Source organism: Rhineura floridana, chromosome 3 (genome assembly GCF_030035675.1).
Source record: "Rhineura floridana isolate rRhiFlo1 chromosome 3, rRhiFlo1.hap2, whole genome shotgun sequence".
Taxonomy (NCBI): Eukaryota; Metazoa; Chordata; class Lepidosauria; order Squamata; family Rhineuridae; genus Rhineura; species Rhineura floridana.
The window spans coordinates 89,318,888-89,463,066 of record NC_084482.1 but is presented as its reverse complement, the minus strand read 5'-3'; the positions used below and the strand labels follow the sequence as shown (position 1 = coordinate 89,463,066).

At 42.2% G+C, this 144,179-nt stretch overlaps 1 protein-coding gene and 1 non-coding gene across 14 annotated transcripts; both read right to left on the bottom strand.

Moving 5' to 3' along the window:
* Positions 1 to 67,682: 67,682 nt before the first annotated feature.
* On the bottom strand, positions 67,683 to 140,742 carry SH3TC2 (SH3 domain and tetratricopeptide repeats 2). 13 transcript variants are annotated; one of them, XM_061616866.1, is made up of 19 exons: positions 140,520 to 140,742; positions 139,878 to 140,045; positions 117,683 to 117,802; positions 108,575 to 108,679; positions 107,034 to 107,161; positions 106,015 to 106,120; positions 104,656 to 104,799; positions 103,070 to 103,265; positions 102,712 to 102,785; positions 101,159 to 101,354; positions 91,537 to 91,670; positions 91,004 to 91,045; positions 89,194 to 90,909; positions 88,912 to 89,092; positions 80,799 to 80,949; positions 79,638 to 79,760; positions 76,668 to 76,818; positions 73,071 to 73,267; positions 67,683 to 71,717 (listed from the first exon to the last, which is right to left on the bottom strand). In XM_061616866.1, exons 2-19 carry the CDS (start codon positions 139,942 to 139,944, stop codon positions 71,526 to 71,528), a joined length of 4,023 nt encoding a protein of 1,340 aa, XP_061472850.1. In that variant the 5' UTR covers positions 139,945 to 140,045; positions 140,520 to 140,742; the 3' UTR covers positions 67,683 to 71,525. The 13 variants fall into 13 exon arrangements, 12 of the variants coding, with proteins under 12 accessions (XP_061472850.1, XP_061472855.1, XP_061472851.1 ...); XM_061616871.1 differs by having other exon boundaries at positions 101,159 to 101,249; XR_009761375.1 differs by lacking the exon at positions 67,683 to 71,717 and adding an exon at positions 75,147 to 75,536 and having other exon boundaries at positions 73,183 to 73,267.
* On the bottom strand, positions 102,332 to 102,405 carry TRNAT-UGU (transfer RNA threonine (anticodon UGU)). The gene has a single exon. It is a non-coding gene; the product is annotated as a tRNA-Thr (tRNA).
* Positions 140,743 to 144,179: the final 3,437 nt, after the last annotated feature.

Below are 144,179 nucleotides of genomic sequence, written 5' to 3'. Positions count from 1 at the left end.
TAAAAAACAAAAAGCCAGCACAGGGACAAGCTAGATCAGGACCATGACGGCAAGGAGAGAGGTTTAGCCCTTTGACCCCACACCATTGCCCCAATCAGATTCCCCCCATACCCGCTAATCACAATGGGACAAAAACTCCCATTGCTACCAGAAAGCTTTCCTCCCATTGTGAGCAGCGAGTCTCTCTCTCTCTCTCTCTCTCTCTCTCTCTGTGTGTGTGTGTGTGTGTGTGTGAGTGTGTGAGTGTGTGTGTGTGTGTGTGTGTGTGTGTGTGTGAGAGAGAGAGAGAGAGAGAGAGAGAGGTTGAGATTGAGATTCCAGGGATCCAGGGAGGATCCTGGAAATTACAGGCCAGTTAGCTTAACGTCTGTCCTGGGAAAACTGGTGGAAAGTATTGTTAAAGACAGAATAAGCAAGCTTATAGAAGAATAAGCCTTGCTGAGGCAGAACCAATATGGTTTCTGCAAGGGTAAGCCCTGTCTCACTAACCTATTAAGACTCCTTTGAGAGTGTCAACAAACATATAGATAGAGGTGACCCAATTGACATAGTGTACTTGGTCTTTCAAAAAGCTTTCGACAGTGTATCTCACTTAAGGCTCCAAAGTAAGCTTCTCAGTCATGGAATAAAAGGAGAGGTCTTTTTGAAGACCAGGAACTTGTTGAGCCCCAGCTCTCTCGCAAGGTCCAGAGAGGGGAAAGGCATGAGATTCAGGTTCCCCAGCTGTCAGAAGGCACAGAGGAACCAGTAGTTGTTGAGTCTTCTCAAGACCTTTAGGAAGGGAGTGGGTTTCACGTCATGCCAATTCCCACAGAAGGTGCTGCCTCCAAGGAGGACAGTGCGCAGCCCCCAGACATGCCAGGAGAGCAGTTGGGTGATGTTTCAGAGTGCGTGCTCACCCCCCCTTTGCCAAGAGGCTTCCAGGATGCTTCAAACGCTTTCCCGCCCCCTGACCTTAAGCCTGCTGTTAAAGAGCCAGTTCTTTCAGATGACTTGACGGAAGCTCGCCCCCCCTTCACCTCGCTCCAGGTGCCGTGAGAAAAGGACGGGCAGAGGGAGGTTTTGCGAAGGAGTCAGATATTACGCTCTAAAACGTTTCCTAATTAAGACTGCAGCTCCTGGATTTGGGTGCTGAGTTAACTTGTTCCATACGCCGCAGAGCATGTGTAGAGTTTAGTTAGGGACCTGAGTGAGTTAGCATAGAGACCTGTATGAAGCGTTCTGCCTTTGATGTATCACTTACTTTAATAAAACAGGAATTACTCCCACCTTCGACTCCGTCTCGTGGCTGCCGCCCTGGGCAGGACAGTTTGACTCAGCCCCCATCCCCCCTCACCTCCATTCCCATCGCAGACGACATGGATGCAAGCGGTGCAGCAGGGGGAATCACCTTGTATGCTGATCTCGAGAACCTCCAATTACCCACTCAGGCCCTGCAAGCCGAGAACCAGAACCTCTGAACCGCCACTCAGGCCCTGCAGGTGGATAACCAGAATCTTCGAACCATGGTTGCTCAGATCCAAGCAGTGCCGCATGGGGCAGCACCGGTTCCAGTCAAGACTCCGGTGAGACTACCCACTTGTTACAATGACCCAGCCTTGATGTATTTCTACAGAAATGGACTTAGTTCAGAAGTCTTGGACGAGCTGGCACGCTTTACGCCACCGGACACACTGAGGGGCTTGATCCAGTTGTGCATGCAAATAGCCGCCTGGAAGGGAGAAGGCTAGAATGATGGACAGAACCCCTTTGTATTCAGGCACCTGCCCCTCTTCCCTGTGTGTGCCATTCGCCCAGTGTGGGAGCCCCGACTCCATCGGGGGAAGAACCCATGCAGATCGGTGGGGCTAGACCACGCTTGTCAGAGGAAGAGAAGGAGAAACGCAGGAGAGAAGGACTGTGTCTGTATTGCGGGAAGGCCGGCCATTTGGCCTGAGGCTGTTTAGCCAAGGCCGGGAAAAGCTAGCCGCCAGAAAACTACACATCCCAGCTCTCATAGAGGCCGAAGAGTTGGGGGGAAGTGTAGATACTACGCCTCCGCAATGACCCCTTCCATCCCAAGGTGCTCTACTGTTACCTATCCAAGTCACCCTGCCCACAGGGCAGAGCTTCCAGACCAAGGCTATGATTGACAATGGAGACTCCTCTTGTTTCATGGACATTGACTTTGCGCGAAAACATGTCATCCTGACCCGAGGACTGAATCAGCCGCTGGCAGTGGAAACCATAAATGGACGGCCTTTGAAGTCAGGCGGGGTGACCAGAGCCATGGAGGAATTGGAGGTGGAATTCCTGGGCATCAGGAAGGGCTGTCGTTTATGTGGCATCCTTACCTCATTTCCCAGTGGTGCTGGGGATGCCTTGACTGATCCAGCACAATCCCACAATCTTCTGGGCTGAAGCAGTGGTGGTCTTCACCTCTAAGCATTGCCATCAACACTGTCAGCCTTCGAAGGAACAGAGACCGGAGGTGGTGGCAGGAATGTTTTACCCAGAGGTAACAACTTTGCCCACCAAGTATGGGGAGTTTTGGGATGTATTCGACAAGAAGGAAGCTGAGCCTTCCTGGAAAATGTGGGATGGGGCACAGGGAAAATGTGGGAGAGGAGACAGGAAACTTTCCTTCCCTGAACTTTATTAAATTAACTTATTTTAGCCCAATTTCAGGTGATTTCCCCATACACACATACTAGACCCACACACCTTATCCCACATTGTTCAGGCAGTTCTATTTGCTTCCATGGGAGCTTGAGGTTCACAGGGGAAGCAGGCTGTGTCCAGTCAAAGTCTGAGAGCAGCCAAGAATAGCATCTTGGACAGTTCCAGGGGGGTCCTTCCCAAGGAGGCCTGTTTGACACCAGCATTGTTATATTTAGGTGCTAAGGGGCATAATCTTTTTATTCACTGAGGCATTTAAAAATTCTGTTAGCAATGTGTTTTAGTAGTGCTGTAGGTGTTGTGTCTGTTTTTATTACTCTGTTGATTTATTGTAGGGGTTCCCAAACTGTGGTCCACCACCGTTTTTCAGGTGGTCCATGCTGTGTCAGTGAAGAATGGTGGGATCAGTAGCTGCTCTGTTATTCTTAGAATCCAGCAATCCACCCGGAAGGTAAGCAGGATGGACCGGAAATGACTGGGTAAGGAGACACATGAAAGGAATGGAGAGGATTAAAAGCAAAGTTAATGGGAAGCTAGAATTAAGAAATTTAATCTTGATTCAGGTACAAATCATGAAGCATCTAGCATGGCACATAATTGCTAAAACAAACAGAAAAATCATTAAGTGGTCCACCAAAAATGGTCTGTAGGGAAAAATGGTTGGGAACTGGTGATTTATTATATTGCCTTGTTATGCTCTGCTTTAATATTGTGAGCCACCCTCGGATTTATATAATGAAAGGCAAAATGTAAATATTGTTTTAAAAACTCAAAATAAATAAGACAAATCTAAGTGGAAATCCATTTTAAAGCACCACAGCTGTGGTACAGAAAGTAGTTCTGAATCCCACTGTAGTAGACCTTAAAGACCTTTTTTCAGATGTTAATCATTTAACTCTCTGTAAAAGTCATTCTCCATTATAAAGTTTCATTCCAAGAACCTCAAATTGCTGATAGTTCTGGACTTTTGTTACACATTGCCATTAATGTGTGCCATGATGCATTTCTGCCATCAGGTTTAATATACTGAAAACAATGTATATTTTGTATTATTACAAAATACAAGTGTGAAACTGGTTATGGTGGTGCAGGATTCCACTTTCAGCATTTTTTTAAAGCAAGGCTGTTAGCCCTAGAGCTGCTGAGATAAGACTGAAAATGTGAGACTAACATGAGCCTTCTGTTGGAAACCAGGCAGGGGTTGAGAAGGGCTTTGTACTATCAAAGGCTGAAGCCCTTGCTATTCCTCATAAACTTCCCTCAAGGAAAGCAAGGCTGAACATATTCCGCAGATCACCCTTGCTCATTCTAAAGAGTGGGACCCTAGACTGCTTCTCCAGGGTCCTATCCTGATGGCACCACTATTTTTCATGGGACCAAGTTTTGGTTATCTTAATACAGAATATGAACACACACATACAACCCCCCCATGGCTTGTTATCCAACTATGTTTTACTTAGAGTAGACTTATTGAAATTAAAAAACCTAAGTTGCCATGTCTATTAATTTCAATGGGTCTACTCTGAGTAGGCCTAGTATTGGCTACAACCCTAGTTGCATGGTCCTGAGCATACCCTATCAATTCCTAGACATATTATATACAGAAAAGCCAGTTCTCAACTTCAGTTTCATTATTTCCTGTTAATGTGTAGACGGGTGGCAGTAACACTCTATAGAAATCCCAGGGTAACCCAGGGATAGTGGATGCATTGTCCATCCTTTTCCAAGGTCTCTGCCAGGAGTGCTGCGGCTACCACTGCAAAACAATAGGCCCACCAGAAGAAGAAGGTGTGCCAACTTCTGTCTGCCCGCCCACATGCAGCCCATCAAATTGATGGGCACTTAGCTAATGTAATATAAATAAAACTGCTGCCTGCTCTGGTATAATCTTTATGAACACAAATATGTCAATTTAGCATAAAGGAGGAATGTTTGTTTATTCAGTTTACAACTAAGCTATGACAGTAAGTGCTACACAGGGCAATCAAGATGTATGGTGATTGGTGTTTTTTTTTTAACAACACCCAATATACTTTAGGATCCTCTTCAGTAGTGTTTGCAAGTTTGACCAGCTTTAAGCTGTACTGCAGTGTGAATGGTGATGGTTCACTAATTGTCATAATTTGATTGCCTACCATTGGGAAGGAGCATTTCTCCTTATGATATATCATGTATTATTGCAGCCATAGTTCAAAGGAAAGTGCTACATCAAATTAAAAAGTAGTTCATTTCTTTTTGGATATGCATCTTCTTAGAGGGAAGAGTTGACTCAAACAAAATTTGTCTCTTAATCCCTATATGTATTATTTTCATTTCATCTCCCCAAGGCTAAGAATTGTCCTTGTCAGGGAAAAGAATGTGTTTGCATCTCATGGTCTCTCTTTGTGAGGGTTTGGAGTCCTGAATTTGTTGCCATGGAAATTAAATGTGAAAAGCAATACCTTCTTTCTGCATTGTGGAGGCAGCCATTGTAAAAGGAAAATGATCAGTTCTGACAAAACCCAGGGAAAAAATAATGGAAAACAAAAAGTGGGATTTTGACAATAAAGGAAATTAATTGCAACATAATGTTGAAAAGTGTGTATTTGGCTGCCTGGAGTTACCCCTTCCAATAGCTGAAATATGCCTACTTTGTCTCATTTGCTGTCCATTTGGCATGTTAATTAAGGGATGTTTTTCTCTGTTGTTGTTATGTGCCTTCAAGTCGATTATGACTTATGGCTACCCTATGAATCAGTGACCTCCAAGAGCATCTGTCATGAACTAGATCTTGTAAGTTCAGATCTGTGGCTTCCTTTATGGAATCAATCCATCTCTTGTTTGGCCTTCCTCTTTTTCTACTCCCTTCTGTTTTTCCCAGCATTATTAACTTTTCTAATGAATCATGCCTTCTCATTATGTGTCCAAAGTATGATAACCTTAGTTTCATCATTTTAACTTTTAGTGATAGTTCTGGTTTAATTTGTTCCCAATTATTTGTCTTTTTTCACAGTCCATGGTATACGCAAAGCTCTCCTCCAACACCACACTTCAAATGAGTTGATTTTTCTCTTATCCGCTTTTTTCACTGTCCAACTCTCACATCCATACATAGAGATCGGGAATACCATGGTCTGAATGATCCTGACTTTAGTGTTCAGTGATACATCTTTGCATTTGAGGACCTTTTCTAGTTCTCTCATAGCTGTCCTCCCCACTCCTAGCCTTCTTCTGATTTCTTGACTATCATCTCCATTTTGGTTAATGACTGCTGAAGTATTGACAAGTTCAATGTCCTCATTGTCAACCTTAAAGTTACATAAATCCTCTGTTGTGAATACTTTAGTCTTATTGACGTTCAGCTGCAGTCCTGCTTTTGTGCTTTCCTCTTTAACTTTCATCAGCATTTGTTTCAAATCATTACTGGTTTCTGCTAGTAGTATGGTATCGTCTGCATATCTTAAATTATTGATATTTCTCCCTCCAATTTTCACACCTCCTTCATCTTGGTCCAATCCTGCTTTCTGTATGATATGTTCTGCATATAGATTAAATAAATAGGGTGATAAAATACACCCCTGTCTCACACCCTTTCCAATGGGGAACCAATCGGTTTCTCCATATTCTGTCCTTACAGTAGCCTCTTGTCCAGAGTATAGGTTGCGCATCAGGACAATCAGATGCTTTGGCACCCCCATTTCTTTTAAAGCATTCCACAGTTTTTCATGATCTACGCAGTCAAAGGCTTTGCTGTAATCTATAAAGCACAGGGTGATTTTCTTCTGAATTTCCTTGGTCCGTTCCATTATCCAACGTATGTTTGCGATATGATCTCTGGTGCCTCTTCCCTTTCTAAATCCAGCTTGGACATCTTGCATTTCTCGCTCCATATATGGTAAGAGCCTTTGTTGTAGAACCTTGAGCATTACTTTACTTGCATGGGATATTAAGGCAATAGTTCAATAATTACTCCATTCCCTGGGATCCCCTTTTTTTGGAATTGGGATGTATATTGAAAGCTTCCAGTCTGTGGGCCATTGTTTAGTTTTCCATATTTCTTGACAAATTTTTGTCAAAATTTGGACAGATTCAGTCTAAGTAGCTTGTAGCAGCTCTATTGATATGCCATCTATTCCTGGTGATTTGTTTCTTCCAAGTATTTTAAGAGCAGCTTTCACCTCACATTCTAACATTTCTGGTTCTTCATCATACGGTTCCTCCATGAATCAATCTGTCATCCTGGCATCTCTTTTATAGAGGTCTTCAGTGTATTGCTTCCATCTTCCTTTTATTTCATCTCGGTCAGGCAGTGTGTTTCCCTGTCGATTATTCAACATCCCTACTCTTGGTTTAAATTTCCCTTTCATTTCTTTAATCTTCTGGAATACGGCTCTTGTTCTACCCTTTTCATTGTCATCTTCTATTTCTGTACAATAACTATTGTAATAGTTTTCTTTGTCCCTACGTACTAGTTGCTGTATTGTTGCATTTAGGGTCCTAACCGTGTTTCTACCTCCTTTTGCTTTTGCTTTCCTTCTCTCTTTAACCATTTTAAGAGTTTCTTCAGTCATCCATTGAGATCTTTCTCTCTTTTTAACTAGAGGGATTGTCTTTTTGCATTCTTTCCCAATAATGTCTCTGACTTCACTCCATAGTTCTTCTGGTTCTCTGTCAACTAAGTTTAAAGCCTAAAATTTGTTCCTTATTTGATCTTTATATTTTTCTTGGATGTTATTTAAATTGTATTTTGGCATTGTGATTGCTTTGTTCTTCTTTAGCTTTACTCTGATTTTCAATACGACCAGGTTCATGATCTATACCGCAGTCTGCTCCTAGTCTTGTTTTCTCAGAAAGTATGGAACTTCTCCATCTTCTGCTACCAATAATGTAATCGATTTGATTCCTATATTGACCGTTTGGTGATGTCCATGTGTACAGTCATCTTTTCGGTTGCTCAATAACTGTGTTTGCAAGAAACAAATTTTGGCTTCACAGAATTCAATAACTCTTTCTCCTGCTTCATTTCTGTCTCCTAAGCCCCATTTTCCCATGATTCCTAGTTGTTCCCTACTTTTGCATTCCAGTCCCCCATGATTATCAGCACATCTTGTTTTGGTGTGTCATCAATTTACTTCTGCGTAAAATCTCTCCAATTCCTCTTCTTCTCCATTTGCCGTTGGAGCATAGACTTGGATGATGGTTATGTTAATAGGTTTCCCTTTTAATCTCATTGATATCACTCGCTCAGACGTTGCAATTTAACTCCTAATTGCTTTTGCTAGATCACTTCTCACTATAAAAGCAACCCCATTTCTTCTTAATTTCTCATTTCCTGCATAAAATATTTTGTAGCTGCCTGATTGAAAATGTCCCAGTCCCATCCATTTTAATTCACTCACACCAAGTATTGTAATGTTGATACGTTCCACTTCTTGCTTGACAATTTCCAGCTCTCCTTTTGCATCTGTGCACATCAGCCTCTAGGCTTCCTTTCGGCTTTGACCCAGCTGCGTCATGAGTCACAGCGCTACTCGTACTTGTCCTTTGTTCTTCTCCAGTAGCTCAGTGAGTGCCTTCTGACCTGGGGGTCTCATCTTCCAGCACTATCACGTGTTGCATTTTGGATACTATGTTCATAGGGTTTTCGTGGTAAGAGGTATTCAGAGGTGGTTTACCATTGCCTTCCTCTGAGTTTGGATACATCTTAGTCTGGTATCTCAGCTTTGACCATTCCGCCTTGGGTACCCCTGCTAAGAGCCTAGCCTCTTGGTCTAGACTCCTGACGGTATTGCTCTCAGCTTCTTTAACAGTCTTAAATCCCCTCACCATGTTAAGGTGTGCATCCTAAAGGGGACTCTAGGGGATGGGAGAAGACAATTCATTCTGCCATTGCTTAGGAAGTTTCTTTAGTTTGTTTCACAGCCTGTTTATATGTTTCCCTCTTCTTTTACAAATCATCAAGATAGCAATCTTACTTCCTGGAAAGAAATTTTCACTGAACTCAGAGGAATTCACTTCTGAGTAAACATGTTTAAGTTCAGACAGCTGCCTCAGGCAGCAGATGCCGGGTGATGGCAGCAGTCCTCCCACAATTCCCCCTGAATCTCCTAAGCTAGCCTGCTCTGCACCTATGCTAACCTGCTGCCCTTGGGTGGAGGATGTTGCCTCATCACCAGTGCTGAAATAAGATTCAACTGCCAACCTGGTCAGATTCTGTACATAACACAGGGGACTCCATCTTGGTTTATTACTCAGACAGCAAAATGTCTTGGGCAGGCCCTGGTATCTGCCTACCATAATGAAGGTAGAGCAATGTAGGGAACTTGAAACCTAATTTTGTGATACATGAAAACACTAATATGGCATCATGACAAAATGTAGTCTTGAGGAAAATCTGGAAAGATAGTCCACATTCAGTCATGGAGGTAAACATCACAGTGTCCAAAAGGCCTCTGTCTCCCTTGTATGTCATATTAGCCCACATATCTCCAGACTTACCATATGTGTACTAACATTGTATGGATAAAAGAGGTCAGCTCACAGTATTTATACAGACCACAGCCAAATGATTTACCTTTGGTGACAACACTGAGATTTGTACATATTGACCACTGAGGAAGACTCCTTGTGGGTTGACACATAACTGGTTTTCTGTATTATTGTTGGCCACATAAGCTTGATGTACAGACACCACCTTATATTGCTGTGTTCATAATTATTGCATTTTAGAAACTTCATTTATATATCTTATGTATGTTCTTATTGTTGGAAAGATGAAAGCTGAATTATTTTAAAACATATTTTAGTAGCAATTCACTCATATTTTTAATTGTAACCTATCAGATGTTTTATGTCAGCAGTTCTGTAAAGCTCCCCCTCTCCAAAGTAATCAGTGGTTCTTTTAAAAAATCATATGTTTTTCCCCTCAGGTTCACTGTCCTCTTTTTATGGCTTTGTATGCTCCAAAACAGGGTTACACAGCAGAGTAATCATAACACTGGAATATAAGAACATGAGAAGTATTTGCTGGATCAGGCCAGTGGCCCATGTAGTCCAACATCCTGTTCTCACAGTGGCCAACCAGATGCCCATGGGAAGCCCACAAGCAGGACCTGAGTGTAAGGATATTGGGATTTCATGTACTGCTATTGCTGGTGCCGTGTGCATGTGTAGACTCCTTAATTCAGTGAGTGGAGCAGATTACTCCTGGCTAAGGATGTCGGTTCATGTATATGTTGATTCTGAGCAGAACACTTGGTTAGAGCTCTGGGGGTTTAAGACGACAAAGCTGGAAGACTTCCATGTGCTTGGCCTGATTCTTATTATGCAATGGTAAATGCGTTGAATTACCTGGGTTTTGCATGGTAGCCTGAGCCATCCTACAATAAGCATTTCAGCACACGATTATAAAAGCATGGTCACTATGGCTGCAAGCAAAAGGTAAATTTAACTTCTGGATTAAGGAAAGATTCTGCATGTTTCTAAAATGGCATCTTCCAAGGCGCTAGTAGGACATTAGAGCTCCACAGTGTATTTGAATTCAGCCTGAATAATATAATAAACTGGGATTCAATCCAACTGTTGTGCCTTTGTAACCCAGGAACTGGAAAAACACCTTGTACAAAGTTCATTGATATGCCAGTGGTATCCTCTAAGAAATGCATTTATGTGGTCAACATTATCTGCTTTAACTGTGAGCTGTTTGTTATGAGGATTTGTTGAGATAATCTTCCAGTTCCTTCAAGATTCAACATTCTCAACAAGAGCTTTTCATGGATTTTGCTCCAGAAAAACTTATTTTACACATGATAAGCCCAGTGAAAGGGAAGGATAATGGAACAGGAATGCTCTGCTTACCTCCTGTCCTGCATCCCTAGTTTTTTTAGTTTCACTATATTAAAGAAAGGAGATCATTTCTTCCTAGTGAGGCATGCTAGCCCCCAGATTCCATGGAAGTGGATTCTGCATGCTTTGTATTCTGCTACCAGGAACTTCCTTCTCAAGAGTTTGACTGTCTTGATTATTGTTAATGGGACTATCACTGTGGTTTTACCTAACCACTGGGCCTACTTGTAATGAAAAGGGCTTACAGAACAATCCAACTTGTCAGAGGTTGGTGGGAACAAAGCCAGAAGAGGCGGAGCTGGCAGAAGGAGCCATCACATCCAGCTGCCACTCAGAGGCCTCATGGAGGGGAGGACACTGGCTGTGATAGCAGGGCATGGCGGAAGTAAACAAAATACATGTTTCCTTCTGCCACCCCTTTTCACAAGGTGCAGCGATGGAGGCAGGGCCGCATTATGACTTTCGTGGGCCCTAGGCACTTTTGCCTTCGTGGGCCCCTTCCTCCATAATAATATCAATATTAAAATTATTTTAGATATAACTTTAAATACTTCAACGTTTTATTTTTTCTGTTTTAGGCAAAATTTAATAGATTTTCATGGGCCCTAAAATTTCATTTGTTTTCTGATGTGAGAAAAAAATTAAAAGATTTTCTTCAACCCTAAAAGTTCATTTTTTTCTTCTGATTTTAAAAGAAATTAAAACATTTTTGTGGGCCCCTAAAATTATCGTGGGCCCTAGGCACTGTGCCTACTGTGCCTAATGGATAAGTCGGCCCTGGATGGAGGGAGCCAAACGGGACCTGAATATCACGTAAGTGCCCCTCTGGCCCCTCCAACACCCCCTCGGAACGCCCATTTTGCAGGCTTTCCTCTGGCTCCCCTTACATCGGGCTGGGCTTCCCTGGTAGACCTCCATGGCTGAGCTGAGATTAGGGGCTTATGCCAGCATAGCCCGGCTGAGCCAGGACCCAGCCAGCTCAGCTGGAGGTCCGCCATATCCAACTCACCTCAGCCCAGTGTAAATAGCAGTTGGATTGCACCCTTAATGCTCTTTAATGGCTCCAGCCATGGATCTGCCACCATCACAGTTTGGAGTCTTGGAAAAAGGGAGGGGAGAGGCTGCAACATATGTTCTTAGTGAACCTGATGCAGGGTTGGTGATTGTGCTGCTTGCTACAGGAGGGTGCTTTCACTATGCTATATTTGCATATTTGTAAACAGAGCAAATATAAGGAAGACAATATAAGCCTTCCATCCTCTCTCATATAAGGGCAACTAAACCCTGTAGAGCAGCCTTTCCCAACCAGTGTGCCTCCAGTTGTTGTTGGACCACAACTCCCATCAGCCTTAGCCAGCATTGCCAATGGTCAGGAAAGATGGGAATTGTGGTCCAACAACATCTGGAGGCACACTGGTTGGGAAAGGCTGCTGTAGAGGCACATTTCCACTTGAAGAAGTAGGGAGCACTTGACACTTTTCACCTGACAATCACTGGAGGCTATAAAAAATGATCTTGTGTGTACAATCCCAAGGAAGCAATGATGGAATACAATGGCTAGCCCTGTGAGGAAAGTTGTTCATTGCCAGCATAGGAATGGCCCCTCATGACAAAAAGAGGCTGATTCTCCAAACCTAGACAGACTTTATGACTTGTCTTCCCCATCTTCTGTAACTGCATAGCTTTCCTTTAGAGATGTCAAGCACTTTGGGGGCAAGCATATTCTTTATTCTCTGACCAGTGTCATAAAGCTTCCCAAGCTGTAAAAAGCCATTCATAGTAAATTGAACTGGCAATCTTGAGACACAGACTGATAAGTGCACTTTTATGACAGATTTCTAAAGAATTTAAAAAAACAGAAGATTTTGAACCATTACTCAGCTTCACAGGAAGTAGGTTTTGTCCAAAATAGCTGTAGGGACAATTTGTGATAGTTGTTATCTACAGAAAAACCAAAGTCAGCAAATAAAAAAACAAAAAATATGCCTTTCAACAAAGCCAGTGAGGAACTGAAAGTGCTTTGAAAGAAAGAAAAGAGAACCATTTGTTACCATGGGATTTTGGCTACAATAAACAATTAGAGTAAAACTTTAATATCCACACCTCTTTAATCCTCCTTGGGAACATACTTTATTCTTCTGACTACTTTGTATCTATGATCTATTTCTTCTTTCCAAATGCCCCTTTGATACATTCCTTCTTCACCAGACCTACATGATTACGTTAAGGACTGAGAAAGATTTCGTATATCTTAGAAAAGAAACCATCCTCCTTGTACATTTGTCACTCCATTCCCATTTCTGTGCCCATATAAGAAGGGTCAGCATCAAATGGCAGAATCCCCTTCCCTTGTGCCTGTATAAAAAGCACCAGCATCAAATGGCAGGATTTTTATTAAAAAAAAACCCACACAATTTTCTTGCATTTTAAAATTACAAAGTAAACAAATGTCCTTCTCTTGCAGGAATGGGGGTCCTCCAGATGATGATGGACTCCAACTCCCTTCAGCCCTAACTTGAATGTCCAATTGCTAGGGAGGATGGGAACTCTGGTTAGATATTACCTGGAGGGCCACAGCTTCTCCATCTGTACCATACAGGCTCTCTCTTCCAAATCTTAGGTAGACTGATATATAATACTAGCCATTCAAACAGTGCAAGTTCCCCGTTTTGGAAGGTCCTTGGGCAAGATGCTCTCAGTAGGCCGCCACCTCCTCACTGCTGCTCATTCACTTGCATCTCCCTCTAGACCAGTTACATAGTGAAACAGGTTCAGGCATGTACAAAACACTGCCGCGTGTTACAGTATGTCTTCATCTCCTGGGGTGCTGTTCCCCAGTCCTCTGTATGCCAAATAAATAATCTTTTCTCAGAGAGAAAGCCACCAAATAAGTTAAGCAGAGAAAGAAGTAGGTTACATTAGCACGCATGACTAACTGTCACTTTTATTTATTATAAATTCTACAGTCCCTTTATTATGATCAACAAAAACTGTCACAGAATAACGAGCAAGCTTTTTGAGTCCACCAGAAATCTTCATCAGGCTGGATGTTAAGCAAAGTGGGGAGAGGGACTGACTTGGTGTTTGAAGGTGTAATGTCTGCATCAGTCAAAAAATCATTAATTATCATTCATTGTTATTAATTTTTATCATTATTTATTTATTAAATTTATATCCAGCCCTTCCTCCCAGTAGGAGCCCAGGGCAGCAAACATAATAAAAACAGACATCAAAATATATTAAAATGCAACATCTTTAAAAACATATTAAAACAAAGCATCCTTAAGAACTTTTTTTAAAAAAATGTTTAAAACATCTTAAAAAGCAATTCCAACACAGACACAGACTGGGATAAGGTCTCTACTTAAAAGGCTTGTTTCTGTTACTTAGCTTTAGAAGGGGTCTGGCTATGGGGGCTTTTATGAAGAGTGTCTGCACTTCAGAATTTACCACTACACCCCTGCTCTGGCCCTTGTTGGCACTACCTCCCAGGAAGAGCAGAGAAAGAGAGAGAGAGGGAGGGGGAGAGAGAGAGAGAGAGAGAGAGAGAGAGAGGACAAGGCATGCAGCAGTTCCTGCTTGTTCTCTTTGTTTCTCCCGTTACTTGTTCAAAGACAGCAGCTGAACAGACAGCAACACAGTGAGGAAGATCAGCAGGGCTAGATTGTGGGCCACAGCAGACACCCATTGTTACCAATTCCTGATGCTCTACATTTAAATAATGAAAATTTGGAGCATTTATGGGTAATTTATGCATTTGGGAACTGGAGGTTTTCAATTGTAATCTAGCCAATTAAAACATTTTTGAAAAAACAGCTCTTCATACACAACTTTAGATATTTGTGTATTTATATTCCAGCACCATCCCTCATTGTTCCATCATTGTGAACATCTTGATTGTATGGCCAGCCCAAACTCAGCCTGTGAGGCAGATCCTGGTATTGTGCCTTTTGCCGGTGTTCCCCCATCTCTCTGTCCCATCAGGTAGTCCTCTCATCCATATTATCTCTTATTTGCCTGTTGCTCCTCTTCGACACCATCACAGTTTTCCTCAATCATTTTGTCAAACATTTAAGGTAGGAGAATAAGTTTTAAGGTAAGAAACTTGACAGTGTTTATCCCTCTTCTAATATTGCTGTTTTGTGGACCTAAGAAACTAGAGCTGATGTTTCCCTTCTTCAAATGTTAAAGCAATACTTTTCATGTGTATATTTGGATGCATTGTAGGTTAATGTGCTGATCGGGCAGATGTGGAACTTTCTTCCATTTCCACTTAAATCTTTTGCCTTGAAAATTTAGGATCATGTAACCATTCTGATGCTAAAACAACCAGAAGGAGGTACTGTGATGGAAATATCAAACTGGTGCAAAATGTGGTGGCGAGACTGCTCACTGGAGCAGGGTATCGCCAACATGTCACCCCGCTGCTGAAAGAACTGCACTGGCTGCCCATTTGCTACCGGGCCAAGTTCAAGGTTCTAGTTTTGGCGTACAAAGCCCTATACAGCTCGGGACCAGGATACCTGAAAGACCGTCTTACCCCTTATATACCCAGTCGATCACTGTACTCTGCAGGTGAGGGCCTCCTGCAGATATCATCTTATCAGGAGGTTCGTTTTGCACAATATAGGAAATGGACCTTTAGTGTGGCGGCACCTACCCTGTGGAATTCCCTCCCTTTGAATATTAGGCAGGCGCCATCTCTGCTATCTTTTTGGCGCCTTTTGAAGACTCCTCTTTCAACAAGCCTTTTAAGTTGAGACCTATCCCAGTCTTCATCTGTGTCAGAATTGTTTAATATGTTTTTAATAATGTTTTTAACGCTTTTTTAAAGTTGTTTTTTAAAAATGTTTTTAATGCTGTTTTGTTTTAATGTATTTTAAGATCTGTTTTTATGATGTTTTAAAGTGTTTTAGTGCTTTGTTTGCCACCCTGGGCTCCTGCTGGGAGGAAGGGTGGGATACAAATAAAATAAATAAATAAATAAACTGCTGCATCTCCAAATTAATCAGAAGATGAGACCACATGATTGTCAGTTGAAAGGATTTTGACACACAAATTGTCACGTGGGGAGAGATGGGTAAGAAAATTGCATGCAGAGTGATACATCAGAACTAGGTCAATGTTTGCGTTTGCATGTGTAGACCTTGATAGCACTCATGGGACACCAGTGTTATGATCAAATATATGCCTCTGCCTGAAATCTATCTCTGATCTTAGTGCTGTAGTACCATAGTGCTAAAATCAAAATAAGCCTTTGCTTGCTCTTTCATAGTAAAAGGCAGCAGGAAGGGGTCCCAAGGCTGAACTTTGAATCACCTGATGACATATGATGTTAGGTAGATGCACCCACACACTTGTCAAAATGACCTGTGGAGAGTAGACCAATCCTGCATCCAGTTCCTCAACACTGCTCAGATAAGAACCAAATGCAAACTGGCCACAGAACATAGAAACCACATATGGAACTATGCTTATTCTAAAATTCTCATTTTCATGCATCATGAGAATGTGAGATAGCATGTAATTACTTCACAGTGCCTGCCAAAAATTCACTGGTTGGCAAATACTTTGACCAAAATAAAAAATAACCATTTGGCATAATATTTTAAACAACTATACATGAGCTGGGATGTCAATTTATAAAAACAAATCCAAAATCCAACCTGGTCCATTATAGAACAATAACAAGGCCCTGATGCCGCACTTAGAGGGCTTTATATGAAATAAAATGAATGCATTAGAGATGATGGAGCATTCAAAAGAAGTCTTGCAATGGTCAAGAGGGCAGTTTGTATGAAGACTGGCTCCTCAATGTGCACAATTCTTCAGTTAGCAATTATTCCTTCAATAGGAGGCATTCTCGTGGAGAAAAAAGGAAGTTCAGTGTAAAAGCTAATACTATTTTGGTGAAAACATTGCAAGCTATTGTAAAAATGCATGTTATTACCACCACAAAATAAAAAAACAAAGAGCAAATAACCAAAGCACCTACATACCACTTCTTCATTACTTGAGGAACAGAGATTACTGCTGCTGCTCTCCATTTGACACAAAAATTGTGGGATTCTGTCAATTGAGGAGAAATTCTAGAATGTTTTTCTCCACATATCAAACCTCTGGATTGAACCCAAATAGTTAAGCAAGCAAACAAACAAATAATGCTGGTAGCTGTATCTCAAACTCAAAGTGTACTGCATTTTCCCAAAGCATTGCAACAGCTATGGTTGAGTGAAAGAAGCTCATTTGTCCTGATGAGTCATAAGGCTGATTTATTTTCCTGATCTACTTAAAAGTCTGTCATCGGTAGAGGAGATAAGGTAGGAAGCATGCTCATTGATTCCATGTGGCTCATGAATCTTTAGCAGAGGCTTTGATTACCTTCTGCTTTATGACAGAATACTGTGGGCAGGTTGTTTGGAGAAATATAGGCACTGAACTAGTTCCTCATATGACAGCCTTGGCAAGGGGAACAATTGGGCAAAATAAGAATAGATCCACTTACACGCTAAACATTTTAGCTTGGCCCCACCCTTGTCTTGTTGTATACAGTAATTCTTCCCCTTGTGTTTCAGTGTTCTACTTGCAAATGTATATAGTGACAATGTGTTTGGCCCCACAGAAACATGCAGTAAGCGTGGACATTTCCAGATGCAGAAATCTGCATATGTACATGCTTACACTCAGCCTAATTTTGTTTACTGTGCTGTATACAGTGGAAGGCTCTTTGATCCAGCAGAGGCATCCCTTAACCCTCTGAAGCAGATTAGGAGGAGGGACATGGGGCTGACAGAAGTCTCCTCTGGATCAAAGAGTATTCCATCAGCATGAAGATCACCATTTTGCAACCCTTATATTCTATATAGTATTTTACAAATTTTTATTCCATACTACATTTGTAAATAGACATGAGAAGGCACACAATAATAATACAAATAATAAATGACTAGCAGCAGCAAACATATTTCTCCATCATAGCATCCTAAATGCCCACTAAAACAGTACTGCTTCTATCAATCTTCTAAAATTAATCAATGATCTTGATGGTCCACAAGGGGAGGGGAGAAGGAGTTCCATAATGTATCAAGTACATAGTTAAACTATGGAATTCACTCCCATAGGAGTCAGAAATGACCACCGACTTGGATGTCTTTAAAAGAGAATTAGACAAATTCATGGAGGATAAGGCTATCAATGGCTACTAGCTACAATGGTTTGTATGCTGGTTTGGAGGCAGTATGCTTCTGAATACCAGTTGCTAGAAGCCACAGGAGGAGAGAGTGCTCTTAGATCCTGCTTGTGGGCTTCCCACAGGCATCTGGTTGGTTACTGGAAGTATAGGGTGCTGGACTAAGTGGACCATTGGCCTGTTCCAGCAGGGTCTTCTTATGTATCATGGTGAGAGGCCATGCACTGTGCAACAGAGGATCCAGAGGAGAATGGAGCTCTGTCTCTGTTTTTCTGGGAAGAACTGCTAGAACCATCTCCAGGACCCCTCTGACCAGAGGACACGACCTTGCTGTCTTCCTCTGATTCAGAGGAGGAGGCTCAGCCCCTTGGGAGTCAAAGGTCACAGAATAAGGTGAGGGGCCTTTAACAGCGGCTAGCTCCTCTGGGGAGGTGGGGCTTATTAAACTACAGACTAGACAACATATGTAAGAGCTCAGTTGCAGCTTGGTGCTTGCAGAGACTTCTCAGCAGGATTCTATGAGCTCTCAAAGGCCCTGTATGTGCATTGAATTCCTGCTGGGACACTGCCTGGCTTCCCATGGAACCCTGGGCTCCTGTAGAACAGGACATAATGAGGATGCCACAGTCACAAAGGACCTTTTCCCTGTGCTCACCAACATAATTTGAGAGAAATAAAGCATGATTGGTGAGCAGTAAAGATGTTTTTTGGGGGTACTAGTAATTAGAAGCATTCCAAGCAGATCCCTTCCACCTGGAAGGTTGTGGCTGGCAGTCTCTCATTCCCATTCCCTACTCAGCAAGCAGAGTCTGCACCAGGCAGATTTATTCAGCTGTGAATAAATATTTTTCACTTAGTTTCATCTTTAATGAGGAAGAAGTGTAATCATTAAACAGCTTTTGCCTTCAAGAGTGTTTAATTTCATTCTAATTTGTCTATTGCTGAGCTGATGAATAAGGGAAGCCAACAAAAGGTTTCATGACAATTTGTAGGAAGTTTGACTGCATGAATATACAAAAATACAGCCACATTTTCCCAGCCCAAGGGGACTCATTATTTAATTAATTTATTTATATCCCACCCTTCCTCCCAAAGGAACCCAGGGCAGCAAACAACAAGCACTAGAACAATAAAAACATATTTAAAACAATTCCACTACAGAGGCAGACTGGGAAAGAACTCTACTTAAAATGCTTGTTGGAAGAGCAAGGTCTTCGATAGGCAGGACTGAAAAGAAAACAGAGATAGCATCTGTCTAATACCAGCAATGACAGTGGTTAGGTTATTCCAGTCCAGACATGGCTGTAGCTGTCTTACCAGCTGAAGCTGATGAAAGGAACTCCTAGCCGCTGAGGTCACCTGGGCTTCTATCGACAAAGATGGATCCAGGGAGTTCCCCAGACTATAAACCTGCTCTTTCAGAGGGAGTGCGACCCTATTCATAGCAAACAATTGACCAATTATCCAGACTCAGGAACCACCCACTCAGAATGCCTCCACCTTGCCAGGATTCAGAGTCAATGTGTTGACCCTCATCCTGCCCACCACTAAGTCCAGAACCTGGTCCAGGGCTTTCATTGCCTCTTCTGATTCAGATGTTACAGAGAAATAGAGCTGGGTATCAGCAGCATACTGCTGACACCTCACCCCAGATCTCCTGATGACCACTCCCAAGGGCTTCATATAGAAGTTAAACAGCACTGAGGACATGATGGTACCCTGTGGCACCCCACAGCACAACTGCCAGAGGGCCAAAAGACAATCACCCAATGCTATTCTCTGAAACTGACCTTGGAGATGTAAAACAATGCCTCCAATACCCATCCCACTAAGTGAGCTCAGAAGGATACTATGTGGTAGTAATAGGTGACTTCAACTACCCGGACACAGACTGGCAGCATATGTGTTCCAGTCACGACAAAGAAGCAAAATTTCTAGATATTCTAAATGACTATTCCCTAGACCAGTTGGTCATGGAACCGACCAGAGGGATGGCAACCCTGGACTTAATCCTCACTGGGGACCGGGACCTGGTGCGAGATGCAAGTGTTGTCGAACCGATTGGGAGCAGTGACCATAGTGCTATTAAATTAAACACATGTAAATGGCCAATTGCCAAGAAAATCCAACACGGCCACATTTGACTTCAAAAGAGGAAACTTCACAAAAATGAGGGGACTGGTAAAAAGAAAGCTTAAAAACAAAGTCCAGAGGGCCACATCACTTGAAAATGCTTGGAAGTTGTTTAAAAACACTATATTAGAAGCTCAACTGGAGTGCATACCACAGATCAGAAAAGGTACCACCAGGACCAAGAAGATGCCAGCATGGTTAACCAGCAAAGTCAAGGAAGCTCTTAGAGGCAAAAAGTCTTCCTTCAGAAAATGGAAGTCTTGTCTGAATGAAGAAAATAAAAAGGAACTCAAACTCTGGCAAAAGAAATGCAAGAAGACAATAAGGGGTGCTAAAAAAGAATTTGAGGAGCACATTGCTAAGAACATAAAAACCAACAAAAAAAAATTCTATAAATACATTCAAAGCAGGAGACCATCTAGGGAGACGATTGGACCCTTGGATGATAAGGGAGTCAAAGGTGTACTAAAGAACGACAAGGAGATTACAGAGAAGCTAAATGAATTCTTTGCATCTGTCTTCACAGTGGAAGATATAGGGCAAATCCCTGAACCTGAACTAACATTTGCAGGAAGGGATTCTGAGGAACTGAGACAAATAGTGGTAACAAGAGAGGAAGTTCTAGGCTTAACAGACAATATAAAAACTGACAAATCACCAGGCCCGGATGGCATCCACACGAGAGTTCTCAAAGAACTCAAATGTGAAATTGCTGATCTGCTAACTAAAATATGTAACTTGTTCCTTGGGTCCTCCTCCGTGCCTGAGGACTGGAAAGTGGCAAATGTAACGCCAATCTTCAAAAAGGGATCCAGAGGGGATCCCGGAAATTACAGGTCAGTTAGCTTAACTTCTGTCCCTGGAAAACTGGTAGAAAGTATTATTAAAGCTAGATTAACTAAGCACATAGAAGAACAAGCTTTGCTGAAGCAGAGCCAGCATGGGTTCTGTAAGGGAAAGTCCTGTCTCAGTAACCTATTAGAATTCTTTGAGAGTGTCAACAAGCATATAGATAGAGGTGATCCAGTGGACATAGTGTACTTAGACTTTCAAAAAGCGTTTGACAAGGTACCTCATCAAAGACTTCTGAGGAAGCTTAGCAGTCATGGAATAAGAGGAGAGGTCCTCTGGTGGGTAAGGAATTGGTTAAGAAGCAGAAAGCAGAGAGTAGAATAGAATAGAATTTATTGTAACGGTCCAAGACCAGCAAAACAATATCATACAGTACAGTGTAATACAAAACAGTACAATGACTCTAATTTAAAAGAAATACAGTATTATTTGATATGAAAGTGAAAAGCTTGCTTAGAATGGACCTTGTGCAAGCACCCAGGCACGCTGTTTTATAGCCGCAGCGCAAAATCTCGCAACCGCAAGCGTGACCCTGGGATCCACATCTGCTAAAAGGTATTTTGTTAAAAACACAGGGTCCCGACCAGGGAATTTCTGGATAAGGGGAAAGATAAGGCGCTGTCTCATCTCATTGTAAAATTCACATTCCAATAAAATGTGGCCAACATTTTCCAAGGCTCCAGTGTCACATGTTCCAATAATGGAATATTCTTATATCTGCCTTCTAATATGGCTGAAGGTAGCATATTATATTTGGCCAGCGTAAAAGCTTTTCTGGTTCTGGGATTTTCTAAGCTCTTCAGATGGTTAGCTAGCATATAGGGTATGGCATATGAATCCACATTTAAATTTGCATTAGCCCACTGGGTTTGAACATCCATGTCTAGATTTCTTTGTGTGATTAATAGGCTGGCTTGATGATATCCTACTGAGAGCAGAACAGATGGGGATAAACCCAGGGAAGTGATTTTTGTCTCTATAGATTTCTTCCAATCAGATTGAAAAGAATCGGTAAGAACAAGAGGAGCCAATCCAGTCGGAAGAAATACTAGCTTTAGCCAGTATTTAAGCTTCAAGATCCAAATACGGGTTTCGATTTTGGAAAGTCCAGCTTCCAGGCGCAAAATGTCGTTTGGGAGGCACGGAGGGATGCCCAGGATAGTTCTAAGAAATTTAGTTTGCACGGTTTCCAGTAAAGTAAAATTTAAGCAGAGCTTGGAAAAGTTACTTTTTTGAACTACAACTCCCATCAGCCCCAGCCAGCATGGCCACTGGATTGGACTGATGGGAGTTGTAGTTCAAAAAAGTAACTTTTCCAAGCTCTGAATTTAAGTATGTGCCAGCCTGGGCTCCATAGAGTATTTGAGAAACAATTTTGGCCATAAATACCTTTATGATTGATGATATATGCTGCCCTCCCTTATTATAATAAAAGGAAATAAGGGCTTTTACACATCTTTGGGCTTTAATTTGCACATTTTTCATCTGGTTATGCCACTTGCCCGTGGAATGCAGTGTGATGCCTAAGTATCTATAAGAAGATACTTGTTCTATTGCCTTGCCATCAAGACACCAATTATGTTTCCTCCGCTTTCTTGTAAAAATTAACACCTTGGTTTTTTCATAATTAAGAACCAGGGATTTGTTCTTACAATAATTGTCCAGGGCTACAAGAAGACGTTTGAGCCCGACGCGGGAAAGAGAGATTAATACGGCATCATCTGCATACATCAGTGATGTTATTGGTCTATTTGATAATGTAGGATGGTGAGATGGTATTTCGGCTAATTTCCTAATTAGGGAATTCACATAAAAATTAAGTAACGTAGGGACTAATATGCAGCCTTGTTTGACACCGTTTTCTGAGGATATTGGTCCTGTTAAGTTTCCTACCCTATTGCATCTAACATGAATCTGGGGTTTTTGGTAGAGCCGTCGTATCAGAACTAAGAGTCTCCGATCAATGTTTGTACTTTCTAGTTTTGCCCAAAGTTTGTCCCTGGGAACGAGATCGAACGCAGACTTGAAATCTATAAATGCCGCAAATAAAGCACCCCCAGAGTTCTTTGTATATTTATCTATAAGATGGTTTAAAACTAGAAGGTGATCTATAGTAGAGCGATTTGCTCTAAAGCCGGCTTGCTCATCCTCAAGAATGTTATTCTGTTCAAGCCAGGATTGAAGTTTCTCGAGCAAGTGCTTCGCATATAGTTTACTGACTACACTTAATAGGCTTATAGGTCTATAATTTGCAGGGTCAGCTTTATTTCCTTTCTTAAATATAGGGACAATGATGGCCAATCCCCAGTCCTCTGGAATAATGGCTGTCTGATCGATACTTGTGAACAGTGTTGCCAATATGGGGGCCCACCATTTTGGATCAACTTTAAACATTTCGGCCATGATGTTATCAGATCCCAGAGCTTTGCCTGTCCTCATGTTGGCCATTAGAAAGGTCACTTCTCTCTCAGTGACTGGAGGCCAGCTTGGGAGATTTCTTAGGGGGATCTCAGGATAGTTTGATTTATTTTGGCCACTAGAATAGATTTTGTAAAAATGGGATTCCCACACATTCACCGGTATGTGAAAATCTAAAATATTTTGAGAAATGGGCCACCCTCTGGCAACTAACTTCCAAAAAAGGGAAGTGTTCTTACTCCTAGACGCCATAATCAGGTGCTGCCAGTATTGAGATGGGGCCTCCATCTTTTTTCGTTTAATTAGGTTTTCATAGTTCTGTTTTAAGCTCTTATATTCAGGGGGTATTTCTGGCAGGTTCAGAGCCCTATATTCCTTATATTTACGCAACAGCCAGTTTTTTTGAGCCTGGCATTTGTGGTCGAACCACCTTTTATTCAGTTTAGAGGCTCTATTCTCCCCTAAGCAGGAGTTAGCAGTCAAACTAGTTTGAATCTCAGTAACTATGGACTGATAGACCGAGATCGTAGATTCTCCGTGTGATGCTGTTAGTAATTTTTCACGAAGTCGAGTGCAGGCGGGTGAATTTATTATCTCCCTTAAGTTCTTCTCTAGCTTCAGAGACCAAAGTAGTTGGGTCATGGTTGGCGCCAGTTCTAAGTTTAAAGTGGGGGGCAAAGGGGCACGGGATTCTTGGCTGCCCCATAGTAATGTCAATGCGAGTGGTAGGTGGTCGCTCTCAGTTCGAATGTCTACAACGCAGGTAAGCACCGAGGCAAACAGATCTCTAGGTACTATGATATAGTCAATGGTGGATGCCCCGACACTCGAGAGGTAGGTGTATTCGCCTAAGGAGTCTCCCTCGGCTGTCCCATTTGCCAAAACAAAATTTAATTTACAAATCATTTGGACAAGGCATAAACCTGCAAAGTTGACCCCATTGTCTTTAGAAGAACGGGGTGGTACATTAAGATCCTCTGATGTAATAGGAGGAATTTGTCTATAATGCACATATAAGGTCTCATCGCTAGGGCCAGTTCTAGTGTTAAAGTCACCGGCTGTTATTATCATGGCCTCTGGGTAGCGTGCCGATAGTCTGGCTATATATTTCTCCAAGGAATGATAGGTAGTTTGGACCAGCTGCTTACGTTGTGCAGGTGGAAGATAAACATTGATTAGTAGCAGATGTGAAGCTTTCGATTTGAGGAGAAGTGCCATAGCCAAGTCTGGTAAGCAAGGTAAAACAATTAAAGATGCTTTTAAATTGGTGGCGACCAGTATGCTCAAGCCTCCTTTAGGGCGACCTCTTTTATCACTTTGTATGGCCACCAAGGAATGGGTCGTAAAACCATCCAAATCGAATTGATCTACAGCCCACATCTCTTGTAGAAAGATCACATCAAATTTTTTGAAATATGTCAATAGGGATGGATCTGCTAATTTAGTTTTCACTCCTGCAATATTCCAGGAGAGTAGAAAAAACTTACAGGTCAGATGCTTCAGTCAACGTTTATTAAGCCGTGGTGTCTGATTTGATTGCTAACTCTTTTTGTTCTGTTGTTGCAGGAGACTGCTGCCTAGGGGTAAAACTGGTCTAGGAGTTATTAACAGTTCCCGATCTTGATGCAGTGGAGCAACATTTGATGGACATATTTGGTTGTGCTTTATCGTGTGTTCTTTATAGTCGTGTGCCTTTTGCACTGTGCTTTCTTTAAATTTCTCGAGGGACTTTATATTATTACTAACAGATAGGTCAAAACTTCTAACTGTTGTTGGCGTGAGAATTCTTGGAGGGCAGCTTGCTTCTGGGGAGCAACTAGTGAGTGCATTCCCTGCAGATTTACTTAATAGAAGCGATGTTAAATTCTGTAATCTTTGCACGATATCAATTTGTGCAACACTTGAGAGGTCAATATAGGCTTCTAAAAGTCTTACTTCTTCATCGATACACATATCGGATCCTCTCTCAATATCCAGCCCATAGTTCATTCCAGTTCCTGGGAGCTCTTTTGCTTTATCTTTGGGAGGGTCTCACTGGCACATATACGAGGTGGTATCTAGTCGCTGATTGGAATCTGTTGCTTTTATTTTTTGGGTGTCTGGCCTCTGGATTAAATTTATTGATTTTATTGGATGAGGCAGATTGCCATCTTCTGTTGGTTTTTTTGTTGGCAATTGGAAGCAAAGGGGTTGTGGCGGTGCTTCATTTACAAATAGTCTCTTAACTTCGATACCATATTGTGACAGTATCCTTTTATTTTGAAGTAGTATATCTGCCTTCTTCTGTCTATCAAAAGTCACTATCGAGCTCATCGTTGTGGCTTTATGATGTAAATATTCCACCGAGAATATATTTACTAAAAAGAACCGGCCGGGCAAGACATTATTGAGCAAGTTCAACAAGTGAATTTTACGCTCCCGTTGTGTGGCGTATCCAGTTGATTTAGGGTAGTTCGTTATAACAAGCTTCTTACGAGCGAGTGTTATATGCCATTTCTGGGATAGGGATTGTGATTTATCGGCACTATTCCTTATTTGACCAGAAGATCGGGAGTCAGCGGGCTGTCTATGGGTAATATTTTCTTGAGCCCCAGGCTGAAGGGATATTGGAGGTGTTATTGGATCCATTGTCCCTTTGGCATGTACTCTAATTGTAGTCTGGCATGAGTGGTTTGTTTGTTGTTTCCCTTTAGGAGTAGAAAGTGTCTCCAAGATTTTAAATAGTTTGGAGAAATTCATCTTGCCATACCGCTGTAACTTGGGCCTTTTGATGTTTTTACTCAGTTTGGTAGATCTAACAGGTTTACTGCGGCCCCTTCGTGGTTTAATCATGGGTTTGCCCTTTTCCTTCTGCTTGATGTTTACTTGTCTCTTTATTTGTTTCGGGCTTGTCCGCTGCTGGATTTGGCTGGATTTCAAAATAGAATCCAGCAAAGGGAAGTATTTACTATACGCCTCTACCAAAGTAGTTAGCAGATTGTTCGTCTCACATAAAGTTTTTAATGTGCTCAATATCCTTAGTGAGTGACAAATACCAGCAGTCCACTGGAAGGTGACGGGGAGTGATTGATGGATTACTTTTCCCAGAATGACTGCTTGAACTTGATGTAATAGGAGAAGATTGAGTTATGGGATAAGGGCTGTCGAAGCCGTTGCCAAATGGCCCTGCTTCCATATCTCCCAAGTCTCTTATTCCCTTTTGTGAGTTTTCCATGGACAAAGACTGCACTAAGTTATCTATTTCTGCAATTTCCCACGCCAACAAAGGTGTTAATGGGGCAGAGGGTTCCAGATGCAGAGCCCCAATTAGGTCTATAGTCCAATCCAGGGGTGAATCTCTCTGGGGGCAGTTGTCATCTTTTTTTCTTAAAGCGCTATCCACCACATTTTCCTTTTTTTCCGCTGACTCATGGCCACTGTTCTCCAGAGTCACAGCTGCCTTTGTCTGTTCTTTGGATATAAAGTAGTGGGTTATCTTCTCCTGTTTTGCGTTTTTTCTCTCAGATGTCGTCTCCAAGATAGCCAGCCCCTGCAATTTATAATACCTTCTCGTGTTGACCATTTCAAGGTGTTTATCCTGCCCTTGAATTTCTCTGCATATACTATGCTGGGAAGGAATTTATTTTCTACTCACTTTTGCTCTTTTCCAAACGCCCCTGGATTCCACTCCTTACAGCTTCGGCTAGCTTTGATTTAAACTCGTGTCTTCTTAGCTTCGTTGTTTATTTAAACAACCGGTATCTTCTTTCTTTCTTTCCTTGGCGTCTCATAACAGAAGTTGATAAACAACAAAAGGAGTATCAGGGCAGGAGGAAACCGGCCGTCTTTTCCAGTCAGCACATACGAACATCAATTAAAAGCGTCAAAAAGGTAAGGGATAGTATATTAGGAGATAAAAGTTTATAATTGATTTAGTTCAATATTTTGTTAGTTGTTGAAGAGCCCGGAGGTTTGCTGTTATCTACCGGACGCCATCTTAGATCCTTTTTTTTAAAGCAGAGAGTAGGAATAAATGGACAGTTCTCCCAGTGGACGGCTGTAGAAAGTGGAGTCCCTCAAGGATCAGTATTGTGACCTGTACTTTTCAACTTGTTCATTAATGACCTAGAATTAGGAGTGAGCAGTGAAGTGGCCAAGTTTGTTGACGATACTAAATTGTTCAGGGTTGTTAAAACAAAAGGAGATTGCGAAGAGCTCCAAAAAGACCTCTCCAAACTGAGTGAATGGGCGGAAAAATGGCAAATGCAATTCAATATAAACAAGTGTAAAATTACGCATATTGGAGCAAAAAATCTGAATTTCACATATACGCTCATGGTGTGCGGCAGCTATGAAAAAGGCAAATTCCATGCTAGGGATAATTAGGAAAGGTATTGAAAATAAAACAGCCGATATCATAATGCCATTGTATAAATCTATGGTGCGGCTGCATTTGGAATACTGTGTACAGTTCTGGTCGCCTCATCTCAAAAAGGATATTATAGAGTTGGAAAAGAAGGTTCAGAAGAGGGCAACCAGAATGATCAAGGGGATGAAGCGACTCCCTTATGAGGAAAGGTTGCAGCATTTGGGGCTTTTTAGCTTAGAGTAAAGGCGGGTCAGAGGAGACATGATAGAAGTGTATATAATTATGCATGGCATTGAGAAAGTGGATAGAGAAAAGTTCTTCTCCCTCTCTCATAATACTAGAACTCGTGAACATTCAAAGAAGCTGAATGTTGGAAGATTCAGGACAGACAAAAGGAAGTACTTCTTTACTCAGCACATAGTTAAACTATGGAATTTGCTCCCACAAGACGCAGTAATGGCCACCAGCTTGGATGGCTTTAAAAGAAGATTAGACAAATTCATGGAGGACAGGGCTATCAATGGCTACTAGCCATGATGGCTGTGCTCTCCACCCTAGTCAGAGGCAGCATGCTTCTGAAAACCAGTTGCCGGAAGCCTCAGGAGAGGAGAGTATTCTTGCACTTGTGTCCTGCTTGCGGGCTTCCCCCAGGCACCTGGTTGGCCACTGTGAGAACAGAATGCTGGACTAGATGGGCCACTGGCCTGATCCAGCAGGCTCTTATGTTCTTTTGTTCTTATGTCAATGGTATCAAAAATCATTGAGAGATAAAGTAAGAATAAGTTTATTCTTGCACTCCCCCTGTTCTTCTCCTGATAAAGGTGTAACGTCAAATGCCTAGCCCCTTGCCAAGCACAAGACAAATTAAGTTTGGAATTTCAAAAGGCAATGAACACTGCTGGTGGTGAAGAAATTAAAGATTTATTAGAGCAGCATTTGCAAACAACTAAAATGAAACTAAATAGCTAGCAGTCTCTGCCTCCCTCCCCTGCCTTACACTTTTCAATGGTTGGAAACCCCCCAACAGCCCACTGGGGATTCCTGCCTGGGAAGGGTTGAGTCTTCAGTCTTCTTGATGTTGTTTCTTGATGATACTTTGAGGCTATGTCAGCCCCCTGAAGGATTGGTCTTTCCTGATATTATCCCTGGAGGCTTAATCTCCCTGATCTAGGAGTCCCATATTTACCCCTCAAAGACACTCTATTAGATCATTATCTTCACATCATCCAGGTAGCTGGTTTAACCATCAGGTGATCCTACCCTCGTGACATCTTGGACTGAGAATGCAGCTGCATTCTCAAGGTTGCTTGTTTTGACTATCATGCTATTTGTTTACATTAGCCAAGGGAGAACATTCGTAAGCCAATTAGCTCACCATTTCTTCAAAGTCTGATAAAGCCATAAACAATCCCACCTGACAGAACAGAAGCATGGGACAAGCTGCATTGTTTTGGTTAACTGAATAACTTTCTAGACAGAGAGCCAGCATTTTGAACTCTCCAGATTCCAATGCAATGCAGTTACAGTGTGCAGAGGGATATGAGGCATGAATTTTGGGACAAAGGCCATGCACTTGCCATTCCTAAGCTTCCTCGTACACCTAGATTCTTCCAGTCATGTGGCAATACACGAGAGTGGCTGTATACTATAGCCAGCGGGGATTTTTCACATTCCACAATGTTAAATTGAAAATATCCCCCATGCCATTCTGATGCTTCCCATAAGCTCATTTCAAAACAAAACCTTACATAATTTATAATCCTGAACTCAGAAACGCTTGCTTAACAACCCTGTCAATTTTCATGGCGATACACAAAACAGTCAGAGAGAATAGACAGTTCAAAGTGTAAAAAGAGAGAGAAAAACCTCAGAGCCCTTTTGGACTTTTTTCTCTGAGTTCTCATAATCTGTTGAAATTCATTAAAAATCAGCCATGTTCACAGAGTACCTGTAATCCTAATACTGACGTTGCCCCATACTCTGACCTTCATCTGCTGCAGTTTAAAAGTTTAAAAAATGCCTGCCTGATTTTTAATTAATTTAATAAATTTTGGCTGGGACCCAATGATAACGCGGAGCATGCTCAGTAAGAACCAACTGTCAGAGTTCTAAAAGCCTCACAGCTGCTGGGCTTGCCTAATCAGGGGGCCACACCCATACCAGACTTGATTTCATGTGAGACAGTCATGGCTTCCCTCAAAGAATCCTGGGAAGTGTAGTTTGTGAAGGGTGCTAAGAGACTCCTATTCCCCTGAGAGAATGGTTTAACAGTCAGCCACTCTGATTGAAGGTCTGTGAGGGGAACAGGGCATCTCCTAGCAACTCTCAGCACCCCTCACTAACTACACTTCCCAGGATTCTTTGAGAGAAGCCATGACTGTCCAAAGTGAAATAAAAGCCTGGTGTGGATGTGGCCAGGGACACCTTTGGTTTAAATTTGGGTGGGAGACTACATGTGTCTGCTGTAGAATAAAAAGGTGGGGGAAAGCCTGAAAAAGAATGATTCTGTTTACAGTGTTTTCCTTTTGGAAAGGGGCTTCCCTTCTGCCCAGTGCCCACCCACCCAATCTCCTCCCCTCACACTCCCTGCCACTTCCCTGGGTCAGTGTTGGACTACGACCTGGGAGACCAGGGTCCGGATCCCCACACAGCCATAAAGCTGACTGGGTGACCTTGGGCCAGTCACTGCCTTTTAGCCTTAGAGGAAGGCAATGGTGAAATCACCTCTGAATACCGTTTACCATGAAAACCCTATTCAAAGGGTCGCAATAGGTGGGGATTGACTTGAAGGCAGTCCATTTTCATTTTCAAACATGATTGCATAGAAATAAATCCCACTGAACTCAAAAAATATGCAAATGATCAAACCCACCCTCCCTTCTCTTTCATCCTATCCCCTCCTCTTGCCCCTTCCCTCCCCCTTCCTTTGCCCCTCACTCCACATCCCCTTCCAATCTCCTTTCCCCTTCCCCTTCCCCCTCCTTCCCTTCCTCCTCCCCATGGTCAGTTTTACCTATCTTAAACATGATTGCACGGAAGTAAATACCATTGAACTCTATAAGCATGCAAATGATCAAACCTGCCCTCTCCTCCCCCTTCCTTTGCCCCCCTCCAATACGCTCCTTCCCACTCCCACTCCCACTCCCCCATGGTCAGTGTTTCCTATCCTAACCAAGATTGCATAGGAGTAAATCCCATTGAAAATAAGCATGCAAATGATCAGACCTGCTTTTCCCCTCTCCTCTCCTCTCCCTTCCTCCTCCCCTGCCCACTCCAGCCCTCCCTCCCTCCCCCCCAGTCAGTTTTACCTATCCTAAGTATGACTGCACGGGAGTAAATCGCACTGAATTTAATAAACATGCAAATGATCAAATCTGTCCTCCTCCCCTCCCCATCCTGCCTGCTCCCCTCCCAGTCCTCCCCTCTGCATTTCCTCCCCTCCCTCCTCCTCCCCTCTCCATCCTCTGTGGTCAGTTTCACCTATCCTAAGCATGATTGCAGGGGAGTAAATCCCATTGAACTCAATAAGCATGCAAATGATCCATCCATTCTCAGCAAACTTGGACAGGATCCCATTTCTTACCTCCCGGATTAAAAAGCAGGGAAATTCACTAATAGGCAAAAAACCTTGTGGTTTAAGAACATACCTACAGCCCACAGCTATTCTATCAAACTTTAAAAAGCAGGGAAATTGGGCAGCTATAGTGAATGCACCAGGGGAGCAGGAGACCTGAACTCTTCTCTGAGATATTGTACTGCCCTACAAAGTTGTCAAAATGCAAACACCATTTCAGTTGGTCTTTCACAGTCCAATCCACTTGCTGTGTAGCTTGGAAGAATTTGGTAACATGTGCCTCTGAGCATATGGTGAGTGGTGGCAACACCTGCAATCAGCCCAAATAATAGAAAGAAGACGTGCTGTGCTGATCTTGTTTTAGCAGGGAGGAAGCAACATTATTAAGACAGATGATATAGTTCAGATGGTCACTTTGAATATGTCTGATTTCCTTTGCAATTTTTGTGAAGTTTCCTATAGGAAATCATTTTCTTTTGTTTCTATTTCTGTGAATATGTGAAGTACAGCACCTCTTTGCAAAATTTATACCAAAAAAACTCCAAACATAATTGTGGAATAATGGCACCGACTTCTGCAGAATAGTCTCCAGTGGACCTCAGGAGTGTCTCAATTTGCACAAGATAAAACACTGGTAGGTGAAATATATTCTTGCAAAATGCTAGGTGTGCTCTATGTTTTTAATTGACTGTGCCCACCTTGCCTTAAATGAAGTGGTTTAAACATAGCAGGCTGAAAATATGCATCCTCTTTTTTCCAACAGCTAGAGTCATTGCTGAAGTAGCAACATATTGGAATCAGTCTGATTTTTTATCAAACTGCAGGTCCAAATTCTACTGTTAATGCACCCAAAATAGAAATAGAACATAATCTCCAATTTGAAACACAAAAGGCTGTCTTCACCATCATATGACACTGACCAACAAAAAGGCTTTGAAATTAATAAAAATAAGTTTGACACAAATTTCTGGGATGAATAATGAGGGAAATAAAATTTTCTGTTGTAGATTTTCTGTAGAAACATTAATAACACAGGAAAGAAGCGAAGTAAGAAGAACACCAGCAAACATACAAAAACATAATTCTCTATCTTTGGAGATGGCAAGTGTTGCCACCACTCACCATATGCTCAGAGGCACACGTTACCAAATTCTTCCAAGCTACACAGGAAGTGGATTGGACTGTGAAAGACCAACGCAAATTGTGTTTGCATTTTGACCAATTTGTAGGGCAGCACAATATCTCAGAGAGGAGTTCAGGTCTCCTGCTCCCCTGGTGCATTCACTATAGTTGCCCAATTTCCCTGCTTTTTAAAGTTTGATAGAATAGCTGTGGGCTATAGGTATGTTCTTAAACCGCAAGGTTTTTTGCCTATTAGTGAATTTGTTTCTAACATGGATCTTTCGCTGACCTTGCCCTAAGCTTAGACTTTGTTACCAATCTTTCTTTCCAGTTCGAGAGCAATCCCCTTACAGATCATATCATACTCCTCACTCTCAAGGACCATTTTCACACCATACATTTATTCCATGATGATTCCACTTTAAACAATCATGGCTTCCCCCAAAACAATCCTGGGAAGGGTAGTTTGTGAAGGGTGCTGAGAGTTGTTAGGAGACCCCTGTTAGGAGAGCTGCATGCAACATGTTAATACTGCATTCAGTTCAACAGTGAGATGCAAATTCTTTGGAGATGGAAATTCTCATTAGAAAGATAATCATGTGATTCTTCATTTACAAAATGACAGAATGTTCTATGAGGCCGAAAACAACAAATGCAATCAAGTTTTCTTGTTAAATGTTAGCTTTCAGGAACACTGTATTCAATCATTAATGGTTGGTGAATCAATATAAATAACCTGAAGTGGCTCTAAGCAGCAGGGGCAGTTTCTGTTTACAAAGGGATGAATATTGATGTGGCCAGAATAAGGCAAGTTCATTTCACACAGCTTAATCCTCTTGGGGGTAAGGGTTGCAATAAAAAATAGTTTGAATCAGCAACTATTAAGAAAAAGCAACTTACACACACACAAACTGTACAAGTTGGGAACAACTCAAAGCTTGCTGTTAATTGCTGGTTTAGCCTTATTTTGCAGATACAGTATCCCATGACTGACCCATAATACAACTCCCTCAGCATATCTCTCCAGCTGTGGCTAACACTGAATACTACACAAAAGGAAACTACAGCTCAAGGCATTAATACAGGGATGGGCAACCTTTTTGTTCCCAAGGACATTTAGCAGTGGGTGGGTGCTCAGCTACTGCATGCCAGTGGGCACGGCCAGAGCTGATGATGGGAGGGTTATTCACACACATACACAAACACAAACAAACACACACATGCGCGCCAGTACAATAACACTCCTCAGACTACCACACAGCTGTTTGGTGGGCTGGGGGAACCACGATTGACATGAGGACAAAAGACACATGGCAATAACCCTTCTCGTACGCCATCATCCCTACCACAATTATGTTCTTCTCCACCTGCCAAATTGCTCTTTTATGGGCTGGGGGGCAGCATGATGTACAAGGAGGCAACAGCACATGAATGGAGATTACCTCCTTGCGTACCACCAGCCTCATCACAAATTGCACTTTCCTTAGCCCTCCAAGCAGCTGTGGGAGCACGATTCACATGGGGGCAATGATGCCTAGGGATGACTCTCCTTGCATGCTGTCATTCCTATTACAGTCACAACCATAGTGTGTGCCAGGTAGAGTGCCAAGTACACACTTAACCCCCTACAGTTGGGCCTCCAAGTGTGGTGCCAGAGTGACCATGGGTCAGTCCAAGGGGAAGCAGGAAATGGTTGGCCTGATCAACTTAGGCTAGAACCTTAGGGCAGGGCAATGGGGAAGGTAAACATTGGTGGGACAGAAGGCAAAATTTCGGCAGCAATGGCAATCATCCGTAGGGAACATTGGGGACCACATAGGGTCCATTGAGGGCCACATGCCACCCATGACCCACAGTTTCCCCACATGTACATTAATGGAACAGTGCAGTCTCCAAGACGAGTTGTCCAAGACACCCTGCCTGAACCAATTTAGCATGAAAATGTAAGGGTTTGGGGGGGCAGGGTTGTTAGGTGATGGGTGGGCACAGAGGATATTAGGCAAGCCAACTGACAGGAAGTGAATTAGGAGAGACTTCAGAAGTTTCCAGCCTGGGGCAAATGAAGATGTAAGCCAGAGAGGATTGTTTCTACAGGTGGGGGACAGGGGAGAGTAGAGAAAGTGTGCATGAGCTCTTGCTGGGTGAGGGGTATTGTTGTTGCCCTCCTATGTGAAAGTGAAGAACAGCCCATGCCAGTTCCTGTCTTTTTCTTCCCACTTCTGGCAGTATAGTATCTGAATGAAGTTAGTCTCTTATAGGAAAAGCAAAAAGAGAGCTTTTGTAGCACCTTAAAGACCATTTTATTATTGCATAAGCTTTCCTTGACCAGAATCCATTTTATCAGATGCGCTAGGTGTAATCCTCAGTTGGCAGGTATATTACATGAGAGTATAAAGAGGAAAGTGTAGAAGTTGGAATACGAAAAGTATCACCTCCTGTGCTAACTCTGTTTGAAGATCATATTAGCAAATAACTATTATTACTCTGGCCTTTTATGGTGTTGCCATTGTCCAATCTTCTTTGATTTAGGTCAGCCTTTCCTAACCTTTGGGTCCCCAGATGTTGCTAGACTACAGTTCCCATCATTCCTGACCATTGGCCATGCTGGCTGGGACTGATGGGAGTTGCAGTCCAGCAACATCTGGGGACCCAAAGGCTGGGAAAGACTGATTTAGGTTATACTTAAGGCTGTGGGGAGATTCACACAACAGCTCTCTCCTATGAAATGATTATTTGGCAGTCAACCCATGATGGAGCTATACATGAGGGAACTGCATCCTAAAACACTGAGATTATAGGCTAGTAAAAATTCAACATACCAGATTTGTAAAATCCATCTTGGCCAATAATTCCAATGCCTCTGACTGAGCAGAAAACATCATCTCCATTTTTCAAGTACCGTACTGATACTTTTCCAAATTGGGTACATAAAATGCTCCTGTGAAGATCCAAACTGTGTTTGTAGTATTGCTGTGGGATGAAATGAAGTGCACTATGAAAGAAAGGATAGCACTGGAGGAACAAGACACCAACAGCACTTCTGACCTGACTCAACAGCCATGTAATCCCATCAAGATACCAAGAGACACTCATTTTCAACATAGGATGGGCGTCCATGCATGATAGATGGCTGCAGTGCACCAGAGAAATTCTCTAACATCCTCTGCTAGAGAACTTTCTAGTGAGTACTTGACAACAGGAGTAGGGAACCTGTGGCCCTCAAGATGTTGTTGGACTCCCCCTCACACCCGGCCCAGCCAGCAAAGACCAATGAATAGAGATAATGGAAGTTGTAGTCCAACAGCATCCAGAGGACCAGTTTCCCCATCCCTTTCTACAACAATTGTCCCAGAGAAACATGTTTCAGGCATTTTTATTCCTGCTTGGCTCTGTATGGGCTCATAAACCTGTGTGGATTACTTGCTCAGCACTAGAAATCTTCCAAGTGCTGTTTCCATCAGAAATAGGGAGATTATCTCTAATGTTTTAAAAGTGTTTCCCATTTTACATTTTGTAAATACAAATGAATACAAACCAGGAAACAGAGAGAGTTGTTTTCAAAGTTTCTAAGTGCTCATCATCTGTAATGAGGGTAATTAAAATAATCAACATTGTAAAAAACAGCTTTTAATAAAAGGTCTGGTCTGATCGTGGGCAACTCATTACAAATCAAAATGAAACACTTTGTGCAGCTTGTATTTGACCCTTTCTCTTATTCTCCACCTGTTTTGCTTTTCTCTAAATGCTTCCAAACATCAATGTCTAATTTTGAGGCCATTAAGTGTAAGAACTGGAAAAGACGACTCTGCTTAAATAAATGGCTGTTATTACAAAAAAATCATTCACATTGCTAAAGTCAAGTGCCCTCTGCTCTTTGTTCTTCAAGCAGAGGTGTCTGAATTACATCTATATAATGTAGATGGGCAGAAAAAATCATCTTAATTACGACCAGACAATGAGATATTACAGAGAAAAACTGGACAAAGGGCAGAAGCATGACATAGTACTCTCAGAGTACATACAGTAGGGCCCCGCTTTACGGCATTGCGCTTTACGGCGCTTCGTTCATGCGGCGGTTTTCAATTAGGGAAAGGCCCCGCTCATACAGCGTGTCGTGTCCAGGACTGGACTCGGGAACCAGACCAGTTGGTGAAAGCAATTCAGTCTTTATTAATGTAATATCCAAACAGAGACTACGCCTTCTCACGAAGCAACACAATAACACGTGTCCAGCGACATGCAAGAGAGTTGACAGAACAAGGAATCCCTGCTCCCCCTGATTCTTATAAAGAGGGCTTTCTGGCGCGAATTCTCTCACTCCGCCTCAAGGTGCTCTCTTCTACACCCCTCCTCTCTCTCCCCCTTGCTCTTTTTTGTTTTCTCTGGGTTCGTGGTGAAGGGGGAAGTGCTTCCCCCTCCCCTTCTGAGTCTGTCTCTGGTATTGGAGAAAGAGGGGGGTGGATGCCATGCCCATCAGGCGGGCTTTTCTCTGGCTGCTCTGACCTGGGAAGGGGGGTGAGCATGGGAAGTTCCTGGGAAGAGTCTGTTTCTGGAGTTTCAAGGTCTTTACTGCTGGGCAATACTAACTCTGGAATTCCTCCCCCCTCCTCCGGTTCTTCTTCACACAACTCTGGGGAAATGATCTCCTCCCCCTCCTCATCCTCTGAAGTGCCAGGACCCCAATCCTGCATCCTGACACAGCGCTTGTTCTGCTAATACGGCAGGTTTTTTCCGTTGTGCACCATTTTGATGTCATTTTGACGTCATTTTTGCACGACGCAGCCCATTATAGTCTATGGGGCCCCGCTTTACGGCGATTTCCGCTTTACTGTGGGGGCCTGGTCCCTAACCCGCCATATTAGTGGGGCCCTACTGTATTCCAAAAGCTGGTTCACAGCAAGAAGGCCATTTTATATTTTTCCCCCCAGGGAGGAGAGAGGGCAAAACTCAAAGTCCTTCCCTTTGAGTATATTCTAGATTAAATTGCAACAAGCTGTATATTTTAAGAAACTTCGTTGGGATTACTTCTTCTGCCTCCTAATATTTCTAGCAGTCAAACTGTATATGGGGCAGGGACTTCTCTACAGCGGCCCCCAGGCTCTGGAACTCCCTTCCCTGTATGTATGGCTTTTTTTTCTCTCCTTTCTGGCATCAGTAAAGGCAATACTTTTCCATATCACTTTCTATGAAAACTGAGATTGTCTCTTGCTGCCTGATTTTATGGCCTTTTCTGTCTGTAAGTTGCTGACTTTTTGTCGGTTTGTCCTATTTATTTCTAAATTTGCACCTATACATATAAATTAGCATAAGCAAATTTATGGTTCCTCTTTTTGTTGATGTGCTTCCTCCTTTTTTTGGCAATGCACAAGTAATCACCCTACTGAGGGAGGACTTACTGAGAATATATAAAGGCAGTTAGGAAATTTTCCCAAACTTGCTCAATCAAACATAGGGATTGCATAGCTCCTTTGCTTCCAAGGCATGGAACATCCCTGAGTTGTGTCCTGTGGGCTGTTCCTAACTGTCCTGTGGGCTACCCCAGAGAATGCAAACTTCTCTGGAGCCTTAAAAGACAACATTTATTTATTTTATTTTATTTATTTATTTATTTAACATTTGAGGGATTTTGCACACCTTCTAATGCCCCGGAGGACTTGGACAAAAAAAATTGATGCAGATAACAAAAAGGGGGGGATTGTTCTGACTCTGCTGTAGGCAAAAGGATTCTTAAATGCTGAAATATCCCAAAGTTATGACAGATAACTCTCAAATAAGATCCATAGCCTGATGCAAATTGGATCAGAGTTGAGATAAGCAATTGCCCATTTCACCAACTGGTTGCTCTGTAAGCCTGCTCTGCTCTCATTTTGCAGCACATTCCATTTTGCATTGTGTCACTTCCTGCCTTCAGAGAATTGGTGGGTCTGTTCACACAATCCTTAGATGAACTCTTAGCTCAGGAGAATGTTCTACTCACTGTGGCAACTTCCATGTTCTCTGAAGCCACAAAGTGTTCTAGAAATTGCCAGAAATGTTGGTGCTAAAATCTCTGGATTCCCAAACTCTTTAGGATGGCAACTTACACATCACCAAAAAAAGTGGAAATGTATCACCACCAAAAAAAGAAGTCAAAAGAGATTTGCATAATATTTGTATATGCTAATATATCTGTATAGACACTAATTTAGAAATAATTGCTGTAATTTAAATAGAAATACGATGTATCTGACCATAGTGGGGAAGTCTTTGATCAGGTGACCTGTGTGCCTGCTCAGTCTGCTGTCCAGGTGCTCACTGTTGATGGGCAACTTTAAGGCCCTTGCTCGCCCTTCCTAGGGTTCTTTAAAGTGGACTTTGACTAGACAATCCTTCAAATAAATGATTCCTTCTAGCACTGGCTCAAGGCAGTTTGCTGCCTGAGGCAAAGAACAAGGTGGCACCTATTACATGAATCCCCTGGTGCTGGGATAGCATCCTCCACCATACTGGCGGGCTGCACAGCATACACAGCTCTGTCCTTCAACAGAGGGGAACAGCCATGGGGCTTAGAAGAAACAGCCAGGGGGCTGCTCTCATTGCATCTGTCCCTTGAAGGGGTTGCCTCATTTTGCTTAATGACAGGGCCAGCTCTGATGCCCTCAAATAGAGGACTATCCTCTGCGAAGCAGGACACATGGCCAGCTATATCTCATGCATTACACTCTTCCTATCTTTGTGCATACCACGTTCCAACTCCCCAAGCAAAGAACAACAAAATTAACAAGGATCTGGTATATGTTTCTGCACCTTTCCCATTGCAAACTTGCCTTTACCTCTCAAGGGCTGCTCTGTTCCTACAACTGGACAGTGAGACTTTGTCTCTTATTTTTGACAAGGGTTCCAAACAAAATGGTACAGAGACTGTATCTCTGAAGTGTAGTAGTCAAGCTGGGAAAGTTTATATGCTTAAAATGAATGTTAAAAACATGCAGATGACTCTTTCCTTCCACACTTTAAAAGGTTTCCTTTACACAAGCAGAGTCTGCAGAGTCTGTTTCCAATCCTAGCATGCCACAGAGGACAGGAAGCACAGTAGACATGCAAGTGTTGAATGTATTGTCTTAATATTACAGATTACACCAATCCGGCATTTTTTCCCCACAGAAATCCCTAAATCCCTTTCCTGTTCAGGAATGTTCCTGCTGGCATTCTGCAGGCTTCTCTACAATTTTCTTCACAGATACATGAAGGTTGAAGCAGATACATATTTTTTCCTGGATCTCCCCTATAAGCTTTTCCCCTTCCTTACATTATCTTAGTGCCTTCCTTTCAGCTTCAGGACTCTGGAAAAACTCATATGCTTCGTGATAGTAAGAAGTTGTCAGTAGCATGCAATCTCAGCAGCCTGAATAATTTCTGAGAAAATGAGCTGCTTGGACATATTATGTGTGTGTCCCCCCCCCGCCCCCCATTATTGCCAGACAAAAGTAGGCATAACCACAAACACCCTCAAATAGTATTTCCTAAAAAGTAAAATAGGTAGTTTGGAAATATTTAGTTGGCATAAAATGACATAGGCTGCTATGGCAATGGATTAGAATTGTTTTTTAAAAAATTATCTTTGACGTAGCACTTTAAAAAAGTTTCAAACCTTTTTTGCTGGACAATATTAGGAAAATATAACAATATATTTTGTCTAAATGTTTTAACCAAAATGGATTTGATTTCACACTCTAGAAGCTGATCTAGGTGTAGACTTCACACTACTTAATAACCCCAAAGCAGGAGATTTGGAAGGAACCTTATCCTCTCTGTTACTTTCACGTACGACCACTTTATGTTTGGGCAGACTGTTGTCTATTACTACTGCTACTGAGATACTAATCTCAGACTGCAGATGGGGAGGATGGTGGATTACCTTTATTGCGTTTTGGTGAGCTAGCCCTGGCTAGTGTCTCAGTGTAGCAGTCATAGCATCATCAGATTTATTAAGACACTGAAATGTATTTCGTAAGAGAATACAAAATGTGACTGTATCTATGTGGCACTTTTAGAGGAGTGAACCTAAATGATGGCTTATAGGAGCCTTATTGGTTTGTTGCCACTTAGCTTATATGCAGTGCTGTCATCAATGTGGCATAAGTCATTAAAGAGAAAATATCATGGATAACAATCTACAGTTAGGTCAAAAACAAACACAAACATAATATTGTATTGGTATTTCCTAGAGTAAAATGAAAAAATAATGGGAGCCAATACTCTAATGGTCTTGCAAAACACCCATAACATTTCACTTGTTCTCTGTGATTTATATTGCGGAATAGCTTGGTCAAAAAACATGCACACTCTAGAACTGACCTCTTGTAAAATGCAGTAGGCTAAGAAATTACGACTATGCTTAACCTAGCCAAGTAAACCTCTGTCTCATTTCTCATCATACTTCTGGCCGGCTTTGGATCAGTGCAGATTTTATTAGGTATTTGTGTGCAATAAAGAAAAATAGGAACAAGCTTCAAATCCAAAATTTATAGTCACGCATTTTTGTGCATCTTTTCATGAGATATGTAAGATTTGCCAATAAGTTAAGAAGCCACATTCTTCTGTCATGTTATGTGTCAACTATATATCTGTACCACATTCCACAGTGTCGATGTTTATTTAATCTAGCATCTGCATCAAGATGCTCCATTTGAATTTGTTTGAGGAAGAGACACAACTTAGCGGTAGAGCAAGAGCTTTGCACACAGGAGATCCCAGGTCCAATCTCCAGCATCTCCAGGTAGGTCTGGGAGAAACCCCTATCTGAAATCCTGGAAAGCTGCTACCTACCTGTGTTGACAGTGCTAAGCTAAATGGACCAATGGTCTGACACAGTATAAGGCAGCTTCCTATGTTTCTGTGTATTTCATTGAACCAGCTACATGTGCCTTTTTATGTTTGGGAGATTCAGATCACTTATTACGGCTGCTGCATGTAACTAGCTGTAGGCAGTGGGGTCAAAAAATGTGAATTCATACTTGTATTTTACCAAATTAGTTTTAGATTGACGTGCCCCATACCATGATGCTACTGAGCCAAGAGGTGTAAATAGGAGGAAAACATGATCACTAGTGCAATTGTGTGCAATAATTTGTGTAAATGTGCCTCCTGAGGGTGCCACATGCTATTATAATGTATTTTTACTTATGCTTGTTTTAAATATGTTGCAAGTTGCTTGGAGATCTTTTTTGTGTAGCAAGTGACTTAACAAGTTCAATTAAATCCTAATAATAAGACAAATATGCATTAGGTTTACACACCTGCAAGAGAAGACTCCTGGTTCCAGGTTATCTTACACCACCCCGAAGTTTTACAAGTTATGAAATGTCTGCATTATTAAAACAAAATATAAGGTAAACCATCTGTGTGATGTTTCCAGAACAGGACAGCAGCTGTTCTGATTCATATGTTATGACTGCCATGTAGACTGTCACTGAATAAGTGTTTCAGCATTTTGGGCCTTCTCATCATAGTGATAACATCTGCAAGTGGCAGTCATGTGGTTCATATGCTTAGTTTTCACAGCTGGAGGTGTGGCATAGGTGAGAGATAACCAAGTGATTCAGATGACCCACATGGTTGCCACTTGCATAAGTTACGGTGGTAACTGTTGGAATATGTGGTTCAACTCCAACTTGTGGGTTGAGGCTGCATGGGGTTAAAGAGGGTAGCTAGAGAGGAGGCCTTCTGGTTGCTAGGCTATACTTGTCCTTTGATCTCCTGCTGTCTCTTCGTTCCTGCTAGACTGATATGCAAGGGATGTTGAACACATCTCCTTCCCTCCTTCCTTCTTCTTTCTCTTGTGAGGGAGAGCAGACATATTCTCTTTGTCTCTCCCTCTCCTCCAAGCATGAGGACAAACACTAAGCCTAGTGTTTGCTTCTCCAACTTAGCTTGTTAGTTAGATATAGGACTCTTTCCTATCAAGTATGTACTTCCAGAATAAAGCAGTTATTTCTTATTTTAAAGCTTAAAGTCTCTGACTAATTTGCAGGGAAGGTATAATCTTTAGCAAAGATTCAAACACACATATAGGCTCACTCAGAAATCTCTGTTCCCAGTTTCGCCACTCTCCGACAGTAACATTAGACTGGTGGGGGGGATGGTTTTTCAGCCAAAGGGTCACATCCTTCATGGACAACCTCCTGGGAGTGCGGTATGCTAGTGGTAGGCAGGATCAAAGGCAAAATTGGGTGGAGCAATGAGGAGACTGTTGTGCTCAGGTCCTGCTTGCTGGGTTCCCATAGGCATCTGCTTGGTCACTATGCAAAAAGCATGCTAGGCAGATAGGTCTTTGGTCTGATCCAATGGGACTCTCCTTATGTGGTCCTTATCTTTGTACAGTAGGCTACATTCCAGCCACACAAAAGACAGAGGTTTTGAAACACACACTTCTCCCACCTCCATCCAGGCAATCAAGATGTATTAACACAGTTCAGAGACACAGTCCAGCCAAGCAAAAACACTGAAGAAGAGTGTGGAGCAGGGGCAAGGAGGATTTGGCTTGGGGAGAAGGTGTGTGGTGTGGGTGTCTGGCCTAGGTCAGAGGATGGATGAAGAAGGCCCCCAAGACTGCATTCAGCCCTTGCACCTGAGGCTACCCATCCCTATGTTAGACCTTAGCTTTTTTTATGGTGGAACGGGATTCATGTATAGGGAAGTGCAATGCATACATCCTGATCTCAGCAAATCTTGATATATTTTCCTAGGATGTAGTAAAGGGGAGAGAGGGGGTTAGCATGCTCTATCTCATGATGAGCAAATTAGATTCTAGCAATGAGTACATTAGAAGAAGGAATTACAGTACCTCAGCAAGTTGGAAAAGTGGACGAGCCTCTGTCAGGGATGGTTTATACTTATGGAATCCAAAGGATGAGTCATGACCTTGGAAGTCCCTTCCAGGCTTTAGTTGTTTTTCTAGAGAAACAGTGTTTTACCAGGTTTAAACAATTTATCTCATGGTCTGTGTTCATCTTAAATCTTTGTGCTTCAATATGTGAGAATGTGATGATAGCAATAGACGTTTAAATTGCAGGTTTCAAAACCCCTAATATGTTCTGCTTTATTAGCCAAATGCACCCTAATTTAACTGTTCTAAGCTCTTTGAAAACCTTTGTTCTCATTGTCGCTGTATGGCAGATGTTTACTAGTTAATTAGCAACCTATGATTAAACCATGAAATGACATGAGATGGCAAGATAATTTCAGTTGCAGTCATCAAGCCACTTGGGCCAGAGTAGTGCAATTGACTGGCTTTGGATTGGTGTGAAATCCACAGCAGCAGCATTAGAGATGGGGGACAAATTCGATTCAGTTCACATTTAAAGGTGAATTTGCCTAATTCACATTTTCTGAAAAAAATATGTAAACCAAAACAGAGCTGTCCTTCAAAATCCGCATGTTTGCAATGCAATTCTCCAACTGAGTAATGTGTACAAAAATGCATACATTAAGGTAAAGTGCATAGAAATATTAATGATAATTTATTTATTAGTGTAAATACCATTAAAATGCATTATATTAGGTGAAACTGCTTTGCAAAAATGTGTATATTAGGAAAAATTCCATATAAAATGTGCATAGGAGACATTCATACTAATATTTTGATGAATTTTCATGAGAACATTTTTTAAAAAAAAATACAAACTGATCTGGAAATGTGGAGAACCCAATGTAGGACTGGAAAAATTAGAAACTGAAAGAAGCTGACTGGGAGACCAGGGTTCGAATCCCTACACAGCCATGAAGCTCACTGGGTGACTTTGGGCCAGTCCCTGCCTCTCAGCCTCAGAGGAAGGCAATGGTAAACCTCCTTTGAATATCGCCTACCATGAAAACCCTATTCATAGGGTCGCCATAATTTGGAAACGACTTGAAGGCAGTCCCGTAATAAAATCAACATTGTGGCCCTTCAGTATGATCTACAGACTACTAAGCCAGACGTTCCCAAACTGTGGTCCGTGGACCACCAGTGGTCCACAAACTTCATTCAGGTGGTCCATGGCACATCCGCATTAAATATTCATGTTGATTTTTAATTGTATTTTTATTGCTTCCTTTATTTCTTACATTGTATTTTATTGACTTGTAGTTTGAACTCTATGGAACACAAATTGCGATACGATAAAATACAACATAAGAAATAAATAAAGCAATTATAATAAAGTTAAAATCATACAGCAACTAGCACAGCACATTACAATTGCTACAACTGGCAGAAAAATCATTAAGTGATCTGCCAAAGACCATCAGTGACTTTCAAGTGGTCCATGGGTGGAAAAGTCTGGGATGACTGTACTAAGTTGTTATGCACAATAATTGTTTTTAAGCACTTACTTAGTGCCATCAATGTATACTGGTTTTACTGCCAGCCTTCCAGTGGAGTACTGGCTTCAGAGAATCAGGATGTGGGAGAAGGTCACGGAAATATTTTTAATTAATCATGCCCTCATATATGTTTGGGTAAACAAAGTTTCTTAACATTTTATGGAAAATCAGCAGGGCTCCTATTTATTCCACTTTTTCATTCCTGCATGCTTTTACAAAACTCATACAATTTGCTAAAATGCTGACAGGCTCCTAGGGAGAAATAACAGACAATCAAATTGGAGAAGGAATGGAAGAATGCTGTATTATGGAGGAGGGGATGGCTGACTCTCCAGAGCAGTGAACAGGAGCACTCCACACTGCAACATGTTGCTGCAGGTCCCAACATAATACTGACTGGACTTCTTTTCTATTTCATCCTCTAATGTTTCTCAGACGTTCATGGAAGCCACCTTAAATGGTGTTTTTTTGGGTGCAGAAAGCCTCATTCAATATGCTTCATGGGCGTAGGAGCTGGTGGGCATCACCTTCACAGCCTTATTCATTTGTGATCAGTAGATGTCTTTCCAAAACAGACGTCATAGCTCCTTGGCTTTTTGTGTCTGGTACATCTGTCTTTTCCAGTGACTTCCATGCACACCTTTAAACATAAAGAACCTCAAAGTCAGCTAGCTCAGTGTGGCTCTGCTTCCCTTCATTTTCACTGTACACCATCCTGTCACATCTTGACCTCCTCCCTCCTCACCACCACCAGTGCTGCCAGTAGCTGGAGAAAGTGAGCAAGGTTGCACAGCAGCAACCCACCAGATTCTCACAACCTTTAACTGTGGCTCACAATGATGGAGGGAGGAAGCCCAGATCTCACCAGCTGTGGGGCATAGGGGCAATTTAGATTTCTCCTGCTAGTTACTAGTGTAGCATGTATGCACATGCAACATGCACTTCCTGGCTGCCTCAGAAGCCATGTGCGCCTTCTGCTTAGCTGTGCAGAATAGGAAAAATAAAAGTAAAATAAAGTAAAATGTCCAGAAAATTTTGTGTGTGTGTGTGTGTGTGTGTGTGTGTGTGAGAGAGAGAGAGAGAGAGAGAGAGAGAGAGAGAGGCTACCTTCCTGATTTAGCTGCAAGAAACTTAGATCTTGAAACATGGGTCAAACTAGTAGAATTTTGGCCATTTGTCAGCCCTGTTATAAGGAGCTGATCTGGCAACAGAATCACCACCCAATACCATGAAAAGGTGGGGGGGGCATCCTTGATTTGTACTTTTTTCCTGAGGTTCTATTGCATGCTAATACAAGTATTAAAGCAGACATTTCTGGGTAAATTGTTTAAAAGAAGGCCACTGTCTAATCTGTTTGTATTTATACAACAAATACTGTGGTAAGTAGGTGCTCTAATATATTCAGCCTTCAGCGCTGAAAGAGCAGCTATTTGTTAATCAAATAATCTGTACTGAATATATTCTCTGTGGCTCTCATTGTCTGTTCCAGAAAACTGATATGACAGCAGAAAATAAAAATTGTAATTAAAGGTGTGTTGGCGACTGACAGCTAGACAGCAGATATGTGTTTCATAGGCTACAATGAGTAGCTTTTTAAATTACTGCCTTATGAGTATGACAAATGCTGTCTTGTTAAATCTGAATATCAAGATGAACATGCTGTTACGAGTCTGTAGTAGAGCCTTGAAGAGAAGAGTCTCTCTGACCCTGGCCCACCTTTAGACACCATGGGCCGCATTTTGAGAGTATTAAGCACCCAGCATCACTTTTTCAACCAGACCTTCAACAAAAGACTTATTGGCTCTTTTGAACCACTTTCCTTATGTTTGCAGCAAGCTGAAAACGTTTGATGTGGATTAAACCCCTGGTTTTGAAGAACTGTCAGGCAGCTGTGGATCCTGCTCATCTCACAATGACAATGAGATGGGCAGATTGTGTTATAAGAACCATGCCTCTTTTCTGATCTCACTAGTGGACCCTATTAATTAATTAATTAATTGCCTGTCTTTTCTCCCAGGGTGGCTAGTGTTGTAGACAAATGTTATAAGGCAGAGGGAAGCTCCCTTCCAGGAGCTAAAGCTGGGGTAGCCAACATAGTACTTTCCAAATTTTGTGGACTACAACTCCCATCATCCCTGACCATTGACCATGTTAACTGAGGCTGATGGCAGTTGCCGGCCACAACATCCAGAAGGCATCACACTGGCTATCCCTGAGCTAAATGTATTTGTCTAGTTACCATCTGAATAAAAACCACTGGATTCCTCTGAAATCTGACTAGAAAAAATCCAAGTGCAGTCCCAAAAGCAGTCCCTGAGGCAGCAGTGGACCTATTTGGGATAGGAAGAGAATTGCTTAAAAAGCTCAGCAGCTGGAGGGAAGGAAAGGGAAGGTGCTGTTTACAGTAGTTTCTGGCACTGGGACTTGCCTTTGTTCTCTGAGTCTTTATTTGTTTTCATTTGAGTCAAGGCCTCTCAACCTGGCTTGCAGGGAAAGGTAAGGGAAGGCCTTGCTTTCCTCAATCACAATCAAATGATGGTTTAGCTGAGGAAATACATCAGGATGCCTACAAGAAGCAGTCAGTGAGTTGGACTTGTAGTCTGTGCTGCAGGAAATGTTTATAATGAGTTACTAATTATTCCTGAGGCTCTTGCATAACACAGACAACTGGGAAATGGGATATCAAGAGATGACAACTTGTCCTGTTCTCCTTTCTAGGCTTGCCTACGTTCCTACTTCTTGGCCCATGCCAGTTTGGCACCCAGGCACAATTAGTTAGTGGCACTTAGTAGGGAAACGTTACATGCAAGACGTCAACTCTATTTCCGAACAGCAGGCTCTGTATCTTAATGCCATTAAATGTCTCATGCAGTGCACATTTTCATACAAAATCTTCATCCTGGAGTTGCTACACAGCATCCACACTGGGCCCTTACCACAGAATAGCCACGCTTTGCTTACTGACCTCTTTACAGGGCATCTGCATGTTGTTGTTGTTGTTGTAGACAAAACGTCACAACCACCATCAAAACCAGACACTTTTAACTTAATGGAATAGTTGCACATTCTCTCCAGGTGTTGGTGATCCATCCCATTGCCACTCTAGCAAGACAGATTACTCAGCCATTTTCTAGATTGTGCTCCTTCCATTTCCTTCTCTATGGTCTGTCTCACCTCTCTAGGAATTAACTGTTATCACTTTAACTCTTCCCTTTCCTAATAATATTGCCTTTATATCCATTTGTCATTCCCCCCCCCAATTGCAGTGGGGGACAATCATCATCATGAGAACAGTGAAAGGAACATTTCTCCTTTTCTCTACACACAATGGCCCCAATGCACATCACCCCATTTCCAATATTTCGGGCTGGGGAAAAGGGGCAGCTTGTGTTAGAAGTCTGGAAGCGGAGTTTCTATTGTACTTCCAGCTGAAAGCAAATCAGCAATGATTTGGTGTAGGCTAAATCATCCATTCTGAAGACACCCTCTGTGGATAGGACAACCTGGACTGGTCTAATGCCCAGCCAAGTATTACCAAGAAACACAATCTAGACTTGGTTGCAAACAGGGATGGAGAAGAAAGCAGATTCAGTTCACATTTAAAGACGAACCTACCAAATTCACGCTTTTTAAAATAATACAAGAACTGAAACACAACTATCCTTCAAACTTTGCAGTTCTCCAAGTTTTGCAATGCATTTTTCCATTGAAGTTATGTTCACATAAACTTGGGTAAGGTGAGCATAAAAATACCTATATTAGTGACAATAACATACAAAGCTGCATTCAACGAATTGCTTCATAGAAATGTGCATAGTAGGGAAAATTGCATACAAACATATATTAGGAGAAATTCATACTAAAATGCTGATGAATTTCTTTTAAGGACTCTTAAATTTTAAAAAATTCACAAACTGATGCGGAAATGTAAAGAACTAAAATTGAGACTGAAAAAATGAGAAACTGAGAGAAACCAAAACTGACATCCCTATTTGCAAATTATGCCATGGTTACTTAAGTCAGCCTTTGTTAACCTGGTACCCTTCAGATGTTTTAGACTACAACTCTCATTAGCCCCAGACAACACTGCAGTGCTTGCTGGGGCTGATGGGAGTTGTAGTCCAAAATGTCTGGAGGGCACCAGGTTGGTGAAGGCTATTTTAAGTTATTTGCAATCAGACATTTTCACCAGCAAATCTCAAGTTGCTCTTTACCTCAAAAAACTGTGGGTGTCGGTATGAGAATTCCTGCTAGGGAAATTGGAACTGTTGCATGAGTGCTTGTTTTTCACCGTGAGTGTTAATGTTGGCACTGGTGGCTATTGACCTAAGCTCATAAACTGCTTATTTAAGCTTGGGAGAATTTGAGGAGCAGTATAGCCATTCAGACAGATAGCTGCTGATTTGGGACTTACTTGGGAATCAGGCCTAATGAGTCCAGCATGGGACTTCTGTGTGAACAAGCTTAGGGTTGGACCACATCTCTTGTGGTACATGCACATGCCTCTACACCACACTAGGAAATCTGCTTACAGTCACTTACAGCAGCCTTCCCTGATATGGTGCCTTGCAGATGTTGGACTACATCTTTCCTTCATCCCTGCCCATTGTTCATGCTGGCTGGGACTGATAGGAGTTGTAGTTTGAGAGATCTGGAGGGCGCCAGGTTGAGGAAAGCTGATTTACCGCATTTGTCTGATTCACAAAAGTCCTTAGCATTCACATTCAGTTGCAATAGACTAATTTATGTAAAACAGCTTAGGAGAGGACAGTCCATTCTTCTTACTGGAACTCTCCGTATCTAGTGCAAGAAATTGAGCATCCATGTCTGCACTGAATTTGAACTTACTTCACCTTAGGCTGGCAGAGCAGCCAGCCTAGTTGAGCTAGTCCTGACAGACTGGTGTGTATTATAAACAAGAATGGGGATTTGTTTGTCTAGTTTGTGTGTTAGAAAAACATCTATCAGAGCCTGCACACAAGCAGTGGCTGGAGTCAAACCCAAAGGTGGACCAAGTCAGAGGCTAATGGTGGGTGTAGCTAACAAAGCCCAAAGCCATATACTGTTCTGCAGAATTAATCAGAAGTTATAGCTGAACAGCTCTGGCTAAACCTGTATAATTTCTTGGTGTTAAAGAAGGAAATATAAAATGTTTAGCTCACCCACTTAGTGTCATGAGTCCTCCCAGAGGGATTTCTACCCTACTGCCCTTCACCTCTCCACTTACATTTTCCCACACCCTTCCTTCATCTACCCGTTTCCTCACTCCCCTACTCCCCTCTGCTCAATAATCCTCAGTTTCTCTCCCCTTCCCCAAATAAATGCAAGGTGCTTTGTTTTTGTTGGAAGCACAACAGCAGGGATCATTAATAACCTAAGGGTTAATTCTGTTTACAGTTAGCCAGTTACAGTGGAGGGGGAGTAGAAGTGTTGCCTAGCAACCAGTCAGAATGGTGTGATCCTTGCTGAGGTAATTCATACTCTCATTGGCTGTGTAGTTCTGAGGGAGTTTCCCCCTCTATGTGTTAATTGTTGAATTATCTTCCTATGAACTCTGTAAGACAGACAACGCCTCTTTGTTTATTTCTGCTCAAGTTATACCCTGTTCCTGTTCAGTTTACTCAGTAAAGTATTATCACTTCTGTCCCTGGACTCTGTCTGCATTATTCAAGTCACTCTGCTGTTTTCATCCTCCATGGCACACTGACACATTTTAGGTCGTTCCCCTCTTTCTCCATCTCTCTAGCTGCCCCATTTTCTTCATCCCCGCCCCCTTGGTTAAATGAAAATTGACTCTGCCTCCCTCATGGATAACTACAATAGAGATTGTTTTTACCATGAATACCCACCTCCTCTTTTCTGCTGTTTCTCCACTTCCTATCTCAGGGCTGCTTGTAGCAGCCACCCATTTGCACTCTCTCACATGCACTCTCAAACACCAGCACAGGGGAAAGGACATGATCTCCCATGCATGGGCAGCCTAGAGAGGCAAAAAATGGCAGGAGGAAGATCCCAGGATAGTGAGATGGAGCCATGGGCCACATGTCACACTGGAAAACTGCAGGTTCCCTACCCCAGTTAGGGTTGCCATATTGCCCGGATAGCCGGGTTTTACCCAGATTCTATGCATGCCACCCGGCGCCCGGCTAGCCCCTTACGTGGCCCGGATTCTCAGCTTTAATTTTTAAAAAAAATTAAGTTTCTAGGTGGTCCGGTTCTCGAGATATACATAAAAACGTTAGCCACCCCCCTCGACTGTTAAATCTTTCTTTAAACAGTACTGTACTATAGCACTTTGTAGCTTTAACCCCGCCCATTCAGCATTGCAGCCAATCAGGGATTGTGTTTCAGTTTCATTGACCTCAGGTAGTGTCTAGAAAACAAAATGGTGGTTTCAACCCCCTCCCCTCCCCATTTATCTGAAAATCTCATAAATTGGGTAAGTATATACATTTCAGTTTTTTTTCCTCTTGTGTGCAGGAGTCAGAGCTTGGGCCGTGTTTTGAAAACCTTCCCAATACTTGCTTTTTGTAAAAGCAATGCTAATCCCATATGCCCAAAGTAAATCCCATTTAATTCAATAGGACTTACTTTGAGTAGACATGTTATGAATGTGCTGAAAATCAATGGGACTTTGGAGTGAATGTAAAAAAGAATTATGTTTGTGTTCTAACTCTTTCTGTCTCCAGTCCAATTTTAAAGCAAGTAGGCAGGGCTTACTTAGGTATTACAGTTTTTATTCTGTAGGAAAGTAATACTGATTTTTTTAAAACTAATACTGATTTTTCTGCAATGACCAACTGGTTTGACAATAAACTATTATATGGGCTGTATGTATTTATACATCTGCTGTGTGTGCGTGTGCGTGTATGGAGTCTTTCCAACACCCCTGTGAGGTAGGGTTGGAAACCAATGCAGCTCACAACAAGAAATAAAGCCATTTAAAATCCAATGACCATAAAACAAGTATAAACAGTTGCAAAACAGCGTAAAGTGGCATGATTCGGAATTTTGGGTTGTGTGAATGAAGTTGCTTATCACTTGAGGTTGCAGTTCTGTCCCTGTTTGAGTCCCACTGAATACGCTGGGACTTGCTTCTAAATAAATAAATTTAGGATTGCACTATAAATATCTTTACAGTTTGTGTAAATAATAAATATATTTGATAGTCATGCTTATATACATATTTCTTCATTTATCATATTTTTGGTTTTTGGTTAGGAATCCTGACTGGTTGTGAGATGCTTAGTTTTTTGCCTTACTCATAGGAATCTTGTTGTGGTTGGTATGGTATTACATTTAGGAAAGTGTTACTGCCTTCTGTGTTTTTTTTTCCTATTTGCATTTCACTTATCTTTAACCTCACTCCGTTACAGCCATAGAAGCAACAGCAGCATATGCAAGATAATTAACTCCCATTAGTGATAAGAACAAGAATTTATAATTATTATTTCAATTAAAACAAGAGGCTTCTCAATACTTTGAAGAGGACCAGATATTTATTTTCTTTCTGAGCCCAGGACTGGGTCTTTCATGATGCCCAGGGAGCAGGAGAGTAGTCGATAGGACAGACATCCTGGCATTGGTAATCTAATTAGCAAGGTATGTGTGGGGTTGTTGCACACTTCCAGGCCCAGTCTCATTTTGAGTATGGAGATGGAACCTGTGTAGATGTGGTTGAGAAATTTTGAGTTAAGCAAAGCTCTGTTTTTATAAAACCTAAGAAACATACAGATACTTTGAATGTCTGAGTGCCTGCACCAGTGGAATACTGGAGGAACTTGTAAAACTTGCTGCAACAGTATTTAGAACTGAGTATGTGGTGTGCAAGACTCCTTTTCCTAACATTTTGGCTTGTTTTTCTCCACCCACCACATCTCTGAAATATATTGTATATGTTATGGTTAACCGTGCTGCTGCCCTGACTTACTTTATGTTTGTTGCTATTTTGTGTTTTTATTAGTTTTTATATTGTGTATTTTTATTGTTTTTATTATATTTGTAAGCTGTGCTGAGCTCTGTTTTTAACAGCAAAAGGGCAGGATATAAATTCTCTTAATCAATCAATAAATACTCCATAGTGTTGGAAACTAGAGCCTAGGCATTTAAGGCTGAAAATGTTGCTTAAAAAAAAAGATTTCTCACATCTTTCCCCAGTTTTTGGTGGTAATTCCTAGGCACAAAAACAAAACAACTGGACAATCCAAATATTAATATGCAAATATTTGCATAATATGCAAATATTTGCATAATATGCAAATATTTGCATAATATGCAAATTAACCTGACCGGATTTGTGGAACTGGAATATGGCAACCCAAACCCCAGTTGTAGAGAAATCTGAAAGCCTCTCTAAATCCCTCTGGTCACATGAGATAAATCCCTCTAAATCCCTCTGGTCACAGCTGGGGTGGGATTTCATAAAGACCATCCCCCCAGAGCAGAGACCATTATTATGGCTCAGTACTCAGTGCTCTCCCCTGGCAGAGTCCTGCTGGCTAAAACCTGTATTTGGTTGCCTGTAATAAACTGATGATGGCAGAGTCCTGGGGCTCTGTGGAAATGTGACCAGACGGGCAGGAATTAGAGGGGATCTTGGCAGCTAAGTCTTGTTACGACAGGACCTTGAACTTCCTCATGAGCATAGCTTACTAGAAATCCAAGTCCCCAAAAGAGAGCAGCAGGATCTTTTGCTGGAGTTACCCGCACGTCACCCCCAGAGCATGTATAATTTTACCCTTAACCCAATAACACATACACTGAAAGTAAAATAAAGAGTGGTTTCATTAAGAGAAGGAACAAGGGAAAATATTGCAGTATACAATTGCAGTTAACAATGAGCAGCTTTCTAAGTATGATTCATTCATTCAACAACACTGGATACACTAAAGCAAAGAGACTGACCCTATGAACACTTTCACCTTAAGCTCACCCATACAGGAAGAGAAAAAAAAGGAAAGAAAAAGGCCCAGATAGTTGCATATACCTTTCCTGGAGAGTTGCTGCAAGCCTAAGACTGAGAGAGACCTTTCATATCTAGCCCAATGAGCAAAAGCTCCACCCTTTGTAACCAGCGCCAGATTTGAAAGTTCTTACCCAAATCCATAGCTCTGAAATTGTCCCAAAGATGCTAGCATGCGTTGATAAGAAAAGCAGTTGTTGCAGCCCCCCAGAAGAGGAACTGACTTCCCCTTCTCACTCCTCATGTTTTATACCTTTTTCCTAACTAAACTGACCCCAAAGAAAATGTAAATGACTCCAGGAGGAGTGGACCCACTCATTTCCTGATAAGTTCCCGGATGATAGGTGTGATCTCCCTGCTGTAGATTCCTGATGATTCCCCAAGGTTAAGATTATCATAATCCTTGTGTAAAACAGTTTCTTTGTTTGACAGGAGTTTATCCTGTCTTCTCCAAAGGCTTAGAAATGCACAACACCTCCTAGTTTGAAAGGAGCTATTCTGTTTCCTCCTGATGGCCTAGATTATCATAAGCATTTCCTTTGTTTGAAACGAGCTCCTATTCTTACTGGGTGACAAATCCAAATTTCCATGGGAGTCAGGAAGTCTATACCTTCAGGCATTGCAAGATATGTACTCAGAGGTCACAGAGGGGCTGTTTCCCAGGAATCTTTGCTGTTGCAGGCCTTTCCAAACTTTGGTTCACCGAGATGAATCAAAGATTAAAAATTCCCAATATTTGATTCCTCATAACAAGCTCTTATGGATTTGGGTAGAAAAAAAGTGGACGTCATTCAATATAACAAGTGGTAGGAGGGAGGTGCCCAGAATGACAAAGCAATATGATAAAAAGTCACAATTTTATTCCGTTTTTATGAATAAAAATTATATAAAAAGCCCAATGCGTTTCGGCTAATCACAGCCTGACGAACGTGTTATTGACAATTTGTAATCTTTTGAATAACATCAACAATACCATCACTTTGAAGGAAGAATTTAAACAAGCATCACCTGATGAAGGCTATATGCGATTAGCCGAAACGCGTTGGGCTTTTTATCTAATTTTTATTCATAAAAACGGAATAAAATTGTGACTTTTTATCATATTCCTTTGTCATTCTGGGCACCTCCCTCCTACCACTTCTCACAGTGACCAACCAGGTGCCTGGGGGAAGCCCGCAAGCAGGACCTGAGTGCAAGAACACTCTCCCCTCCTGAGGCTTCCGGCAACTGGTTTTCAGAAGCATGCTGCCTCTGACTAGGGTGGCAGAGCACAGCCATCATGGCTAGTAGCCATTGATAGCCCTGTCCTCCAGGAATTTGCCATCCAAGCTAGTGGCCATTACTGCATCTTGTGGGAGCAAATTCCATAGTTTAACTATGCTCTGAGTAAAGAAGTACTTCCTTTTGTCTGTCCTGAATCTTCCAACATTCAACTTCTTTGAATGTCCACGAGTTCTAGTATTATGAGAGAGGGAGAAGAACTTTTCTCTATCCACTTTCTCAATGCCATGCATAATTTTATACACTTCTATCATGTCTCCTCTGACCCGCCTTTTCTCTAAACTAAAAAGCCCCAAATGCTGCAACCTTTCCTCGTAAGGGAGTCGCTCCATCCCTTTGATCATTCTGGTTGCCCTCTTCTGAACCTTCTTTTCCAACTCTATAATATCCTTTTTGAGATGAGGCGACCAGAACTGTACACAGTATTCCAAATGCGACCTCACCATAGATTTATACAACGGCATTATGATATCGGCTGTTTTATTTTCAATACCTTTCCTAATTATCGCTAGCATGGAATTTGCCTTTTTCACAGCTGCCGCACACTGGGTCGACATTTTCATCGTGCTGTCCACTACAACCCCGAGGTCTCTCTCCTGGTCGGTCACCGCCAGTTCAGACCCCATGAGCGTATATGTGAAATTCAGATTTTTTTGCTCCAATATGCATAATTTTACACTTGTTGATATTGAATTGCATTTGCCATTTTTCCGCCCATTCACTCAGTTTGGAGAGGTCTTTTTGGAGCTCTTCGCAATCCCTTTTTGTTTGAACAACCCTGAACAATTTAGTATCAGCAGCAAACTTGGCCACTTCACTGCTCACTCCTAATTCTAGGTCATTAATGAACAAATTGAATACAGGTTCCGATACTGATCCTTGAGGGACTCCACTTTCTACAGCCGTCCACTGGGAGAACTGTCCATTTATTCCTACTCTCTGCTTTAAAAAAAAGGATCTAAGATGGCGTCCGGTAGATAACAGCAAACCTCTGGGCTCTTCAACAACTAACAAAATATTGAACTAAATCAATTACAAACTTTTATCTCCTAATATATTATCCCTTACCTTTTTGACGATTTTAATTGATTTTCGTATGTGCTGACTGGAAAAGATGGCCGGTTTCCTCCTGCCCTGATACTCCTTTTGTTGTTTATCATCTTCTGTTATGAGACGCCAAGGAAAGAAAGAAAGAAGATACCGGTTGTTTAAATAAACAACGAAGCTAAGAAGACACGAGTTTAAATCAAAGCTAGCCGAAGCTGTAAGGAGTGGAATCCAGGGGCGTTTGGAAAAGAGCAAAAGTGAGTAGAAAATAAATTCCTTCCCAGCATAGTATATGCAGAGAAATTCAAGGGCAGGATAAACACCTTGAAATGGTCAACACGAGAAGGGATTATAAATTGCAGGGTCTGGCTATTTTTCTACAGCCCTCCATTGGGAGAACTGTCCGTTTATTCCTACTCTCTGCTTTCTGCTTCTTAACCAATTCCTTATCCACCAGAGGACCTCTCCTCTTATTCCATGACTGCTAAGCTTCCTCAGAAGCCTTTGGTGAGGTACCTTGTCAAATGCTTTTTGAAAGTCTAAGTACACTGTGTCCACTGGATCACCTCTATCTATATGCTTGTTGATACTCTCAAAGAATTCTAATAGGTTACTGAGACAGGACTTTCCCTTACAGAACCCATGCTGGCTCTGCTTCAGCAAAGCTTGTTCTTCTATGTGCTTAGTTAATCTAGCTTTAATAATACTTTCTACCAGTTTTCCAGGGACAGAAGTTAAGCTAACTGGCCTGTAATTTCCGGGATCCCCTCTGGATCCTTTTTTGAATATTGGCATTACATTTGCCACTTTCCAGTCCTCAGGCACGGAGGAGGACCCGAGGGACAAGTTACATATCTTAGTTAGCAGATCAGCAATTTCACCTTTGAGTTCTTTGAGAACTCTCGTGTGGATGCCATCCGGGCCTGGTGATTTGTCAGTTTTTATATTGTCCATTAAGCCTAGAACTTCCTCTCTCGTTACCACTAATTGTCTCAGTTCCTCAGAATCCCTTCCTGCAAATGTTAGTTCAGGTTCAGGGATCTGCCCTATATCTTCCACTGTGAAGACAGATGCAAAGAATTCATTTAGCTTCTCTGCAATCTCCTTATCGTTCTTTAGTACACCTTTGACTCCCTTATCATCCAAGGGTCCAATCGCCTCCCTAGATGGTCTCCTGCTTTGAATGTATTTATAGAATTTTTTGTTGTTGGTTTTTATGTTCTTAGCAATGTGCTCCTCAAATTCTTTTTTAGCACCCCTTATTGTCTTCTTGCATTTCTTTTGCCAGAGTTTGTGTTCTTTTTTATTTTCTTCATTCAGACAAGACTTCCATTTTCTGAAGGAAGACTTTTTGCCTCTAAGAGCTTCCTTGACTTTGCTCGTTAACCATGCTGGCATCTTCTTGCCCCTGGCGGTACCTTTTCTGATCTGCGGTATGCACTCCAGTTGAGCTTCTAATATAGTGTTTTTAAACAACTTCCAAGCATTTTCAAGTGATGTGGCCCTCTGGACTTTGTTTTTAAGCTTTCTTTTTACCAGTCCCCTCATTTTTGTGAAGTTTCCTCTTTTGAAGTCAAATGTGACCGTGTTGGATTTTCTTGGCAATTGGCCATTTACATGTATGTTTAATTTAATAGCACTATGGTCACTGCTCCCAATTGGTTCGACAACATTTGCATCTCGCACCAGGTCCCGGTCCCCAGTGAGGATTAAGTCCAGGGTTGCCATCCCTCTGGTCGGTTCCATGACCAACTGGTCTAGGGAATAGTCATTTAGAATATCTAGAAATTTTGCTTCTTTGTCGTGACTGGAACACATATGCTGCCAGTCTGTGTCCGGGTAGTTGAAGTCACCTATTACTACCACATAGTATCCTTCTGAGCTCACTTAGTGGGATGGGTACTGGAGGCATTGTTTTACATCTCCAAGGTCAGTTTCAGAGAATAGCATTGGGTGATTGTCTTTTGGCCCTCTGGCAGTTGTGCTGTGGGGTGCCACAGGGTACCATCGTGTCCTCAGTGCTGTTTAACTTCTATATGAAGCCCTTGGGAGTGGTCATCAGGAGATCTGGGGTGAGGTGTCAGCAGTATGCTGCTGATACCCAGCTCTATTTCTCTGTAACATCTGAATCAGAAGAGGCAATGAAAGCCCTGGACCAGGTTCTGGACTTAGTGGTGGGCAGGATGAGGGTCAACACATTGACTCTGAATCCTGGCAAGGTGGAGGCATTCTGAGTGGGTGGTTCCTGAGTCTGGATAATTGGTCAATTGTTTGCTATGAATAGGGTCGCACTCCCTCTGAAAGAGCAGGTTTATAGTCTGGGGAACTCCCTGGATCCATCTTTGTCGCTAGAAGCCCAGGTGACCTCAGCAGCTAGGAGTGGAACACATATATCTTGAGAGAAGGGGGCTGGTCACCACAGTTGGAGTGGTCCAGAAGCCCACTCTCTATGATGGAAAAATCTCCTGGGAAGCCTCTCTCTCCCAGTTTGAAATAATTTCCCAAGTAAATGGCTGGGATGAAGGACAGAGAGGAGGATTCCTCACAGCTAACCTTAGCGGGCCAGCTCTGGTGGTCTTGCAGAATCTCCCATCTGAGAAAAGGCAGAGTTACCCAGATTTGGTGAAAGCCTTGGACCTACGGTTTGGGGCTGTGCACCAATCTGAGTTAGCCAGGATCCAGTTCAGGAGTCGTAGGAGGAGGAAAGAAGAGGCCCTTCCCGAGTTTGCTGAGGAGTTGAGGCGCCTGGTGGGAATAGCGTACCGGGTGGATGCCAGTGAGGAGATGCAAGAGACACTGGTAAAGGACCAGTTCCTCGATGGGCAGAGTGATGTAGACTTCTGCATGAAGATCATGGAGCGGCGTCCAAAGACCTTGCGAGAAGCAGTAGAAGTTGCCACGGAGATAGAAGCATTCTATGCAGCTACCAGCACGAGTGGGAGGCAGCCCCTCATAAGAAAGACCTTAGTGGGTAAGCATGCACCCTTTTCTAATATGAATGGGGATGTGGAACCATCTGACCGGGCAGCTAATGTTTTAGACCGGTTAGAAGAGTTCCTAGATTTGGTTGAAAAACCTAGGGCAATTGGTAATGGCAAAGTGTTTAGGGGCAAAGTGCCATTTCAATGCTGGCACTGCAACAAAATTGGCCACAAAAGGGAGAACTGCTATCTTGCCAAGGGAAGCCAGAACAGAGGTTCACAAGTACCAAAAGACAATGAAGCAGGTCAGGGAAATGGGGTGCCACCAAGCTGAAGGGGCAAAGCTTGGAGGGAGGGAGGGAGGGAGGGAGGCCCCACAGCCTAAATCTGGGCAATTGAAGTATAATAATAGCAGCTTGGCAATTGATTGCGAAGTTGGTGGGGTGAAATGCACAGGGATACTAGTTACGGGATCAAATATTACTGTTCTTCGATCTGATAGGGTAGGCATGTTCAGGAAGAAAGGGGACTCACAGGGATCATCCATTCTAACCCCCATGCTCATAACACTATGTTACTTGGACCACAGGTACTTCATTGGAAATGGTCTAGTATGGTTGCTCTTGTGCCAAATGTTGGTTTTAAATGACAAGCTGCTGCTTTAGAGTTGCTACCTGGCCCTGGGGGCAAGGTTGGTAGGGACTGAGGGGTGGGGTGGGATGTAATTTTTTATTGCTAATTTACAACAAACAAACAACTCACGAGTTCAGTGGTCTGTTTAAGCACTGAAACAGGAATTGGGAAAATTCTACAAAACAATCTTAATTATTATGTCCAAAGGAAAAATAGCCAAATTGCTTGCATACTACACCACACTGCTGTACAAATGCTCCACCGCATGTCAATAGAACAAAATGCATGTATGTTGTCTGAACTTCTGTGCAAATGCCCAAGCGCAGCAGTTTATTTATTTATTTATTATTTGATTTATATCCCGCCCTTCCCCCCAGCAGGAGCCCAGGGCAGCAAACAGAAACACTAAAAACACTTTAAAACATCATAAAAAACAGACCTTAAAATATATTAAAACAAAACAACATTAAAAACATTTTAAAAAGCTTTAAAAACATATTTTTAAAAACAGTTTAAAACATATTATTAAAAAAACATATTAACAAGCAATTCTAACACAGACACAGACTGGGATAGGACTCAACCTAAAAGGCTTGTTGAAAGAGGAAAGTCTTCAAAAGGCGCCGAAAAGATAGCAGAGATGGCGCCTGCCTAATATTCAAAGGGAGGGAATTCCACAGGGTAGGTGCCGCCACGCTAAAGGTCTGTTTCCTATATTATACAGAACGAACCTCCCGATAAGATGGTATCTGCAGGAGGCCCTCACCTGCAGAGCGCAGTGATCGACTGGGTATCAGTCTTTCAGGTATCCTGGTCCTGAGCTGTATAGACCTTTGTACACCAACACTAGAACCTTGAATTTGGCCCGGTAGCAAATGGGCAGCCAGTGCAATTCTTTCAGCAGCGGGGTGACATGTTGGCAATACCCTTCTCCAGTGAGCAGTCTCGCCGGCGCATTTTGCACCAGCTGCAGCTTCCAGACTAACCTCAAGGGCAGCCCAACATAGATTGCATTACAGTAATCCAGCGTAGAGGTTACGAGTACGTGGACAACAGTGGTCAGGCTATCCCGGTCCAGAAACGGCCACAGCTGACTTACCAGCCAAAGCTGGTCAAAGGCACTCCTAGCCACTGAGGTCACCTGAGCCTCTAGCGACAAAGATGGATCCAGGAGTACCCCCAGACTATGGACCTGCTCTTTCAGAGGGAGTACAAAGCAGGCAACTGACCAATTATCCAAACTCAGGAACCACCAACCCACAGTGCCTCCGTCTTGCTATGATTCAGACTCAGTTTGTTGGCCCTCATCCAGCCCACCACCAAATCCAGGCAGCAGTCAAGGGCTTGCACAGCCTCTTCCGATTCAGATGTTACAGAGAATTCAGATTGCCGCCCTGGGCTCCTTCTGGGAGGAAGGGCGGGATATAAATCAAATAATAAATAAATAAATAAATGATGTTACAGAGAAATAGAGCTGGGTATTGTCAGCGTACTGCTGACACCTCACCCGATATCTCCTGATGACCACTCCCAGGGGCTTCATATAGATGTTAAACAGCATGGGGGACAAAATGGTACCCTGCGGCACCTCACAGCACAACTGCCAGGGGGCCGAAAGATAGTCACCAAATGCTATTCTCTGAGAGTGACCCTGGAGATAGGATCGGAACCACTGTAAAACAGTGCCTCCATGTTCAAGCAGTTGAACTTCACCAGGTTCTCAGCAGGATGTCCCTCAAACCCCAAATTTCCAAATCTCAAATTCACACCTTAAGAACATGGGAAGCTGCCTTGTACTGAGCCAGACCGTTGGTCCATTTTGCTCAATATTGTCGACATTGACTGGCAGCAGCTCAGAGCTTGGAAGATTACTTTTAAAAAGTAATAAATTACAGTTACAGTTACATGGCCCAAAAAGTAGTAATTACCGTTACAATTACAATTGGTCTGAAAGTAACTGGTTACTTTACTTTTCCTCCAAAGTAATCACTACAATTACATTTCAGTTGCTTTAAAACAAATGCCTACAAGGTGCTGGCCTTGGCTGCTGCACATCTAAGTAGCCTAAAACAACATTAAAAATAAACAAACACATACAGAGGTAGCAGAATAATTATTTTTATTCATAAGATAGCAATGGTGGTCTCTCTGCTGGTAAGGGTGGTGGGAAGGGAGGCTGAGGCCACTACTCAGATCTTTGCATGTTAAACCAAGTGCAACCCCCCTCCACTCAGCCAGCAAGCACAATCTCTCTCACTTAACCACCTCCTGGACCCTGGCCTGCCACCAACTAAGGGACACTCACTCAAGCAAATATTTTCCACTGAGATGCAAAAAAGTTAAAATATTGCAAATTCAGCACAGTAGCCAGAGAGGGTGGTGGAGGCCACTTTGTGTGCCAAGTGCAAACACAGTATTCTCTCTCTCTCTCTCTCTCTCTCTCTCACACACACACACACGTTGTCATCTTTCACCTCCACAGTTCTTTATCTCCATTCTGCTGCTGCCTCCTTCTCCTCCTTTATCCATGTTCTTGACCTCTGGATCCTTTTCCCCTCCACTCCATTCTTCACCACCACTATCCGTTTTTTAAAAATAATTGTTTTCTCCACTCCACCCCATCTCACTCTCCGCCTTCTCCCTCGTCGCCTCCTGCCCATCCACAGAGCATGAGGAAAGAGCGACACTGCACAGAAGCCCAGTTTGAGGCACATGATTTTCATCCACAAATCAGAGGAGCAGAAGACTTCCCCTGCTCCCCCCCCCAAGTAATACCCAAAAGTAATTCTGGAAATGTTACAATTACTCCACAAAAGTAGTAAAATTACTCCTAGTTCTATTACAATCAAAATGTAAAGGAATTACCCACTCGTTACTCAAAAAAGTAATGAATTACAAGTAATTCGTTACTTGTAGCTAGTTACTTCCAAGCTCTGCAGCAGCTCTCCAATGATTGAGACGGGACATTTCCAGCCCTACCTGGAAATGGTGGGATTGTACCTGTGCAAGGCAGATGCTCTACAACTTAGCTATCACCCTTTCCCTTACTCCTATGCTTCCTTTCTATGGGTACTTTCAGATGTATGTTTACTGTGGAATAGGTGCTTCTCATGCATGCAAGTTTTTGGGATTTTTGGTTTTTTTTTCCAGTATGCACATGACATCATAGCCATTGAAATGCCAGCCCATATTTCAACCACTCCCATTTAATATGGATTTTTAATTCACAGTTCTCCTTGTTCTGGAAAAAATCTGATAAATAAAAAAACCCTGCTGCCAGCAACCTGTTTGCGATATCTGAACAACTCGTTTACAATATTAAACTCCTGTCTGGAACCACCATATGTTGCGACTGATCTTTTGGATTAGGGCCAACAAAATATGAATCCCTGTAGCTTTCCCTATTTGCACAACTTGTTCAAGCCAGCCATTTGAAAGAACGAGGTAAAGATTTATTTTCAGAAAGGTCAGTGATGACGTCAGTGGGCAGAGGGACGTACCTCCTTTGGTGCCCAGTTGGTGATCTCTTAGCTCTCTTTCTGAACAAGAGCACAGAGAGAGAGATCTCTGGAGATTGGTTTGGGGCCAAACTCCCTGTTTTGCTTCTGGTGTTTGGACACTGATTTCAGTATTTTTATTCTCATTCCTGGATTGTCTCCTGACAGGCTGCATGTTTAAAATACTGTGTCCTCTCCCACCCCCAGGGTTTAATGTTATTAAGCAATTTTACAAGAATTGTTGGCACTTTGGATGCTTCCTATCACTCCTGTGAAGGGAGATTCCTGTTGCCAAGTTTCCTGTGCTTGCTTCCTGCTTTGTGACAAGAAGGCTCTCCAGGGAACGCAGTGGAGCATAAGAGAGCAGGGAATGATGAAGTCAGGCCAGTGATAAAATCACAGTGTTGAGGGAAAGCCTAGTTGAACATATAGGCCTAAAGCTGCCCTATGGCAGGACGTCTTCTACCCTCGAGAGTCTGTGGTACCGCCAGTGATCTTTAGAAAACCGATGAAAAAGATATTCCAGAACCTTCTTAGGGAGCCTCTTCCATTGCTGAACAGCAGTGGGGAATTTCTTCCAAACATTTGCAGCAGGTTGAATCCAGGCACAGACAATCAGAGTTCTATTTGCATATTGGAGATTTCTTGCCACTTCCTTCCGCAGCTGTTGGCGCTCCCAGAAAGCTGCTTTTGAGGGATGGGGGCACCCTGCAGAATGGTGTAGAATATGGCCTGTGAGGCTGCAGCTAGATGGGGGAATTGGCAGCACTTAGGCAGCTGTGGGAGTGGAAAGTATGCTGAATCCTGCCCTATAGCACTATGTTCCTTTTATGATAACCCTTTGCTTCAGCGCATAAGCCACCCATTTTACCTTTTCTTCTTGACATCCTTTTAAATATTTGAAAATACCAGTTTGTCAAGGGCTAATTAAAGGCCTATGAAGGGGCATGAAAACTCCCTGCCTTTTGCATATTTATGTACCAACGGAGTCAATGTGAAATAGATATTGCCCATGGAGATCTATTGCTTCTAATCCCATTTGTTTCTGTAGTAAGTCCATTATTTTTTCTGTGCGCTAAATATACTGAGGTCATTCACCTGTTCCTTCCATAACCTGATTTCCAGATGCTTAAAACAGCCTCGCTGTTTCTCCTAGTAGCTTCCCCACCCCCAATCATTGAATACTTTCCCCATCATTCTGTGTTTCAAAGTGAGCGCCAACTTTTCCTGCAAGTAGGTAAGGAAGTAATTAGGCTGCCTCATTGCCTGCTATGTTGGAAGCCTTTTGCAACTGCAGAGCAAAATATTTTATATATACAAATAAATTCACTGGTTCCTTTCCCAACTGATTACACAAAACTACTCTGATATCTCTGCTTGTAGGGAGGTAGATGGTAATCTAACACATATGTATTGAAGCTATAAGGAAATATATGGGCTTGGAGAAGATATCAAGCACAGATTTAACCTCACACTAGGCACAATTGGTGCATTTTCCTACATTCATTTGATGCTGGTTATAGTCTAGTTCTGTGAGTTCTGAGTAAGGCCCATATGGCTTGGATTCAATGTGCAGCTTTTGCTGTTGATTTTTCAGGCTTGGAAATCTGACCCTCCACCCTGTATTGATGACCTGGATAGCGAAGCTTCTAGAATTGATATTCCTGGAGCACATGAAATTTGTACAAATGAATACTTGATAAAAAAAATGTGATGACATATAGGATGCCTTTCAGGAATGATTTCATGATAATTGTATACCACAGCTGTTGTGACATAATCTCTCATCTGCCTGTTTGCCCAAGTGACACAAAAAACTCCTCCCTTGCCTTATCACTTTTTCTTTTTTTCTCCACCCCCTTGCTTTTCTTACTTCCCATGATGAAGACAGAATGGAATTTGTGAATTCACCGCAATCAGATAGCTAACATGAATGTAATTTATTGTCAGCTTCTTTTCTTCCATATACATATTTACCATGAACAGATACTTAGTTTTCTACATCTCAAGATTTTTTTTTAAAATTGCTTGTGGTTCTTTTTTTATTGCTAAAGAAAATGGAGCATTTCAATTATCTATGAATAAAATGGACTAGAAACGCTTAATATGTAATAAAATTACATTCATTTTTGTTGCATGCTTTATCACATTGATGGTTTTGTGGTTCCCATGGTTACCTACCAAGACAACAAGATTGTTTTCTTCCTATAACTTTTAACGTTTTATGAACTGCTGCATTTGATTGCTCTACTTTTAATGGACATGCAATCTGAGTGCTAGTTTGGTATTTGCGGGGAGGGCAGTTTTGTTACATATTTTACTGATTGTATTTTATTACTGTTTTATTCTTTGTAAGCGGTTCTGAGCACATATAACAGAAAAGCAGGGTATAAAAAGCAATAATACAAATACTAATTTATTATTTCCAGCTAATGAACCCCCCCCAAAGTAGATAACAAAAGTGCTTTTTAGACCTCACATGTCCAGTTTTGCATTTCATCCCATTTACCTTCCTGCAATCCAACAGATTATGCAGATCATCCTGTCCAATTTTCTGGTCTTCAACGGTGCAGACACAGCCTTTTCATAATATTATCAACAATTTCATCAGCTCATTTTTGATCACAAGTCATTAATAACTACAACAATCATGCTGAATGCTGTACTAGTATAAAGATTACTTTCTCTTCCATACAAGACATCATTTTAATTTTATTCTGTATTGGCTAGCTGCAGGAGAAAGTGGGAGAAGAAGATTGTGTGCAACTGACAGCTGAGGAAGCCAATATCCTGATGTTAAACCAAAATCTCTAGCCATAATTTCTAAGTGAATGTCCAGTCTAAGAGTTATTCTGTTTTCAGGCAATTACAGTAGCTGCTGAATATATCAATCCCCCTGGGCAGTAAGATCTCAGATCTCACTAGAAAGGCAGCTCAGATCTGTCAAGGGAGGTGGGAAGGGGAATCATGCCACGTGGGACATTCCCAAATGGAGATTCATGCCATTATTGATCTTTCCCAGGCTGTACAGAATTCTTTGTTGCGAATTAAAGGGGGCACACAAGGTTAACATTCTTGGGCCACATTGTCAGCTGCTGTGTGCATCCACTTACTTCCTGGAGGTGCGCCAATTTCCAGCTGCCAAAAGTGTATTTAAACATAGCGAGGGTTGCAATCCAAAGCACACTTGCTAGAAAGACAAGTCCCATCATATTCAAAGTGACTTACTTCCAAGTAACCATGCTTAAGAATGGGCTTCATAATCAGCAAGTGCATTCAATGTTGAAATAATGTTTTTTAACCCTTTTGTATTGTTCCCCAGTTAAAACTAACTGGAAGCGGAAGAGGCTGCCCAGGAAAGCTCTGAATCTGTGGGAGACTTGAAGGAAAATCTTCAAGTGGATTCTAAAACTGATTTGTATATTTGAAATTCACATTTAAGGAATATTATGGAACTCCAGATAGGATTGGGCTCTTGCTTGGATGACTGTTGTCACCAGTTCCAGGTACTGGTAACTACAGCACCTGACAGTTAGGAAAACAGAATTCTAGTGGTACTGCCAGTTCCAAATGCTCAGAAACTGCAAGTATCACTTAAAAATAAGAGCTATTAAGACAAGGGTGGGGAACCAACTTAGGGCCCTGTCACCTGTCCACGTGCCCTGCTTGTTTTCCCCATACATGGCTCCTGTTACATCACTCTGAACTCCTACAGGATGAGCAAATAAATATATGCATAGAGAAGACTGGGGAACAGCCCACGATAGCACTCTTCAAATACTTGAAAGGCTGATACACAGAAGGGGGCAAAGACTTGTTCGCTGCTGACCCAGAGGGCAGGGCTAGATCTAATGGGCTTCAGTTACAGGAGGGTAGATTTTGGCTGAAGATTATGAGAAGCTTCTGGATAAGAGCAGTTTGACCATTGACCCAATTGCCTAGAAGGCTGGCGAGTTCTCCCTCACTGGACACCTTCCAGCACAGGTTGGCCTGGACAACTATTTGTTGGGGATACTCTAGCACTGGATTTCCTGCATCAAGCAATGGATTTGGAACAGAGATGGCCTCTAAGGCCCCTTCCAACTCAATGATTAACTCTATGGTTCAATATCATACCTAGCCAACTTTGTACTTTGGCCTTGGAAATATGCATGGGTATGATCTGAAGGCACATGAGGCCACCACCTTGGAGCCACATGCATGCCACCTTGGGTTCCTTGATGAAAGAAAGGCAGGATATAAATGTAAGAAAATAAATAAATACTAAGGGCAACATGCTACACCTGCCTTAACTACTCTTCCTAATGTAGCGAAACCAACACAGTGCATAGAGAAATCCCTTCTGCTCTCTCATTCCCAATAGCAGCTTCAGCTTCAGCTGCTCATCAAAGGTCCCAAACATGTCAGAGCTGATGGGCACAGGTGGGAATTCCATGTAAACCCATCCATGTACAATGTTTATGAGAAAATGTGCACATCTGTCAAAGCACTTAGTGTGTGTGTGAGAGAGAGAGACAAACAGAGACAGAGAGAGAGACAGACTCAAACTCCTTGGAAGCAGAATTTTAAAACAGCAGTGTTTTCCGAAGAATAATTATTGTGAGAATACTTTTCCAGCAGGAGGTGGACTCTAAGATCAGTGTTCTTCAACTTTGGGATCCCAGAAATTGTTGGACTACACCTCCCATGATCCCTTGACCAGTGGCTAAGATGGCTGAGGAGGATGGAGTTGTAGTCCAAGAACATCTGGGGACCCAAGTTAAAAAACAATGCCTTATGTCATTCTGACTTTCATAATTTTAGCGTTTCTCTATAATAATCAGAAACACCATTAAATGAAAACGGAACCTATCAGGATTATTTTCAAAGTCCTCCCTTAAGCAACAAAGCCCAATTCTGCACCATTTTTGAAAGCAAATTCTTGCCATTTAACTGATTTGATACATGAGTGAAGGGTGGGAGAAGGAAACCTACAATTGTACATAATATCAGGGAAACCCATGTGATCTGTTTAGGATTTAGAAAAACTTAAGAACAATGTCCATGGGGGTGGGGGTGGGTGGGAGGATGTTCCTAACCACGTCCACTCAGACAGGCACAGCTGTGTCTTCAAGGTTCTGATCGTTAAGGAGTCCTTATTAATTTCAAAATAGATTCTTGCTCTTAATAACAATGGAAAAATAAACATTACCTGGAAGTAGTTTTTATTGCTCTCTAGTGGTGAGATGAGATATAGCACAAGGAAAAGGCAAAACTGCACATTGCAAGCTGGTAAATCCGTGCTACAATTCCGAACACCATATATGAGAATATGCAGCTGTCTTGCACCAAGCAAGACTATTATCACATCTAATCTAATATGACAAGACAGTGGCTTTCCAAAGTCTCAGGCCCCAGTTTTGTGACTTGATTTGAGATCCTTTTAATGGAAGATGCCAAGGAAGCAAACCTGGGCCTTCTGCATGCAAACTATATGCTATATTACTTAGGTATGGCCATTCACATTTAGCTGCAGGGAGTTTGTTCTGAGGCATGGGTATATCAGCTGTTTGCAGTCACTGGTACAGTTCAGTATTATTATCCTGAATAATTTTCTCATTTTGTATGAGAAAGGATTTTTTTCATAAAGACAGTGAGGTGTCATCACTTGTGCTGCTTCCTCACTTATACCTCCCAGCAGACACTCAAAAGTTCAGACATAAAGGAGGCAAATGTGATAACTCCCCAGTATTTCAGAGATGAGCAAGCAATGCACTCCCCACCACCACCATTTCTTCTGCAATATTTTTGAAATGAGCTTGGGCTTGTGTCAGGCCTGGCACCAGTGGGCGGCCAGGTTGGGCCATGACCAAGGGCCCCTGTGGCCCCTGCAGGGCCCTTCTTTAGGCTGGGAGGGTGGAACTCCTGCTCTGCGATCCACACCAGGGTCAGGTTGTGGGATGCAGTGATCCGATGCTGCTGCAGATCACAGAGCACGAGCTCCCAGGCAACACACACACCACCTACCTGCTGCGGCAGTGCATAAGTGCACACACCCTACACACTGTGCGTGCATGCCTGCCATCACCCAAGATTAAGGGGTTGATACCTCTGCCACCATCTTGAGCGATGGCAGTGCATGGGGCATACGCGCTGAAGCAGGAGGTAGGTGTGGCAGGCAGACCTATTTAAATCCCATGCTGCCTGCATCAGGAGGGGGCATTGTGGAGCATGACACTGCTGGTGCCCAAGGGCCCAGCCATGCCTGATGCAGACACTGGCTTATGTTACCAGTGTCTACCTCACAGGGAAGCGTGTCTGCTCCAAATGCGAGACCTCTTTGTGCATCTCCTAATGGGGCAGAAGGCTTCCTAGGAGGAAAAAGGCAAAAAACAGGGAGCTTTATTTTCATTTCACAAGAACTCAAGAAGAGCCTGGCCAGATCAGGCCAAATGGCCTTCTAGTCCAGCATCCTCTTTTCACAGTGGCCAACTAGTTGCCCATGGGAAACCCGCAAGCAGGACCTGAATGCAAAGAGCACCCTCCACCACTCCTTGTGTTCCCCAGCAACTGGTGGGGTATATTTGCTCAGTGTCAACAGAAAGAAGGGCTGGGAGCATCCAGCAAGGAAAGGTGGGCAGAGGCAATGGAGCAAGGATTCAGCTTCTTGGCAGCACTAAGACGCAGAGGCCCACAGAGCATGGCTATGGAAATGTTTCCACTGCCCCTGTGGAATTCAGGCTACATCTCATATGCTCCAAATACGCAGAATCCATCTTCTCTCAGTCCTAGGGCCAGTGGAGACTTGGTAACTATAGGCATTATGTGGACACTCCTTTGTTGATCACCAGTGCAAGGGTTAACCCAAGCAGAAACTCCCAACAAAGAACTGAGGGCCTGACCCTGAAGCAAAGGCTATCATGTTTGGCTTCTTTGAATTCTGTAGCCACAGCCACAGTTTCATTCACAAGGCAGAGCAACGTAGCCCACTGTTGGAGAAGGAGAGGTACCACTGCTCTTGAAGGCTAACCCCACCTCAGCCTCTGTGCCTGTACCTGGGGTGGGGAACCTTTTCCAGCCTAAGGATCATATTCCCTCATGGGCAATCTTCTGGGGGAGCCAAACCAATGGTAGGTACAGCCAGAGGCAAAAGTGGGCAGAGCAATGGATGTCACCTTTGTATAATCCAACCATACAAAAGTCAGAGGTTTACACACACACACACTCACTACCCACCCCTAGAGCTCCCTCATGGCTAGCACGAGGCGTCAACCCAGTGCAAGGACACACTCCAACCAGGTGAAAGCACTCAAGGAGGACACAGAGCAGGGCCTGAGGGTCCCCATCCCTTTTCTGCAGCTTACCTCTGCCTATCGTTTCCCTTGTCTAAATATTCCAAATTTTTTGAAAGCAGGATAAGTTTTTAAAAGTGATTTGCGGAATTCAGGTTCTACTGGACGCTTTAGGGTGAAGACACACTTAATGTGTAAGAAGAGTTCACATTGCTCCAAGCCCAGTTTCATAAAATGATCTGACAGATGACCAAATCAATGAAATAAAGACTAGTTGAAACCCATCCATCTTGCTTCTCCATACCCACCTCCCTCTTCCACTCCTGCTCTGGCTGGGAAAATTGTGAGGAGGAAACATCAGTGAGGAAGAGAGGGGCTGTAGCTCAGTGGTAGAGCACATGTTTTGTTTGCAGAAGGTCCCAGGTTTAATCCCTGGTATCTCCAGGTAGGGCTGGGAAAGAGTCCTGTCTGAAACCCTGGAATGCTGCTGCCAGTCAGTGTCTACAATACTGTGCTAGATGCACCAACGGTCAGACACAGTAGAAGCAGCTTTCCGTGTTCCAAAGGAATGGCAGGAAAGGGGCCTCAGGCAGGGTTGATTTGCCAGTATAGTCTTCTATCAATTCCGTTATGAAGGTAGTTCATTACTTGACTGAAGAACAGGTTTTGAGACCTCTTGCATTCCATCTGTCTTCTGCTTTATCAATCACGCGCACATTCTATCTTTTAAGGTGCTATCTGACATTCTGTCTTTTGCTATGAATATTTTTTGTGGCCCTAATGCAGTTCATTGGCACCAAGAAACTCTCTGGTGACAGAGATAAAACGGGGGGGGAACCCTGAAATAAATATAAGCCTAGATAACTTAAAATACATTCCCGGCAGAAATGAAAATTCTTCTTTCTCAGGGCCCTTCAGCTTATTCAAGGCTTGCAGGGAATGTGAAAGAGCACTCTCCATTTTGGCACTGAAGTTGAATGGTACAAGCTGAACATCTTCTTGAAGTATCTTTTCAGAGATCAGCTCCAGCTCCTTCAAAGCCTGGCCAACTTGCGTTCCATCAGACTTGCTCTTGTTTCCATCCTACCTTGTGCTTTCAGTTTACACTTTAAGCAATACCTACAGATCTGCTTTAAATGTATGGCATGGACTTGTCCTGTATCTATTTAAATGAGGTCTGGATGTGTCAGTGAATGTCTTCTCTTTGTATGTGTTGCTAACAAAACACCAGGCTACAAAAATGCTGATGAAGTTGGCATATCCATCCACAACCAATTACGTTTTTCTCATAACTAATTTCAAAGCACAGGGAGATTGAAGCACTGGGACATGTTCTCCTGTTTGGGTCTAGGAGGCACCTGGGAATGCTTTGGTAGTGAGGTAAGAAGAATGAGCTTTGTTCCTTCTGTTTCAGAGGTCTGAGAGCTCCTGAGTCCCACATGGTGATATGTCATACATCATCTCTTCCTTCACTCAGCCATCGGGCCCGATATGTGGTCCAGCCTCTTGGGCTCTTGTCTGACTGAGAAGCATTGTATATCTGTGCCAACTTGGACTTAATCTTGCCTTCCCAAGCCTGGTCGCCAAGCTCAGTGACAGCAGCCAAGGCCAAGAGGAAGTAGTTAGCTGCATCTTGTTCATCCTGAGGATAAAAGGCAACAGAAATTTATTTATTTATTTATTTATTATTTATTACATTTATACCCTGCCTTTCTTTTCATGCTAGAAACCCAAAGCAGCTTACATATGGTTCTCAGGCGGTCTCCCATCCAGGCACTGACCAGACCTGACCCTGCTTAGCTTCAGCAGGGAGCTGGCCTCATGTGCCTTCAGACCATAGACTGGGAAATTAGAGAGGTTAGAAACCAGTTTGATTGATTTTGGGATAGCAATGCAGATACCAAGGGATAATGGATGCTGCCCAGATCTTCTTAAGCAGGCCATGCAATCACTCAGTCATCTGCGCACTACTGATTTTTCTCTATAATCAGTTAACAAGATCACTTTTAATAAATTTCTAACCCCACATTTATGTTAGCATTTATTATTTTCTCCCACCTTCCACACTAGGCATCAAACAATAACAACAAGATGAATTAAACTGTAATTTAAACCCCTAAAGAAAAGCAAGAGCAGAGAAAAGCAGTATTGAAAATTAAAACCAACACCCAATGAAAAACCATCAGCAGAAAAACAAATCATCTTGGCAGGCCAAAGGCTTCATCTGCTGGATGAAGGTTAACAGAGAGAAGGCTAAATAGTCCCCACACATGGAAATTGATTTCCAAAGCTTAGGTGCAGCAACTGAGAAGGCCCTCTCTCATGTCCCTGCAAAATGTGACTCTGATGTTGGCAGGACGTTAGAGAAGGACCTCTCCCATAGATGTTTTCAATCCAAAGACAATCTTGAAAATAATATTACATTTGTATCTCAGTAACACTGTATTTCCTGAGAGGAATTGTTGCAATCATAGGACAGTCTTTAGCAAGCACTCTCTGTTTCATACTTAGCCAAAGTGAAGGAGGTGGGGTTGAGTGGTCCAGATTGCAAGAGACAAAAACCAGTGTGTTTGGAAATGTCAGAAAAAAGTGGCAGAGCTGCTGAAAATCAAAGGCAGGTTCAAGACATGGGTGTAGAAAGGGTGGCAGGAACAGCAGAGGAATGACAAAGCATACAAAGAGACTGAAGACAACATGGCTGCAAACTGAAAATGTAAACAGACATAGGGGGCAAAATCAAAGTCAGGAGTTTGGGAGGTGCAGAGAAGACTGCAGGCTCTGGAACTGGACCAAGGCAGAAGTCAGCACAAGAGAACACATTCAAGGAGCTTTCAGGGACAATTCATGGCATCTGATGACTGCTGGCTATTAGATGTTTTAATGGATTAGTGAAAGACTTCATTTAAGTGCAAGGTCAGGCTAAACTTAGCTTCTGGTCTTGGCAGGTCTTTAGTGAGATGCATCACAGCATGTGTCACAGATTACTATCTCTCACCTTTAATTTGTGCAGAGTCAGATCTCCCAGGCGACAGTAAACCTTGGAATAATACATTGCTTCCTGAGCACCTTCCAGAAATGGTGAGTGCAGAGAGATTGTCCTCAGGTAGCAGTCCTCAGCCATTTCATACATTTGCAGAAAATAGTATACCATCGCCAGACGGTGAAAGGCAACTAGCTCTTGCAACTGATCTCCTGGAAAAAGAAAATCAATATTGCAGTCTATCAATAATTGAATACATGTTTGGTGACCCTGAAGGCTGCAGGAATTTAGGATGCAGTTCCCTTTGAACTCCCTTCCCTACCCACCTTTTTTTCCCCATCAGTTCCTCTGACTTGTTTTGGTCACAGTGCCAATGCCATTGCTTTCTGCCATTGTCCTGGTTTGGATTTTCAGAAGTTGCAAAGACTGGAGTGTATGCACAACACACTCTCTTTTTCTCTCCTACTAACAATCTCGTGCATTGAAAGACTGATTTTTTTTTTCTTTAAAAGAGCATGCATAGGATCAGGCTGTCAGCAATGCATATTCTAATCCCTATGTCCTAAAAATCTATGTCAGTGTCAATTTTTTTTTCCAATTAATTTTTATTCAAGTTTCCAAAACCAAAACAATACAAAAAGACAAAACACAATTCAACAACTAATACAAGGAAAAAAAGAAAAAAAAAGAAAAAAAACATAAAAAATATTGACTTCCGATTTGTCTTAGTTCAGCTATAAATCTATAATATATAACAAGCCTGACTCTAAATAGATTATAAAATCACCCTCCTCCAGCGGGTATCTTAATTGGTTTCAAATCTCATTAACATCATATCATTTTATTCTTCCACAAAAAGTCAAAGAGAAGTTTCCAATCCTTGAGATATATGTCCATCAATTTTTTTTTCTAGATAAACATGTCAATTAATCCAACTCATCAAGTCTACTAAGTCCAGTAATTTCAAATCGCTCTTCTTCCATTATCCGTATTGATTCCATCTTCCATCTTCCATCTTTACGCACCCCATAATCTTGCTGTCATAGTCATATAATAAAAGTCTGATAGGAATTTCCTTTATCACAGATATTTTCTTGCCATCCATTCAGAACGTATCACTGAAGTATTGTTGCAAAGCCACATCTCTGTTCCTCTTTTTTACATGATACACTAGCACATCTCTTGAGGATTTTTCCATTGACACAAAACAGGGATTAATTCTGTTAACTTTCTCCATTTCAAGTTCCATCAAATCCTTCCAGTCCAGGAATTTTTTTGAACCGATAATATCTTTATCTCCAATTTCTTTAATTCCTTCAGGGACAGCGCTGAGTTCCAAACCATAATATTTGTCTCCATGATCCATCACAGCCAGGAAATCCAAATCTTTTTCCATGTCCATATTTAATCCAATCTCCATAGTTTGAACCTTGCCTTTAATTTCTCTTTCATCCTTTTTTGGTTTTCCAGATCTATCTTTATTCTCCTTTCTCATAGAATCCTGAATTTCTTTCAGCTCCTGTCTCATTTCTTCAAATTCAATTCTCAACGCTTGACTATTATTTCTCAGTTCTTGTTTTATTGACTTAATCCCATTCATTATTTTCTGAAACATGTCTAAAGATAAAGTCCCTTCTTGTACATCCATAGTCTTCTTAATTGTCATTCTTAAAGCCAAAGGAACAAAACCCCTTCAATTTTCAATGTCCCAAGCAAGAGCAGTTTATTTCTTTATCCAGTTACAAAGGAGTTAATCTTTCAAACCAACTGGCGTCACACTCTAGACAGCTCTTATCTCTTAAATGCCCAGAAGTGCAAAAACAGCTTTAGTTCACAGCGTACAAATAACTAGTAGCAGAAAGAGTGAGCAGATTCGTCAAAAAAAAAAGTAGATCAGAAAAAATAGTCCCAGACTTATGTTACACAAAAGTCTTATAAATCAAAAATCTCTTCCAATCAGAAACCCCTCATTCGTTGTAATCTTTATAATGCTATTTTCCATGTCAGCTTTTTGCAATAACAAAAAGATAGGCTATTTTTATTTTCTTCCCCCTTAATTCCGTGAGTAAAAGAGAAGGAGTTTTGACTCACCCAGGTTATCTTAATTGCTGTTCCTTTGACAAATCTCTTTAGCTGTATAGATAAGAAAGTGATAATCGTAGACAGGAGAATGCTTGCCTGTTAGTCCGTATTTTTTTAAAGAGAAAAAAAAACGGATCACTTGTTTAGCTGAGCTAGCTAAAAATCCTCGCTCCGTTCGAGCTGCTGGAAGACCTTCTTTCACAGACAATTCTGACGAATTCCAGTCTCCAACAATCACAACAAAGCTGTGTGGGAGATCTCACGTTTCTTCCTTATCCGGAAGAAATTATCCCCAGTCAAAAAAAAACTTTTCTGACTGGATTTATAGCTGAAAAAGTTTCATCCAAGACGAGAGCTGTCTCAGAGGCTGCACAGGCGGAGGGATCCTCCTGGGAAGTCCTATGTCAGTGTCAAATTGATGGAATAAATTAATGTCAATTTCATGTCAGATAGGCTTTCCATCAACTAAAATAATTTTTTGTCATGATGGTCCCTACTGATGTATTTTTTTTAAAAAAAACCCAAGTATGCCGTTTTTTAGTGCACAGGATTAGAGGATTAGTAGTGTTCATTATTTCTATGGGGAGAGGAAAACATTCACAGCAAAGAAGGTACAACCAACTGAAAGTCAACTCTTGGTCCTTAGTAAAACTGCAGAATGGACTATAAAGCTAAACTTGAACATGCCAATTCCAAAAGTAATTGTAGAAAATTTCTACTGAAAACTGAAATGGGGAGGAGCAAAATGGTTTACATATTATGCCAACAATAGCTAACCCACATTAAAAAGCTGGTTGAGTTTATGGATAATTGGCATAATCTGGTGGATGGGAACACATATTAGTTTATTTCAGCTAGTGATCCATAGCCTAAAGGTTGCAACAACATTAATATAAAGTCAATAATGTTAACATAAGAACATAAGAACTCTGCTCAATCAGGCCAAAGGCCCATCTAGTTCAGTGCTCTGTTTTCACAGAGGCCATGTTACATTCCACTAACAATCAATGTTGTACATTGGCCTGGTTAAATAATTTTGGGTTTGGACACTGGAAGCCTTCATCTGGGAAAAGATGAATAACGTGTTTGGCAATTCTCTCTCAGTGGCTGTGTTACCACCTATGAATGATAACACACCTACCTTCCTACTTTCTTGGTGTCATAAAATCAATGCAGGCCTACTTCCTTTGCCTCCAAACAGGTATCTATCTCAAAGAGCAGAACAAGAAGATACCACTTACTTAGGTAAATTATGACATTTTTGTCCTTTTTTATCTTTACTATTGGCTGGTTTGAGCATTACAAATCTATCTTGGGCTTTGTAATTTATTCATTTTATTTAAATCATATCTAGCCTTCTCTTCATTGCAGAGTGAAATGCAATTAAGATGGAATTGTATTTACAATTAAAATGTGGCTTTTCGGGAATTGTGGTCTCTTTAGTTTGCTGACCCACTGCAACTTTCCCTGCATGCTTTCCACAATATGTGTCAGATATTACTGTGCTACAAACCTTAGCTCCTTTCCTACCTACATCCACACTGAGCCTGGCTGCTAACGTAGCAAATTCCAAAGCCTTTTCATAATTCTGGAGTCCAATCTGCAGCTCAGTCAGCTTGTTGAACACTCTCAGCTCAGCCTGCACCACTTTCAGCTTCCTAGCCAAAGGTACAGCTCCTTGCTGGAAAAAAAATAACACAATGCTTTCATATTACTTCATAATCTCCTACCATGCCATCCCACCATTCCAGCTGTAAAATAGCCCTTCAGAGAGAAGGATGCTCAGGACAAAAGGGATATGCCATTACTATCTGCTCCTCCCATCACCCAGTATATCTAGTATTTTCCTTTGTGTTTATTAATGGCTTATTGATAATTTCTCATATAGCAAACAAGACATGTAGCATTACTCCTTCAAATTCCCCCCCCCATTCATCTTCACCCACTCAACATAACCCACCTCTGCTTCCTCAAAGGAATAAAAATTTAAACAGAACTAAAAAAATTTAACAATGTTCATCATTATTAATATTACAAATAATAAACTCCTAGATCAGAAATACTGCCCTGTTTGTCATGTCGCCCAATACTATTCTGCATACAGTTCTATAAATCCACCCCAAATCTGTTCAAAGTGCCTATCCTTTTGCATTTTATCAAACAGGACCCTTTTATGAGCAGCTAGTTCATTTTTTCCCATGTAACATGAATGACTGGAAGAATGATTGACAGCAGGAGAATGCAATCGAGTGGTAGGGAAACCCAGAGTGAGTGACAGATGTGGAGTGTCCTTTGAGAATGACAGTTCTTAAATGAATGAAGATGTACTGGTCTGGGTAAGTTTCAGGAATAACAAATCTCACCTCACGTCTTGTGTTGACTAAGCATCTAGAGCAGCCTTTCCCAACCAGTGTGCCTCCAGATGTTGTTGGACCACAACTCCCATCTTTCCTGACCATTGGCAATGCTGGCTGAGGCTGATGGGAGTTGTGGTCCAACATCTGGAGGCACACTGGTTGGGAAAGGCTGATCTAGAGGGTAAGTCCTGCCGCTCTCTCTTGGCCAGTAGGTGGTGGCAGCAGGTTTTTGTGAGGACTATTAAAGGAAGTCTGAATTCAATGGACCAGCTGAGTGGCTGACCTACTCACCTGCAGAGGCCAAGGTCTTGTAGGAGAAATCTGGAATGTCACATCTGTCTATGGCTGGTTTTCCTTCAAATTAACATTTCCTAACAAGTCAGACTTAATCAGCAAGCCTTGTAGCTTGGATATTTTTTGTTATGTGGTAATTGGCATAAACACAGGAACTTTTCTGCCTTGTCCCTTGTGCTTCCACAAGAACGAGACATTGTTTCAGAGAGAGAGAGAGAGAGAGAGAGAGAGAGAGAGAGAGTGGGGGGGGGGTAACTGGAACTTCAGTCCATTTGGCTTTTGCCTAGAAACCATCAGGCAGCCTTCCCTGGCTGGGGCTGATGAGAGTTGTAGTCCCAAACAACTGGAGGGCACCAGGCTGGGGAAGGCGCTCATAAGGGCTCGCCTTCAAGCTTCACATCAGCTCCATTCAATTCATCCTTCTGCTACTTATAAGCACAATGCATTGTGCATACCTTTCTTAAAATCAAAGAAAAAAACTCTCAGAAAAAAAATGAAAGCAGCCAAGACTACACTTAGAATAATCAGTGTTTTATACATTCCAGGTTTTCAAAAATGCTGCTATCAAAAATGGGCTTTAATCTGGGGAGCTCAGACCTTTTTATCTAGCCATGAGAGACATGATAATGGTGCCGCAGAATATTTTTGCCTATGTTCCCAAGCTGCAGCACAACCTTCTGCTTTCATATAGCAACCAATGAGAATAGTTAGGTGGCATGACACTATCATGTACTGTTGAATGAAGCCTTTCTACCTCCAGGCGTGGGCATTATACTCCCCCACAAGTAAACAAAGCAAGGCCACAGGGCTAATTCAAATCCCAACTAAAATTGCCAGAGAACAACTCCTCTGAGACATTCTCATATGACTTCATGGCCATGCTCTCTCTCATATGAAATGTATTCTTGCTCATGAATACTCTGCAGACAGTACAGAACCACTATATTTTGATAAACTTAAGAACAGCCCCAGGAGGCATGAAGTAATATGAAAGGAGGATGTGCCGAGTGCAACTGCAAGCGAACTACATCTTCCCCCCATCCACCTGCCTGATGATGCCGGGATTTCCTGCTTTAAACTCCCACCTGGCATGTCATCTAGTTGGGGGGTGGAAAATCACTAGCTTGACCCGTGCTGCAATACTCGCCTCAAATGTTGCTCTATATTTATTTATGATGATAAGCACCAGAAATATTTCTGGCAAGGGCGTAGAATTTCACCAAGGGGGCAGTGGTTTAGCTTTCATGGAATCCTCCCAACCATGGCTACCAATGGCCCTTCTTGGCTATGGGGTATCCAGATTCCAGGTACGCCTACACTCTGTCAACTGTATTCATATGTGTGTACCCTCAGCCCCTCTCCACCTTCCCATCTCCTGAGTGAAGGCAGAAGTGAGGAAGCCTGGGCCAAGAACCTTGTGCTACCAGCTCCTGAAGGGACCATTAGCAGCTTGAGAGAACTGTTGCAGCCAACCTGCCCCTACCTTCCCTGAGGCTACTTGAGGCTTGTGTGCCCTGAGGTAAGGCAGAAGAGAAGAAGCCCTTCTCAGGGACCTAGTGCCATCAGCTCCTGAAGTTGACCTGGGGATGTTTTGGAGAATTTGTTTATTCTAAAAATTTTGAATCGTGTACTCCCTTGGCAGAAATGTGGTATTTAAACGCAATAAATACACCCACGCCACAGGAGTTTATGGATTTTGCCCACAATGGTTATCTGACCATTGTATGTCCCCCAAAACTTCCTCCCTTTACTTCTGCATAGTCTCTTTCAATCAATGCCAGTAATACTTATGTGAAGTCTTGATATGGAAATCTCCATGGATATTGCCAATGTTTTTTGTGGTTGGTACCCTGTAATATTCCACTGCTTGTTGTCTGTTCTGGATCCCATTGAAGAAGACATCACCAGCCTCTTCATACAGTTCCATGGCCAAATGCAGCTCTCCAGATTTCAGTGCCATCTGTATGGCTGCCTGGGAAAGGGATCAGGTCAGGATAAGAGCATTGGCAATATCATCACACAAGAATAATGTGCAACAAAAAGATATAACACTGACAGTTAGACCTAGCCCTCCATCATTGCAGCATGTGTGTAATTTTCATGATGGCTTACAGTAACAACCACATGAGTCCAATTTGCTACTTCTATTCAGATCCAAACATGTTTAATGTTCCTACACAACTGCCTACAAATCTGCATATCTGCATTGGCATGGATTCATAGCACAGGGTCTGATTCTATTACAAAGGCTTCTCCAAAAATGTACCAAACAGCCCTCACAATTTACAGAGGAAAAACTGATTATTGTATTTGCTAAAAGTTCAAAACCTATTGCACAGATTTCCATTCATAAGGGGGCTAATATTCTACTACCTCACCTTATAGTTCTCATTCCGTCTCCTTTTGTATTTTGACACCTATTGGTCTAATGCCCATCTATTCCACTCCTTCCTCCCTTCTAGCACTCAAGTTCTCAGCCTCCCCAGGGGGAAAAAATCCAAACGTTGCAAATAAATCCATATGCTTCAACCATAAATAAGTAAACAAATAAAGAACATGTATTCATAATTCCCCAATGTAAAATAATCACAGGATTCATTTAATGAACTTTTAAGTAATGAAATTTGGGGTTTTTTTTAGCACAAATAAACCTTTTATCAGTGTGCTAAGAGTTACTGCCAATTTCTTGTATAATGAAGGTCCAAGCATATAAATCTGCATGCTAGTACAATATACAAGAATTATGCCTCTCCCTCAGCCAAGATCTACCCAGTATCCATCAACTGAAGGAAAATTTACTGCCACTGCTGATACTATTTCTATTAGACACCAACTCTGACTCAGCAGTCACCATGTGCCAGACACGCTACAGGATGTTAAGTCAAAATTCATTTTTGCCGAACACGTTAAGATTTTTCCTGCAGTTAGTAGTTTGTCCCTCACCCTTTCAGTCTTCTTTCACAAAGTGATTAGGTGATAGATACCATCAGCTGTCTTATTTTTACTCTACCTGCAAATACATTTCCACAAGGTCATCCTCTTGCATTTGGTAGTAGAGCCTTCCAGCCTGTAGCCAGGCCTGTGCTGCTTTGACTGTTTCTTCCAGGTCAATGAAGATTCTCAGACTTTGTTTGGTACAGTCCAGTGCCCGTTTCAGAGATCTGTGGGGTTGATGAGTGCTCCATTATTGCAAAGAAACTGTGGGAGCTCATGCATCAAGTCAAAACAAACCAAATCTTTCTGACCAGCCCTGCAAAGCTTTTCTTGCATCACTGTCTGCTAAGTCCTACACAGGCTGAATGACCCCTTTTATTTAACTCCAGACTCAGCTGAGGAGCTCTTATAAAGCAGATGGAACAGGTTAGGCCTGTCATAATAAATAAATGTTCTAGGAATGCTGTTGCATCTGGTGCAAGGAAAACTGTAGTTTACATTGTAGTTTTGTTATCAAGGAGTGTCCTACCATGAAACCTGTGCCTTTCCTATTCCCTACACTGGAGACCAGTTCATACTTTGCCAGAGTGAGTAGCCTCTATATATGCAACAAATGAAATGCGTGTTCACATTGCTCCCATGGAATCTGTTACCCTCTGACTGTGGTAAATGGATTGCACATATGAGATGTTGAGTGTTAGTCTTGGGACAAATATCACATTGTACAAATGGTAGAGAGAAGGTTGTGAAGGACATAACTGTTTGTAGTTGTGATTTAAATGGGGATTTTTTATTTAATTTTGTTTTTTTTAAGAAAAATAACTACAATCCTTCTCAAGTTGACTCTCCAATGCTTTATCATCTTGGTGGCTGCTGACCTTTCAGTGACTCCCATTCATCAGATAAATGCCTGGCAAGCAGCAGGCAGTCTGCTAGGAACCTGTGACCCTCCAGATATTGCTGGACTACAACTCCCCTCACACCTCTCATTGGCCATTCTGGCTGGGGCTGATAGGAACTTGAGTCCAACAACACCTGGTGGGCTACAGACTCCTCACCTCTGGCATAGCGAGATGCTGTCATGGACAGCCAGCAGCAGGGTCGTCACCCCAAATCTCTAAAAAGCACTGGTGAGCAGCACTGCATGCCTGAGGAGCAGTGAAACTTGCAATTGAAAGGGTAGATGACTAAGAAAACAAAACATTAAGGACACCCTGTCTGGTCCAGGGTGCAAAAAGAAACTTTTTTCATTAAAGGGGTTGGTCTTTTATCTTCAGATAGGCAGTATCAGCATGAGGTCACAATGGTCAGTCAGACTTCAGGTAAGCATGAGGACACAATGGCCAGTCTCTGTTCTGCAAGCAAGCGTCATCAGCTTGAGGTCACAATGCTAGTCTCTCCCCTTCAGACAGGCAGCGTCAGCATAGGGACACACTGTTCTCCTTTCCTCTCTCATTGAAGCAGGCAGCAGCAGTGTGTCTTATTTGAACAACAATGTATCTCTTTCACTGGGGAAGCCACAACCAGGAGTATGTGAGTACAGCCTCCTTCTCATGGAAGGAGCTCCTCCGTAACAGTATGTAGCTATAGTTTCTCTTTCTTTTATCAATATAGGCAGCAGTATTTTGTAGGTACCATGGACACCAGTCTCTCTGAAATGAACAGCAGCATGTAGTCAGGAAATAGCAGGCAAGGAGGGAGAGTTGGCAGGCAGGCACTCCTGCCTAGTCCCTTCCATTGTGCATCCCTGCTTCTCCAGTGTAACCTGTAATCTTAAAGAAGGGTGCTCACAGGACAAGCGCCTTGTTCTTACATTCCTTCCCTTTGAGCTCACTCTGACCTTGTGCAAGAAGGTCAGCATCCAGATTCCTAAGCAACCACAGCCAGTACTGCGAGCGGAGCAGTGGCAATTTGCATGTACAGAATGGATAGATGTATTTAAAAAATAAATGAACAGTATATATTCTCAGTAAACCCCAGAACACCCTCAGCTTAATTGACCACATGATGCCAAATTCCAAAAACAGTATAAGCCAGGTGTGGGGAACCTGTGGCCCTCTGGATGTTACTGAACTGCAACTCTCGTCATGGGAATTGGAATCTAGCAACATCAGCCCAGGGTATGGTCTGAAGGCATGTGAAGCCACCACCTTCTAGAAGCTAAGCATCTCTGGGTTTGGTCAGTGTACCTGGGAACCCCACGTATGCCGCCTTGAGTTCCTTGATGAAAAAAAAATTGGGATATAAATACATAAAATAAAACAAACATCTGGAGGGCCAAAGGTTCCCCACACCTGGTATAAGCCAACCAGAGTGTTCCAAGGGTTCTTTTCTTCTTGTAAACTAATTTATATATTTATTTTAACATTTCTACACTGACCTTCAAAATCAGTTTTCAGAACATTTTACAAAACTGAAAATAAAACAAAGGTTCAACATAAAACAACAAAAGCAGTATAAAACCCTGCTCAAACAATTTAAAAGCGAGAGAAATTTTTTTTTAAAAGGTCTTTGCCTTTTGGGTTTGGTGCCAAAGAGATAACTGCACAGGGACCTGGCAACCTTTCCTGGGAAGAGAGTTCTAATGACTTTCAGCAACAAAGTCAAAAATGCCCCCTCTCTAGTTGTTACCTGCTAAATGTCAGGTGATGGGGCAACTGGAAAAGAGCACTGGGAAATGGCATTGACACCTGGACAGGTCTGAGGTGGGAGCAGGTGTCTTTCAGACCTGTATCCCAAGCTGTAAAAACACCAAAACCATTGGAAACTGACCAGAAGACAATATGTCCTTATTGCATGTATTTAGCATGTTCATATCTCCCCCTTCCTTGAAGAGAGCATCACTTTTTAATTCATTTTTTCTCAAAGATGAAAGCTATTATGATGATTATTAAACACCAAAGTGGTTCACACAGTCATAAAATCACAATAAAATACAACTAACACAAATCAATAAAATTACAATATATCAGCCACATTAATCAAGAGACCACCCCCCAAGTCCCGGAACCAACAATAACAGCCAGGGAAATGCCTAGGTAACAGGTATGTTTTAGTTATCAGCAGAATCACCTCCAGTGGTACCATATCTAATGTGCAACATAAAAGTTCTGCAATGGGCTCCTTCAGATGATCTGTTTATTGAGCATTCATCCTGATCTGCTTGCACAAAATAATACGTGGAGGTCAGACCATGGAAGTAATTTGTCACAAAAAATGAATTACTTGTAATTTATTACTTTTTTTGAGTAATGAGTAGGTAATTCCTTTACATTTTGATTGTAATAGAACAAGGAGTAATTTTATTACTTTTGAGGAGTAATTGTAATGTTTGCAGCATTACTTTTGGACGCTATTGCAGGGGGAGCAGGGGAAGTCTTCTGCTCCTCTGATTCGTGGATGAAAATCATGTGCCTCAAACTGCACAGTGTTGCTCTTCTCTCATGCTCTGTGGGTGTTTAAGAGGCATCAAGGGAGGAGGTGGAGAGCCAGATGGGAGTGGAGTGGAGAAAGCAATTGTTGAAAAAATGGACGGTGGCAAAGAATGGATGGAGAAAGGAGCCAGAGGGCAAGGACATGGATGAAGGAGGAGAAGGAAGCAACAGCATAATAGAGATAAATTGTGGAGGTGAGAGACGACAACGTGTGTGTGTTAATGGTGTGTGCGCGAAGTGGCCTTTGCTGCCCTCCCCAGCTAATTTGCTGCATTTGCAGTGTTTTTTGCACCCCAGGGGAAAATGTTTGCTTGGGTGGGTGTGCCTTAGTTGGTGGCAGGGCAGGATCCAGGAAGTGGTTGAGTGAGAGAGATGACACTTGCTGGCTGAGAGTGTGCGTGTGGGGGAGGTTGCACTTGATTTGACGCGCACAGCTCTGAGCGGTGGCCTCTGCCTCCCTCGCAGCCTCCCTTACCAGCAGAGAGATCATCACTGCTATCTTATGGAGAAAAAGAATTATTCTACTACCTCTGTGTGTGTGTTTATTTTAAATTATTATTATTATTATTATTATTATTATTATTTATTGAATTTTTATACCGCCCCACTAGCATAGCTCTCTGGGCGGTGTACAACCATTACAATAAATACAATAGAATCACACAGAACAATACAAAAAATATAAATGCAAATCCACAATCTAAAACCAATTAAAACATGTTTAAGAAAAGCTAAAATGCCTGATAAAATAGGAAGGTTTTGACTTGGCGCCAAAAGGATAGCAATGTCGGCACCAAGCGCACTTCTTCGGGAAGACTATTCCACAGTTCGGGGGCCACCACTGAGAAGGCCCTAGTTCTTGTTACCATCCTCCGAGCCTCTCTATGAGTCGGAACTCGGAGGAGGGCCTTCGATGTTGAGCGTAGTGTACGGGCAGGTTCATATCGGGAGAGGCGTTCCGAAAGGTATTGTGGTCCCGCGCCGTATAAGGCTTTATAGGTTAAAACCAACACTTTGAATCTGGCCCGGAAGCATATAGGTAGCCAGTGCAAGCGGGCCAGAACAGGTGTTATGTGTTCAGACCGCCTGGTCCTCGTTATTAGTCTGGCCGCCGCATTTTGCACCAGCTGTAGCTTCCGAACCATCTTCAAAGGCAGCCCTACGTAGAGCGCATTGCAGTAGTCCAATCGAGAGGTTACCAGAGCATGAACAACTGAGGTGAGATCTCTGTCCAGATAGGGACGTAGCTGGGCCACCAACCGAAGTTGGTAGAATGCATTCCGTGCCACCGAGGCTACTTGAGCCTCGAGTGACAGAGAAGGATCTAAGAGTATTCCCAGACTACGAACCTGCTCTTTCAGGGGGAGTGTAACCCCATCGAGAACAGGATGAGTATCCACCATCTGATCAGAGAGACCACCCACCATCAGCATCTCAGTCTTGTCTGGATGGAGTCTCAGTTTATTAGCTCTCATCCAGTCCATTATTGCAGCCACGCAATGGTTCAGCACATTGACAGCCTCACCTGAAGAAGATGAAAGGGAGAAGTAGAGTTGCGTGTCGTCAGCATACTGGTGACAGCGCACTCCAAAACTCCTGATGACCGCACCAAGCGGCTTCATGTAGATGTTAAAAAGCATGGGGGACAGAACTGACCCCTGTGGGACTCCATATTGGAGGACCCAAGGCGTCGATCAATGTTCCCCAAGCACTACCTTCTGGAGATGACCCGCCAACTAGGAGCGGAACCACTGCCAAGCTGTACCTCCAACTCCCAACTCCACGAGCCTCTCCAGAAGGATACCATGGTCGATGGTATCAAAAGCCGCAGAGAGATCAAGGAGAATCAACAGAGTTACACTCCCTCCGTCCCTCTCCCGACATAGGTCATCATACAGGGCGACCAAGGCTGTCTCAGTGCCGAAACCGGGCCTAAAACCCGATTGAAATGGATCTAGATAATCTGTTTCATCCAATAGCGTCTGGAGCTGGCCAGCAACCACTCATTCCAAGATCTTGCCCAGGAATGGAACATTTGCTACTGGTCTGTAACTGTCAAGATTTTCTGGGTCCAAGGAAGGTTTTTTCAGGAGTGGTCTCACTACTGCCTCTTTCAGACAGCCAGAGACCACTCCCTCTCGTAAAGAGGCATTTATCACTTCCCTGGCCCAGTTGGCTGTTCCATCCCTGCTGGTTTTTATAAGCCAAGAGGGGCAAGGATCTAGTGCAGAAGTGGTTGCACGTACCTGTCCAAGCACCTTGTCCACGTCCTCGAGCTGAACCAACTGGAACTCATCCAGCAAAACATGACAAGACTGTGCTCCAGACAGTTGCTTTAGGCTACTTAGGTGTGCAGCAGCCAAGGCCAGCACCTTGTAAACATTCTAGTTTTTTAAAAAAAGTAACTTAACTGTAATTGTAGTGATTACTTTTGAGTAACTGTAAAATAATCAATTCCTTTCAGAACAACTGTAATTGTAATGGTAATGTATTCCTTTTTGGGACCATGTAACAGTAATTCTAATTTATTCCTTTTAAAAAGTAATCTTCCAAACTCTGGTAGAGGTTAGACTACGCCCAGTGTTTATTAAGCATTCATTCTGATTTGTTTGCAGGTCAGTTATATGAAAATGAGCATTCATCCTGCATTTGTCCTGATTTGTTTGCAACGTGTTTACACATCTTCCTGTAAATCATTCATTCACCTCACACTTTTCAGTGAATTTCCCCATCACTTCCCTAACTGTAAAAAGTTTGCTGTTGTTGCTAAGTAGATTTCTTGTGCTAGGAGGACAGAGCACTTTTATTTATTTTATTTGCACAAACCTAAATATACGGTATGCATTTGAATTCCTCCCAACAAAATAGTGAGGCACCCAAAGACATGTGGATACACATGTTTATCCAGAGGGGGGCAATCACAATCATGTTGCAAACTCAGGGCATTAGAATGTCCTACTGTTCTGTTTATTTGTTTGCTTGTTTGTCTGGCCAATTGGCCTTTAAAGTTAGTGAATTCCAGCTGTTGCTTTCATTCAAGGACCGAGGCGCCACTGTTAATCTTGAACAATGGTGCTCACACACAATGGGTGATGGGCATCTGCTTCTTACATTCCTTCCCTCTGAGCTCACTTTGACCTTGCACAGGAAGGTTAGCATCCCGATTACTAAACAACCACAGCCAATGTTGTAAGCTGCCATTGCTCTGCCTGCAAGTACCAAATGAACAACTGCATTTACAGAACAAAACATACAAAAAGAAACTGAACAGTCTTTAAACTTCAGGGAATCTTGTCCCTTGCATCAAAAGATAAAATAAGGATAAGCTACCAGAGTGTGCCATGTGAGCTTTTATTTTGATGAATTTATTTAAGACATTCATCTCTCAGGGCAGCACACACTTATTAAGCCTTGCCATCTCTTCAAATTTTAAGAATAGCTTACTCCATGGAAAGTGGTGGAGACTTCCAAAATTTTTGTAATGTTTTTGTCACTGCAGCATCTCCCACACCTGAAGGGGCAAGGTGCTTTAGAAACCTTGCCTGTTCAGCAGTAGGGATCACTTTGACAAAACCAGCATGAAGTCTCTGGCTATGGGTACAGTCCTCTCCTGTGCACGCTCCTTTTTTGCAACTCACTTACATTTGTACAGTAGGTATTGTTGCCTGCTTTGAGCCATTTGTTAAGTGTGGTAAAAACAAACAGAACATAAGAAAAGCCTATGGATCAGGCCAATGGCCCATCTAAGTCCAGCATCCTGTTCTCAAGATGCCCAAGGCAGCAGGTAGGACCTGAGCACAACTGCGCTCTCTCCTCTTGTGGTTTCCAACAACTGGTATTTGGAAGCATATTGCCTCCAACCATTCAGCTTCATTGGATGTCCACAAGTTCTAGTGTTATGTGAGACACTAGAGAAAACAAACTAACAAATAGGGCAATATGATTTCACCATACATTCTTGCTGGCTGAAGGCATCTGATATGGCCTTAGATATTTTGTAGCTGAAGCAAAAAGATAACATGTTTTAAAAGACAGAAAGTTGGGTGTACATTTTTCCCTGTGGAAAACAGAAACACAGGAAGTTGCTTTATACAGAGTCAGATTACTGGATACACCTTGTTCAATATTGTCCACACTGACTGGCAGCGGCTCTACAGGATTTCAGACAAGGAGTCTCTCCCACCAGCCCTACCTAAAGATTGAACCTGGGACCTTCTGCATGCAAAGCAAGTGCTCTACCACTGAGCTACAGTCCTTCTTTGTGCTCAGGTTTGTGAGTGTGTGTGCCCAGCAAACATTTCATGCATTTAGTTTATGCTAAAGACAAATGTGTTAGCTTTTACATGCAGCGGGTATTTTTTGTTTGCAAGAGACCAACAAGGCTACACCTCTGGAATTTTGAAAAATGTCAGACATTGGATAAGTTTCCAATGAATTGGTATTATTTATTTTATTAAGGAATTTCAGACTACTTTTCAAAATGTTCAAACCACCCACCCCCCTAAAAACACATTAAAAACAATGTTTCTAAATGGATATAGATGCTTTTTGAACCAAGTGTATGGTTTGCTTTAAACCCACTGTGCAGTTCATGCCATGTAGCTTGTATGCGACGACATTATTTTTCACTGAAAAAAATGACAGAAGTGAAATTAATTGGTCTAACAAAATCAATGAAATACAAATATTGTTAGAAATGCCTCATCCAGCTCCATCTTTCCAGAGTGCAATGCTGTGCATGGTATGCTGACTCACCTGGTTGTCCGTAGACTCTGGTAGAGCTGGCCAAGAACCTGCAGAAGCTGTCCTTCCATTTCTCTGTCCTGAAGTTGCTGAGCTAGGAGAACTTGGTGCTCATGGTAGATAATGCAGGCCACGGTATTTGGATGCACTTTGCTATAGAAATGGTAGAGGGACTCGGTGACATGAAGCTGACCTGGGTGGTTGCAAGATTTAGATATTTAAAAGAAGGTGGAGCAAACATCAGAGAACCCCCTCCATTTCCTCAACCCACATCCCAATAGGCTAACTACTCACTCATCACATTGTGTGTCTTCAAGGCCACTGCCAAGGCCAGCTCATAAAACAGTCTGCTCTCTTCCATCTTATGCCTCTCCACCTGGGACTGGGCCAGCCACAGCAGAATCTGCACCAGCTCCATCTGTGCATCATCTCCACCCTGGAGTTCAAAATACAACCTAATGGCCTGGAGAAAGTAGCATTCTGCTAGGCAGTTTGCCTGGCAAGAGACAGCCAGGCACCCAAAGTTGGATAATGCAATGGCTTGGTTCCGCCTGTTGCCAGTCTCCCTGGCTTTATTTAAGGCCCTTAGATAGTTCTCTGCTGACTTCTGCACCTGCCCTTCTCCTTTAAGGGCAATGGCCAGAAGGTTGTGGACAACCCCATCCTGTGTGATGCTATCTGTCTGTCGCAGAGAACGCAGGAGGCACAACATGATCTCTGAAGCTTTTCCTGGCTGGCTGCTCAAAGCATACATCCATCCCAAAGAAAGGGAGGATTCAAAAGCTTCCTCCTCACCCATCGCTTTGCCAAGGGCAACAGCCCTATTTGAATAATGGACAGCTGCTTGTAACATGCCATGCTTGAGGTACATTTTGGATAACACTGTACACAAGGCTCTCTCAGTGGACACAGCTCCGTTTTCATGGGAGAAGGCCAATGCACAGCTCAGATACACGCAAGTCAAAGCAGGGATGCTGCTGCTGCTCCTCCTCTCTTGGACTTTCAGGAGCTTAGAGGCGTTTGCAAGGATGAATCCAGCTCTCCAAATGGGAGTCAGTGCCCCTTTTAGAGCGGTGGGGGGGAAAAGCCTGGCTGATGCCAAGGCAACATGTGGCAAGTATTTCTTGTCATAGAGGTAGGTCAAGAGAGGCATTGTGTCTAAACAGGGTGCACTGGAGTCCTCGGTAGAGACACCAGCACAGAGGAACTGCAAACGTTCCACAAAAGGCAAGACCTCGTCATACTTGCCCAGCTGCAAGAAGAGCCTGACGACAAGGAAGCAGGCCCGAGCTTCCAAAGCAGTGTTGCCCACAGCAATGGCTTCTCTCAGGATGTACATCATGACTTCAAGCTCATTCTCAGAAGTGAAGCAGTGCCCAGGTAGGCAGGCCAGAAGGGCCACCCCTTTCCCAAACGTGGATAAGAACTTCTGCTTCATCTTCTGCTTCAGATAAATGGCAGCAAGGTTTGTATGCAACGTGGCAAGCAGGGGCAAGTCGTCAAAACCTCTGTCCATGGCGCTCATGGCTTCCTCAAAATAGACTCGTGCTTGGGAGAACTTGGCCCTCTTGACGCAGAGACGGCCCAAAAGAAAGCATATCCGGATATGAGCCCAAGCAAGGTGACCCCTCTTGGCCCAGTTCCTGGATGTCTCTAGGTATAAGACTAGTTCTTCCTCACTGGAGAAGCCATAGAAGGTGGAACTGAGGAAGGAAAAAGAGAGGTCATAGAGACTTTGGAAATGGGCCACATAGCCATCTTGGTTGAGAAAAGTCAGTATAGGGTCAAAAACATCAGAGTCTTCCATATGCCCAGCATTCAGGTCAATGAAGAACTTGGGGTCGTCAAGGTCATCTGGTTCTGGCAGAAGCAAGTGTTCCAGGGCAGAAGGTGAAGATTCACCAACAGGACTGGACTGTTCAGAATCACTAGGAGTGGGCAAGCTATTGCTAGCCTGCTTCCCCCACCCCTCAAACATCCAGCCATCCTTAAGTCCCTGTACAACTGCATCTGAAAGAGAGAGATAAGCCACAAGGAAATGCTTCCTCTCAAGAAGATAAATTTCAGGAAAACAGCACCCATCTTCCCATTCATTCATACTCACCTGATGGCATTCTTGGGTACATTGCAACAGGTTCAAAACCATCTGTGAGACCAAGAGAAAGAGAGGAAAATATGCAGAACGGGCTCATGAACTACCAACAAAGTCTTCTCGTTTCTATGCCCCAAGACACATGAAAGGAGATGAAGTTCCGCTTAAACTTGTAAGATGTGCTCCAGGGGGAGAATGAGGAACTAAGAAGGACAAGGAAGCACTACAGCCGCTTAAGTGAAAGGAGGGCTTGTGGTCAATTATGAATTATAAAAAATAATTTTCCAAAAGGAAAATGCCACCAAAATTTGGTTTTGAATTTTGATAAAAGTAGTACTATCTGTTTCATTTATATTGTTTAACCAGCTCTTAAGTAATAGAATACAATGACTCACTATTATTCAACAGTGATTGATGATACTGATTCAGAACATGAATGGAGTGAACAGATGGACAGAAATAGCAAACTTGGGAATGGCGGGTAATAGAGCGTTGTGCTACTAGAGAAAGATAGCACAATGGGTACAGGGGGAGCAGATACTCACCAAGCCTGTACACAGAGGTGATGTCTGTCTGCGCCCATTCGCCAAGAAGATTACTGTAATGCATCTCATTGCCATTGGATGGAACCTGGAGAAGAGACGCTACTTCTTCACTAAAAAATAGCGGGCTTTTCCTTCTGTGTTGGGGAGGAAACATGGATAACAGCAGATCAGTGCTGCATTCTACCATCCTGCTGTCATTATTTGCCCCTCCTAAGAGGCATAAACTGGTTCATATTCAAGAAATCTAACACATCTCAACTTCTTCTCTAACTATTTCTTGTAATAAAGTTGACGCTGAACATCAAGGTTTCACATGCGGTGAATGTCTTGCACTACAAGGCAAATCTAAATCTAAAAACACTTGAAAGCACCATAAAAACAGCCTTTAAAATACATTAAAACAAAACATCTTTGAAAATATTTTTAAAAACAGCTTTCAAAACATTTTTTTTAAAAAGTTAAAAACACATATTTTAAAAGGGTTAAAAACATATTTTTTAAAAAAAAGGTTTAAAAACATATTAAAAAGCAATTCAAACACAGACACAGACTGGGATAAGGTCTCAACTTAAAAGGCTTGTTGAAAGAGGAAGGTCTTTCAACAAGTTGCATTTTTGAGTTGCAAAAGGATGTTTATATCTTAACTGCAAGCACGTTCAGCCCTCATGGTACCCCACTATGATATTTTTGTGATGATTTTCCAGAAGAATTTTTTTAACATTAAAATGTTAAAAATGATTTCCACTAGCAGAACAGCACTTAAAGTAAAGGTGCCATGATGAACTTATTTATTTATTGTATTTCATTTTAACTGGTTAATTATTTTATCTATTAAGATAACTAATAAAACATTATCAAATTAGCAGAGTTATTTTACAGCAGAAAGGGTATTTAAAGTACAATTCTCAATATGTTTATTCAGAAGTAGGTCAGAGTACTGAATTCTGAGTTCAATGGGATTATTCCCAGTTAAGTGAGGATAGGACTACAGATTCAAGTTTCCATGTTTTAGGTTGCAATTCTGTTCCTGAGAGTAAATGAAGCATGATCAGCAGTCATGGCATTCATTGTCCACTTATTGTGGAAGGAACGTATGCCCAAGTAAAAATATTTCCAGAGTATTAGCAAACTGAAGATCTTAGGGTAAACAACAGTGACATCTTGTGGCCATCACAATTTCACACAAAACTCTGCATGCAAGGTCAAATGTACTTGCATTGGCTAGAAGGATATAAACATGGATTTTTTTCCTGAATAAATCTCCTGTGTTAACACCATTCATATGCAGTACCTATAAAGAGAGGGGTTTTTTTTAGTCTTGGCACCCCAGTTTTTGAATGCCCTCCATAAGGAGGCACACCTAGTGTCTACTTTGCAAGCTTTTAGACTAGGGGTGGGTAAAATGTAGATGGAGATCTACTAGCAAGATCTCTGGGTGATTTGCACTAGATCTGAGGGTTTCTTTTTTCATTCTTTTTGTAAATATTTTAACTGATTTTCAAAAGTACAAGAAAGCAAGTATCTGCAAGGGTTTCAGACTTCCAAATGATCAACAATAGCGACAACAAAATGCAGTTTTCTACCTAAATTAGGCTGTTGAAGTAATGAACGCTAACCGGAAGTGGATTTTTATGTGAAAGAATGGTATTCATTTCAGATCTCGTTCTGAAAAAATCTTAAGCTCAGAATGTGCTCAGAGGCTTGTTTGTCTTAACTCTAAATGTATGTCTTTTGCACCCAGCTCTGGTTGGCAGTTCTTGGGGTTCAAGTAAAAAAAAATAGATCAGATAAGTCTGGAGTCTACCTCCCCTTGTTTTAGACACCAGGATAAGACATTTTATTTACCCATTTAAAAATGTATATATTCCTCAGCAAGTTTTATTTGCTCTTATTATGCTGGTGTTATTATTTTACTGTATTATGATGAAAAGTTGCTGTATACTGCCTTGAAATCTGATCCAATGAAGTGCAGTGTAGAAATGTGTCTCTCAGAATACTAAAACCCAGTGCCAAGCTGAATTGTTCACTGAGATTCAAAATAGAAAAAAAGGAGATAACTTCTTCACACAGCACATAATTCAGTTATGGAATCTGCTACCACAAGATGTATAATAACCCCCAACATAGATGGTTTAAAAGAGGGATTAAACTAATTCATGGAGAATGAGGCTATCAACAGCTACGTGTGATGATGGCTATATATTACCCCCAGGATCAGAAGTAGTATTCCTCTGAAATACCAGTCACTGGGAACAACAGTGGGAGAGAGCTGCTGCTCTTGTGTCCTGCTTACGGACTTCCCAGAGGCATCTAGCCGGTCAATGTGGGAAACAGGATGCTAGGCTAGATAGAGCTTTGGTATGTTCTGGCAGTGCTGTGCATGAAGATTAATTTTATGTATCAATACAGAATACCTGAGGAATGCTATCCTTGAGCTTTGAGTGGATAGTTGCTCGTATTTTGTGTTGTTTATGAATATGATAGATGAGTATATTATCTTTTTATTCAATTTTTTTAAATTTTGCATTGGGTGGACCCATGCACTGTCAGTTTCACAAAAGAGGTTGAATACATGTAACAGATTGCTTGCTCAATTCTTTTTTCCTTGTCAGTTCAATGTATATACCATAGATGACAATAGCTAGTCAAATTCTGCTTAGAATTCTATATAACATCAATAAAAAAAAAATTTAAAAGCAGAGGTGACTGAGATGAGTTTCTTGGGTTGCATTCCTATGCTTTACCCGAGAATAAGCTCCACTGAATCCCGTGGCACCCACTTTTTGAGTAAACACTTGCATAATTACACTGTTAGTGTCTCACATGACTATTCCCTAAAATAAGATTGCTGTCCTCTTTCACCTTTTTCTGAACATCTATTGGGGCAGCGAGGCAAGGAGGAAACCTGTAAAGACTAATAAAACCAATCTCTTCATAAATCTCACTTACAACTCTTGCTGTCGGGTTGGAGTGATGCCAAGCCAAGATGGCAGCTTGAACCAAGAGCTCTCTGAAAGACCACTGAAATGATAGTTATTTCAAAGAGCATGTGGCTTTAAACTTACCCAAATTTGAAAGTTAGGAGGGGGGATTGATGGCAGGGAGGCAAAAATTAAGTGAATTGAGCCTAGTTACGAGACTCCCCAGTCCTCTCCCTGACACTCCACTGAGCAGGGCGCTCTAGTACATATCCCAGACAGACACTATGGTGGAGGGTGGGAAACTGACAGACACCTTGTCAATTTCACCAGACGTGGACATATTACAGCAGATTCTGGCAGATATACAACTCAAGGCACTTGGGAAATGTCTGGAGTGCCTAAATTCAATTGAAGACAAACCACAGTGAACAACAAAACTGAGCTAATTTGAGAAATGGGAGTAAAAGCAGCTGAGCAGTCAGTTAGTAACACTGTGAAGATCAAATGCATTGGCAACTTTGAAAATGACATCAAAGTAAAGATTGAGGAATGGGAAAACTGAAGTTTCAGATTGAATATTCATGCCCATGGGATAGAGGGGGCAAAAACAATGACATGATAGGATCCCTAACAAAATGGTTGACACACTTGGTTCCAGACATTGTGCTTAATAAAGAGGGCTCACAGGGCTTTGTTACCCAGAACATCTGAACAAGGCAGACTAAAAGATATTATCTGCTTTGCCAGGTTTGACTTGAAGGAAGTGATACGCAAAGCCCTCTAGAAACTGCACCCAATCAAGTTCAATGGAGCCCCTATTCTATTTTTGCAAGATGTGATTGCTGATATATTGAGAAGAAGGAATCTGCACCCCTATACAACCAGATCCCAGGGTATGGTCTGAAGGCACATGAGCCCGCCACCTTACTGAAGCTAAGCAGGTCTGGGTCTGATCAGTGCCTGGATGGGAGACCACCTGGGAACCACATGTAAGAAAGGCACAATATAAATGTAATAAAATAAAAAAAAGAAGAGGGTGTCAAATATTGTTGATGATTCCACTTTAAGGACACAGAGAGGGGATCACCTATTCTGCAACAAATAAGAGGAAAGCTCCTTCTTTCCTGGAAGATCTGCATATTCAGAAACCACCTGACTCAGGAGTGGGAGAAGAAGAGGAGGATCCTGACTTTGATAAAGATGACGACAACATACCAGGACAAGGCCCTTCTTGGCAATGGGTGGAAGAGAAGAAGTACGATAGGAATAAAAGGCAGCGGCGGCAGCAGCATTTCAACTACTCTACCTCTGTCAATGTGCTGCTGAGAAGCGCAATGAAACCCAAGTGACGGGAATCTTCAGTGTCGGAAGCAACTCAATCTGTCTGTGGCAGAGTCAACCTGGGCGTTAGCCAGTTAGTAGCTGTTGTTCTACAACCTTGGTATGTAGAACCATCTTTTGTTCAACTACTGAAGAGATGGGGTGCCTTAGTTATGTTTCTCTTATCATTATCAATCTTTCCAACAAATACGTAGCATTTTATGTTATGTTATTTTGCAAATATTCAGGTTATTATATGGTAATTTTGCTGCGCTTAGAATCCACTAACTTGGGATGAATGTAACCAAAAATTTAAATAAGCTTCTGCAAATGAAGCTATGTCCCTCGTTACGGTCCTACAAAAAAGATTTGGAACAGGTGGAAGACATCCAATATGTCGATTTTAGGCAGAATTAATGTTCAAAACGCTCCTCCTCCCAAAAATTAACTTTTATTTTTGAATGCTTCCGATTGAAATTCCCATCCAACTGTTGCCGGATTGGCAAAACATGATCTCCCAATTTATTCACCAAAGCACGATACCCAGATTAGTGAAGAATATTTTGTACAAACACATTGGGCAAAGTGGTTAGGGAGAGCTGTGTTTATAGTATTATTATGATGCACTTCAATTACATAACATTATTGCATTTGTCTGTGATATTGCTGATAAACCATGGTTGGCCATAGAAGTTTCAAAACAAGGGAAGATGAAGTTGGAATCTGTAATTCTGGATTAATGCTCACTTGGCTCCCTAAAATGGGTTACAAACCCTTTTACAAAAGCCACACTACTAGTTCCGAGGAGATGGAGGTCAAAATTAATGAACTATTTATCCTCCCTCCTTCTTAGGACTTTACACCCATCTTTTCATCACAAGGATAAGCTGCTGTAGTTTAAGGGGTGGAAAGGCAAATATCCATTTAGGTTCTGAGACTACTATGAGTATAGGCAACCACTGACTGTTGAGAAACTACTAAGAAAGATCCATGGTTTCCACAAAATGCCAGTCATGTCTGTCTTGGCACTATCCACAGAATGTCATTTAAAGTGGTCTCATCACTAGTAGCTAACTCCCTTATTTCTAGCACACATCTCTGGCTCCACAGATTATAATTGTTGGAGAGGATGTGCAACACATGGTTCATATATTCACGTGCTGGGCTTGCTCAAACGTCAAAATGTACTGGTCTATGGTTTTTAATGAGATTTCAATGCTAATAAACCAAACTGTACTAAAAATACCATAGCTAGCCTTCCTGAACAATTGGGAAGGGGAGAACAAAGACCTGACGTACAAACCATTGGTAGCATTTCTGTTGCTAGTGGCAAGGTTGGAGGTTGCAAAAAATTGGAAGCTGGTGGAGCTCTTGACATGTGAGTCCTGGCTGAATCATTTGTGGCATACTGCCATGGCAGAAAAGTTAATGTTTGAATTGAAGCTTGCTAGGGGAAAGCCAAACTGGAAGACTTTTTCACTGTCTGGCACTCATTTGTGACTTATATGGAAATGCAAAAGCATACGCTGGACATGTCACATGTTTTTCTTCAGTTGTGGAACAGGGTTTGAGGTCTCTTTAAGATGTTCCAAGGGAGATCCTGCACCACGTTGTTACATTTTTGTGGTTTTTCTCTCTTTACTCGTTGTGTAACCAGTAGCACAATGGCAAATTCAGAAGTGCAGGGTCTCTTAATGATAGTCACCCCACGCCCCCTTACAGCCACGCTCCCTTCTCACACATAGCCCCTACTGCCCCCTCACTTTCCCCTCACAACCCTCCGACCCCATACCCCCATTTTCTTTCTCCCGCCAGTCCCTCAACCCCTCTGTCCCCTACCCCTCCATTTTCCCTGATCCTAACCCCTCTGAGTCCTGACATGCCATTTCTCTCTCTCTCCATCCCCTCCTGCTACTCTTAACCCTCTCTGAGGTGGGAAAGGAGGGCTGGGAAGGAGGGTTTCGCTTGTGCACACACCACAGGAGAAGGAAGAAGTGCTGCTGCTGCCACGGCCTGGTATGGTGTGACTCAACTGAGTGAGTGATGCAAGCCGAAGGGGGCAGGTGCTTGCTCATTCCGCATGAGGCAGCAGCAGTTGCAGTGGTGCCTTATCCTTCTTCTGAGGTATGTGTACAGATGAAAGCCTCCCTCCTTCCCACCTCTCCTTTCTTACCTTAGAGGCCTGCCACCCGCCAACAACTCCTGCAGCCCAGAGAGCATGGCCAACAGCAATGGCAGGCACTTCCTGGATACCCCAAAGGGCCAAGCCAGGCCAAATGGAATGGACCTAGCCGAGACCCGCCTCCCAAAAATCTAAAGGGATGACAACCCCCCTAGACCTGGGATGAATACACTACTGTGTATAAATGGTTACTGTTGCTGTTTGTGTTTATTGCACCCAGTGTTCTTACGGGTTTGGGAAGCGGGGAGTACTTCCTTCTCAGTTCCTTGATTGTTTTTTTCTGTGTCTTTGTTCAGTGTCTTGTCCAAAATAATAAAAACATATTAAAAAAACCCTCTTTATGTCCATTTACTAGGTCTATTATCCAAGTTTTTCCTTGATGTGGCTTATAGAGCATCTTTGGCTTGGGCCATGGCTCTCATAGCCATTAATTACAGTGATGCAATATCCTAATCATAGCACCTTGACAAACCCTGCCAATAGAAATCCAACCTTGCACTACATGTGCACTAGCTAAACCTTCAGTGAAAAGCAACATCCCAGAGCGATTACCACCTTATAGACCTCTGATCAGAAGATACACTACCTGAAATTGATTGAATTGACTTTATGTAGGAAGTGCTAATGACCAACTAATGTCCCCCCCCCCCACATAGGTTGTGTATTCTACCTGACATAAAGCAACATTTACTCTGTCTCCTTTTTCCACCATGGTATGCTCATAAGCTTGCAAGTCTTACACACAATGGCTGTTGCAATTATGTAATTTTAACGTTGACAATGAGGACATTGAACTTGTCAAGGATTATCAATACCTTGGCACAGTCATTAACCAAAATGGAGACAGTAGTCAAGAAATCTAGGACTATGGAGGGCAGCTACGAGAGAACTAGAAAAGGTCCTCAAATGCAAAGATGTATCACTGAACACTAAAGTCAGGATCATTCAGACCATGGTATTCCCGATCTCTATGTATGGATGTGAAAGTTGGACAGTGAAAAAAGTGGATAAGAGAAAAATCAACTCCTTTGAAATGTGATGTGGGAGGAGAGCTTTGTGCATACCATGGACTGCAAAAAAGTCAAATAATTGGGTGTTAGAACAAATTAAACCAGAACTATCACTAGAAGCTAAAATGATGAAACTGAGGTTATCATACTTTGGACACATCATGAGAAGACAGGATTCACTACAGAAGACAATCAGGCTTGGAAAAACAGAAGGGAGTAGAAAAAGAGGAAGGCCAAACGAGATGGATTGATTCCATAAAGGAAGCCACAGACCTGAACGTACAAGATCTGAACAGGGTGGTTCGTGACAGATGCTCTTGAAGGTCGCTGATTCATAGGGTCGCCATAAGTCATAATTGACTTGAAGGCACATAACAACAATCCTTAGTGACTTTGCACTTCTTTTCTGTTTCTCAACAAGCACCCTATAGGAAACGATGATTGGAGAATATCTTTGGGACCAAGACCTCCTACTATACATTGTTGTAATTTTCACCAAACCGTAAATGAACAGCCTTATCAAACCCCTCTTTAAAATGTCAGGGACTTTCCTAAACCAGGCATACCCAAACTGTGGTTCATGGACCACTAAATACTAAATTCAATTCACTAGATACTAAATTCATGTCCACATTAAATACTCATACTGATTTTTAATTGTATTTTTATTGCTTTCTTTATTTCTTATATTGGATTTTATTGTATTACAATCTGAATTCTGTGGAATGCAAAGTGTAATACAATATAATACAGTATTAGAAATAAAAGAAGCAATAAAAATGCCATTTAAAACCATACAGCATATAGTACAGTGCAATACAATTGGTGCAACAGACACAAAAATCATTAAGTGGTCCACTAAGACCATCTGCAACTTTCAAGTGACTCATGGGGGGAAAGTTTGGCAATCACTGCCCTAAACTATAGCTGAAATCCTATACCCGCTTACATCAGAATAAATCACACTGAATTCACTGAATGCAGAATACTTCTGCATAGACATGTAGAGGATTGCCCTGTAAATGTTCCCTTTGCCAGCTGTACTTGCATATCTGAAGTATTTTCCTAATTCATCTATTTATCTAAATAGGTATAATTATTTATTCTAAAACAGTGTTGTTGCAACTACAAACCCTGTTTGCTATGAGTTAAAGCTCCACAGATTTTGATGCACTCTAGGTACTCCACATGAACAGAAGCTCCTCCATTCTTTATGTCAGGACAAGCATACTGTACAATGCATACATAGAGCTTTCCCCAATAGTGCAATGAAAGGGGCATCATTTGCTCATATGGAATACTGTGTAAGCTTCAGAACTTGCATGTGTGCACTAGAGCGACTCTTTACTCCAGTAAACTCTTTACTTCCCTCACTGTTGCAGTATCAAGCCAATTTCTAGAAAATGTTGTCAGTTAATTGAAATTCAAGGTAAGAGAAGATACTAGCCATACCAACATTTCTTAATGATACAATTAGGCCCCAAACAAACCTAAAAGAGATTTCAACTGCAGTGATTTAATCTCAAAAGCCTATTTTCTTCCCACCTCAAATTATATATTTTAAATCTCCATCTTCACTTTTAAGAATAATTCTAGTCTTCTTAGATGTCTAAATCCATGACTGCAAGGTGCCATTTAGCATTTGGGGGTAGGGGAAACAATTACAAAATAAATAAATAAAAAGAACCCAACCACAGGTTTTTAAGAGTTGGTTTAAGTTATTTTGCAGAGAACAGGATGGAAAAACTCCAAAAGATTTGAAAATGTAAGTAGTCAAGCAAAAAGTAAACAAATATTTTTATCTCTCAATTTGTTCACAGATTGGCATCCCACCCAATGGTGCTCACTTCACTAAAATCATTGCTAATCACTTTGTGCCTCAGACAAGGGTATCCTGGAGCATCTCAGTTTAACAAACTCATATTCAACTCTCAATAAGTCCTTCTTCACAATAAATCATGTCTATATTATAATTTGTCACATGCCTTGAGATGTTTTCTTAAGCCACAAAAAAAGGAATCTTGAGCAACACCATTTTTTCCTGCCTTTTATCCATATTCTCTACTTCTCTCACCCTGGACAGAGAAAAATACCCCACTTTATTCCTACATGCATGCAATGAACACAAGTTTTGCCTTCACCCCTATCCACAAGTTGTTGTTTTTTCCCTATGGGTACATCACACTTACATTGGTTCATAAGTCTCGGGATGCACACATTTGGTTTGGACAAAGCCTACTGCCCCACTGATGGTGGATTTTCCTATAAACCACTGAAGACCTGAAATGAAAAAGCCAGTGACCTCTATGGCATCGCCTTTGCAGAAGCTCAGCTCATCCCATCCTCTTCCTCTATGATCCTCTGTGGCAGTGCACCTCCCTTGGCCTAAGAAATAAAATGAAAACATTCCTCGCTTCAGCACGCTGAACAATTGAACTATTCTCTCTTGGAGGCACAGTAACCAGTGGCAGAGAATGGCATGTTTACAAGCTGAGTATGAAAACAAGGACCTTTTGTGTCCCTGAAACATTTTCCTTTTCTCATGTAGCTTAGGCTTCACCTGAAACCACAGCTTATTCTTCTTAATACAGCTTAATATAGTTCTCCTTAAAGCAGCAGTCTGTTACAAAGACTATTAGGGATTTTAGAGAAGAAAGGAGCTGGGATGAAACGTTCACCTGTTTCCATTTTCAGAGTGAAAGTAGCATTTGAGGGGGGAGGGGGATAATCCCTACTCAAAAAATCTAACTACTGAGAATGTTCCTCCTTTTTTGTGATGGTCTGCCATCACTGTCCCCTGATCAGTTGCATTGACACTATTTTTTCCACTTAGTTAGGCACTCTCTTTTATAGCATGGTCCCAGTCAATTAGATATCATGTAGTAAATGTGATGATGTCATGACACTGTTTTAGTCAATTAGATTTGATGTCACTGAGGGCAAATGAAGCTAGTTTAGAGTGAGAGTAAGACTACTTGGACTGGTCTCATGGATGACCATACACAATCAGGAACATGAGAACAAATGTAGACTATTCAGGGAAATGCATCCTGAATAGGGGAGCACTCTTCAGTTTTGCAGCAATCCCTGAAAAATTACTAAAAACGGAGAGTACCTTTTGATACAATGAAGTGTTCATGGAAATCCTCCCTTTAATTCAACCCAAGTAGTGACCAATGAAACAACAGGGTTAACTGTGATGTTCTTTCTAAAAATCCCTAGTACAGCCAATAGGAAATGTCATAGGAACATAGGAAGCTGCCTTATACTGAGTCAGGCCATTGGTCCATCTAGCTCAGTATTGTCTACACTGACTGGCAGTGGCTCTCCAGGGTTTCAGAGGAGTCTTTCCCTGCCCTACCTGAAGACACCAGGGATTGAACCTGGGACCTTCTGCATACAAAGCAGATGCTCTACCGCTGAGCTATGGCCCTTCCCCAAATGTCTACTCAAAAGAAGTAGAATTTGAACATAGGGATTTTTCTCATTATTTTTAACACTTTAAGAATCCCTTCAATTTTCGTATGGCAATGAGAAGGGAAGTATTGTTAGTTTCCTGAGGATTCCACTTTTAACTTAAACAATACCAAAAAAAAAAAGCAAACCATACACTCTGCAAAGCTAAGACATTCCAAACATCCTGCATTCCTCTTGCATTTCCCCCCCAACTCCAAATAAAGAGAGAGGTACCCTATTGATCAGTCATTGGTCTAGAATTTGCCCCCAGTGAGATCACACTCACCAATCTGCAAAGAGCCAGGTCCACTTATTTGTTTGGAGATGCCACAGCTCATTGGATAGTTCTTCAGAAACCACCTGTGAATGTAAAGAGCTGTGAGCAAACACCCGGCTTCTTTCAGAGCATCTTTTTGCTTCACATCCAGGGGAATAAAACATGGCATATGGTAACCTTGCATAACATAATTGCCACAAAACGTGTTATCTTAGGATTTGTTTTACAGAATAGCATCTCATTTTAACCTTAGAGATAAGAATGATACACTTTCCGTAGGTTTTATTCTCTGAGTGAACCCAGCTTATGGCCACAATGGCTCAGCCAGTCAATCTCATGTATAGAATACTACAACCAGCCTTCTTACTGGTAAAAGGGATGGGGCAATGGTTCTATGGTTGTGACAGGGACCAGGCCCCTCTGATCGGTCAACAGAGATGTCCCTTCCCATTTAGTGTCATGCCCAATGTCTTTCACATGGACGAACTCATTTTTGGAGAGCTTCAAATCATCCTCTTCTTCATCTGTCAGGTCACCAACCACCACCCTGGCAAAGAAGTTTCCTGTGGACAGAAAAATAAGAGAATACAGTCATGATTCTTGTCATATGAACAGCTACTTTCATATGAACCTCCTTAAATATTTAGATATTCTTAGGAAGCCCTGCTCCAATTATTGCTGCCTTGAAAGGTTAGGTTGGCAGCCACAGGAAGCAGGGCTTTTTCTGTTGTGGTGCCACAGTTGTGGAATTCTCTTTCCGGAGGGGCTTGTTTGACCCAATCTTCAAAAGATTGTGAAGATTTTCCTCTTTTGGAAGACATAATTCAATGTCATTTCAAATTGTCCTGCTTTATGATGATATAGCTGCAGTTTATTATTATTTGTTATATTTATTTATTAAATTTATACCCCTCCCTTCCTCCCAAAAGGAGCTCAGCTGTGTTTTAATGGCTTTATTTTGTGTGTGACCTATCTTGGATCTATATTTTTGAAAAAGGCAGATAACAAAAGTAACAAGTAAGGTGCTTGTGAAAATTTTGTGGGGAACTGTCTCCCCTACAATGGCCATTTATAAGGACAACGAGAAGCCCAGCAGCTCCAAACCTTGTTCTGAAAATGACCTCTCTGAAGCAGCCATTTAGAGGCAGGGATATGGGTTTTGAGACAGAGAACCATTCATTGCATTGTCTCAGGACCCAATTGCTCTCTGACTCCATGTTTGCTTCAGAGAGAATGTTGTGGGGAAGGATTTTGAGCTTCTGTGTTGGCTGAATGAAGTAATTTGTATGCAATTAACCCCTTTCCTGTAGTCCTGTAGTTAATACTTCAGTTATGCAAGGATCAGGCTTCCCAAGTAGTCTTGGTGCCATTTTTGTGGTGTTTTCAGAGCTACTTAAAGATCTTTCTACCCACCCAGACCTTTTAAATAACAAGATAATCCGGGCCTCTGTGTTTTTATATCTGTGTTTGAACTTTAAGAGTGTGGTGAGATTTTATTTTTGCTGTGCCCGTGTAGCTTGTTATACTTTACTTTTTATGTTATTTTATGATTTTATGTTTTATTTTGTATTTAATTTTTTAACTTATTTTCTGTAAGCCATCCAGAGAAATTTATGTTATGAGGCATAAATAAATAGTACCTCTTCTCTGTCCTCTTTTGCTGGGAATTATTCCCTGTTAGTAGAGTTCATGTGCCATCCCTTGCCAAAACCAACTTTAGGGGGTTGGGGCAGCTAGGAACCCATTCCAAAATCCATGATTTTGTTCTGTTCTTGCCCCACCACTGCCACCCACCTGTAGTGACCCACTCTGGCCTTATCCCTCCTGCTATTAGTGGGGCCAGAACATCCCACTTAGGGACCCACTTTATGGATGCATAGAATTATGGATCCAAAACATATTCCTAAAGAGATATTTGGAGAGGAGCTATAAGGCTGGTCTCATGCTTCTTACCTTCCTGAAGCAGAAGGCCTAGGTACATGGTGGCCATGTGATCTTCATCTAGAGCAACAATGATCTCAGTGTCCTCCACCAAAGCACAGTTCAGCCAGTACTCTGGAGTGAAAAGAAGATGCTCCAAACAGCAACCCACATAGCCTAATCCATGCAAAAGGAAGAATACAAACATATCATGTGGCTTCCAAAAGCAAAACCCACCGCAGTGCCTGTCTGAGATAAACATGTGACACAGAGTGTCAGTCTTTCTTCAGGCCCACATCACATAGCCTTACAACCTTCTCAAACTTACATGCCTCATCTCACCAGGAAGCTTCAGATTAACAATAAAATAGCATAAATATAACAAAAACACAAAAACTTCACAGCATGAACACATTTTTAAATTCTGTAACCCAGGGATGGGGAATCTTTTCTGTCAGCCACAACACTCCATCAAGGGTAATCTGTTAGGGGTTGCCAGTGGGGGGTAGGGCCAAAGCCAGGAGTGGGTGGGGCCATGACCAAAAGAGGGTGTGGTCACTCTTTTCTTTCTCCTTCTGCCACCTGCTTTTCCCTCTTGTTAACTAATTAACTAATCTAATTAATTTCAGCCTCATATGCCTACATCATCATCATCATCTTGATCCATGACCCCTTCTCTGATCATCCCTTTCAGAGGCTTTCTAGGGTTGAAAGTACATCATATGTGGGAGATGGAACCACTGCCACTGCCTCTCCTTCTCAATTGACATGATACACCATGACATCATTAGAATGCATTTCATCCCACCCCAGCCTTGCATTGTTGGTCGACGGTTGTGGGGACAGGTTGGAAGGGCAGTATATTAAACTGGACCTTTCAAGGAAAATACTGAAAAAAGACGCAGAGGCAGAAGCTCCATCTTTCTCATATCCCATAGTCGGGTCCCATCCAGAGCAGCGTAGGCCTCATCTGCACTATACATTTAAAGCACTATCATGCCACTTTAAATAGTCATGGCTTCCCTCAATGAGTCTTGAGAAAGGTAGTTTGTGGAGAGCGCTGAGAGTTGTTAGGAGCCCCCTATTCTCCTCACAGAGCTACAACTCTGGGAAATGTTGCTCTGTGTGGGGAATAGGGGATCTCCTAACAACAATCAGCACCCTCAATAAGCTACATTTGTGCCCCCCTAGGCTCCTACTGGGAGGAAGGGTGGAATATAATAATAATAATAATACATTTCCCAGGACCCTTTGGAGGAAATCATGGCTGTTTAAAGTGGTAGGATACTGCTTTAAATGTATAGTACAGGGGCCTTGTTTTATTATCCTTGCACCCCACGCTCAAGCTCTTCTCAAGCAATGCCAGTCACCCCTCAGTTTGATATGATCTACCAAGTGCTAAGTATGTCGAAAACTTCCAAATTTCTTCTACAGTCTTGAAGGAGAGTAGAAAGCGATTCTCCTGGGCATGGATACACACCAGCCTGGCTGACAGCTCCTGCAGAAAGGGAAAGCAGAAAAGATTATGGGAAGATTCAGGTGTTCAGCAGAGAAATCCTGAGATAACAACTTTTCTTAGCAATTATGTTATGAAAGGTTAGCATGCGCTATATCTTGGGTTTTCATTTTCTAATAACAGTGACATTTGGAATTTGGATTGCAGTCCATGAGTCTATTCCTGAGGTCAAACTCTAAAAAGAACAATGCAATCTAATCCTACATCATGGAAAATTAAGGATTCATTCTCAGAACTGGGACCTGCAACAAAATATTGCAGTGTGGCCCATTTCTATTCAATGTGCCAATCAGCCAGAAATCATGTTGTATTTCAGGATACTCCATTCCATCTTCCATTGTTCGCGTGACAATCACCATTCTGTAGCTACTAACCATGCTCAGTGAAGATAAAATGGGGATGGGTGGGAGAGAAGCACGTTTACTGCCCTGAGCTCCTTGGAATAATGATGACATTACAAAATGTAAAAAAAAAATGGTACTGCAGGTCAAGGGCGTTGTTGCCAGCTGTGATGCCAACACTCACTGCATCGCATGGCACCAAATGTAGTGACAGGCATGGCAGAAGTGATAAAAGATGAACATTCATCTCTGGCTCCTTTATGCAAACATGACAAGGAGCAAAAGCAGGGTCCATAGCTCAGTACTAGAGCAGATGTTTTGCATCCAAAAGATCCCTGGTTAAACCCTTGGCATTTTTAATTTAAAAGATCTCAGATGGCAGGCCTGGGAATGACCTCTGTTTGAGGTCAGGGGAGAACTGCTGCCAGTCAGAGTAGAAAACAGCAGACAAGATGGCCCAATGGCCTGACTTGGCATGAGGCAGCTTCCTACTTTCCTATTCCCAATGCCACAGACATATGAGGTGTTTTAGAAATAAATAGCAACAACATTACCTTGAAAAGAGCACACACGTCTTTATCATCATTTTCCAGGGCCCACAGCTTCTTTCTTGCTGCCTCCTGCAGCTGGGCATTGAGGCCCTGTTCTGAACGACTCTTGACCAAAAATGAGAGGGAAATCTCTTTAAAATTTAAAAAAGAGAGAGAAGCATGCAATTAAAGGAGAATGCAATTAGAACCATTAATGGGAACTACCTTTGTCTAAAATTCTGCATGGGCCAGCCTCCATTTAGACTGACTAGTGTTTGTGGGTTTAAAGGATGTTGAATGGTTCTGTCATTCATATATAAATAGACAATTGAAATCTCCATCACATATTGCTAGATGCCATGCATTTGAATGATGGATTTATGTTAGAGATAAGCTCCTCATCTCACATGGCAGATGCCTAGAGGCAAAAACAGGGGTAAACTGAGAGTCTCAGGACTGGCACAGCTAGTGTGGCTTCAAGATAGTTCAAGAGTGTTGTTCTGGCAGGATTTAGATTGCAACTTCTGTCACTTCCAATCTTTCACTGGTTTCAGAACACCCGTGCACAAGGAGTTGGAGGTCAGTAGACAGCAGTGAAAATATTATATAGTTTAATTCACTTCCATGACCTCTCCGTCAGGTAAGAGGCAGAAGGTGCTGTTTCTTGAAATGCCTTATAGGGCCTAGGAGAGACATCAACTTACAGCAACAGCATGCTTGCCAGATCCAGTGTAACTACTCGGAATGGCAAGAGTCTCCTTCACCACATCCCCCAAAGCAAAATACAAGGGAATCACTATAACTCTTGGTGAGGCCACTCAGACTTCTTTTTTACTCCATCTTGCAAATACTGTGGCAAATTAAAAGAGATTAATGTGGCAGCTACTGAAAGAAGCTGTTACACCTTGAGAGTCATTGCTGGAGACCTTCCACGCTTCCAAAAGAGTGTCTGGTAACTTCAGACATGTACACCCTCCGCCTCATCCAGAAATATTCCTTAACAGGATTCATGCAGTATTTTCAGCATAGATTTATTTAGATGTTGTTGCAAAATATCTTTCTTTACAGCTATTGTTTGAGGATACATCTGAGAGTGGGAGCTTTTCTTTTCTTTTCTTTTCATGAAGCCAAATGCTTCCCTTTAAACCTAAATTGACTTTACGCATGAACACAGAATGCTATTAGTTACTGGAAAGAGGCTGGATGGAATAAGTTGGACATTGACCCATCACTTGACCATTCTTACTGTCTGTTGCACAGACATTTGGAATTACAAGGTTGTATAAGTATTCATGCAGAGAAGACCAACTGAAATTAATGGACCTAAGTTAGTCATGTCCCTTAACTTCAGTGGGTCTACTCTGAGTAGCCCTAGCATTGAATACCACCCTCAGACTCTGGCCTGCCTCCTTTGTCCCCTTCTCACAACTTCTTAATTTTTTACATTGCAATTATCATGCAATTATCTCCTCTGCAGGTTGAGGGCTGGCTTCTTTCTTTCTTTCTGTCTGTCTTTCAAATTACAGATATTAAAAACATAAAGCAGCAATTAGACAAACACTTACCATTTGGGAACCCTTCCCCTACAGCCAGTGACACCGCCTCAGTTTCCAGAGTGCCCTCTCCTATCTGTGCAGGCTGACTTCCTGGATCCAGTTCCCTGGGGTTACCTGACAAGTCACCACGTAGGTAGAAGGACCACTGTCAACTTTATTTAGATGAGGGAAAGCAAGGGGCATAATATAGGGGTCACTAATCCTTTCTGCGCTCATGGGCATGTTTGGAATTTTGAGAGAGTGCTATAGACACCACCCCCTGTAGTTGCTTCTCTCCCCTGGTCATTTCACCCCCTGATCTCCCTCCAAACAGACAGACAGAAAGACACACATACATACTTAAGGGTTTGGGTAAAAGTCAGATTCAGTGGATTAAAAAAAAGAGATCTTCTTGAATTTGTATTTTACATGGGATCCCAAAAACACACATCAAATTAAAGCTTATAGTGGTAAAGTACACAGTAAAAATCAAAGATCTGGTGTTTGCCATTGATCCAAGGCACAGATCCTGATTGATTTTCAGGATTTTTACATAGGATGACTACAAAACCATCAACAAACTCCAGAAATATCTGTGGACACAGAGGTGAACTATGATTCAATGGTGGTTTTGAAGGAATTGCTTGTGTTTAAGATCCATGATTTTGCAGTATGGCAGAACTGGAAAGCACCATGTTTTTACACTTCAGTCAACAGAGGCAAATATGAGCTGCAATTTTATTAAGATTTTTGAAAAAATTATGCAATTTTATGAGGAATGTCTCTCACATGCCATTCTGTCTCCTGACTCCTGTGGCACTCCATTTTCTTCTCCCTGGTCATTCCATTTTCTTCCTCCATCTCCCATATTGCTTCCCTTTGCCTCCTACCCTCTCAGTTCCTCCACTTTCCGATCAGCTGCTCAGGTGCCAATCTAAGCCATGAAAAATGATGCCCTTCCTACTCCCTCTTTCGCTCTCCCAACTCCTTCCTTCAGCTCTGTGTGCTTTTCAGGGAGAGAAAAGGCAATCACCTTCACCACCTCATGACAAGCACGAAGGGGCAACGGGGCTTTACCACTCAAAAAAAAATCTCTGATTGGAAATTAAGATAGAAATCTTAGCTAAATTAGGGTGTTTCCAGGTGCAGCTAAAGTGACGGGATCATTCCTTACCTGATTAGACAGCCTGGATAAGGAACATTTAATCTAGCCTGCTTGCTTCTGGCAAGAAGGGTTTAAGTATTCTCAGGCCAGGCCAGTCACCAGAAGGCCACTGTAGGAAGAAAGGAGCCTGGTGTAGTGGAGATGTTAGATGGGAGCACTCAGGAGTAAAGATGGATGCCCCTGAAGGCTGCAATTCTAAACACACTTACTAAGGGACTAAGCCCAGTAGAACGCAACAGGACTTACTTCTGAGTCGATATAATAAGGACTGTGCTGTTGGTATGGCTTGACTAGGGATCCTCTGCAACAATATTCATATAAAACCAGGGTTGGCAACTCCCTGCCTACCTTTTAACATGGCTGCTCCAAACTTCTTTACAGACTTGACCCTTTACTGCAGAGAGGTTAGAGCAGCCTTTCCCAACTAGTGGGCCACCAGATGTTGTTGGACCACAATTCCCATCTTTCCTGACCATTGGCAATGCTGGCTGAGGCTGATGGGAGTTGTGGTCCAACAACATCTGGTGGCCCACTAGTTGGGAAAGGCTGGGTAAAGAAATGAGTAAGAGTTAAGAAGATTCTCTAGTCTTTCCTGCCTACTCTGTGGGCTGCTAAAAACTCACTTTGACAGCCAACCCAATTCCAGTGAGTAATAATTGACAGAGAGAAAACACACATGGTTTGGTCTACCTTCACAGGCAGTAGATTAGGAACAACAGCAATTGAAGCCACGCTTCCCAGTATGTGAATTCTATTTTACCACTATTGGGCAAGAAACAAACCATCATGCAAATAAAAGGTGCATCATCACTAGGTTTAAGGGAGTTGAGATGACCACATGGAACCAGTGTTGTTGCTTCTAAGGATGAGGTAAATGAAATGCAAATATAAAAAGAAAAGACAGTGATGATTTCCTAAATGCAGTACCATACCAACCACAACAAGATTCCTATGAATAAGACAGAAAACTCAGCATCTCACAACTAGTCAGGGTTCCTAACCAAAACTAAAAAAAATCCTGGCAGCCAGTTAGCCAAGGTCACAGAAATCCCTATGCAGCACAACCTGACCCAGGGGCTGCAGTTAGTGCAGAATGCTGCGGCACAAATGCTGCGGCACGATAGTTGACATGAGACCCTATGCTCTGAAATACCTCTGCTCTGAAATCTGTACCGGCTGCCAATTTGCTACCAGGCCATGTTCAAGGTGTGTTTTCCATGTCATGGGTGCCACATAGTACTTGTTCTGGTCTTGTAAGTAATCGATCCTTTAGTGTGGCAGCACCTATGCTTTGGAACTCCCTGCCTATTTACATTAGGCAGCAGCTTCATTGTACTCATTTTGGCACCTGCTAAAAACATTTTTGTTTAGGCAAGCATACCCAGGCATGTAGAAGCTATTCTGTTTTTTTATATATTTTAAACTCATTGTTAGATTTATTATTTTGAATGTTTTTAAATGCCTGTCTTTAACTGTTTTTTGCCAATAATTTTATTGTTTTAATTCCTTCTATAAAACCCTTTGAGGTTTTTTACAACAAAGTGGTATATAAATGTTGTAAATAAAATACATAAATAAATTTTGGGTTCACTGTGGCCCTTGGGTCTCTTTCGTCTTTTAGGCACAAAGGAATCTGCCTTATACCGAGTCAGGCCATTTGATACCATCCAGCTCAGTACTGATAACATGGACTAGCATTAGCTCTCCAGGATTCTAGGCAATAGTCTCTTCCAGAGATTGAATGTTGGACCTTTGCATGCAAACCATGTGCCCTACCAATGAGCTACAGCCCTGTTTAAAAAAGTATCTTTTAAAATTGTTCTTTTCAATTCACTAATGAATGCACAGCATACTAGGGCAGATCCACACCATGCATTTAAAGTACATTCAACATGCATTTGAAGGATATGAATCCCACCGCAGAATCCTGGTAACTATAGTTTGTTAAGGGTGGTGGGAACTATAACTGTGAGGAGGAAACTACACTTCCCAGGATTCTTTGGGGGAAGTCATGCACTTTAAATGAGAGTTGGATGTGCTTTAAATGTATTATGTGGATCTGCATTACTTCATAAACTTTGCCTGCATATAAATCATTTTAATTAAATTTTAAAATGGAAATCAGTTACAAAGTTTACTGGGTGACCATGGGCTATGCACCATCTCTTAGCCTAATCTGCCCCCCAGGGTGAAAACAACAGAGGGGGACCATGACCATCCCAAGCAAGAAGGGCACACTTAAAATGTAGAGGAAATAATAATTTACAACCATAGTATGAAATCAGATACCTATCAAGACATAGTATAAAGAAATATTTATATAAGCATGAATGTCAAAATGTTTATTTACACAACCTGTAAAGATATTTATAGTGCAATCCGATGTATGTTTACTCAGAAGCAAGTCCCAATGTATTCAATGGGGCTTACTCAGACAGGGAAGCATGCACAGGACTGCAATTCATAGAAAAATAGAATCGTAGAGTTGGAAGGGGCCTATAAGCCATCAGGTCCAACTCCCTCCTCAATGCAGGAATCCAAATCAAAGCATTCCCAACAGATGGCTGTCCAGCTACCTCTTGAATGTCTCCAGTGTCAGACAGCCCACTACCTTTCCAGGTAATTGGTTCCATTGTCGTATGGCTCTAACAGTTAGGAAGTTTTTCCTGATGTCCAGTCGAAATATGGCTTCCTGCAACTTGAGCCCATTATTCCGTGTCCTGCACTCTGGGATGATCGAGAAGAGATCCTGGCCCTCCTCTGTGTGTAAACCTTTCATGTACTTGAAGAGTGCTATCATATCTCCCCTCAGTCTTCTCTTCTCCAGGCTAAACATGCCCAGTTCTTTCAGTCTCTCCTCATAGGGCTTTGTTTCCAGTCCCCCGATCATCCTTGTTGCCCTCCTCTGAACCTGTTCCAGTTTGTCTGCATCCTTCTTGAAGTGCGGAGACCAGAACTGGACGCAGTATTCAAGATGAGGCCTAACCAGTGCTGAATAGAGGGGAATTAATACATCACACAATTTGGAAACTATACTTCTGTTAATGCAGCCTAATATAGCATTTGCCTTTTTTGCTGCCACATCACACTGTTGTATCCCCCATCTTATAACTGTGCATTTGGTTTCTTTTTCCTAAGTGTAGAACTTTGCATTTATCCCTGTTGAATTTCATTCTGTTGTTTTCAGCCCAATGCTCCAGCCTATCAAGGTCCCTTTGAATTTTGTTTCTGTCTTCCATGGTATTAGCTATGCCCCCCAATTTTGTATCATCTGCAAATTTGATAAGCATGCTCTGTACGTCCTCATCCAAGTCATTAATAAAAATGTTGAAGAGCACTGGGCCCAGGACCAAGCCCTGTGGTACCCCACTTGTTACTTCTGCCCTGTTTGAGAAGGAACCATTGATAAGCACTCTTTGGGTATGATTCCGGATCCACCTGATAGTTGTTCCATCCAGCCCACATTTAGCCAGCATGCTAAGCAGAATATCATGGGGCACTTTGTCAAAAGCTTTGCTGAAGTTGAGATATATTATGTCCACAGCCTTCCCACAGTCTACAAGGGAGGTTACCTGATCAAAAAATGAGATAAGATTAGTTTGGCAGGATTTGTTCTTCATAAATCCATGTTGGCTCCTAGTAATCACTGCACTGTTTTCAAGGTGCTTACAGATTGCTTTATAATCTGCCCCAGAGTTTTTCCAGGGATTGATGTTAGGCTGACTGGTCTGTAGTTCCCCGGTTCCTCCTTTTTGCCCTTTTTGAAGATAGGGACAACATTAGCTCTCCTCCAGTCATCCAGCACTTCACCAGTCCTCCATGATTTTGCAAAGATAATAGAGAGCGGTTCTGAGAGTTCTTCAGCCAGTTCCTTCTCTAGGATGCAGTTTATCGGGCCCTGCCGATTTGAACTCATTCAAAGTGATTAGGTGTTCCTTGACCGTTTGTCTGTCAAGCTCAAGCTCCAATCCTGCCCCTTCTACTTCGTGTTTCCCAGGAGGGTCATAGACCCTTTTTGGGAGAAGACTGAGCCAAAGTAGGAATTGACGACTTCTGCCTTTTCTTTGTCATTGGTTATCATTTTGCCATCCTCATTGAGTAGCTGTGCCACCATTTCTTTTCTCTGTCTTTTACTATGGACATACCTGAAGAAAGCTTTTTTGTTACTTTTAGCATCCCTCGCTAACCTCAGCTCATTCTCAGCTCATTCAGTGATAAGGAACTTCACTCACCCAATTCAAAATCCAGAATCATGCCACTTTAAGCTGTTTTGCAACTGTTTTATACTTGTTTCATGGTTACTGGATTTTAAATGGCTTTATTTTTTATTATGAGCTGCCTTGATTTCCAACCCTACCTCACAGGGTTGTTGGAAATATTCCATATACACACACCCTGGAGATGTAAAAATACATACACCCAATATAATAGTTTATTGTCAAAACCAGTTGGCATTGCAGAACATTTTTTAAAGTATTAGTTTCCTGCCAAATAAAAGCAGTGACATCTAGGTAAACCCTACCAAACTGCTTTTTAAAAAAGCATCAGAGGGGGAGAGAAAGATTTACAACACAATCCTTTTCTATGTTCATTCAAAAGTCCCATTGATTTTCAGCACAATAATATCCATGTCTACCCAAAAGTAAGTCCTACTGAATTCAATGGGGTCAATTACGTGAATTAGCATTGCAGTTTTACTCCCAGAAAAGCTTCATATTGGGAAGTTTTCAAAATAGGTTATGAATAATACAAATAAACTGCCCTCTTCAAGTAAAATTTAAACTTGTTTGACTCTTTAATTAGAAAAGTATAACACTGAAGCATGTACACTTTTTAAAACTTCTGTTCAAAAATTATTTGAAAGATGTACAATATGCCATTTTTGCAAGTAATTAAAAGAACCCTGAATGTACACTTTTATGCCAAGATCCTGCTGTGATCTTCTGTTGTAGTGCAATCTTATGCATGTTTGCTCAGAAACAAGTCCCAATCCTGTACAGAGAAAGTACTTTTTATGCTGCTGAAAGCTATATATTTACTGAATTCCTGATGCAAGACAAGCAGGAAAAGGAAACTATTCTCAGAACTTGAAATGGAATTTAGGTATTGCCTGGGGGTCAACAAATTTTGTCAATCACAACCCTGACTTCACTTATTGGCTAAAAACCTGAAAGGGGCAGGGATTAGAGCAGCCAGTACTAACAGAAGTTGCGAGGGCGGGGGCTGATGTTTTGGTTTGTATCTTTTGAACCAGACCACCTAGAAACTTAGTTTAAAAAAAAATGAAAACTAAGAGTCCAGAGATTAAGGTGACTTACCAGGAGACCACCCCCAAAAACCAGAGTCTCCACGCAAAAATCAGACACCTGACAACCCTAACCCTGACTCCAAATTAAGAGAGAGAGAGAAACAACTACAGGCACCACAGAACTGTTTCTGCAATGGCAGTTCACTTTCTCAGTAGCCTTCCTGAAGCCTCTGTGGATTCATTTTCTTGCTTTCATGCTGATCTGGGTAGGAGCCAGAGTTTGTAGAAACCACCCCTGGAGAGAAGGGACTTCTTGAAGGAAAAGAGCTGATTTGCATAAGTCTTTGCTCATCAGTTTTCTGGGGGAAATTGAGATTTCCCATAACTGCTGCAATCTGGAAAATCTAGCCAGGCTCATTCAACTTCACACATCATCAAGCATAGCCATAAAGCTCCTGGAATCAGAACATTTAGGCAGCAATTAAGGTAATGATGCCTGAAGCCCATTTTTAAAAACCCAGCATGCTCTTCCCCAGCTGTGCAAGACTAACAGGATTTAAAAACTTGGGCTATGTCAGTGGGTAGACAAGACTAAGATGTGTGCCAAGAAATATGGGCTGCTAACAATACCATGTTTTTATAAGTAGGTTCACTTAGATGTTCCCTCTCCACTGTCAGCTTTGCTAGTCTGTAAAACAAAATGTGATTTGATGTTACATGGAACTAGAGTTGCCAGGTTCAAGACCTGAGACTGATCCTGTATCTTTAGGAGAAGAGAAAGTCAGCCAAGTGCAGGTGTTCTTGCAACACTGTAATGGGAAAAACCACAAGGTGGAATTCTCCCTTCCCCCTGCACAACTTTTAAAGATACAGAAGACTTCTTGGAGGCCAGGCCTGGCAACCAAGAGGTCTTCTGTATCTTTAAAGGTTGTGCAAAGGGAAGGGAGAATTCCACCTTGTGGTTTTTCCCAGTACAGTGTTGCAAGAATGCTTGCACTTGGCTGACTTTCTCTTCTCCTAAAGATACAGGATCAGTCTCATGCCCTGAGCCTGGTAACCCTATATGGAACTGTAAACCATATCACTGCTACACATAGGAAAAAAGATCACTCTGTGGATGCTCAGTGAGCAGGCTTTTCTTACAATAGAATGAAGTCTCCCATTACTTTTTGCTTTCCCCTTGGAAAGTCTCAAGGGAGACCCATCATATCTGTTTTTTACAGCTGGTCTAATGAAAGACATGGGAAATTGCCAAGCACTTGAAATGGCCCAATGGCAGAGCCCGAAACTGGTACACTCCCATAGGAGGAAGCTACATACTACCACTGCCAGTTCAGTTACTTGACCTGTCATCCTTTTGTCAATGTTTAGAAAAAAGCCTGAACAGCCACAGATCAAATGACAAGTCACACTGAAATGACAAGCCACACTGAAATGCCTAGGAGTTAATGGGATGGGTGGATCAGTCCATTTGCATTCCGTGCCAGTATTCATATTTGTTCATTCATAAGTCCATTCTGCCCCATTTCCACATTAACCTGTGATTTTTTTTTAAAATGGAAATTTATATTTAAATATGTTATATTATTGAAATAGTATTTTGTGAAAATGTACATATTTAAATACAACTTTTTATCTCAATACATGCCTTTCTAAATGTATTTTACCCTGAAATATGGTGTTTGTTGATTTACACATTTTGAGCCAATGTATATAACGCAGATTTCAGGGAAGTGCCAAATCCAAAGGGCAATTCCATTCTCTGTATTATCCTGGAGGTGCAAATTAGGTCAGTTCGCTTAAAAATTCAGAATGAATGAAATTCTCCTCCATCCTTGTTTATGTGATCAGAGTTACATCATCATAACTTGAAGGCACATAACAAACACACACACACACACACCATGTTGGTCAAGATTTGACCAGCCTAACTCCAGCATTTCCCACAGTAAACCCATTTGGTTACAACCAGACTTTGCTCCTGCATAAAGAAGCATCACCTGAGTGCCTAATGGTGGAAAGGGAAGGTGCCAATTCCCCCTTCCCCTTGCAGCCCCCAGCATCATCACCCAAATTGTTCCAGGGGATTGGAGGACCCTCCAAAACAGTATGGGAGGTGGCAATGGCGAGGATCAGCAACAGTTGCCTCCCTGTGGATCCAGCCCATGTCAAGTGTGACAGGCATACACGTGTCACTAAAAATATAGTATCTGTGCACTGGGAAGCTATTGCAAACCTGAACTCCCAGAACAGGTCCACAAATATTGAATGATGTACATCTGCCTTTCACACTTGATGTGTTTACCCTGGCAAAACACCATGGTAATGCTGGTATAGCCACAGGGAAACATACTTTCCATGTAAACTATGAAATGGCTTTAAAACAGCAGCACCATATGCAGGGAAAAGCACTTCTCATCACCCTAAAACACACATGTGTAAACAAACACAGATGCAAAACAGGCAGGGGGAGGTGGGAGACACACACATAGACATATCCATGAAAGCAAGCACATCCACTGCTAGTCTGTATGTCCATGTGTGCCTCATCCATTTTAAAGATAGAATCCTTTCTGCCAACCACTCCTGGGCTAGACCTTCAGACTCTTTCTACAGTGCACACTCTACCAGACAATACTGCTGGGGCAGACCCAGCTTTACCACAGTACGTAAGTACACACACATTTCTGAAAGGGAGAAGGAAGTGTTGTTATTTTAACAGTACCTGATGCCATCTTCCCCTCTTGGAAACATCTTCCTGGGGGTTCAGCTGTGTACTGTTGGAGATTGGACCAACTGGCCAGGCACACAGGTTGGTCAGATGAACAAGAGGATGACTCTTCACCTGGGGAGCACATGTAGCCAGAGGACAGATGAGATGCAGGATAAAAAGATATTGCTAATTACAAAGCTCCCCAAGTGTCTTATTCCCATGCACCAGAGATGACGATAGCAAAAAAAAAAATTAACTCCTTGTTATCACAATGGTTGGAACCTTTCTCTCATGCAAGATTAGCAAGTGCTTGGCTGAAACCAGCTCTCCTAACCCTGCCAACCACAATTCATTAGCCTATTTATTTTAGTCCCAACTGTCTTTTAAAGGGGGAACTAGGTGTGTTTAGATAGATGAACTGAAACTAGTTTCACAAATTGTATAAACTATTAGGAGTCAGTTACCCTGCAATCTGGCACATTGTGTTAAAACAAGATTTTGTGACTGGCTTTGTGAGATTCACAGAGAAACAAGTTGTGGGGCATCATGGTCTCTGTTTATTGTTTGACTATGCTGCCAATTAAAACTGGCAGTGACTCTGGAGATCAGGTGGGAAGATGTATGCTGCTGCTTCAGATTGATATCAGCCTTAGGGCAGGTTCACACAATCCTGTACCACTTGGTTTCTTTACACTTGATAACTATACACCTGATGACCTGAAGCTAGAACAGACTCTACGGAAGGAATATGAAAGTTCAATTTATAGTGCTGATCTATGATAGCTCATCCACACATGGAAGTCCCTACCTGAGACGCCTTCTGATGTTCTCTTACCCGTTTGGGAGCCACCGTATAGTGGCTCCCAGCTGCACTGCTCAGACTACATAAAAGCCCTATGGGAGGACTCCAAGGCATAGCTCCTTCCCACACATTGCATTTCTTCTAAAATGGAGGCAATGCAAGCATGGGAAGGATTTGTCCTATGGAACTCATGCCAAGGGTTATGATGTTCTGTGAGTGGCTCTGGAAGAAGCCAAGCACAGCGGCTTGCCTTCCTGCAAAGGCAGCATCAAAAGCAGCTCCACACATTGCAATCATCAAGCGATGTATGTGTATATGTAAACCAATCCTAATTTGACCCATAATCTGACCCAAGCCTTCCCCATTGCTTAAGGTGAAACAGAAGACAGAGCACACCAGATTGGACCTGTATTTGAATTCCATTCAAAATCACAGAATAAAATAATTAGCTCACACACCCAGTTCCTTCCAATGCAGACAACATTACACAGGGATAATGCATACAGTGGATTGTATCCAACTCTGCTGTTCCACTTGTGCAGCAGACTTCTCCCCTCCTCTCCTCTGGGGGCGCAGGGAGAGGAGAGGAAGGGGAAGTCCTATTGCACAAGCAGAACTCTGCACGCATAGCATTGGATACAACCCAGTATCGTTATTGTTCTCTAATCAACCCTGTTAATGATCTGATTCACATATTCAGCTTGCATTAGATATCGCCAAAATCACTGTCCTGGGATTTCTCAGGCTATCACAATGAGCCTCCATGGGTCAATGAAACTGAGCCTCCCCACATCAAGTCAAAATCATGACAGCATAGTTGAGTGTACTGCAGCCATGAAAATAATCTCTGTGTTGGGAAATATAAGGAAGAAGACTGAACATAAAATTGCATCTACCATAATGCCTTTATATCAATCTATGATGCGAGTGCAAAAAGAATACCATGCATGGTTTTGTTCAACCCATATAAAAAGGGATATTGTAGAGCAAGAGAAGATGCAGCCAATGGTAACTAAAATGACCAGAACATCATCTTTATGGAGAAAAAATTAGGAAGTTGGCTTTTTTTCTTTTGGGTGAAAAGTGGGCTTAAACATGGGAGGGGCATGATCGCAGTTTACAAAGTTATGAAAGGTGAGAGACAGGAAAGACACAACAACATTTCACATGCATTCACCTTAGGCCACCATATCTTGCCATGATACAATAAAACCAAATTCTCCTGCTTATGAGTTCTTGGCTGTAAAAGGCATTAAGTTCTTTTTAAAAAAATCCAGCATAACCTGCAAGAGCCTTCTGCAAACAGGATGATGGTCCTTAGAAGTCCGGAAGCAAGAAAGATGTAAGTGGAGCATGCAGCATATTTTCCACGAAGGAAGCTATAAGAATCCAGCACCACAGACAAACTGCATAACAACACCATTTCTAACCATGTCTACTCAGAAATAAGTCCTATTGAACTCTGTGGGGTCTTACTCACAGGTAATTGGAGTTAGGATTACAGCCTGTTCACAAGGGTGTTCCCACCCCCTCAACCACTGATGATAGCGCAGAGAGCAAAGGAGCAAAAAATAGCAGCAGTCTGCTAGGTTAGCAGACCCTATCAGACCTCATTCTCCTGTGCTGCGGGCTACTCACCTGTGGACCACAATGAAAATTTCCTCTGGAAAGGGGCACCGAAACAGCAGCCCATGTGTCCACCATCCCATCCAGCTCCAAGGCCAGCAGTTTATTCTTTCTATGAGCCGTGGGACAAGACCAATTCAATCCACCACTTCAGTCCTTCTAAAGTGTTCTGTTAGTCATTGGGAAACAGCTTCTCAATGCACAATGCATCTTTTGATGGCTACCCTGCATTTGGAAGGTGGGAGGTGTGGCTGGGCCCATCTCCCAAAAGGCAGTGACTGCCCAGCCTCAGCTATTCACACTTCCAGTGGTTTGTCTCCCCTCCATGCTACTTCAGATTGTATCTCAAATGCCAGGCAGCACATTCTTGGCATTCTGAGCTTTGGTGGGTGGTGGAGAAAAATCCAGATCTCTCTTGAAAGGCTGGTTTGGGTCCTCCTTAAAGGCAGGCATGAAAAACCCACATGTCTGCACGGCACAATGTGCATGGTATGCAAATGAGGCACACTGCTTGTGCAAATCAAATCCATTGCAAATGTAACTCATATAATTTTGGTCAGGTGATTCACCTCTGCTCCTGCTGTACAAATGAAAACAGCAGGCCAAGAGTTGCAAACAGAAACAGATCTTCCTTAACTGTTTCACTGGCAGAGGATAAGGGGTTCTCTCATTAGCCCTCCCACAACCTGCACTCCATTTTCTGTTCTCTAACAATAGAGAAACATATTGTGGTAATAATACAGGCTATTGTGCTTCATGACGTTATAGCACAAAACCTCTAAAACTCCCATTTCAGTTAAAATGAGAATAAGAATTCAACATGATAAAGATTGCATTTATCATTATTACTGTTTTTAACCCACTTTCCTGTGTATAACACACCCACAGCAGCATGCAATAAAAGTAATATAAGGTTCACTCACACAGCATAAATGGTGATCAAATAATGGACAGCATCAGATAGAAACCAATCTCAAAAGACCACACGTACTGAAAAGCTTTCTGGAATAACCAGAATGATGGGGGCAAGTGTATCTCTCTTGGGGGGCTCTTCCTTAGCTTGGCTGCCACAATTAAAAAGACCCTATCCCTCATGAGCACCCACCTCTCCAACAGTGGGAGAACAGGGAATAGGACCACTGTTGCTGAGTTTTTGGTCAGGCTTAGGGATGGGGGAGAAATTCAATTCAAATCACATTTAAAGCCGAATTTATCAAAGCTGCACTTACCGAAACAACATGGGAACTGAAACACAGCTATCCACTGAAATGTGCACTTAATCCAAATTTTGTGATGCAGTTCTCCAACTAACTAATGTTTGCAAAAATATAGTAGGGGAAAGTGTGCATAAAAAGGAATATAGTAGTAAAAATGACATACAAAAATGCACTGTATTAGTAGAAACTGCTTGAAAAATGTGTACATAACAGAGCTTGGAAAAGTCACTTTTTTGAACTACAGCTCCCATCAGCCCCAGACAGCATGGCCACTGGATTGGGCTGATGGGAGTTGTAGTTCAAAAAAGTAACTTTTCCAAGCTCTGCATAAGTCAAAACTGCATACAAAAATGTGTTTAGGAGGAGAACTCACTAAAATGCTGGGGAATTTTCATGAGGATTTTTTTAAAAAATGGCAAATTGCTGCAGAAATGTAGCACCAAATTTAAGATTGGAAAAAGGAGAATCTGAGAGAACTGAAATTGACAAATCCTTCCATCCTTAGTTAGGCTCATACAGAAGGTGGCAGTTCTTAACATAACTTGGCCCCTGCCCACTTGGGAGCTAGTGCAGGTAACAGAAGACTGGTGAAATAGGGTCCAGTCTTTTGGCTTCAGGTAGCACCCTAGCAGCCACATTCCAGACAAATTGAAGCTTACAGACTGTCTTCAAGGGCAACCCCACTTAAAATGCATTATATTGCCCACCTGATAGTAACTAGGGCATGACTCACTGAAGCCAAGTATGACTTATCCAGCAATGGGTGCAGCTGGTATACTAGATGAAATTGGGAAAAGACACCACTGCCCATCCCCACTTGAGCATCTGGGAGGACCACTGGATCCTGCAGTATCCTCAAGCTGCATATTTGCTGCGTCAGGGGGATCACAACCACATCCTGAACAAGTTGCACACTTGCACCTGGACCATTAGATCCTCCAAGATGGAACTCATACTTTTTCTTTGGAATTTTTTAAACCTTAGCACAATTGTCTATAAACAAGTGCTTGCCCTTGCAAAGCAGAAGTAACTTCAGGCCTAGGGGTCATATGTGGCCCTCCAGGTCACGCTATGTGGCTCTTGGAGCTCTCCTTAGGTCCTACACCCAAGGGCTACATTCCCTTCTGGGCAACCTTCCAAGGACCGCATCCCAGTGGTGGCCAGGGAAAAAAGGAAAAGTGGGCAGAGCAATAAATGCAGATTTTACCTTGGTGCAGGAGCCTAATTTCTGCACACACCCCTCTGTCTTCCATCCAGAAAAACAAGAAGCACTATCAGAGTTCAAGCACACATTCCAGTCAGGCAAACACACCTGGGGTACAAAGGAGGGCCAGTGAGGGGTGTGGCCTGGGAGAGTTCTGAGGACAAACAGAGAGGTATGGAGGGTTGCATTTGGCCCCCATGCCTAAGGGTCCTCACCTCTGCCCTATAACCTCATAAAGATCAACTTAATTTTAGGATAGCCTTCTGTCCCCTTTACTGGCATAACATACTTCATGCAAAACCCTCATTAACATTAGCGGCATTCGCGGCATTCAGCCATATGCGAAAGATAAGAGAATCAAACACACCCAGTGGAAAAACAAAAAGGAAAGCTGGAAAGCTACACTCGCTGCACAGACCCCCTTATCTTTCTTCATTATTATAAATAATACCAACTCTATTCACAATAACCTCTGTCTTAACTCCTGTTTTCCACTGCTACTGAATGGGGGCACCCCCCCCACCTGTTTACATTTTCACCTCAGTCAAAGAAATGTTTGGCCCTGTTATGCAAAAAGCATTCATGGCTTAAAAATTACATCCACTGGCAGTTAATACAACAGACCCCAGTGATGGGCTGTTAGCATCACCTCCCCACACAATAATCAGAAATCACTCCTCAACACAAGGGGAAGAGGGGCTGTTGCTATCCCTGAATGTACCCATTTCTAGAGTCATGAATATGTAGACTATCACACACATACTTATTGCATCTTCCCCACATCCTTAGAAAGAGTTTGTTGTTATGTGCCTTCAAGTCGATTACGACTTATGGCGACCCCATGAATCAGAGACCTCCAAGAGCATCTGTCACGAACCACCCTGTTCAGATCTTGTAAGTTCAGGGCTGTGGCTTCCTTTATGGAATCAATCCATCTCTTGTTTGGTCTTCCTCTTTTTCTACTCCCTGCTGTTTTTCCCAACATTATTGTCTTTTCTAGTGAATCATGTCTTCTCATGATGTGTCCAAAGTATGATAACCTCAGTTTCATCATTTTAGCTTCTAGTGACAGTTCTGGTTTAATTTGGTCTAACACCCAATTATTTGTCTTTTTTGCATGGTATGCAGAAAGCTCTCCTCTAGCACCATATTTCAAATAAGTTGGTTTTTTTTCTCTTTTCCGCTTTTTTCATTGTCCAACTTTCACATCCATACATAGAGATCAGGAATACCATGGTCTGAATGATCCTGACTTTGGTGTTCAGTGATACATTATTGCATTTGAGGAACTTTTCTAGTTCTTTCACAGCTGCCCTCCCCAGTCCTAGACTTCTTCTGATTTCTTGACTATTGTCTCCATCTTGGTTAATGACAGTGCCAAGGTATTGATAATCCTTGACAAGTTCAATGTCCTCATGGTCAACTTTAAAGTTACATAAATCTTCTCTTGTCATTACTTTAGTCTTCTTGATGTTCAGCTGTAGTCCTGCTTGTGTGCTTTCCTCTTTAACTTTCATCAGCATTCATTTCAAATCATTACTGATTTCTGCTAAGAGTATGGTATCATCTCCATATCTTAAATTATTGATGTTTCTCCCTCCAATTTTCACACCTCCATCTTGGTCCAATCCCGCTTTCCATACGATATGTTCTGTGTATAGATGAAACAAACAGGGTGACAAAATACACCGCTGTCTCACACCCTTTTCTATTGGGAACCAATCAGTTTCTCCATATTCTGTCCTTACAGTAGCCTCTTGTCCAGAGTATAGGTTGCGCATCAGGATAATCAGATGCTGTGGCACCCCCATTTCTTTTAAAGCATTCCATAGTTTTTCATGATCTACATCATGATTTTCTTCAGAAATTCCTTGGTCCGTTCCATTATCCAACGTATGTTTGCGATATGATCTCTGGTGCCTCTTCCCTTTCTAAATCCAGCTTGGACATCTGGCATTTCTCGCTCCATATATGGCAAGAGCCTTTGTTGTAGAATCTTGAGCATTACTTTACTTGCATGGGATATTAAGGCAATAGTTCGATAATTACTGCATTCCCTGGGATCCCCTTTCTTTGTAATTGGGATATATATTGAACGCTTCCAGTCTGTGGGCGATTGTTTAGTTTTCCATATTTCTTGACAAATGTTTGTCAGAATTTGGACAGATTCAGTCTCAGTAGCTTGTAGCAACTCTATTCATGGTGATTTGTTTCTTCCAAGAATTTTAGGAGCAGGTTTCACCTCACATTCTAAAATTTCTGGTTCTTCATCATATGGTTCCTCCGTGAATGAATCTGTCATCCTGGCATCTCTTTTATAGAGTTCTTCAGTGTATTGCTTCCATCTTCCTTTATTTCTTCTCAGTCAGTCAGTGTGTTCCCCTGTTGATTATTCAACATCTCTACTATTGGTTTAAATTTCCTTTTCATTTCTCTAATCTTTTGGAATAGGGCTCTTGTTCTTCCCATTTTGTTGTCCTTTTCTATTTCTATACAATAACTATTGTAATAGTTTTCTTTGTCCCTACGTACTAGTCATTGTATAGTTGCATTTAGGGTTCTAATCGTGTTTCTATCTCCTTTTGCTTTTGCTTTCCTTCTCTCTTTAACCATTTTAAGAGTTTCTTCAGTCATCCATTGAGGTCCTTCTCTCTTTTTAACTAGAGGTATTGTCTTTTTGCATTCTTCCCTGATAATGTCCCTGACTTCAGTCCATAGTTCTTCTGGTTCTCTGTCAACTAAGTTTAAAGCCTCAAATCTGTTCCTTATTTGATCTTTATATTCTTAGTTAGAGAGTTGGATGCAATTGTGTGGGTAGGGACAACACGACCAGCTAAAACTGGAGACATGGGGTACCCAGAATTGTGGATGATGGTTAGGTACAGTCTTCTCTTCACCCTCACCAAAAATCATAAATTTGATTCTGAACTTCACTGGAGCTGCGAGGTGAAGATCTTCTTGTGGTGATGTGAGGCAGAAGGCAGGCTGGCCTGAGGAAGAGGTTGGAAAAATACGAACAGTCCATGCTTCACCACAGTCAGAAATAAAAGAACGTTGTCTGTTTCCCTCACCAGGAATGGAGAGATATGAGCCAGGCTGGCTAGATGAAGAGAGAAGTTATCAAGAGCCACTGTGTGGGAGGAGCTTATTACTCTGGCTAGGTTCCACCTCCACTGTCAGAGACAGTATGTCTCAGAATAGCAGTGGCTGTTGCACTGAGGTCCTGTTTACAAGCTCCCCATGGGTACCTGGCTGCCCACTGTGAGACAGGGATGGAAAGGTCTGTCTGTTTCTGTTCTCTCCGCTTCTCATTTTTCCAGTGTTAAATTCAGTTCTCTACATTTCTACAGCAATCTGAGCATTTTTTTTAAATCCTCATGAAAATTCTCCACCATTTTAGTGTGAATTTCTCCCAATAAACATTTTTATAGGCAGTTTTGACAAAGGAACACATTTTTGCAAGCCATTTCTCATCATTCCATGCCTTTTTGCATGTTATTTTTACTCATTTATTCATTTTTATGCACACTTTCCCCTAATATATGCACTTTTGTAAATGTTGTGTAGCTGATGACCTATATCCCAAAATTCAAGGCATGGCTGTGTTTTGGTTCTCATGTTGTTTCAGAAATCGAGAATTTGATAAATTCTGCTTGAAATGTGAACTAAATCGAAATTCTCATCCATCCCTACTGTGAGAACAGGATACTGAATTATATGGGCCATTGTGCCTGATCCAGCAGGCTCTTCTTTTGTTCTCTGAATACTGAGTGAAGACATAGAAATCTCACTCATCAATCAATATGGATAGGAATGGATCACCTTAACCTCCAAATATGAGGAACAGGTTGTTGCCCTATCTTGCTGACATGTGTGGGATTATCTTTACGTCTAAAATCTGAAAGTCATCAGAGGAAGGTGTCTGGATCTTTTCACACCTTTTGTAGCTTCTTGACAACAAACTACTTACTGTACTATGGAAGACTATAACAGTCCAGGCTGTGCAAAGCAGATCTTTTCTAAGTACTGTAATAGCTATTTCACTGGGCTGCAGATAGTGAACAGGAGGGTATCCAATGTATAAGTATTTATATATGGAACAAGTAGCTGTGCAAACATTCTCTCTCTCTCTCTTTCTCTCTCTCTTTCTGTGTATGTGTGTGTGTATAAATCTATAGTGGCTAGAAACCTTTAACATAAAATTAGATTATCCACTATATTTTGGGTTTACTGGGCTGTGTGCCAGAAGTTAGAGTTTATGACATGTAGCAAAGTCATGACCATCTATTAAACTGTTGTTTTGTATTCGAGTTCTTTGCTGCAGTTGTGAACACAAGAAACGTAAGGTCTATTTGCATATTACTCTCCTCTAAGCGCAGTAAGTAGGAAAGGGAAACTGCAGAGAAACTGCAATGTCCATTCGATCAGACATAAAGTCTGGCATACAAAACTTGATTTGGGCAAGCAGACTGCAGTTAGCGGGTGAGGGAGTGTAATTCGTTAAGAGTCTAGGACTCTTACTGCTCTACCAAGGGTCAGAGTGCCTGGAATTAGAGAAGATCCTGTGCAGCATGACAACTCTTCTTAGTGACAGATGGATCCTCTTTTTTTACCATGCATTTGTTACATATATTTTATCTTCCTACAGTGAGTTTGCATACCTCCGCTTCCTCATATGACTCAGCTTCTCAATTATGCATGTTCAAGATCACCCCTGTTTATTCAAGAAAAATTCATCTGGGGAGGGGGAACTCTCTCTGATGCTCACTTGTAATCACAGATTAAGAGTTAGGCTGCAGATTTACTTCCAAGTAAACATGCACAGGATTATTCTGTAAATTACTATTCCACCTTAACCCTATTTTGTGTGTGTGTGTACAAACGGCTAAAGTCATCATGAATCCACACCCTTGGGAATGCAGGAAGTATGCTGGGATGCTGAGGCGGCAATCCTATACACACTTATCTGGGAGTAAGCTCCAATGAATTCACTGAGACTTGCTTCGAAGGACCTATGCACAGGACTGTGCTGCATAACACAAATTAGGGCATTGTGAATATTTTTTTCATATAGTGTGTCCCAATGCTCCCCACTGATATGGCTGTTTTTCAGTATCTGAGCTGCATGCTGGGTTAAGTTCTTTCTTATGCCACTTCCACCACACCAAGGCCACTGTGGTGGAGAGATTTGAAGTGCTAGAATTGGGCTGGAGAGCCTCTGATTGGAACATAGGAAGGTGCCTTACCCTGAGTCAGACCACTGGTCCATCTAGCTGACTAGCAACGGCTCTCCACGGTTTCAGATGGGGAGTCTCTCCCAGCCTTACCTGAAGATGGTGGGGATTGAACCTGGGAACTTCAGCATGCAAGGCAGATACTCTACCATTGAGCTACAGGCCTTTCACCACCCTGGCTTCACCACCCTGAATTTCTTGAAGGAAGGGGTAGGCTTCACTTTCTGTGCTCTCAATTTCTTGTTCTTCTAGGTAGTGCAATGATATTTGGTCATGAAAAGTGCATTTTTGCACAGAACTCTGCAGAACTTTTTGGTGTGGACTGTGCCACCTGCAGTAATACCCCTCCCCCATTCTTTTGGATAGCATATAGATCAAAGAAAGTTCACAGCATATGACATCCACATGGCTTGGAAGTTAGCTAAAGCTGCGGACTATGGACCATGGCATACCCACGGAATGTAGGAAACTGTCCATTGTTCCATCTGGCTTAGTAGTGTTTGCACTGACTGGCAACAGCTCTCCGAGATTTCAGACAAGGGGCATTCCCAACCCTACCTAGAGATGACAGCGACTGAAGCTGGTACCTTAAGCATGCAAAGCAGATGCTCTGCCACTGTGCTACTATGGCCTTTCCCTGGAAAGAAAGATAGGAAAAAAGGGAAAGGGGTGGAGAGCAGAAGAAGTGCATGCAGACGTAACACCTTCGCTTTCCTGAGTCTTGTTTCAGTCAGTGAGCTCAGAGGAGCTCCTCCGGTACCTCGCCTGTCTCCTCTATGTATAGTGAGCGCACGGGGCAGAACCTGCAACGCTTGTACACGCCGTCCCAGTCTGTGCTGCTGACCGCACAGGAAGGCGACAGGCAATGGAAGGACGCGGAGCGGAACTGTGGACGGGAGGGAGGTCTCAATAATAGAATAAGAATAAGGATACAGCAGGATCAAAACCGGCGGTACTGACCTGGAGGCTCATCTGCAGAAGTCCCCTTCGAGCCCCAACATGCTGCCTCTTCCCCTTCCAAAAGCACCTCGGCGGCGCAGCTGGGAGGAGGAGAAAGGGGGGGGCGGCTTGGCAGGGGGGAAAAAACTTCAGAGAAACTCCCGGCGCGAAGGGAGGGCAGCCCACAGGCTGGCGGTGCGTGGGGAAGCCTGTGGCCCGCCCTCTTCGCGCAAGGAAAAGGAATGTCTTCAGCGGGCGTCTTACCAGCCTTCCCGCGAGGGAGCCTCGGTTTCCCAGCAGTGCAGTGGAACGGTGAGGTCAGTGGGTTGCCCAGGAGCCAAACCGTAAACAGCTCGGGAGAGAGGGAGAAAAAAGAGGCTAGCTGGCCCAAACTGGCGTTCTACAATAATTAGCAGGGTGTTTATCTACCACCACCACCTTCCTAAACAATGAAAGGAGATGGGGGGGGGAGCGAGCTGCGAGTTTGCAAGGGGCCGGGTGTGGAGGCCGGTCGCAGTGTTGTTCGCGGTCACACATTGCCGTCAGCTGGCCTGAAACTCTGCCCCGGTTTGTTTGCTAAAACTAGCTATTCTGGTCCAGCCACCTGCACAACTCCACAATTTCCCGTCTCTCTGTGTGTGTCCTTGAAACAGCGACATTTCACCGCTAGTTAAAGATCAACTGAGATTGCAGAGCCGCCTTGTCTCCTTGACATTGGTGTGGGGAGGGGGAGTGAGCGAGATATGATTTAATGCCACTTTTCACGTTACAGATTAGCGGGGGTGGGGGGAGCTGTGGCCTTCCAGATGCTAGACTCCAAGTCCCATCACAGCCCCAGCGGGCATGACTAATGATCGGGGACAGTGAAGTGTGTAGTCTAGCAACATCTAGTGTTCACCAGAGTTGAACTGGTGTAGTCTGAGTGTTCATATAGTGCGCACTGCCATGGCTGAAGCTATATGCATCCATTTACTTTTGTCTCTCTCCCTGAGCCAATACAAAGTTCCATGCATTTCCAGTTCCTACTCTGTAACATGAGTCACCAGAGGCCTCGCAAGCCTTGGACCAGTGCCTGGATGCAGTGTTGGTCTGGATGAGGGCCAATGCACTGAGATTGAATCCTGGCAAAATAGGGGCTCTGTGGGTTTGTGGTTTCTGTGTTGGGGAGATAGGCCATTTGTCTGTTCTGGATAGGGTTGGCCTCCCTCTGAAAGAACAAGTGTGCAGTCTTGGGGTGTTCCTAGATCCATCTCTCTCACTGGAGACCCAGGTGTCTTCAGTAGCTAGGGACACCTTTTATCAGCCTACTGTAGAGTGATGCAACAGTTGCTGCCATTCCTGGACCGTGATAGCTTACCCAGGCATTGGGGATCTCACTATTGGATTACTGGACATGTGCTGTATATGTGGGGCTATTCTTAAGACTGGGCTGGAAGCTTCAGTTAGCGCAGAATGTAGCAGTTTGTTACAGCTTACCAAGAGCATACAACATTGCCGCCCTGGGCTCCTGCTGGGAGGAAGGGCGGGATACAAATTAAATAAATAAATACATAATTGTTGCTAAGAGATCTGCCCTGGCTGTCAGTATGCTACTGGGTCAAATTTAAGGTGCTCTTGTTGGTTTATAAACCCCTAAATGACTTGGGGCAGTTTACTTGAGGGACTGCCTTGCCGCATATATTCCTGTCTAAACCGTTAATCAACTGAGGTACTTTTACTAATGTCTCATGATGCCCTGTATGACCATCAGGAACAGAGCATTCAGTGTGGGAACACTGATGTTATAGAACTCCCTCCCAATGTGTATTAAGCAAAAATCATCTGTTCTATCTCTTAGGTGTTTGCTGAAAAAAAATGTTGTTTAATGAAGCTTCCCCTGAAGTGTGACCAGCTTTATATTAGTAGTTTTCTGATTGCTGAACAGTTTTTAATATTTGACTGTTTATATATAAATCTGTGCAATAAATAAGTGTGCAATAAATAACAAACCATGCATGTATGTGGCCATACACACACACAAAATACATTAAAAACATAGTGTTGTGAGTTTGCTGTCTGTGAATAGCTCTAGCACTACAAACTTAAGAGTCTCGGATTTGAGAAAATAGCATTAGTATTAATGGCTGTGGACTGTCCCCTACAAGGTTAGTTCACTTTAAAGGGTGGTGTTTGAAAGGAGTGCTTGGCAGATTGTGTGCAGTTGTGGACAAAGCCAATCCAGCGCTCCTGCTGGTGCATTTGCACAGTCCTGACCTCCCTGTCACCTTGCCCATCCCACTGTTCTTCCCATTAAACAGCAGTGACTCTGCTACTGTGAGGTCAGGTAAGCACCACCACACCACACACCACCATCTGCTACTGATTGTGTGTCCAAGAAACAGTAGTTGGCATTTTTGCCAGAGAGACAGACTGACTTTCTAGCAGGGGTTAACTGAAACTGGAGCTGCAGCATTGGAGCCAGTTGCCTAAGTTGCTCTCTACTTTCTATGAGTGCCCCCCCTCTTTATGTGTAATGAATCATCCACAGATAAGTGAACCCAGAAGTGCTGTCCCTGGAACTTCTTCCTCAGGGGAACATATAAACAATATGGTTGGTCAATTCACTCTCTACACACATACGAACCTAAGAAGAGTCCTGCTGAATCAGACCAAAGGTCTATCTAGTCCAGCACCCTGTTTCCCACAGTGGCCAACCAATGCCTCTGGGAAGCCCACAACTGGGACATGGGGGCAACAAGCTTCTTACACGGTTATTCTCCAGTAGCTGTTATTTAGAGGCATCCTGAAGATAGCATTTAAACCATCAGGGGTAGTAGCCATTGATAGCTTTTCCCTCAATGAATGCACATCACAGGAACTGTATACAATCTATACACAAAACTATTCTACCATTAGAAATCTTCATGCACATTAATTCCAGTGTCATTTGATCCCAGGCAATATTATGTGTGATGCAAAATGTTCATTGTCTTTCATGGAGATTCTGAGGTGGAGTGTAAAAACATTGCTAGTGGAAACAAAGCAGGCGTAGTTACTTAATTTATGGTTCACCTGGCATTCCAACCTTTGGCAGACATACTTTCAAGAAGAATCTAAAGAATGCAACCTTAAGTTCATCATGTTCATTTGCCAGGACATGATATGTTTAGCTGCTTGGAAGACTAAGCAGGGTTTTTGTTTTGTTTTGTTTTGTAGGGATGGGGAGGGAGGAAACAGGAAAGCTGTTCCTTGCTTGCTTAAGGGTGGAAAGGATTTCCTGACAGCCTTTAGAAGGCAGGATGCAAGAAGTCCCTGCTGCATGCATTTTGGTTGCTAGACAGACCTGAAGGGACAGCATCTTGATGATACTGCAGGGATAAAAACCCTGTAAATATATAAATCAAGGGCAGGCAATGTCCAGAGGATGCTGGACTATAACTATGGTCATCCTTCCCGACCATTGGCCATGCTGGCTGGGGCTGATGGGAGTTGGAATCTAATAGCATCTGGAGAGCATCGTGTTGGCTACCCCTGGTGTAAAGAGACACTGCATCCCATTGCTTAATGTCTATTCCAGCCTGGAAGAATTTGCTACCAAATGCGATGGTGGCAGCTTTAGCAATAATGCTAAGAAATTATAAAGCACTGAGAGTTCAGAGCACATCCCACATTATCTCATTAATCAGCAGTAATTACACCTGGCATGATCTCGTCCAACCCAAATAATATTTTAAGAGATAAGGTCACAGTCTCCTTAACACATCCTCCAAACACACATGCAATTATTCCTCAGGAACCCCTGTATCACTGGTTATTATGATTAGAAAATAACCAAGTGCATGCTGTCATCGTCCACCAGGTTTTTGGCAATTTAATCTTCCATTTTGCTGATCCTCCCTGAAACTTGGAGTAGTACCCTGGTCTTGACTTAAATTGTTCTGGTCTGGGTAAAAAGGGATTCCCCCACTCCCGCTCCATCACCCATACCTTTAGCATCCCAGTGTGGTAACATGTTCCTCAGACAGAGCTTCCTGATGCCACCCATTATTACAAATGCAGAACTTCTCACTCTCAAATGCACACAACATTCCAGTGCATTCTTGTTCTTAGGATTCATATGCAAAGCAGCCACTTCTAACACTGCAAGCTTCTTCTTTGGGGAATCATGAAAACATAAGTAAATTGCACCCACTTCCTCTCCACAGGAACCAGCCCACAAGAGGCACGCAAGCACAGAGGGAAAGAAACCCCTGGGGAGCCTTGCCTTTAATGGGAGCCAGAGTGCCAACTCCCTTCCTTCCTGGAGAAGGGCGGATTCCATTTCTTCCAGTGCCTGTTTCTTCCTCCTGGCCTTGAGTCCTTGGATGGCAGGAACAGATCGACTTGGAACTCCTCCATCCTGCAGAAATCTTCCACCTTGCTTTAAAAGGGAAAGGGTACCTTGTGGATGGAGAATGGCTCCTGGCTGGTTGATTCCCCATTGCATAAGTAGCAGCTGCCAAACAGAAGTAATTTTTGCCTCACCTTGCAGCTACTTTTTCACTCATGAGCTGTCATTTTGTTTTGCTATTAAGCTTTGCTAGAAATATCCCTATCTTGCATCTCCAACAGTGCTAAGTACCCTTAAATCCATAAATAATGCAGGGTAATCAATGGCCTTTTGATGCAGGTAGAGTGCAAACATCAACCTGCATAGCAAAATGTTACAGGCCTTTGTGAAGATGAGGGGCCACAATGGAATCTGAAAGACAATTCTAGGGAGACTGAGTTGCTAATGGGGCTGGAGCTGTGCAGCTTGATGTCATTGTCTCAACCGCAGTTCATAGCATTATATCCTTTAAAGCTTTTAATAGCATTAAAAGCTGTTCTCCAATACTTTGATACAGGGCATTGAGAATGCACCTTTATTGGATATGTTCAGGCTGCCACCTTGATTGCAAGCTAAGATCTCTTCCACACACACTTTGCCACACATCCTCTACTAACATTTTATGTGTTATGTGTTCATGGGGAGTGTCACATTGAAAGCTAACCTGAACATCTAATTTTTGAGAGTCTGTATGAAATGCAACTTCACCAGAACATTGAAATGAAAATGGACTGCCTTCAAGTCGATCCCAACTTATGGCTACCCTAGGAATAGGGTTTTCATGGTAAGCGGTATTCAGAGGGGGTTTACCATTGCCTCCCTCTGAGGCTAGTCCTACCCGGCTGGCTAGGGCCTGCTCAGCTTGCCACAGCTGCACAAGCCAGCCCCTTCCTTGTCTGCAACTGCCAACTGGGGGGCAACTGGGCTCCTTGGGACTATGCAGCTTGCCATGGCTGCACAGGTGGCAGGGCATGTAACCCCTGAGCCACTCACTGGAGGTGATCTTTCGCTGCCTCTTGACACCCAGGAGACACGAGCGGGGATTTGAACGCACAGACTCTGGACTCCCAGCCAGGCTCTCCTCCCCACTGTGCTATACCAGCTCTAACATTACCCTGACTTAAAACATTTCCATTTTTTATTTTTATTAAAGCATTCATATTCTTTGTGTCATAAAAACAAGGCATCATTCAGTGCTTACTCAAGAATACAACAAAATTATAAATTCAGTGAACAGAATTAAACCTGTCATAATCTCTCCCTCAGAATGGATAGTCTTCCCCAACCTGGTGCCCTCCAGATGTTCTCAGTGTATATCATCATGGGAGGAGGCCCTGCTGTTTATGCCATGACTGGCAGATTGCCATCTAGTGACAACATGAATGCAGGCCCTTACTGCAGTGGCACCGGCCCTTTGGAAAACACTTCACAGTGCAACCGAGAGGTGTCAGCTCTGATGTATTTTAGATGTCTGTTAAAAACTTACTTGTTTGATCAGGCATTTCATGTTTAGATTGTGCTACTCAGTACTTTGTTTTTGTATTTTGATTCTGGATTTTTATTGGCATTAAGAGGGGAGAGTGTTCTTGCACTCGAGTCCTGCTTGCGGGCTTCCCCCAGGTACCTGGTTGGCCACTGTGAGAACAGGATGCTGGACTAGATGGGCCACTGGCCTGATCCAGCAGGCTCTTCTTATGTTCTTATTTGTATTTTAGTCTTGATTTTATGGTTTTTACTCTGTAAACAGCTTAGAGTGTTTTACAACTGCTTTGTAAACTGCTTAGAGTCCCAGACTATGGTCTGAAGGCACATGAGGCCACCACCTTGCTGAAGCTAAGCAGGTCTGGGTGTGGTCAGTGTCTGGATGGGAAACCAGCTGTATGCCACCTTGGGTTTCTTGATTAAAGAAAGGTGGGATATAAACATAGTAAATAAATAAAGCAGTCTAGAAATTGATTAAATAAATAAACTCCTGTGCCATCCCTGACTATTGGACATGCTGGTCAAGACTGATGGGAGTTGTAGCTCAGCATCATCTGGAAGCACCAGGTTGGGGAAGACCAGCTATCACACTTTACCATACAACCAGGGGTCATTGTCATTTCAAACAAGACATAATGGACATATAAACACCTCTTTTTAGAAGAAACAACCAGACTGGCCAGTTTCAGCACAGGTTCTGTGGCTCATTTGGGATACTTTTCCTGTGGCCCATAACAACAGAACTGCATTAAGCAAGTCACCCAAGCCACCTTTCCTTTAGGGAACAAGCTTCATTACACAAGTAAACAGCTGGAACAGGGAGAGCTAACAGGAAAGCTCCAGATACACATTTGCCCCAGTAGGCAGGGGCTGATCAGGACCCAAAGATCAGAAAAAAAGTTGGATCATCAGGCACGGCAAATCGACTCAAAACTAATAAGTAGTTTTAACACCTGATATATTTAAAGCCTTTGACTGTGCAGAATGAGAATTTCTGGTTCAATTGGTACGAACATTGAGCTAATATATAGTGATTTGTGGACTACATTGAGAATAAAAGATTTGAACTCTAAATTGACTGACATCCAACATGGAACAAAACAGGGTTGCCCTCTTTTCCCCCTTATGTTTGTAGCCTCTCGCCTTAGGGATTAGATCCAATGAGAACATTGCAGGCGTGAAAATGATCAGAGATGTGTGCACCTTAAATCTCTTTGCAATGATATGGCTGTAATGGTAAAAACAAACCCTCTAGAGGCAGAAGAGGCACCAAGGAAGAGCTGGCAGACTTTTAAAAGGTTGCAGCCTCAACTTTTCCAAGTCTTTTTCAAGTCAGAAGCCATGTTTTTTAATACCCCTCCACAGATGCAATTTGATTTTTCTAGGTTTCTTCACATTCCGATATGCTACAGAAAATTCAGGTACTTAGGAATACAAATAACTAAAAATCTGAACAGACTTGAAGTAGCCAATTATGAGAAAGTGGAAGGTAATCTGCAAGGATGTCTGCAGGTGGAAAAAGCTGAAAACAATTCTGGATAGGATAGCAGCAGTAAAATTCATGATCCTGCTGAGACCGCTATTCTTATTTCAGACTCTTCAGTTACAGTTAAACAGCTTTATAGTTGGCAAAAGCAGTTGAATAATAATAATTATTTGCTCTAAATGAGTTCGTATTAGGAAAGATTTGTTATACTGACTGACCAGATTTGGTGGTTGGGGGGAGGCTCTCCAACTTATCATTGTATTATGAAGTGAGCCAAATGCTATATTCTTAATTTCTGAGGATCCCAAGACACAACAGATTAAACTAGAGGATAGTCTTGTTACTAACATACCTATGCATATACTCCCATTTCTGAATCATAAGTTCAGGTCCTTAACCTGGATAAAAAATGAATACACTGCTATGCTGTTCAGGGTCTGGATCAAGAGGGTGGCTTCACTCTCTCCAAGGGTCTCTTCTTCTGTTGCATTCAGCATTTTGGAATGAGCATAGATCATATAATATTAGAGGATGAAGGCATGCCAACCTCTACAGAATTATAAGACTTTTATGTGGATCAAAGTGTTTAGAGAACTCTCCTGCATAACGGAGCAAGATATTCAACCCATGCCAAGTCTAGCTCTCTTAAATCTGTTCTCAGACAACCAACTCAACCTTTTCTGCAAGAAGTTAATTTTACAATTGCTCCTTGCTGCCAGGGCTACTGTTGCAAAACACTGAAAAGATTTCCAGATCATTGCTCTTACTTGCTGGTATAAGAAGATGTGACAAATAGCTTAACTGGAGAAGTTGTCATATAAGTTGAGACTCATGAGGAGACAAATTAAAAGGGACCTTTTCTTCCCAATACAGTTCAAGTTTATAGAGTACACTAATGTACAGGAACACAGGAGGGCAGCCCCAATGGCATAATCCTCAGTATGGTCCCAGTAATGGGATGAGATAGGCAGCTCCTAAGGTTTATGTTCATTTTGAGAGTCAGATATGACTGGCTATTGTATCTGTAATGAGAGATGGTACACCATTTTTTCACATATTTATGCTCTACTGTACGTTACACAATTTTGCCCTGAGGGGGGTTGGGGCCGCATTACATGACTTATTGTATGGTATGTCTTGTGCATGGACTGTTCAATGATGACACTATGAGGGATCCATCTGGGGTTTTCTTTTTTGGTTGTTTTTATGTGAAGTAGATCTGAAAATCAATACAATCTAAAGAAAGAAAGAAAGAAAGAAAGTTGGACTTCCGTGAAGGATAATGGGACTTTTTGTTTGCACAAGACAAGCCAAAAGAGAACAAAATGCCTGATTATATGGAATCTCTGCCTTGACCTGTCAATCAGAATGCAAGAATATTATTGCAATACACTTAATAAAGGTAAAGTTGTTAGAAGAGGAATTAGGATGATGGGGATACTATCAGAGCTGAGGGTTTTATGTGAGGTGCGTAGGTGCCTAGAAAGATACATGATTATTAATTTACTTAACAAGTTTGGAAGCAGATAGTGTTGGAGACCCACTCAGGTGAGTCTTGACCAAGCACTACTAAGAGGGTGTGATACACAACAGTGTTCCATAAGCCTCTGCAAAATAATAAATTTAATCAAACAGAGAAAACCTACAGCATCCTATTGGCAAATAATTCTGCCTTCTACAAGTCTACATAGAGACTTTGTAGTCACCATCACTTGATGTGTTTGCATTGACAGTGTGGATTCTTTAGCACCAGCTTCACAAATACCATATTTCATTTACCTAACACTGTAAATGGAATCAGTTTCCTTTACTGAGGGCTGGTCTACCTTTTTCAGTTTAGAATTTTAATCTCAATCATGAAATATTTCACGATCAGTCAAATCAAAATTTACTATACGTTCTCAGACCTGCTAAGAAAAACCAACATTGGAAAGTAAACATATTGATTTCTGCTAGTTAAATTTACAAACTTGCTTACAGAATGATGGTGTAATCCTATACATGTCTTAGAAGTTAAGCCCTATTTGAATTCAATGGGACTTCATCCCAGATAAGTGTGTATAGCAGGAGTGGGCGCAGCCAGTTGCCTCATTTCATGTGTGTGGGGGGGGGGGTGCCTGGAGGGAGAGAATGAGGGTGGGAGGAGGAAGCTGAGATGATAGAGCCAAGGAAGGTAAAGGGAGACAAAGGCCACATTCATACCATACATTTATTCCACTTTAAACAGTCATGGCTTCCCCTAAGGAATCCTGGGAAGAGTGGTTTGTTAAGGGTGCTGAGAGATGCAAGGAGACTCCTATTCCCTTCACAGAGCTACAGTCAATCCCTCTTCCCAGAGAACTCTGGGAACTGGAGCTCTGAGAGGGGCATTGGAGTCTGCTAACAACTCTCAGCATGTCTCACAAACTACCCAGGATTCTTTGGGGGAAACCATGACTATATAAAGGGGAATAATAGTGGAATAAATGTGTGGTGTGAATGTGGCCAAAGAGTTTGGGGGAATGATCAGCTCAGACAGATCAATCTATCTTTTCCTCAGCAGCCCACTGGGCAGAGGGGGAAAAAAAGAAGGGGTGATTGAGAGAGAGATAAAAGAGGTAACCCCATCCAGTTTTGTGCTGGCCCTGCCTACTACCAGCATGAAACTCCCAACAGATTAACCCTAAGGAATCAATACAGCGCTTAACTGCAGCAGTTGCTTACTATTCTAGGGATGTATATCCTGCCTTTAACAAGTTCCCAGGACAGCTTACAAAATGTTGACATGACAGTGAAACTAATGAAAGCAAAAACATTCACATACCTCATTATAAAAAAGTAACAGAAGAGCAACCAGCAAAAATAAAACAAATGCAAAGCACCCTGCAAGTGATTCACGGAGGATTAAAAAACCTGGAGAAATCAAAAGGTTGTATCCAATCTAATGTTAGTCCTACTCAAGGTAAACCCATTGAAATTGATGGATATGATGAACTTAAGTCCATTAATTTCAGTGGACATAGATGGCTACAACCCAAAAGGTCACTGCCAAAAGAGCAAAGGTAGGCAACAGACATGAGGTTGAAATGAGCTAGAGGAAACAGGACTGAACTAAGATTTTGTAAGACATAGCCATGCACCTCACGTTTAATACTAAAGTTAGCCCAAAATAAATTGTTTCCCAGTATTACTTGCTGCACACTATTATTGCTGCCACCAAGCAGTTATGCAATCATAAGAAGACATGAAATAGTCTGTGTGGTGGTGACACAGTGCAGGAAATAGGTCCCAAGTGATGGGGATTGTGGAAGGAAACATATAAATGGCCAATGAGCTGAACAATGACAACTACTTAACCCTTTCCAAGTGGGTTAGAAGCACTGGGTAGGAGGCATTCAGAAGTCTAAGAAGCACAATCTTCTTAAAAGAGGGAAATTCAAATTGTCAGCCTGTGTGCCAAAACTGAATTGGGAATCCTTAAGTTGGTTTGCTACATTCTGAGCCATGATCACCAACACAGCTTCCTTTTTGTCCCCTTCCTTCTGCTAAGCTCCTTACCTCTTTCCCTTGCAGTTTGTTTACTAGAAGGATAGTAACATTTCAGCAATTGTAATACATTATCAATTAGAACTCACAACAGTGCAATCCTGTGCACCCTTACTCAGAACAAAGTTCCACTGGGACTTGCTTCCAAGTAATGTTCGTAGGACTGCAGCCTAAATAGATGGCATATGTCTACTGCAGCATCATGAAATAATGCTTATTTGATGTTTATTTAACAAAATCTGTATACTGCTTAACTGTAAACGAAACCTCTAAGAATATAAAATATACATTAAAGACATATATTACTGTTTTAAAATATTTATATATATATTTTATGCACTTACTTGCTGCTATGTTCCACATGCAGACATTTCCAGAATAGGTGGACAGGACCCCTTGTGGTAAGTTCATGTGTCCATGCAATTAGCTTAATTCTATTAAGCAATGTTCTCTGTTGCTTCCAACTTCAGAAGGGGTCTCTAAGGTGTTGTTCTTTAGAAGCCCAATGTGCCCTAAAATCAAATAAAATACCAAGGATCCTCGGAGTCATTTTGTTGTCCTGTGTTTAGAGGCAAAGGGTAACAACAATTTTGTTCACTGGTAAAGGAGGAATCAATTGTCAGACTATAAATATCTGGGCATATGAGGAATGGAAACTACTTGCAACTTGTTGTTCCCAGATGAAGGCAACTCCTTCCTTTAGAAATCCCCGACAGGAATTCTGATAAAGGACTTGATGCCAACAAACCTTAATAAACCTTCATCTCATTCCCCATATTCTGAAATCAATTTGGCAATCAATCAAAAGACCCATTGTTACACACAGTCTGCAAGATATGCTGGGGGGGACAGTGGGTGGTCCTTTGTGCTTTCTCTGTGGGAATTTTTGAGCAATCCAAACTTTCAACAGTGCCAAACATCTTCAGCCTGCAGTTTTGTTATCTGTAAAACTAATAAAGAGCAGTGGAAGAACCTTTCAATTTTACCTTGCAAACATGGGGGAGGAGGTGAGATGCACACATTTAAAGGAGTGTTTTAGTTGGATCCGGACCATCTTATGTTTGTTCCCAGCCGAACTCCTTCGGTAAAGCATATTTTATTATTTTTGGTGGAGACTTCATTTTCTATCATCTTAAAATGTTCAGATATCCCAGACATGGTCAAAGCTGGCAAACTGACAGTTCTAGAGAATGGACTTTAAAAGAAAAAGAGTAAAAAGGCTTTGCTTCCTCTTTCCTGAGTACCAGGAAGTCCATGGCAGAACATCAGCTTCCTTTGGAGCAGAGATCACTAGAGATATACCATACAAGAGGTCTGTGTATGTCTCTGTGTGTGTGTGTTGTAGAGCTTGAAAAGGAATAATATGGCTTCAGCCAAAACCACTGGTGGTTTCATTTCCAAGGCAACATTAGACTGCGTCCCTGGCTATTTCTGAGCACAGAAGCAAGTCTGCTTCAATGGTCTATTTTGAAGCCACATGCACAGTTTGAAGCAAAGCACATTTTTTTTCAAACTCCCATTTTCAGGACATCATTTGTGATGGACAGAGTAGAGTTGGATTTAGGGTCAGGTGACCACACAGTTGCCTGGGTTGCTGAGCTATGAAAGGGACTACAATGTAATTTTTTAAAAAGCTAATTCAAAAATAGAACAAACAGAGAGTGGCACCTAGGACACACCTCACCTGGGGTACCATTTGGCCAAGAGGGATCAACATTGCCCCATTCAATGTTTTTATTGTCATAATTAACTAGCAAGTTCTACAACAGCTGTGGGAGGGATGGGATTTTATTTAGGTAAACTGAGCAGGAGGAAAGGGTTAAATCCTGTTCCCCAGTGCCATAGTCCTTATCTAGATTCCCTCTACTGGCTATTTTTTTTTTTTTTTTAAATCAGGAGATGCTGAGATACGTAGTTTGGCCCACTGTTCATCCTTGAAAGCTGCACACTGTTGTGTCTGTTATTTCGGAAGGTCCCAGCATACAGGGACCCAAAAGAAGTGTATTGTGAATGCTCTTTAAAAAACAACCGTTGCAATGCATAGAGGGACAAACTCTATTAAGTATCTGTAGTTTAAACCAATTGCATAAGAGACATTCATTGTTAGAGCAAGTATGTATCTGAATACAAGTTGCTGGGAATTGTAGGAAGAGTGTACAGTACTCAGGTCCACTGTGCATTCTGATTGGCCTCTGTGAGAACAGGATGCTGGAACTAGATGGGCCCTTGGCCTGATCCAGTAGGGCTCCTTTTACATTCATGTGAAGATCCAGAATAACAGCTAAGCAGTTAGTTGGAGGTATTGCTTTTATAATCAACATAATACACAGTTTAATTCTGATTACACATTTTCTAAGGTCAGATGAAAAAAATTTGCTAAACAAAGATTTGTAGCTAAAAGCATATACATTTTTGAATCACACAATATCTTCCTAGTTAAGAATTCAAAAACCTTACATTAACAATTTTTTTGTTAATTTCATTAACAAAAGGTGTTCCAGGGAAAGTTTCGCTTCATTTTTTAAAAGCTTTCCCAAGCACAACAAGATAACTTCTTTGCTGAATAATTGCAAGAGCGAAAATTAAGGAAATGCCAACTTTTTATATTCTGTCCTTCATTTTAGTCAACAGAGGGCAGCAGATACATATGCCAAGCATTTTTTTTTTTTGTTCCTGCAAACACCTCTGGCGCATCTGGTTCATTTGTACTGCAGCATCCTCAGAGATCATAAACATAATTTACATACAGATAATAAGGTGGGTTAGGCCCACATGAGACACACTCTGTACATTACAGAACAGAGACTGCCTGAAGAGCAGCATTAATATTTAAGATGTCCAACTGCTTACAGTTTGAGATATCTGATAAGAGAGAGAAAATAACACAACCTCGTTCTTAGACTGATTAAAAAAAATCCAAATAGCAGAATGAGTTGGTTATGATGAGCAAATTGCACAACTTGCTCTCTGTGAAGGGGGAGAAAATAATATTCTGCTCCCAGACTGTCTGACATCACAGACTAGGCTGCTCAACCTTCTCATCATTTTTTGCCCCGGCACATCTGGTAAGTTGTAAATGGACAAAAAGTGAGACCATGGTTACTGCTGGTGTTAATGCTGGCACCTCAAATCCATCAAAGGGTAGCATTCCCACTGCCCACAAATTATTTAGAACCTCAGACCTTTGCGGACATCTGAAGGCTGCCAGAGCAATCCAAACCCCTCTTGCACCAGGTTGGGGAGGGGGCTAAGTCAGCCTCCCTCTGGCTGCCCCCAACTGAGTAAGACAAGTGTCACTGCATCAGTGCATTGCTCCCCCTTCCACCCACCAACCATGTGGGTGGGAATGCCATTGGCAGGAAATTCATCAGCGTGATGAGCATCCCACCAATGTTTTGGAAGTGGGGTAGGGCTGAGCCAGCTCAGGATTCATTGGTAGGGCTGAGCCAGCCCAGGATCCATTGTCATCATTGGCGATCACTTGTGGCCAAGTAAGATTGTCTTCCAAAATAAGGTCTTTAACAGTGGGTCTGCAAGTGACTGTGGAGGCCAATTCTGGATCCACACAGCCTTCCACAGTGAGGACATAGGCTTCCAGATGGAAGATGATCGTGATGAGGATTTGTTTGAAGTGTCTTCCGCTTAGCTCGTTTGTCCCTTTCACCCTGTATTCGTGCTTCTTCGAAGTCCATAGCACCTTTGATAATAGCCGACCTCCATTTGGGACATTCATGGACCAAGACTTCCCAGTTGTTGATGTTCATGTTACTTTTTTTAGATTTGCTTTAAGAACATGTTTAAACCTCTTTGGCTGTCCACTGATATTCCGTTTTCCATCCTTAAGTTGGGAGTAAAGTAGCTGCTTTGGAAGACGGTGATCAGGCATTCGAACAACATGGCCAGTCCAGCGAAATTGATGTTGAAGGATCATTGTTTCAACACTGGTGGTCTTTGCTTCTTCCAAAATGCTAACATTAGTCCGTCTGTCTTCCCAGGTAATTTGCAGAATTTTCCAGAGGCAGCGTTGGTGGAATCTTTCAAGAAGTTGGGAGTGGCGTTTATAAATGGTCCATGTTTCACAGGCATACAGTAAGGTCGGTAGTACAATGGCTTTGTAAATAAGCATTTTGGTCTCCCTGCGAATATCCCAATCCTCGAACACTCTACACTTCATTCGAAAGAATGCGGCACTCACAGAGCTCAGACGATGTTGAATTTCATCTTTACAGAGAGATGGCTGCCAAGATAAGTGAAGTGATCAACGTTTTCCAGCCTCACACCATTAAGCTGGATTGATGGTGCTACAGAGGGACTAGTTCGCACCTGTTGATGAACCACTTTGGGTTTTTTTAATATTAAGTGAGAGCCTAAGCTTTCCATATGCTTCTGCAAAGACATTTAGGATAGTTTGAAGATCTTTCTCTGAATGTGCAGATGCTACATTATCACCGGCATATTGAAGTTCTATTACAGAGGTTGACATTACCTTACTTTTTGCTTTCAGCCTACTGAGATTAAAAAGCTTTCCATCTGTTCGATATATGATTTCCACACCAGTAGGAAGTTTCCCCTCAATAAGGTGTAGAATCATAGCAATGAAGATAGCAAATAAGGTAGGAGCAATGACACATCCCTGTTTTACGCCT

What these genes read in the sequence shown, in the direction of transcription:
- SH3TC2 (XM_061616866.1), bottom strand. Translation starts at nt 139,944, where the DNA reads ATGAACTTACCACAAGGGGTCCTGTCCACCTATTCTGGAAATGTCTGC. An exon ending in AGGGGAAGGGTTCCCAAATG is followed by an intron (nt 107,162 to 108,574) that starts GTAAGTGTTTGT and finishes TAAATTTTAAAG; the next exon opens with AGATTTCCCTCTCATTTTTG. An exon ending in CAGGCTCAGTGTGGATGTAG is followed by an intron (nt 73,268 to 76,667) that starts GTAGGAAAGGAG and finishes TTCTTTTTCCAG; the next exon opens with GAGATCAGTTGCAAGAGCTA.